General features: G+C 42.3%; 2 protein-coding genes and 1 long non-coding RNA gene across 6 annotated transcripts; 1 reads left to right on the forward strand and 2 right to left on the reverse strand.

Moving 5' to 3' along the window:
• Positions 1–33,156: 33,156 nt before the first annotated feature.
• On the reverse strand, positions 33,157–66,463 carry AUH (AU RNA binding methylglutaconyl-CoA hydratase). Of its 3 annotated transcripts, XM_028749066.2 has the most exons (10): positions 66,161–66,461; positions 62,439–62,506; positions 62,269–62,356; positions 59,305–59,391; positions 54,177–54,269; positions 51,620–51,676; positions 43,628–43,815; positions 40,452–40,502; positions 38,063–38,110; positions 33,157–36,600 (listed from the first exon to the last, which is right to left on the reverse strand). In XM_028749066.2, the coding sequence occupies exons 1-10, from the start codon at positions 66,435–66,437 to the stop codon at positions 36,523–36,525; spliced, it is 1,035 nt and encodes a 344-aa protein (XP_028604899.2). In that variant the 5' UTR covers positions 66,438–66,461; the 3' UTR covers positions 33,157–36,522. The 3 variants fall into 3 exon arrangements, 2 of the variants coding, with proteins under 2 accessions (XP_028604899.2, XP_028604900.2); XM_028749067.2 differs by lacking the exon at positions 59,305–59,391 and having other exon boundaries at positions 66,161–66,463; XR_003708921.2 differs by lacking the exons at positions 33,157–36,600; positions 38,063–38,110 and adding an exon at positions 43,077–43,227 and having other exon boundaries at positions 66,161–66,463.
• Positions 66,464–66,535: 72 nt separating this feature from the next.
• Positions 66,536–102,562, forward strand: LOC144329192 (uncharacterized). The gene is made up of 3 exons (XR_013394620.1): positions 66,536–66,669; positions 68,926–69,200; positions 99,229–102,562. It is a non-coding gene; the product is annotated as an uncharacterized LOC144329192 (long non-coding RNA).
• NFIL3 (nuclear factor, interleukin 3 regulated) lies at positions 89,435–111,168 on the reverse strand. 2 transcript variants are annotated; one of them, XM_028749064.2, is made up of 2 exons: positions 110,748–111,168; positions 89,435–91,325 (listed from the first exon to the last, which is right to left on the reverse strand). In XM_028749064.2, the coding sequence occupies exon 2, from the start codon at positions 91,124–91,126 to the stop codon at positions 89,738–89,740; it is 1,389 nt and encodes a 462-aa protein (XP_028604897.1). In that variant the 5' UTR covers positions 91,127–91,325; positions 110,748–111,168; the 3' UTR covers positions 89,435–89,737. The 2 variants fall into 2 exon arrangements, with proteins under 2 accessions (XP_028604897.1, XP_028604898.1); XM_028749065.2 differs by lacking the exon at positions 110,748–111,168 and adding an exon at positions 110,061–110,285.
• Between the last annotated feature and the right edge of the window lie 33,011 nt (positions 111,169–144,179).

The following is a 144,179-nucleotide window of genomic DNA, read 5'->3' on the forward strand; positions in this document are numbered from 1 at the left end:
CAAGATGGTCACGGACGGCTGGAAGGAGGCATGTTCTAATGGAAACAAATCACTTGTCAGAGAGCAGCCTTCAAACTTTGAACAAAAGCTCAAAGGGCTCAGGAAAAGAGACATGTTGGTTGGCTTCTAAGGCCCGGGTGCACGTTCACAGCCCCTCTTCCCCAAAAGCTCTGCGGTTATTTAATGCAAGGTTAATTTACGTCCACAATTTGGAAGAGGTGCTGCGACGTCAGCACTCCCTGTTAAAAGGAAATCCGTGGGATTTCCATCCTTCCAAGCTCAACTTGACTTTGCAAAACAAGATCGTGGCTCAACTGGAGTCTGTGCTTTCTAGGGAGTCTCTCAGAAATACATTTGAAACCTCCCCAAAATGAGTCCCTTCCTCTTGTTTCAAACATGCCAGCTGCTTTCCATTACAAAATCTTTCTTTCAGCTGTAGGGTCTTGTTTAGTATATACCGTAATTCTCTATGGTAGAACTGGGATGGGTTTCTCTTGTCAATAAGGTGATATCTCTAGTCAAAGTGGGACGCGGGTGGTGCCGTTGTCTAAACCACTGAGCCTCTTGGGCTTGCCGATCAGAAGGTCAGTGGTTCAAATCCCAGCGACGGGGTGAGCTCCTGTTGCTCTGTCCCAGCTCCTGCCAACCTAGCAGTTAAAAAGCACCAGAGCAAGTAGATAAATAGGTACCACTGCAGCGGGAAGGCAAATGGCGTTTCCATGCGCTCTGGCTTCCGTCACGGTGTCCCGTTGCACCAGAAGCGGTTTAGTCATGCTGGCCACATGACCCAGAAAGCTGTCTGTGGACAAATGCGATGTGTGTGGGGGCGCTGTGGTCTAAACCACTGAGCCTCTTGGGCTTGCTGATCAGAAGATCGGCGGTTCGAATCTCTGCGACGGAGTGATCTCCCATTGCTCTGTCTCAGCTCCTGCCAACCTAGCAGTTCAGAAGCACGCCAGTGGGTTTGAGCCCCACATTTGGCAAAAGATTCCTGCATTGTAAGGGGTTGGGCTAGATGACCCTCATGGTCCCTCCCAAACTCAATTCCCTGATTCTCTGATTCCATGAAACCAGTATCTCCCCTCCCAAGGGCTCCATCTATTTATGAATATCTACCTTTCACACATCACATTTGTGCACATGCAAACACCATTCTGCCTCAACCACATTTGAAACCCCCCATTTACTCACACAAACATATACCAGCCGACATCCAAAAACATGACATCCATTCACGTTCATGCCCTGGCTGCAATCCACAAAGATCCACTGGCTTCTGTTGACTGTCTTTCAAAGGTGAACTTCCATCAGCCGACATCCACAAACATCCGTCTGCTTTAGCCACTGGCTTCCATCCACCAACATCTGCCAGCTTCTCTTAGGTCCATCATCAGACATCCACCAGCTTCCAACCACAGCTACCAGCAGCCTTCAAGCAACCAAACTTGCCTTATTATCGCTCCCTAGCATCCCACTGCCAGAGGATTGCCTCCTTCTATTCACCACTTTGCCTCCTCCAAGTGGAAGAAACCTGGGCAGTGCTGAATGTCACATCCATTTCCAGCTGTGTCCTGTTGGAAACAGAAAAGGGCTTTCCCCCTGCCCTGCCTTTATATCCACTCAGTTGCCAAGTGCTTTTGTGACATCACAAGAAACCCACAGCCAATGGCAACAGCTGGGGAGGCATCATCTTCAATGCTTTGAGCCTCACAATGGTGAGTGGACCTATCAGTGATTGTGTGCTTGTTTATTCAGGAAGTGGGTGGCCCTGTGGTCTAAACCACTGAGACTTTTGGGCTTCCCAATAAGAAGACTGGTGGTTCAAATCCCCGTGACAGGATTAGCTCCCATTGATCTGTCCCAGCTCCTGCCAACCTTGCAGTTCAAAAGCACGCCAGTGCAAGTAGATTAATAGGTACCACTGTGGCAGGAAGGTAAACGGCATTTCCATGTGCTCTGGCTTCCATCACAGTGTCCCATTGTGCCAGAAGCAGTTTAGTCCTGCTGGCCACATGACCCGGAAAGCTGTCTGTGGACAAACAACAGCTCCCTCGGCTTGAAATCAAGATGAGCACCACAACCTCATAGTTGCCTTTGACTGGACTTAACTGTCCAGGGGTCCTTTATCTTACCTTTTACCTTCTACCAGCTTAGGTTGTTGGGACAGCTATGGCAGTTTGTGGTCACTGTAATCCATGCACTGATAATGGCCAGGTTGGATTACTGCAGTATACTCCTTGCAGAGCTGCCCTTGAGGTTGGCCCAAAAGCTGTAGCAAGTTCAAGATGGCAAGGTTTGACTGATCTCTAGGGAAGGATATTGCCACCATGTTATGTCACTGCTGGAGGAACTGAACTGGCTGACGGTTCAAGGTGCTGGGTTTGGTGTTTATTTTTGCATTTTCTATTTTACATAAACACACAAATTAAAGACATAGACATATAATCCCCCTTGACTTCCCTCCCGTGCCCATTGTGGATCTTAACTGAATGATTTCCCCCTCTACATCTCTTTCATATTCTTGTCAATCCTTTGTCAATCCATAGTTCAAATTTTTACTACAAGTTTTCGGTCAGTCCTACCAATGTATGTAATCGTTTACAATAGCTTTTCAAATAAATTATAACGTTTCCCCATTCTTTATTAAAGACCTCCTCTTCCTGGTTTCTAATTCTTCCTGCAAGTTTTGCCATCTCGGCATAGCTCATCAGTTTTGTCTGCCACTCTTCTTTGGTTGGAGTTAGCCATTTCAGGGCTAACAGAATCCGCACAGCCATGGACGCGTACATAAATTGTTTTGTCTAGTCCTTTGGGATCTCTGGTCCTATAATACCTTTAAAAAGGCTTCTGGTTTCTTAGGAAAAGTTATTTTCAGCATTTTTTATTCAATTCATTATATATCATTCCCCAGAAGTCTTTTATCATCTCACACGACCACCACATGTGATAAAAAGTACCCTCTTTTTCTTTGCATTTCCAACATGTTTTGCACTTTTATTTATACATCTTAGCTAATTTACTAGGAGATAAATACCAATGAAGGGACGTGGGTGGCGCTGTGGGTAAAAGCCTCAGCGCCTAGGGCTTGCCGATCGAAAGATCGGCGGTTTGAATCCCCACAGCGGGGAGCGCTCCCGTTGTTCGGTCCCAGCGCCTGCCAACCTAGCAGTTCGAAAGCACCCCTGGGTGCAAGTAGATAAATAGGGACCGCTTACTAGCAGGAAGGTAAACGGCGTTTCCGTGTGCTGCGCTGGCTCGCCAGATGCAGCTTGTCACACTGGCCACGTGACCCGGAAGTGTCTCCGGACAGCGCTGGCCCCCGGCCTCTTGAGTGAGATGGGCGCACAACCCTAGAGTGTGTCAAGACTGGCCCGTACGGGCAGGCGTACCTTTACCTTTAAATACCAATGACACATCATTTTCATATAATTCTCCTTCAAAATGTAACATGCTGTCAATTTTAATGTCTGTAGTCATGTCTATTGTCCATAGTCTTTCCCACGCTGCTAATTCAATGTTATAACCCAAATCCTTGGTTTTGGTGTTGAAGCCCTATACAGCATGGCAGGGGTGCCAAGTAAGCCCTGCCCCAAATAATTGTTCACATGACATGGCAGACACACACCATTTGAATGGCAATGTCCATCAACTTTTGGGGTCCCTGCCCCCTCAAATATTTTATAGGGGGCCAAAGATCCCAGTAGTCCATTCAGCACAATGTAGGAAGTGGGTGGGTCTTCTGTGTTGTGGCACCTACTTCTTGGGATTCCCTCATTGTTTTCTGGGTGCCTACTGAAGACCTTGGGGACGCGGGTGGCGCTGTGGGTTAAAGCCTCAACGCCTAGGACTTGCCGATCAAAAGGTCGGCGGTTCGAATCCCCGCGGCGGGGTGCGCTCCCGTCGTTCGGTCCCAGCGCCTGCCAACCTAGCAGTTCGAAAGCACCTTCGGGTGCAAGTAGATAAATAGGGACCACTTACCAGCAGGAAGGTAAACGGCGTTCCGTGTGCTGCGCTGGCTCACCAGATGCAGCTTGTCACGCTGGCCACGTGACCCGGAAGTGTCTGTGGACAGCGCTGGCTCCCGGCCTATAGAGTGAGATGAGCGCACAACCCTAGAGTCTGGCAAGACTGGCCCGTACGGGCAGGGGTACCTTTACCTTTACCTTTACTGAAGACCTTCTTCTTCCCACGAGACTGTTAAGTAGAGCTCTTTCCCAGTCTGCATCTGTACTGGAACTGTTTTTAGATGATTTAATGTGTTTTTGCTGCCCTTGGGCTCCTTTGGGATGAAGGGCGGGATATTAATTGAATGAATGAATGAATGAATGACTGGGTTTGGCAGGATCTCTAGACTTTCAAAGGAACCTTTCGATTCCTTCTTCCCTTCTTGGTTTTCCGGTCCTACTTGGAGTGCAATTGCAAATAATAATTTGCTATATGAAGCGTCAATTTGTGGGTTGCCTCAAATCAGGACAGGCAAAAATCACTGCTTAGCATTCATGTCTGAACCATCCCTGCAATCTTTAGCTCCAGTTCATGTTAAGTTATTTGAACAGTGCCCTTCCTGCTTTTATTGGCGTTTGAGATTGTCATTTACTCAAATGTATTTTTGCATAAGGTTCTCTGCCGGCTCCTACCCAAAGTTTGCCGTGCCCTTAGCTTTATCTGACTTTGCAGGATGTTGGAACTATACTATCAGAAAGCTTTCGGAATACTAAAACTTTTACATGCAGCAGGAAGTTTGAGTCTGGGAACGGTATCTCGAGTGATACCTTTTAATATTTTGTACATATTTTGGTCCGCTATTTATTGCTTTATTAAATTTATATACTGCGCTTTACAGTATAAATTTATCATCAATATATATATTTATCAGTACATATACAGTACAGTCATACCTCGGGTTACAGATGCTTCAGGTTGTGTTTCTTCGGGTTACAGACCCGCCAAAACCTGGAAATACTGGAACGGGTTACTTCCAGGTTTCGGTGGTCACGCATGTGCAGAAGCGTTAAATTGCGCTTTGCGCATGCGCAGGAATGCCGAATCGCAACCCACACGTGCACAGACGTGCCGCTGCAGGTTGTGAATGCTGCAGGCGAACGTGCATCCTGCGTGGATCATGTTTGCAACCCGAGTGTCCACTGTGTGTGTGTGTGTGTGTGTGTGTGTGTGTGTGTGTGTGTGTATAAACATCACTACTGATGGTCTTTATTTGATTTGGTTTAATTTTACACAATAACCTACCTGAACACCTGTTGACTATTTAGATATCTTTTAAATAGTATTTTATATCATAATGTGTGCCAAAAGGTGGTGGTAATAATAATAATAATAATAATAAGAATAAGAAGAAGAATAAGAAGAAGAAGAAGAAGAAGAAGAAGAAGAAGAAGAAGAAGAAGAAGAAGAAGAAGAAGAAGAAGAAGAAGTTTATTAATATATTTATACCCCGCCCATCCGACTCGATTTCCCCAGCCACTCAGGGTGCCTCCCAGCAGATTAAAAACAGAATAAAACATCATATGTTACCAGTCCAGTAAATGCAATTATTAATCATGGTGATAACAACAGGAGCAATTCAAGGTAGCCTGTGGCTGTTGGGTTAGAAATGATAGATCCTGAATCCCAGTCTTTAATATATTACAAACAGCCGAACACAATATAGAATGCAAATAATAAAATGCAAATCACAGGACTCTCCCACCCTCAGTGCATGCAATCACTCTGTACCATACATAAGCGAACAGTTGACAATTTTTGCTTGGCTTAGCCAAGGCTATTAGCTGTACAATTATACTGAACAAACACTTGGCTTCCAGTAAATGACCAATCAATAAATATAAAACCAGATCACATGAGACTCCCACTGTCTCCTTCTCTGCCTGCACTGCCTTTGTAGGATTAATTTGAATTAACAACAATGCAAACTCTTCATTATATGTCTCTTTCTCGAGAGGCGTTTGGCAACGTGAGCCTTCAACCACTTATGTTTGACTAACGTGTATCACATTTGCATAATATAAAGAGACAATTGAGCTCCATGATTGACTGCCTGGAGAAATGCCTTGTTAATTTCCACTAAAATTAGCACTGTTCCTTTAATTACCCTAGCTTAATTGCTACTACGTCTGGCTTTTGAAGAAAAATATTTCAAACATTTTATATGCGAGTGTTTTCTTGTTTGTGACATTCTCAAGAGGGCTTGAAATGGCTTTTCTTTTCGGTTCCCATGAACTAAAGCCATAAATGGAGAATGTTATGCAAATATGAGTATTGACTTTCTAACATGATCAAGAAGCCTAATAGCTTTCGGTATACTGTATAATCAGGTTGCTCCAGTATTAAATATAGTACGCATATTTATGGAGAGTCAAGATCCACTGTGTTACATGAGGCTCTGTCCAGTTAAATTTTGTGAAAGAAGAGCAGTCTAACTTTATATTTCTCAATTCAAAGTATCCCTATGTATGTAAGGAAGGCTATAGCATCCTTGTATTCTGACAGCTGTGTTGTCAGCGATAATATTCATTTCCACAGCCAGTTATTTATTTCATTATTCTTATTTATTAAATTTCTAGTAAGGCTGTATACACATTAACATTCATTCTAGAATCAATGCACACAAACTGCCTATTTTTTCTCCGTAGCTCACAAACGATCTAGATCTATTGCCTTTTTTTTTTTTTTTTTTTTTTTTTTTTTTTTGCCCCTGAAAAATGCTTATTGAGAAACTGGTTTCATTTCAAAAATTTAACTGATTGCAGACTGGTTCTGCAGCGGGTCTGTTCGAAGACAAGATGCAGGCCAGGCATAGGCAAACTCCGGCCCTCCAGAAGTTTGGGACAACAATTCCCATCATCCCTAGCTAACAGGACCAGTGGTCAGGGATGATGGGAGTTGTAGTCCCAAAACATCTGGAGGGCCGGAGTTTGCCTATGCCTGATGTAGGCAGTTCTGGCAATGGGGAGAGTTCGTGTTTGTGTTTCTACCTGAAGGAGCATCTCCACCCCCATCGTTCAGCCCAGACACTGTGGTCCAGCGCCAAGGGCCTTCTGGTGGTTCCCTCACTGTGAGAAGTGAGGTTACAGGGAACCAGGCAGAGGGCCTTCTCGGTAGTGGCGCCCGCCCTGTGGAATGCCCTCCCACCAGATGTCAAGGAAAGGGAAGCTTTTAATGTTTGATGTTTTAACATGTTTTTAATATTCTGTTGGGAGCTGCCCAGAGTGGCTGGGTGGGTAGGATATAAATCAACTATGATGATGCCAAGTGACATAGTGGGTAGGCATATACCAAGACTACAAACATCTCTTCCTTTTTCATTCATCTGAGGCATGAGGAAAAGGCATGGATAACACAATTGGGGGTGGGGTGCAAATGCATATCATGTAACCGCACCCAGCCCCACTCAGCAGGAGCTAGAAACAATCTGGATTGAAAGCGACATGTTGAAGACCAGCAGGCACAATTCTGGGTCAAGAAAAACGACACATTTGTGCCACAAATGTGTCATTCTGTATGCAGCCTAACTCTTTCTTGATAGTGTTTAAACACTGTAGCCATTGATTGCTATCCAGCTCTTGTCACACCCATTTATCTGTGATTGGCTGTCCCAGAATGGGCAGGATCTGCATCTGGATTGCATACAGTTTCCTGCTTCTGCGCCCAGATCTCCTTCCACTTCCGCTGCAGCATTTCTCCTTTCCTTCTTCCTCTCCAAACCCCGCCCCCCACCCTGATCCCCAGAATGTCAGGAGACCATCCTCTCAACACCATGGGTTGTTGTTGAAGATTTCAAGAGAAGGACGATTTGCCAAAAATTGGGTGGGACACCTTCATGATAACCTTTCCTGTTCAGCAGTGTTTCTTGGAGCAAGGAGGAATTCTTCCACTCATGTAACAATCCATTTAGCGCATGGGTAGGCAAACTAAGGCCCGGGGGCCGGATCTGGCCCAATCGCCTTCTCAATCCGGCCCGCGGATGGTCCAGGAATCAGCATGTGTTTACATGAGTAGAATGTGTACCTTTATTTAAAATGCACATCTGGGTTAGTTGTAGTGTTGCCTGGTGTTTTTACATGAGTAGAATATGTGCTTTTATGTACAATGCATCTCTGGGTTATTTGTGGGGCATAGGAATTAGTTCATCCCCCCCCCCCAAAAAATAGTCCGCCCCCCCCAAGGTCTGAGGGACGGTGGACCGGCCCCCTGCTGAACAAGTGTGCTGACCGCTGATAGCGTTATGTTGAATGCAACCCTTTATGTGGACGTTAAACTGGACCAAACAATATTCATTCATTCATTCATTCATTCATTCATTCATTCATTCATTCATATACCACCCTATACCCGGAGGTCTCAGGGCAGTTCACAGAACAAAATCAACATAAAAACCACAATATATATAATCAAAATAAAAACAACAACCTAATAACCCACCCACCCCGAAAAAGAGCTACATTTTAAATGGGCATAGAATGTCAATCACATCAACCAAAGTCCTGGTTAAAAAGGAACGTTTTTGCCTGGTGCCTAAAGGTGTATAATGAAGGCGCCGTTCTCGTGTTGCCACCCTCTGGACCTCTGAAGGAGGAGGCACACGAAGAAGGGTGTCAGAAGATGATCTCAGGGTCCAGGTAGGTTCATATGGAAAGAGGCGGTCCTTGAGATAAAGCGGTCCTGAGTCGTTTAAGGTTTTATAGGTCAAAACCAGCACTCTGAATTGGGCCCAGAAACTAACTGGTAGCCAGTGCAGTTGGACCAGGATCCGTGTAATATGCTCAAACTGTCTTGCTCTGGTGAGCAACCTGACTGCTGAATTCTGCACTAGCTGAAGTTTCTGAACTTCAAAGTCTCTCAAACTCTCTCAAACAGAGTCCTCCTTTAAGCACTGTACTCTGTAACACATGACCACCTTAGGTGTAAAGCAGTTTTGTGCAGTTATGGTGACAGTGCATGGCTCCCCAAATACATTGACTCATTGGTGTGCACCAACCCCATCTAACAGTTACATGTGGTTCATGACCCAATCATTTCTTGCATGTGAGCGGCTAAATCAGTTTACATTCAGGTTCAAGCGAGCTGGGAAGCCTGCGGGTAGCTCAAGACTGGTTCTGCCTATGTGCTTAGAAAAAGGTGTGGTTTTTCTGCACGGGTTCCATTGAGTAATACCTAACAAATGAAATGCAGACACCAACATTCCAGCTGTAGCTTATCTGCCGCCTTATCTGAGCTCTATTAAAACCTGGACCAAACTAGACAGGATTCCACGAAACGATGCAAACAGAGATGACCTCCTGTTCACCAAGTGTCGTCAAGAATGTCTTGATAAAAGTCTGTAATTTTATCAGGGCGAGTTGCCTGAAGCCCCAAGCAAAAAATGTCCCTGTCTCCTTGCCATACTCAAGGAGTATTTTGCGACATATTGACGGAGTCTGGGTCACTGCAAAGCAAGCTTAGTACTAGCCTGACCTGCTAGCATCTAAAAGGGAGATGGAGGAGTGAAAGTGGATATTTTGCCATTGATTGCAGGCATTAATAATTCTCTAATCCCAGATTTGTGTGGGCTGGTTGTGGTTCCTTCCAAAAGGCACTTGGATTCAAAGCTTGACTCAGCCACAGACTTAATGGGTGGCCTCTGGTTTGTGGGTGAGGTTTCTGGGTCTGTGAAGTAGATATAAAAGTGATTATCTCACAGATGGTATTTAACTCCAAATAGGCTTGCTAAGATTTACAAGACAGAATCAGATAAGTGCTGGAAGTGTAAAGAAGTGGAGGGAACGTTTTTTCATATCTGGTGGACTTGTAAAAGGGTAAAAGAGTATTGGGAAATGATTTATAACGAATTGAAAAAAATGTTTAAAATTACTTTCCCCCCAAAATCCGAGTATTTCCATTGGGGAAAATTCAGACTTAAATTCCCAGGTGTCAGAAAAGGTTATTTATGTATGCAACAACTGCGGCCTGTGTTTTGTTAGCCCAAAAATGGAAAATGAGCGAGGTCCCAACCAAAGAAGATTGGCAACTTAAGTTGACAGAATATGCACAACTTGCAGACTTAACATATAAAATAGGAGAACAAGAAGAACATATGTTTAAAGAAGATTGGAAAACGTTTATTGAATATATGTAAAATAATTGTGTACAGCTGAAAACGCTGGCAGCACTAAGATAAATTTAACAGAGTAAATAATTTTTGATGGCTGTAAAAGTAGAAAACTGATTTTGAATGGTTATAGTAAAATATGCAGGGATGTATGATATGTAAAATGAACCAAGGAAAGAGAAGAAGGGAAGTCATCAATAGCTTAAGCATGTAAAATGTTTATTTGAAATTGTAAAACAGAAAATCAATAAATCAATAAATCAATAAGTGATTATCTCGCATAGCTTCTAGTGAGGAGGAACATATTGCCACCATATGTTGCTAACCCTAGGCCTTCAGAACAGGATGGACTATAAATATACAGACATGGCGCCACTCAAGTCACAATAATCCAAATAACCACATTGCCACCTGGTACCCTCCAAATTTTTTGGACTACAGTTGCCCTCAATCTCATACGGCGTTGGTGTGCTAGTGGGGGTTGATAGAAGTTGTAGACCAAAGCAACTAGAAGGCACCAGGATGATGAACACTGCTGTGTGTTCCAGAATCTTCTTTTAGTATGCTTTCAGAAGAGTTCTTAATTCTAACATGGCCCATGTAGGTCCAATAGTGCCCTTGAGGACTTCTTTAAGTACCTGCAAACTCTCTGTCCCCACAATATTGATAGCTCCTTTCATCATGAGGTGGTTGTCAGTTTGCATTTCATAGTACAGAAAGTACGGATCTGATCTTTCCTATTCTAATAAATTCAAGAAGGTTCTGGAAGCTTCTCTGTGTGAAAGAAGCAAGCAGACGGTTCATGATGTTTGGGTTATACCTTCAGAGAAGCTGAGTACAGCTGGTTTAAACTGGTTCTCTTATCTCTTTCAGTCAAGGTCATGCTGACTATAATAATAAGGCCAGAAGGAGCCTGGGTTTCACTTTCTTCCTATCTGTCTTTCATTTTGGAGTGCTGTTCTGTACATAGTATGCTTAGTGTTAAGGTTTAGACTTCTTATAAGTTATTGTAAGTTTAAGTTAAGACTGCTGCAACTGGATTTCTTATGGACAGGGCCAATCCTGAATGTATTGGATTTGCAACCATTATGCTCATTTGCCTTCAGTAGCAGTAAAGCTCTGCTGGGTGAAATATAATTGCCTCTGGTCTATTTTTTGGGAATTCTGCAATGTGTTTAAGTTGGAATCTGTTCTGGATCCATACTGAGTAGAATTTCAATGACAACTTTCTCCCAGGGCCAGTCCAAGACATTTTGCTGCCTAAAGTAAAGGATAGGATGGTGCCCATCTCCCAAGGCACATCTAGAAGCCAACTGGATTAACAGTTGAATCTGACAGGTGAAAGGGCAGTATCATCTACTGTACTTGAGGGCCGCAGACTAGTGGTGAGGTTGGACAGAGTAGGGCTCAAGGCACTTCCCATCTCCAGCCACTGCTGCCTGAGGCAACTGACTCATTTTGCCTTATTGTAGGGCTGGCCCTGTCTCCCCAGCCCCCTTGAAAGTACATAGAGTTGGCAGAGGAAGTGGGAAGATCTTTCCTTTTTATACAGTCTCCAAGACTTAGATTGGAAGCTGAGCAGAAAGTGGCAGTGGCGTAGCGTGGGTTGTCAGCACCCGGGGCAAGGCAAGTAATTTGCACCCCCTAACCCGTGGATTTGCACCCCCTAACCCGTGGATTTGCGCCCCCTAACCCTAACCCCCAGATGTTGCACCCGGTGCGGCCAGCCCCCCCTGCACCCCCCACGCTACGCCACTGGAAAGTGGAACAACCTAGTAGGCTGAGAAACTGGGGAAAGAAAATCAGAGTGATCAGAGGGGTTGCAGAGAGCAGAAAGTGCTACACATACACATGCAGGCACACACACATGGAGAGCCAGTGTGGTGTAGTGGTTAAGAGCGATAGACCTGTAACCTGGGGAACTGGGTTCGCGTCTCCGCTCCTCCGCATGCAGCTGCTGGGTGACCTTGGGCCAGTCACATTTCTTTGAAGTCTCTCAGCCCCACTCACCTCACAGAGCGTTTGTTGTGGGGAGGAAGGGAAAGGAGAATGTTAGCCGCTTTGAGACTCCTTTGGGTAGTGATAAAGCGGGATATCAAATCCAAACTCTTCTTCTTCAGGCTGGATCCAGTAAAAGACATCCACTTGCAACTGCAAACCGAAAGCACGGATCACATCTATCTCCCTTGACTCAAGCACACAGTTCTGGTGCTCCCCGTGGTACCAAAGATGAATCCTTACGGACCTCCACAAAACCCTTATGGATTTCTGCGAAACCACCATCCAATCATATGCAACCATTAGCCTTTTTTAAAAACCTGAGGATTCATGCCTTGCATTGATGTGTCTGTGGCATTGCTAACAAGCATCAGATTTGGGGGGGGGGGCATTCAAATCAGAGGTAGACTTAGGGGAATGTGATTGATTCATCCGTATTGGGTGCTGAGCCAAGGGGGTGCTGCGAGAGATGCCACAACAATGACGGAGAATGGAAGGTGAGAGGTAGGGTGGGCGGGCCAAATTTGGGTGTCGCACAGGGCACCCCTGAAATTTGAAAGCCCCAAGTCTGCCACTATGTGCATTCAAATAAATGTGTTTCATTTTGTTGGATCTCACTTTTACCCAAATTCGTGGAAAAGTAAAGAACGTGTGTGTCACTTTGCCTGTCGGTCAGGGCAGCAGCGGAGGCATGGATGCAACCAGGGGTTGCCGCGGTGACCATGACACACTCTCAAAATCCCAAATGTGTTGACAGGCCCCAAATGGCTAGCAATTAGCACTGTAATGCCAGCAACTGCAAATGAAGAAACACAGAAGGAAAAGACCATTATTTCTGTGGGTACTTGTAGCTGCAATTGGTGCTGTATATGGCAAAAGTAGGGATATCTGCAACTCTTGGTTCTGCTGCTTAACTTTAACACTCCTAACAGCAAGAAATCTCTGAAACAACAAGCCAAAACGACTCAGCAAAATACAGCTCAGCTAAGAAAAAGACATAGAAATTCAAAACACATCTCTCGTGTTTGCTTATATGCAAAAGAAAGTATGCTTCTTATTATCATCTGTAAAAAGAAAAAAGAAAAAGAATCCCATCTGAAACATTAACTTTTTTCTTCTTTTCAATTGGAGAAGAGTTATGTAAGTGAAAGGATTAAAAAATGAGGTGGTAATAATGAGTCACTGCCCTTTTTCGCAAACCGTGTTGCATAACCCTCCCAGCAGTAAAGAAGCAAAAACACACACCACACAACAACCCTAAAGCAGCCAGACCTTTAAAGCGAGTTGAAAGTTCTCTGTTACGAAACCTAAAGCTGTTTAATAAAAGCAGAACTCTCGCGCTTCCTTGAAAATTCACCACACCTACGTCTGACGAAAGATTGGCCAACTGTCCAAAAATAGAAACTTGGAACACAATCAACATAGATATTGTGTCATCTGACAACTTCAAACAAAGCTCTAACACAACAAACGTGGAATTTGATTTTTATTTGATTATTTTTTTTTAAGGAGGTAGGGGAGAGGGGTAACTGTGCAAGGCCAGAGTTCATGCTTGCAAAGTGCTAAGAAAAAGTATCTGAATGGGAGCCAGTTTGAATCGGAGTCCTATTGAAGTCAAGAAGATTGGCTTGGCTCTGGCCCAGATATTCCTGTGCAAATGGCTTGCAGATCGGGATTTTACAGAGTGATAACATTTCTATTGTACAATAAAGACTTTGTCAGCTCTTGCTATTTTTGTGCTTGTGGCTGACCGTAATGAGAACAATTCTGAGCGTCGTTTCTATTCACCGTGTAAAACCCCATCTAAACCGAGCTATCAACAAGCTGATGTAACATAGTTTATATAATAAGGCTGAAGTGCTTTGCTGCCTGATTATTGTTACAATTAACCACATGCCTTTTACGTACATTATGAAAGCTCTCGCCTGTCCCAGTTAATGAAACAAAGTCTGGGAAACTTGCAGCAAGTTGCCTAAAGGGCTGAGAGACAACTAAGGTTATGATTGATGCCATTTTTGAAACGGCAGCAGCTATCAGCCTGCATGACCTAATTCACGGAGCAAACATTAACCTAATTCATGACAGATGAGAACCAAAGTTGTCTCTTCGTGTTTCAACACAGAGTACGAGAGGTGGCAAAGAGCCCCCCTCTTCTTATGGCCCAGATCTGCCTCACCTTACATCACTTAGCGGGTCTCTAAACCACGAGCCTCTTGGGCTTGCCAATCAGAAGGTCAGCAGTTCGAATCCGCGTGATGGGGAGAGCTCCCGTTGCTCTTTCCCAGCTTCTGCCAACCTAACAGTTTGAAAGCATGCCAGTGCAAGTAGATAAATAGGTACTGTTGTGGTGGGAAGGTAAACAGCGTTTCCGTGCACTCTGGTTTCCGTCATGATGTTCTGTTGCACCAGAAGTGGTTTAGTCCTGCTGGCCACATGAACTGGAAAGCTGTTTTTGTACAAACACTGTCTCCCTTAGTCTGAAAAGCGAGATGAGCACAGCAGCCCCACAGGCACCTTTGACTGGACTTAACCATCCAGGGGTCCTTTTTTACATCACTCAGACCATTGTTTTACTAGAAACAGGACTACAGAGGAGCACAACAGAGGAGCCCATACCCTCCAACACTTCTTCAATGAAAATAGGGATGTCCTATTCCATTGTAATAATAATTTTATTATTTATACCCTGCCCATCTGACTGGGTTCCCCCACCTACTCTGGGCAGCTTCCAACATATATATAAAAACACAATAGAACATTAAACATTTTAAAAAAAAACTTCCCTATACTGGGCTGCCTTCAGATGTCTTCTAAAGGTTGTAAAGTTACTTATCTACTTGGCTCTAGGGTCACATAACTCCAACATTTCTCCAATGAAAGTAGGGATGTCCTAAGAAAAAGCAGGACATTCCAGGATCAAATCAGAAACTGGGACAGCTTCTGTAAACCTGGGTCTGTCCCTGGAAAATAGGGACACTTGGAGGGTGTGGGAGCCCTGTTGGGAAAATCAAGACCCATCTAGTCAGTATTGTGTTCTCACAGTGGCCAACCAGACACTGGAGTTGCTGGGGGGGGGGGGGAGCGGAGAGAGAGAGAGAGAGAGAGAGAGAGAGAGAGAGAGAGAGAGAGAGAGAGAGAGACTGTAAACCTTCTTGGAATAGCTTTCTCAAAGACCCAGCACCTGATTTCAGGAGTGCCCGCCTTCTTGTTGTCCTCTTCACGTGCTCTTTATTCATTCCACCACTTTTGGCCACACGGAGTTCATGCAAAAATACTGTCCCTCCACTCTGACCCATTTCAACGTCCACATGTGGAAGTTACACACATATACTTCTGCATCTCCCAATGGGGCAAGTAAGAGGAGCTCATGAAGGAGATGGCTTGGGGAGAATCCAGAGGATTGGACAGAGCAGTCTGTCTAAGGTTGTCCCCCCCCCCCCCAGTGCTTGAAGGGACTGGTTTGGAAAACATGCACCATGTATACTGGTTTGCCCAGACCATATATTTTGGAATTATGCTTTTTACTCACAAGAAGGCTGCTTTCTTTCAAATGCTGAGATTCAGCATTTGAAAGAAAGCAGCCTTCTTCTGAGTAAAAAACATGGTTCAAAAATATATGGTCTCGGCAAACCAGCCTAGCATGAGAAGTTTTTAAAAGTTGGTTGGCCAGCATACATTAATTGGCCACTGACCGGCACTCCCTCTTCTCACACGTGTTTTATGTTCAAATGATACAAACATGTTGTCTGCATAAAATAATACCCCAATCAATTTAAATTGAGCTTACATGTATGTAGTTCCACTAAATGACCTTTTGGGTCTCTTCCAACTTAACGGTTCTGCAACTCAATGAGGTGCCAGTAGCCATCTTCAAATATCTGAAGAGCCGTCACATGGGAGATGGAGCACACTTGTTTATTCCTCCTCTGGGAACCAATGGATTCAAGTTACAAGAAAGGAAATTCCAAAGAAACTTCAGGAATAACTTTCTGACAGGAAAAGCTGTTTGACAATGGAACAGACTCCCTCAGGAGGTGGTGGATTCTCCTTCATTGGAGGTTTTGAAGCAAAGGTTGGATGGCCATCTGTCATGGATGCTTTAGCTGAGATTCCTGCATTACAGAGGGTTGGACTAGATGATCCTTGGGGTCCCTTCCAGCTCTATGATTCTATACCTTGATAAATGGGTGCCAGCACAAAACGGCTGCCATTGGCAGCAAAAACAACAACAGCAGGGTGCCCGGAGTGCCTACCAGTAAGTACTGTCACACAAAAATACATAAATAAAAACCTGCTCACGTGTAAGGGCAGTCAATACACTTGTGTACTGTACTCTGGACTCCTGTGTGCTTCTTGACTGAATGAAACATTGGAATATTCAGTAAGAGGATGCCAAAATGCATGCTGAAGTTTCTCTTCTCATAGGAGACAAATGAATTAGTTGCAGATATTCTAGATCACAGTCTGTGTGTTTTCAGTTGCAGAGGCTGTGCTCATGCAAAGGGCTGCTCTCTTATCAAGAGTATCTGAAGAAATGCAGAAAACAAATAAAGCACAAATACAATAAATTATCAGTTCCAGTTTCACAGACGTTTCTTTTTATCTCCGCATGCAATGTGTAAAGCTTGATCCCTTATTTTTGTTTTGGGGTTGTTGTTCTTACACCAGAATAACTCTTCAATAGACTTCTCCTGTAATTCAGAGGGTGTCTGTTTTGTCCTCTCTAATTCATAGATGTAAATCCTGATTCTGCGCCTTTTTGCCTGTTATTTATTCAACTGACAACCACACGGAAGACCACCGAGATTATATTTAGAATGAATAAAAGCCTAGACACCCAGGCCACAAGCCACAATCCATAAAACATGTTTTTAGCGAAGGAGTGTTCACTGCTTTGCGGTCAATCGCCATTTTTTAAATTGAAATAGAAATGTTGGTTTACAAGCCACAAGGTTAAAGTTATAGATTACAAGCCCAAAATCTGGCTCCCTGTCAACAGCACAAAAAGAATTAGATTAACCTTTCAAAGTGCTTGTTGTCAATCGAATATCAAATCTCTGCTTTTTGCCTAACCAGGAAGCTGTGCAGTTCGCTTAAGGCAGGGATGGGGGATCTCCCCCCGCCTCCTGCATGACAACTGCATTGCTTCTTGGGCAATCTTCTGTGTCAGGGGTGGGCAGGAAAAAGTGGATACACCCAAGGTTGTGAGATGCTTGCCTTTGTACAGTAGGCTACATTCTAGCCCTCACTCGCTGGATCATCACCTTGTCGTGGTGAGTGGGCTTGCACGTTCCTATGACCCTTGTGAGCGAAGCCATCGGGGGGTGAGAAATCTCCCTATTTTCATCTAAGGGATGTTGGAGGGCATGGATACCATCCCCTGTAATGTGCTTTTTGAGACTGAGTATAAACACAGTTTAACGCTGTGGGTTAAACCACAGAGCCTAGGACTTGCAAATCAGAAGGTCGGCGGTTCGAATCCCCGCGACGGGGTGAGCTCCCATTGCTCAGTCCCTGCTCCTGCCAACCTAGCAGTTCGAAAGCACGCCAGTGGAAGTAGATAAATAGGTACCGCTCCAGAGGGAAGGCAAGTGGCATTTCCGTGTGTGCTGCTTTGGTTTGCCAGAAGTGGCTTAGTCATGCTGGCCACATGACCCGGAAGTTGTACGCCGGCTCCCTCAGCCAATAAAGCGAGATGAGCACTGCAACCCCAGAGTTGGCCACAACTGGACCTAATGGTCAGGAGTCCCTTTACCTTTACCTCTTTATAAATACAGACTTCATGGCTTAACATGGTTGTGCTTTTCTTGCTTTTTGCTTCACCTCCTGCATTGTGTAATATCTTGCTTGCGGAAGAGTTCTTTTGTAACATTTTGGTTGGTCATAATAAAGGCAATACCCAGCTGTGGATTTTGGAGTTTGGTTTCTTTCTTTCTTTCTTTCTTTCTTTCTTTCTTTCTTTCTTTCTTTCTTTCTTTCTTTTCACAGGTAAGTACAGAACATAAGGAAGCTTCCCTCCCTCCCTCTCCATGGTCAATCTGGCAGGACACCTATGGGCGAAAACCATACTCCTTTGTCATAGCATCTGACATAAAATAAGACCATAAGGCGCAAAATGTGTCTATTGTGTGTTCATTTTTTCTTGCCCAAAGTTCACATCAACTTCTCCATTAGAGCCAAAGTTCAAGTTTTAAGCTCTCCAGTGCTTGGCAATGGTTAATTTAGCCACTGCAATAGGATGTACAATCAAATCTTTGAAAGGCAGTCGGAAACACAATAAAAAATAGAGAGGAGTGCAACGTTAGGATCAGGTGTGAGGTCATGTTTGGTTATGTGCGAAATTTCCTGGAAGAGAGCTGTTGTTTTTCTTATACCTATGCATGTATGCTTGGTGGCCTCTGAAGAGCTGCCTTTAGCATTGTGGCACCGTGAATAGTAGTGATGTATGGAAGTGAGAGCTAGACCATAAAGAAGGCTGATCGCCGAAGAATTCATGCTTTTGAATTATGGTGTTGTAGGAGACTCTTGAGAGTCCCATGGACTGAAGAACAAACCTATCCATTTGCAAGAAGATCAAACCTATCCATTCTGGAGGAAATCAGCCCTGAGTGCTCACTGGAAGGACAGATCCTGAAGCTGAGACTCCAATACTTTGGCCACCTCATGAGAAGAGAAGACTCCCTGGAAAAGACCCTGGTGTTGGGAAAGATGGAGGGCACAAGGAGAAGGGGACGACAGGGGACGAGATGGTTGGATAGTGTTCTCGAAGCTACCAGCATGAGTTTGACCAAACTGCAGGAGGCAGTGGAAGACAGGAGTGCCTGGCGTGCTCTGGTCCATGGGGTCACGAAGAGTCGGACACGACTAAACAACAACAACCGTGAATAGTCAGAAGCTGACTGAAATTTCTGCCAGATGAACTGGGAGGTTGAACTTTTCTCTTTTGCAGCTTAGTGATGGAGCATAATCTCTGCATGGAAAAGGTTCCAGATTCAGTCTTTGAACTTCTAGGTAAAGGAATGTGGCACCAAGACTAGGAAAGACCTCTGTATCTGCCAAGTGCCCTGGAAAAAAAGGAACATCCCATTTTTCAACACAAAGATCACAGCAGCCATTTTGGATGCTGTGCTCTCGCGCAGCACTTTCAACCTGAAAAAGGACGTTTTCGGGATGAGAGTGAGGCACAGGTTATGTGACTCACCTGGGAGTGCATCCCGGAAGACACATGTCCCAGTGTGGGGTCTAAAAAAAGTTGTACAATATGAACCTCTGTCCATAAGTCAGGTTGGCCATTACAAGTGAGTTTATAGCACTAGCCTAGATAGGGCAGTGAGCTCATCCTTTGTAAGCCGGCTCCTTGCACCATCAGTGGCAGGAATTTAACCATGAGCATTAAAAATAAAACACTTAAAAGATGGGCTGAGCTATTTAGGTTAAAGTAATCATCGAGTACTAAAACTGGCAACTAACTATAAATTTCTGTTAATCCCTTTAGGCTAAAAAGTGTCACACACTGAAACAAAGCCGAAACAGATTCAAGAGTAGTATCAATTTTCAGAAAGTTTGTGTGACTCCCCCCCCCCCCTGCAGTTCACTCTGGTCTAGAAAAGTTTTCATTTTCTTCTGAGGCATCGGGAATTGCTACAAGAAGGGTCATGCTGTTAACTTGAGAGAAAGGCCCAGTTTAATGTCTTTTGTTCAAATTTGCTAATGTGTTTTTCTTGTACTCCAGGTCTGTGGTACAGTGGTACCTCGGGTTAAGTACTTCATTCGTTCCAGAGGTCTGTTCTTCAACCTGAAACTGTACTTAACCTGAAGCACCACTTTAGCTAACGGGGCCTCCTGCTGCTGGCGCACCGCCGGAGCACGATTTCTGTTCTCATCCTGAAGCAAAGTTCTTAACCCGAGGTACTATTTCTGGGTTTGCGGAGTCTGTAACCTGAAGCATATGTAACCTGAAGCGTCTGTAACCCGAGGTACCACTGTACTTGGGGATCAGGGATATGTATATTTTCTTCTGGGGGCAGATTTATGGCATCCTGAGAAATCAGATACAGCACAGTATGGGAATCTCAAAATTAAGAGGGTATATTATTTATCACATCCTCTGTGATTATAGCCTAAATGGGTTGATGGTCCAAGTTGGTAGATGATATTTCACCTTTAAGAACCTGAACTAGCTGATAAGAAGCCGCTGGGAGAGATCATCAGGGGATTTGGGCTGGGTGTTAATCAGTATGCGGATGATACCCAGCTCTACCTCTCTTTTAAATCAGAACCAGTGAAGGCAGTGAAGATCCTGTGTGAGTGCCTGGAGGCGGTTGGAGGTTGGATGGCGGCTAACAGATTGAGGTTGAATCCTGACAAGACAGAAGTACTGTTTTTGGGGGACAGGACGCGGGCAGGTGTGGAGGATTCCCTGGTCCTGAATGGGGTAACTGTGCCCCTGAAGGACCAGGTGCGCAGCCTGGGAGTCATTCTGGACTCACAGCTGTCCATGGAGGCACAGGTCGAATCTGTGTCCAGGGCAGCTGTTTACCAGCTCCATCTGGTACGTAGGCTGAGACCCTATCTGCCTGCAGACTGTCTCACCAGAGTGGTACATGCTCTGGTTATCTCCCGCTTGGACTACTGCAATGCACTCTACGTGGGGCTACCTTTGAAGGTGACTCGGAAACTACAACTAATCCAGAATGCTGCAGCTAGACTGGTGACTGGGGGCGGCCGCCGAGACCATATAACACCGGTCTTGAAGGACCTACATTGGCTCCCAGTACGTTTCCGAGCACAATTCAAAGTGTTGGTGCTGACCTTTAAAGCCCTAAACGGCCTTGGTCCAGTATACCTGAAGGAGCGTCTCCACCCCCATCATTCTGCCTGGACGCTGAGGTCCAGCGCCGAGGGCCTTCTGGCGGTTCCCTCATTGCGAGAAGCAAAGCTACAGGGAACCAGGCAGAGGGCCTTCTCAGTAGTGGCGCCCGCCCTGTGGAACGCCCTTCCAGCAGATGTCAAAGCGATAAACAATTACCTGACATTCAGAAGACATCTTAAGGCAGCCCTGTTCAGGGAAGTTTTTAACGTGTGATATTTTACTGTATTTGTGGTTTTTATGGAAGCCGCCCAGAGTGGCTGGGGAGGCCCAGCCAGATGGGTGGGGTATAAATAATAAATTATTATTATTATTATTATTATTATTATTATTATTATTATTATTATTATACATATCTATGATACTAGTACATCATTCTGTAAGGTACAGAATGCTCCCCAATGAGAATGTTAGCTCCCCACCTATACTATGACATTCCATGGCAACTCATGTATCATTCAATTTGTCTCCCAAACCTCTGAGGGTCTTCTGGCAGTTCCCTCACTGTGAGAAGTGAAGTTACAGGGAAGCAGGCAGAGGGCCTTCTTGGCAGTGGCACCTTCCCTGTGGAACATCATTCCATCAGATGTCGAGATAAAGAACTACACAACTTTTAGAAGACATCTTGTATCGGGAATTTTTTAATGTTTGACACTTTATTATATTTTTATATGTGCTGGAAGCCGCCCAGAGTGGCTGGGGCAACCCAGTCAGATGGGAGGGGTATAAATAATAAAATTGTTGTTGTTCTTCCACAATATAGTTGATCATTAGCCCTGCTGCTTAGATGGAAGGAATCCACTCTATAAATAAATCTTTAGGTGGAAGATTTCGGAGGAACATAACCTGTTTTTCCTGACACAATCTGACATGCCGTACTGGTACTTTATGGTGTTCTTCATACAGAAACAAAGAGCACTTTCAGGGCAAGTGAGTTCTGCAACATCACTTTTCCTTATTATGAAATACTCGGCAAGGATTGCTTTTGCAAGACAACTGGGTTGTGCAATGCAATGTGCCTGGTGGTTCCCATAACACATAAGACGAGCCTAGCATCTTAGAATGGGTTATCAGGGAGTTGTCTGAGCATGCAAGAACACTCAAAGAAAAACACGGAAAATAATGCAGAGAAATATGTATGGTATAAGAAAAGAACATTATATCCCTCAAAGCAAAATGAGTGTGCATGGCTTCTATGCAGGAGAGGGCCTGGGGCAGATTGGAGGGAAAACTGCCCCCCTCTGATCAGCCCACTGGGCTGTGTAATATGAGCCCTGCCTCCAGAGCTTTATTTGTCTTTTTCGGGGGGGGGGGGTGTCATTTTTATTTGATTTTACAAAGACAATTTACAAAGTTCTACACACACACACACACACACACACACACACACACACACACACATATCCATAAAAAGAGATTCCTCCGAATCTGAGGACTTCCTCCCACCCCCTCCATGGAGTCCCATTTTAAGCATTTATTACTGCATATTCTTCCATACTCCGATTTTTACATCAAACCATATTGTCCATGGTAATTGTTACACTACAAACATGATCAAAATCCTGCTAATGTTTCCATCTGATACAGTGCTCTCCTAAATAATTTATACCCTCCCCCATTCTTCTATAAAGTTATTGTACTCTTGATTTCTGAGTTTTCCAGTTTTGCCATCTGGGCATAGACCATCAGCTCAGTTTGCCATTCCTCTCTGGGAGGGACTCTTTCTTAGCATCCGATTGGCTGTTGTCGCATACTGCTCCTTTGGAAAAAGTCTCTTCTGCTCCTTTGGAACCTATGATTCCTAATAGAAAAGCTTCTGGTTTTTTGTTTTGTTTTGTTTTTTGACAAAAGGTTATTTTAAGCATTTTTTTCCCATTTCATTACATATCTCCCAGAAAGCTTTTGTTACCTTACAAGTCCACCACGTATGATAAAAGGTACTTTCTTTTTCTTTACATTTCCAGCAAATATTTGTACTTGTCCTATTCATTTTTGCCAACTTAATAGGGGTCAAATACCACCGGTACATCATTTTCATAGTTCCCCCCCCCCCAATGCACAATATGCAGTAAATTTCAAATCTGTTTCCCATAGCCTTTCCCAATCTACCATCTGGATATTATGTCCCAAATCCTCTGCCCAGTGTATCATTACCGACTTGATCTGTTCATCTAGAGCAGCGGTTCTCAACCTGTGGGTCCTCAGATGTTGTTGGACTACAACTCCCATCATCCCTGAGCTCTGGCCTTGCTAGCTAGGGGTGATGGGAGTTGTAGTTCAACAACATCTGGGGACCCACAGGTTGAGAAAGGCTGATCTAGAGCTTTGTCTGTCAGTTTGGCTTCCCATTCAGGATCACATGGATAGTTCTGCCATTAAGATTTCCAGTAGACCAAGACTGGTTGCTGGGACCCAAAGGCAAAGGGCAGCACATATTGCATTGTCCACTATGTGCCTGTCTTTCTTCCATATTATTATATAACAGATGGGGCAGACAGAAAAATGCTTGGGTCCTTGTCTTTTTTGCTGTCAACTTTGGAAACTGTGTGCTTAAGAAAGATGCCATCATTCCCAACCAAATAATGTATACGGCTCAGTTCCCTTTCTCTGCTCCTCGCTACAGGCACAAGTAACGAGTGGAATAAATCTGCAAAACAGCAGGACTCTAGCACTGTGAAGTACTTTGTCATACTATTGTCCCCATAGTTATTAGGAGCAATGAAGTGCCATTACAAAGACAGCAGTTCTGCAATTCGTACATGACCTGTTTGGATTTCAGTAAGGCATCAGTATAAACAAGCCATAAGCCAGGCTGCCGACTGCAAAGGCCTTTAATTCTCCGAGAGATCTCGAATATCCCAATATTTATTTGCTGCTTTAGAAGGCAAGAATTCCGAACGGCGAGCAAGACTAGACACTTTGGGTTAAGGTCCAACTATAACACATCTGTGTTTTCATTATAAGCTGTGCACCAAATAAGGGCTCTTTTCTCTGACAGCGAAGGGGGAGCATGAGGGTACAACCTGCTCAGTGTGAAAGCCAAGATTGCTGGTTCCTGGGATTACAGCAAATCATTCTCTCTCTCTCTCTCTCTCTCTCTCTCTCTCTCTCTCTCTCTCTCTCTCTCCTGTGTTTGTGTGTGTCTTCTAGCATTTGAACTTGCAGTGATGAAAATTAACCTTTTTAATTTTCTGCATGATAAATTAGTGGCACATCAATTCCAGGCTAAGTACTGTGCAGATGCAATGGAAGAAATGCTCATTAAACAGATATTACTAATGACTGTAAGGCACCAGTGCAGATGCCCTAGGACATGAAGGGCAGACATTTAAAACACTTGATGTGCAATTTTCTTCACTAATCTCCCCTAACTACTGGCTGAATAGCTGTGGGAGGATGTTTAGAACCAGGGTAGGGGGGGGGGCTCACTGACTGCAGTAACGGATGATCCCCTATTTTGATGGGAGACTTTGAGGAGTTGGTACAATCAGACATGCAGTATAGAGCAGCATGCATTAAATCCACCCTCGTATTTCTATTGCAGCTCCTCTGCACCATTCCCAGCCTAGGTCTAGCTGGAATTTGCCACATCTTTGATCCATGTAACCCAATATTCTGTACACTGACTGGCAGCAGCTGTCCAGTTTTTCTGGCAGAAGTCTCTTCCATCTTTACCCAGAAATACCAAGAATTGAAGTTGGGACTTTCTGCATGTGAAGCAGATGCTCTGTCACTCAGCTACTGCTTCACCCAATGGCAGTTCAACTGTACAATAATGAAGTATTAAGTTGTGTTCTTATCTATACATGTAATAAAAACGTAAGAATGTCGTCACGCTGCAGTTAGTTTGACCATAGACAGGTGGCACTGTGAGCTACAGCATGATGATGTGGTGGAAGGATAGCCCAGGCTTTGTTGGTTCCTCCATTTGCCTGCCCCTGTGCCCGGGATCCAGATAATTAGGTCAGATGGAAATACTAGCCAACTTTCTTTGTCACCAGTTATGATGCAGCATTGACCTGGAAGTGTGAGCAGCACAGGAAGAAGTGATGGCCAACCAGCTGACCTGATAATCTGCCACCAGTACCACTTAAGAAGGCAAGTCAGCCCATATAAAATGGCAAAGGGGGCACATCCTTTAAGAGAGAGGTCGGCAACCTAAGGCCCATGGGCCAGAAGCGGCCCATGAGCTGCCCCCAAACTGAACCACACTGCACACTGTGCTAAACCGGTGCAGCGCAGAAACTCTCTTCCGCAGCTCCAGAAATCACTTCTGCACATGCCCAGATGCCAGAAATCGCATCTGCGCATGTCCGTGGCACCGAAAACTGCTTCTGTGCAGGCACGATTTTTGGTGTCTGGGCATGCGCAGATGCGATTTTCAGCGTCGTGCTGCGTCAGTCTGGCTCACGGAGGATCTCCACGGGAGTGAACCAGCCCATGCCCAGTAAGCCTTGCCGACCCCTGCCTTAATATAACACATCCATTTAGGTACCTAATAGATAATCCGCTGAATTTGTCATCAAACACTCTGAGAACTGTTCAGCACTTTTACCAAAACAGGGTGTAAAGGATTTTCAAAGGCCTACAATTTACTTTGCTTAGGCTTTCATAGCTGCATGCCTGAAAATCTGTTGCATCCATCTTCAAGATGTCGGTTTCAGGCCATTCAGACTTTGAAGTCTAATTCATGTCGCTGCTCCTCGACATTAACCAGAGTGCTGACCTCATCAAGATGACAGAGAGCCTTTACAAGACAGATGGCAATTTGTTGACGCTTAACGCTTAAAAATGGACTCCATTACAAAGGCACTTTATTTAAAGAAACTATCTAAAGAAAGAAAACACAAGTACTCATAGAAAACGTAAATTGCTGACAGATTTGTTTTCAACTCAAGAAAGAAATGTGCTGACAGTGGGGTTTTGCAGAGTACAGTAACTTCCAACTTTTTTTTTATTCTTTTAAATAATGAGACAAAAATAGTAACGAGGGGGTGTTTCGGGTTTTGTTTTCTAATTACCATCTGCTTCTACTCATAAAATCATGCTCAGAAGAATGGACTCCATACATTGAAGAGCAATAAAAGACTGAAAAGTATCTTTCCTCACCAGTAAGTCGCAACGTTGTCAACTTCTATAGGTCATCCGAAAATATCAACTGCAAGGTCATTAAGATCTGAAATCCTGTTGAGTTTTGGAGTAAAGACTGAGAGGACTGACGTTTAATGACAATGGGACTGCTGCCTACAAGGAGACGTCCTTAATATCATTAAGGTCTACCTTTTCCTCCATCTCTTATCGTTTGCATGCTTTAGAAGCCCTAAATGGTGTTGCTTCCTGACAGGTTAGGAACTTACTATCATTAAGGACTGAGTCTGCATCCACATACTAATTCTTAAACCCACATTTCTTCGGAAGTCCAAAAGGGAGCTCCTACTGTCGCAGCCATTAACACTGCCTTTACTACCGAAATTTACTAACGAAAGCGGCATACAGGCAAAAAAGCCTTTGGGTCAAATCTACTGGAAATGTTTCTTGTTTGATCGCTACGGAAATGGATGGGCGCTTACACACAAACTTGTAGAAGACAGCATCCACCAACTGTACCCATTTCACGGGATAACTGGAAAACTAAAACTTGGCTTTCTTTTGCTTTCTGATTTATGCTCTTTGTAAATGTTTCCAATCAACTGTCCACATAATTCAGATTTGCATTTGTGCTATACAGCAAACTCCAAAACATCTCAAAGCCCCTTTTGAGGAGGCAGCGATTGTGATGCTCGCTGCACAAACAAAAGTGGGGAGCCAGTGTGTTGCACTGGTTTAGTGTGCTGGGCAAGGAAGACCCAGGTTTGAATACCAACTCAACCATGAAGTTCTTGGCAGTGACCTTTTGTCAGTCACTGTCTCTCAGCCAAACCCACATCCCAGGGTTGTTTTCAGGGTAAAATGAGGAGGGGGCAGGGAACAGTGTTCACTGCCTTGAGCTCCTCAGATGAAAGGTGGGATGTAACTAAACCATCAGTAGTCCATTTATCTCTTGATGGCTCTCAACTGCAAGTGGAATAATCTCTGAAGAAACGCATTGCACTTGACTTGAGAGAATGAAATGGGAGAGCCTATAAACTGTGTGAAAGAACACTGGAAGGAACTTGGAGAACAGACATGACATGAAAGTTCCGAAAGCCTATGGAAAAATCTCAAATGCAAAATCCACTTCTTCTTTTTAACAATTATCATACAACAGGGGTGTTATTTCAATATGGATTCAATGGACAGAAAGAGAATTGTTGGATTATTGCAACAACACTGTGAACGTAAGAGACCTGCTGCATCGGGCTAAATATCCATTATATTAGAAGCACCCTCTTCTAATAACGGCCAGCCAGAAGCCCAGTAGTGATGTATGGAAGTGAGAGCTGGACCATCAAGAAGGCTGATCGCTGAAGAATTGATGCTTTTGAATTATGGTGCTGGAGGACTCTTAGAGTCCCATGGACTGCAAGATCAAACCTATCCATTCTTAAGGAAATCAGCCCTGAGTGCTCACTGGAAGGATACATCCTGAAGCTGAGACTCCAATACTTTGGCCACCTCATGAGAAGAGAAGACTCCCTGGAAAATACCCTGATGCTGGGAAAGATGGAGGGCACAAGGAGAAGGGGACGACAGAGGATGAGATGGTTGGATAGTGTTCTCGAAGCTACCAACATGAGTTTGACCAAACTGAGGGAGGCAGTGGAAGACAGAAGTGCCTGGCATGCTTTGGTCCATGGGGTCACGAAGAGTCGGACACGACTAAACGACTAAACAACAACAGAAGCCCATAAGCGGTACCTGAGTGCAACACCACTCTCTTTGCTTGTGATTCCCAACAGCCGGTAATTCAGTGTTGAGATTATGTAAAAGTTAAAAGTCTCCAGAGTCACATCCTGCGAGCCGACAACCGCAAAACCACAAAGGAATGAGCACACAAACTGCTCCTTCTCTCCTCTCCTTTTGTCCTGAAGACAAAATGTAATGAACCGGTTGCTAAAGAAACCTGATCAAATTGTGACACGCTGTTTTGAAACCCTGAGTGGAGTTCATCTGAAACCTCAACATAGCCAGTGGCCTCTTATCTGCATACTATTCCAGGAAGAAAGGCATGACATTTCGTCATCGCAGCTGAAAGCCTAGCTGGCTCCGCACGTAGATTCAAGGCAAATAAGGAGCACTGATACGATTGCGGTAACAGAATCTCCTTCCTTTCCACTCACTGCCGTTACTACACTGGAATGGAGGAAAAGACATTGCTCAAGTCCCCGAGAACACACTCCAAGTCAATGTTTAGCTTTTTATTTGCTTTTGGCTGAGCTTATCCTGTGGAATGGAACACATGAGGTAATATGGTAACATTCCTAAACCACCTCTCCCAGCAGAATATGGAGGTCAGATCCTGCAGCTCTTACTCAAGTCGTTTACCTTTTCACAAACGGCTGCACTAATTCCGATGGACAACCCACACGACTATGGATTACTCATTCTAGTGAGAGTTGCTGCAGCAGACCATTTTCCAGACCAGACACAGGGCTGGAGAGTGTATAGAATAAGCTCTTTTAGGTTAAAAGCAGTACTGTATTCTGAAGAGATGTAAAGGAAGGATGCCCACTGAATTGGGTGATCAGCAAAGAAGCATGCAGCTTCCTCCTCTGCTAATAGGTTGTGCTAACCAACACAATGTATATACAGTATTTTCCCAAGGTTCAAACACTGTTATCTTCTATTTCCACGTTGCTGTTATATGAAATTTGAAGCTACTTGCTCTGCAGTATAAATAAAAAACATTTTACATGAGACTTCAGTAGTGGTGCCAGCAGTATTTCTACTTCAGAGAATCAAAGAGTTGGAAGGGAAAGGCTCATTTAGTCCAACAGACTCTCAACACACGGTCCCCCATTCAAGTTGAAACCATACCAGAACCTGCTTAGCTTTGCAAATGCGCTGGCAATTTTATTGCTGCACCATTCAGGAATTGTACTCATATCAGAACCTGCTGATAGTACAGTGGTACCTCGGGTTACATACGCTTCAGGTTACATATGCTTCAGGTTACAGAACAGCTAACCCAGAAATAGTACCTCAGGTTAAGAACTTTGCTTCAGGATGAGAACAGAAATCGTGCTCCGGTGGCACGGCGGCAGAAGGAGGCCCCATTAGCTAAAGTGGTGCTTCAGGTTAAGAACAGTTTCAGATTAAGAATGGACCTCCGGAACGAATTAAGTACATAATTAGAGGTACCACTGTATAGAAACTTTTCTGACGATATAGAAACTTTTCCAAAATCTGATTTTACACTATGGCATGTAAAGGGGGGGGGGGGTTGTTCATTCCAACACAATACTTTAGCAAATGTCAGCTGGTTTCTGGCCAAAGTTCAGCAAACTTACCATTTCCAATCAGGATTTATTTATTTAATGAATTAATCTTGCTCAGCTTATGATTGAGAACAACCAAATTGCTCTTTTTAAAAATCAAGATACTTTTGAGCATGCAGGGTCTGTTCTTCAGTGTATTCAAACGTTTTTGCTTTTCTTTCACATTATCAAGAGCCAGATCTAGTAACAAACACACAGCCGTTGACCACTTTTGACCAATGCTTGTACGTACTTTCCCAATATAAAAAGTGATTATTGACACTGAATATATATGAGCCACTTTTACTTCTAAGTTTGGCAGTAGAACAATAAAAATCTGACTTGTTGGAGAAAATTGATAACATTTGCAGAACCAATGAAATGCTGTTTTCAACATTATTATTTTTTTAAAGCATGTGTGTCACTTTGACCCCTAAAAACAAATCACCTTTGCTCTTTCCTGAAATGGGTTACCCTATTTTCACCTCTAAAGCTGAAAACAGTTTTTAATCACGTACACTACCAAGTGAAAAGTGTTTGGCTATTCCTGAAACATGAGTCTGAAGTTGTCTGAGCCTTCCATATTTATGTGAGTTATGTCACAAAGTTAATCATTCCCAGGATACAAACATTCAAGCTAATGAAAAACTTCTTGTGCAAGCAGTTGTTAATCAGGAGCATAATATTGCATAATGCTTTCTAAAACGCGTTATGTGATCAGAGTACATGGCTGCATAATATATATAAAAAAGTCTGTTGACCTTTCCCAAGACAGAACTGGAAACATGTGATGCGCTGCTCTTGCCAACTGTTGCTTATTGACAGTAATTAAGCTTGATGATATGAAGGAGAAACTTGTCTTCTTTTCAAGTCTTACAAAGGAGCTTTGAAGTTCGTACTTTCTGCCATAGTAAACATAAAACCGTGGCCAATTTGGCTTGGCTGTATTACTGTTGTCCATTAGGAATGTCTCCCATTAAAGCTGGAATCAAATATGCAGTTCAAGTGGTTCCTGGCATTTGTGTGTGAGAAAACACATGCATTTTTACAAGAGCGCTCGATGAGCCAAACGAGTATAAAGGTCAGAGGAACAAATGCCGCCAAAGGAATGCATGGGACATCAAATCTCAGCACATAACAATGGCATCTGAAGGTCTTGAGCAATAACGTGAGCGAGAAGCTCTTACTTAATCTCCTACCAGTATTACTGAAAAGAACATTTGCGAAACCTTTCAGACAAGCATGCTATAATTATAAGAAATATAAAGGCTCCCCCCCCCCTTGCAGAAGACAATTCTGCACAAACACCTGAGGAGACATGGCCCAATTAGAAAGCAAAGAAAGCAATGTTTTTGTTTCCAAAACGTCAGTGAACAATCTCAAAACCAACACAGCAGTAGTTTGGCAGTTCTCAAACTCCCCCCTTCGCCGCCGCACCACAGACCACTTGAAAATTGCTAAGGGTCTTCGCAGACCACTTAATGATTTTTCTGCCTGTTTTAACAACTGGAATGCACTGTGCTAGATGTCGTAAGATTTTAATTGTATTTTAATTGGTTATTTTATGTCTTATACATTGTATCTGATTGTGTCATAGTTTGAATTCCATAGAATTCGAGTTGTAATACAACAAGACACAAAAGAACAAAAGGAATAAAAAATGCAATTTTAAATCAATGTGAATACTCTTTAACTACAAATTCACAGACATGCCGTGGAATACCTGCACAAAGCTAAGAAATATGCAGAAATCTGAATCATTGATTGACATACTTTTACGGCCTGTGACTATTGCCACAAGACTGTACCAGTTTGTTTTTATGAACAGTTGAAATCAGGGGCACAGTTACCTAAACCCGTCCCACTGGAATGACACTTATGATTAGATTGCAAACTGTATACACCAAGTTTTCACACACATATATCAGAATGCTAAGGCAGACTCAGCACAATGAGCCTCCAAGCCAATATTGGTAAGTTAAAGTGTTTGGTCACAGAAAAGAGCACAGATATACTGGGCGTAATGGAAACTTGGTGGAATGGAGACAACCAGTGGGTCATTGTTCTCTCTGGACACAAACTCTAAAGGGGGGAACAGGGACAGGCATATTAAGAGGTGGTGTTACTCTGCACATCAAAGAGAACATATAACTGAGGTGGTGATACTGGGCATGAGTAATGTAGTACGGAGGAACTACTGTGGTCTCCCTGACCAAAAGGCTCAAGGTGATCTTGGAATGAGGAATCAATTAAATTGCAGCATCTCACAGCGATTCTGCAAAATATATACCAGGTACCGTATTGGCCCGAATATAAGGCACACCCACAAATTAGCTGCACCTTCGAAAGTCAAGGGGGGAACAGAAAAAAGGACAATACCTGAATATAAGCCACTCCCTTAAAATTGGGTTACAGGTTGCAGTTGGTAGAACTGTAACTCCAAGCCAATTTAAGCCTTTGATCTTGCAAGCCCACAAAAGTTACTGTGCAATCGCTAAAATTGCAAATCGCTATTTAATTGCTACAATTCCGCAGGCACTCACACCCATAAATGGCAAATGAACAGTCTCGCACTCGCAAATCAGCAAGAAAACATTTTTGTTTCATTTACCATATGCCTGTTTCAGCAGGGATATCGTAAAAGCCACTTTTTGTAAGGTCACGAATTTAAGCCACACTTTAACTTTTCACGGTCGGAATTTGGAAAAAAAGTGCCCCCCCCATCTTTCTGTCCTGTCTGTTGTGTTTGTGTGTCTGTTATCAAGTTTGAGTTTGTGATGTGCTGGGGTGAAGTATTATATACAGTCAAACCTCGGTTGTCGAACGTAATCCGTTCCGGAAGACTGTTTGGCTTCCGAAACGTTTGACAACCAAGGCGCAGCTTCTGATTGGTTGCAAGAGCTTCTTGCACTCAAGCAGAAGCCGTGTTGGACGTTCGGGTTCCAAAAAGATATTAGAAAACCGAAGCATTTACTTCTGGGTTTTCGGCGTTTGGGAGCAGAAACATACGATAACGGAAGTGTTCGGGACCCAAAGTTTGACTGTAACGATCTGAGAACATGTGAATATGTGCATTAAGGGGAATGGTTACAGGACTGTGACTTCATGTTGTAACTTGAAGAAACTTATAAACAGAAAAAAAGAAGAGTTAGTGCTTAACAACCCATGTGCAGATTCTACTTGAGACTATTTATTTCAATGGGGGATTTTAGAATGCACTATGAAATTATGTATTATGGGAATATTCACCTTAAGGTAGTGGTGTCCAAACGTTTTTCAAAGAGGGCCAGATTTGATGAAGTGAAGGGCCGTGAGGGCCGACCAAGGGGCCAACCAAAATTGTTGACCTTTTTAGGATTGAAATTGTTCAGCTTTTTTGAGGACTGATGTTATGAAGGTTTTTTTAGGATTTTACCCCACAAAATAAACTGCCACGAGGGCCGGATTAAACCGACCAGCGGGCCAGATTAGGCTTCCAAACTAGACTTTGGACATGCCTGCTTTAAGGAAATAGCTTCAACTCAAAGATTCAGCTATAGGAGCACAAGTAACTTCTGTTTCTGCAAAGGAATTGCCACTCTACCCCATCCCATTTAACCTCCACCTCTGAAATTGTCTCAAGATCAGTGTCTGCAAATGTGCGAGAAGAGACTCAGTACCAAGTACCATTTTAAAACATGATTTTCATGCCAATGGGCTAATCACACCTATTATTCACGGTGAATGAGATACCAAAATAAAGGGAGATATACACAAGTTACTACTGTCTGATGTGCACAGGCAAAAGATGAGAAGACAGAAATAAAATTTAATAAATACAATGACCTGGAAACACTGAAATCCAGTAGCTGAATAAGAAAGCAGGCAACGTGTTCTTATGACGAAAAACACCTCCTCCAATTTTAGAGTTTTATAAAAAAGGTTGCTAGCAATGCTACGAATAAAACCATATGAATGTGATTTGATAGAATTTCATCCCCTTTAATATAATAAGAATTTTCTGTGTGGTTTTTCCTCTGAAATTAGTTTCAGTAAGTACTACAATCTTTTTATACTCAGCAACAATCAGAATTAACAAAGGCAACAAGCAAATACAAAGAAATGGACAGGAGGTAGTTAAATACCGGAAAAAGGTAATTTCCCCTGAGAAAAATAAATGTAACAGACAAATAATTTCCTTATATTAAAATCAATAATAATTAAAAACACAAGTGTTCTGACAATGCCCAAAAGTTTCACTTTATCTAGTCAATATTTTGACATCCTACCAGTAATCTTGATGAAATAAGCAGAGACATTCCACACAGAATTTATATTATTTCTGCATCAATTAGACAGGCTCAGTCCCACTTAAGTGAATGGACTTAAGTGTGCATAACTGAGTGCAGGATCGTATTAAATTACAACTTGCACATTAAGAATAGCATTTCAAAATTTTTAGAGACAAAACAAAAGATGGAGCTTTGTTTAACTGTCAGGAACTGCTCCAGTTTTTACTTTAAAAACTATAGCGCATGAAATGATCTTCCTAGCAGATTTATCAGCCAGCAAAATGATAAACCCACTGTACCATATATAATCAATGTTCATATAGCTATATAGTTGAAGGTTAATTTTAATGAGCTCTTGCATTTCATATTGATCAGCTTTTACCACCATACAGCTAAAATGTAACCACATGCATGTCATGTTACTTTAACAGCAGACAATGCCACATGATAAGTTTCTTTGAAATACTTGAAATAAGTCATATTAATAAATTAAATTTTATTCTAGAATGTAAGAATTACACATCGGGGGCAGTAGTAGTCTCATTCCAAAGGCTTAGCATTCAGCTTTGGGTATTGGCCAAACAGTTTTAAACCAATACTCGGAGGCAGTGGTTTAACTGATCTGGTTAAAAAGGATAAAACTGAATCCAGAGCAAGTTCTCTTAACTAGTGTTCTGAATAAGATTAGCAGCATAAAGTGCCCATGGGTTGTATTTCCCTCCTTGGGAAGAAGGTGTTACTCAGGAGCAGCTTTTATCGCCATTATCTGTCTACGAAGGCTACACCCCTTCCTGTAGAGAGGGATTTTGATGCACCAATCTGGGCTTTCATAACCTTTAGAGCAGTCTACTGTAATGCACTTTATGCGTGGTTGGATTGTCTTGTATGATCATCTAGCACAAAACGCCACTAACAGCTCCTGTTGGATACAGGGCGGCAGGAACACAATTCATCCTATTCTACAGCAATTGTACTGGCTGTTAGCTTCCTGGCTCAATTCAAGCAGCGAGTTATTCCCCTTGAAATCTTCAATGCCCTGGGATGCATATTCTTTGAATACAAATTCTCCCCATGTTAACCCAGTTCCTATATACGGTCTCCAAGTCAGACCCTGCTCTAAATACGCACCCCCCCCCCCAATGCTCCCAAGATTAGGGAACAACTCATCTGAAGTGATATAGTTCTTACAGCTTTTCAGAGAGGACACAAAATTGACCTGTTCCAAAGAGATGTTGAGCAGGCATTTCTAGTTCTGTGCCTGCTGCTATTGAGTAACTTTTAAAAAGGATGTCATTAGCTGAGCCTTTTTATTAGCAGCAGCAGCAGAAGCATTGTTTACGAAGAGATACAAACAGTCCACGCTGAACCTGAAGTTCTAAATATATTTGAACTTAGGCATCTTCCTATTTAGGGTGCTAGGTGTTACATTATTATAGGACGGTCTTTAGCAGGTTTCTAATATATATTTGTAGATAAATGTTTCACCACCAGTTACTTTCAGATGCGGAGCCACTTTGGAAATAGCAGAGATCAAATATGGCAGCCTTTTCGTATTTGGACTTTTCCGTGTCATATGTGAGAATGCACACAGCAATGTTTCTGTGGGTTTTGATGACAAGGAATACATTTGTAAACATTAAATAGGGTTTAATGAGATACATTTTTAAAGGAAGCGTTTCGAATGAATATGCCATTCCTGTCCAATTCTCATATTTACCAAATAGTGTGGGTCCTGAATATCTTAGGAAATGGGCCAACCTTCCCACCAGCTAATGGACATGAATAAGTTTAAAGATTAATGATTTCCAATGAGTCTATTCTGAGTAGGACTTAGTTGAACGGAACCCCAAATGTAGAAATGATTTCTACAATGCTGCAAAAGAACTATTTTTCACAATTTTCATTTTCCCCTTAGCTTATTTCATGTAGAACATCAACTGAAATGTGCTTCCACATGACACTTAGCTATAGCCCTATGCAAACCTTCTGGTGACAACTTTAGAGTAGACATGTTTACTATCAAGCTATAATGGTGGTTATGATTTTTGTGTTTGTATAAGACAGTCCTTACATATATTTTAACATTATTCTATGAGGCTCTTTATTCTACATTGACAATATTCATGCATGCACACTACTAGCCAAAAAGTAGCTCCAAGGTCCATTTGGCATCAGGTGTGAAAATACCACAATTCATGACCTATGCCGTGTTGCACTCAAATAGCTCTGAGAGGAAATCTAAGTTCAGTCTATTTTATTATTAAAATTGGATTAAAGCTGAACTTTAGCACAATGGTATTAACATAGCAAATCACCCTTTTACAACTGTGCAACACCACAATAAAGATTCCAAATGGATTTCATATACCAACAGACTATATGAACAGCTGATCACCCAGTTGCTTTGCCTCATCAATTCAGCTAACTCTAATTTATACATTCAAGTAGAGAACAAGCATGGTATTTTTAGTCTAAAGAAAGTTTCATTTAGAAACTTTATGCAGTCCATTTCACATATTTGGGTGTGCAAAATTTTATTTTTTTGTTTCAACAGCAGAAGACTTGTACATCTGATGTTCTCTTCAGCTTTGTCTGCATTAGGCATTCAATATATTTATCTGATAAGGAATGCAATTCAAATATATGGAATAAAGTGCTGTATAACTCAATGACCTTGAAAATACACACATAAATTTTGAGAAATTGTTAAGGGTAAATATGCATCTGAATACATTATAGATCAAAGTATGGGTGGTTAACATTTACTTTCCTGGTTGCGATATTCCAGGTTCTGAGGCAAAAAAAAAAACACAGCTGAAAAGTCTTTCCTGTAGTATGTATATTTCATTTGTTTTTCTAAAGGCGTATGTGTTGTTGTTTTTTCTATTCTCCCTTGTAGCGAGGGGGTCTTTTTTCTTTAAAAGCAAGAAGACCTTCAATTCTGTCTTTTGTTGGAATAGTCTAGAATGAAGAAAAATCATTCTCAGTGCCCACATTTAAAGTTAAGTCTCATTTTCACGCACCTTCACCCTCTAGAGCTGTCAAGTTCAATTCATAATATGCATTCAGAAAGCTAAGAAAACCTGCAGCTGTTATAAATCAATCAAAATTCTCTGCAGTCACTCTTTTGCTGATTTAAACCAGTGGAAGGGCTAACACATTGAGAGCAGTTTCCAATATGCTCTTTCTACACTATGATTATCCTGATGAAGGGACATGCAAACACTTATTTTGCCATAAGCATGAAGGCTGAGAAATGGCTTCCTAAATCTGGTACCTGCTGCAAAGTTAAGAACTTTCATGCCACACCTGACTGTGAAATTTCCCAGGCTTGACACAGAATGAGTTTACCTAAAAGAAGCTGATTTTGGCTCAACCCAGTACAAGCAAAAGTTAGCCTCATTACTGAGCTCAATTTGGGGGTAAATCTGCATGCATGGTGAAGGTGACGATCCCAGACTGCTATGGAATGGAAGAACTCTGGCCAAGAAGCTCCAGCTCATGGATGAGTAAGCCTGAATGTATATTCTAGGGGTGCGCTCTGGCCAAAAAATTCAGATCTGTACCTGTCACTTTAGAATGCAGCCTAAGTCACTCTGTGCTCAGTCTATATTCCTAGTCGCTCTGTGCTCTGTCTGATTGAAGTCATATTTTACATATGAAGCACCTTCTTCATTGAGATAAAAGTTCTGTTTCCCACCATGGAGAGCAAAAAACAACTATGACATTTCCCCCTTCTGACAGATGTGGGTGGAATCTGAAGGCACTCCAGAATAGATTAAACCTGCCAAATGCATCAAATTTCATGGTGCAAGAGTAGGGCTCTTGTGCCTTTGACCAGAAAGAAATTTAGCTATTTTAAGTTTATTCTAGTACAGAATACACTCTGTACATACAACTCTGTCAGACAGCTTGCTACTTGTGTGTGACTCTTATTTTTGGCCTCCACCCCACCTGCAAGACAGAATAAAAGCTGCCCATGAAAATTTGGTGGATGCAGCAGAGGTCCAATCTAATTTCTAGGCCCAGAAAATCCTGGTGACCATGCTAGCTGGGGTAATGGAAGTAGGGTGTCCAGCAACATTTGAGGTGCACCATGTTGCCCAACCCAGCTTTAGTAACTTATGGGAATATTTACCATTCGTTTTAACAGGGAGATACTAAGTGTGTGATGTATCCATTCAGCATAATGCATAAACAATGTATCTATTATTCTCACAAAAATATTGAATGCTTGACAGCTATTTCCAGATCTGAATTAACAAACATTAGCACTATCAATGGTAAAAGTAAGCTTTATATTAGGCCTATGATAATGCAAGTCACTGACTACTTACATTTAGAAATGGAGTAATACTTACAATCTTTGACACAGGTGGTTTTTTTTTGTTTTGGGTTTTTGGCTTAAATTTGAGGTACATACCTGAGCATAACAAGCTTCCTCAATTGCTAAGCCGGTTAGCAGGTCCACCTATGAAACCGATACATGAAATGTAGTAAAAAGATATTTACACCATAATCACTGCTGGAGACATTTAAAAAATGAATTCTCAGAAAAAAGTAACAAAAGTAACTCTCTTGAGAAACATTTCTACAGTATCTTAGGCCCAAATTTCATGTTTACATACAACGAGTTTGCACATAGCAGGCTTTGGCATATTTGATCATCATTGCAGGGTGAAATTTTTCTTCAGCATTTTACTATGTTGAAATTGCACAAGTGGATATGGAAAATTGGCTAATTTTAGTGGAAGGTAAACATTTAATCCTGTGTTCTGGTTATTTTTATGATCCTACATTATGTCTACTACATCCAATTTGGAGGTAAAATTGGTAAATTCAGTATTATTTTACAAAAACAGAAATCGTATTAGAAAAGCCCAGTGCCTGTCCAAGTCGTGGCAAGAGCGCATGGAATCTCAGGCACCCACACAGGGTCTGTGTCCCTTTGGAGGCTGGAAGACACGACAGAGACGGTCGCGCTTTATGAAATACGGTTTTATCCACATATTTACACCTTCAGTCTGCATGGAAGGGGTCCAGATCTTGCATGGCCCCAAACATTGCAAGCAGTCCTTCCTTCTCCCTCCCTCCCCCTTCTTCCCTTCTTCTTCCCAATAGCCCCTTGCCCTCTACCCTGGCAAGCAGCTACCCTGGCAACCTTTCAAATCTCCAGTCTCTGGTCACACCTTGTCTTGTAAATGACTCACAATGGTTCTCTTAACAGCCCTAGTTTAGGCTACCCAGGAATTCCTTTGCAGCTTATATTCTCTCTTCATATTGCAAATAGCCCCAAATCCTAGCATTTATTAATTTTAGAGTTTAGGGGGACCCCCCCCCCCCAGTTCTATAAATAAGGTTACCAGACGTCCCCGTTTCCCAGGGACAGTCCCCAGATTTACAGCTTGCTCAGCATTCACATGTACGTAGCGAACAATTAGTGTCTCTGGATTCATTGAAAGAAATTTGGTAACCTTACTATAACAATATAATGAAAACCTGAGCCCAGCAGTCCAGTGTTTATGAACAGGTACCGCACAAAGGTAAGTGAAAGTCAGTGAAATGTAATGGAACAATAAGCATTCTCCATTTAGACCCAGGGGTATTTAAAAAGCAGTTTAGAAAATCAATTTGAGGGTTTTGGTTTCAAGAAAATCTTACAAATAACTGTGCTGAGCACATAAAAGTGTGTTTATGCACAGCAACATGATATCCCAAAAGACTTTGGAATAGAGTTCTTTTCATAGGTACCTTTATTTTAGATTTATTAAAAACTACTTTCTGTGAAAGCTAAGATAATGCTGCTACTTGGTGTTAATTCTTTACAATAGTTTTTATTAAATTGTCAATTTTACATTTCCAAATAAACATTTTACAAACTTGAAAAAATCCAATGACTTTCCTTCTTCTCTTTCCTTGGTTTGTTTTACATATCATACATCCCTGCATATTTTACTATAACCATTCAAAATCAGTTTTCCACTTTTACAGCCATCAAAAATTATTTACTCTGTTGAATTTATCTTAGTGCTGCCAGCGTTTTCAGCTGTACAGTTATTTTCCATATATTCAATAAACGTTTCCCAGTCTTCTTTAAACGTATGTTCTTCTTGCTCTCTTATTCTATATGTTAAGTCTGCAAGTTGTGCATATTCTGTCAACTTAAGTTGCCAATCCTCTTTGGTTGGGACCTCGCTCACTTTCCATTTGGGGGCTAACAAAACATGAGCCACAGTTGTTGCATACATAAATAACCTTTTCTGACACCCAGGAACTTCAGTCTTGGTTATCTCCAACAAAAAGGACTCTGGTTAAAACTGAAGACTGAAGATAGCTGCATGTCAAAATTTGCAGCCAAACCCCAGGGTATGTGTGTGCAGGTCAGAATTAAAGTTGCTGCGAAGGTGGGCAGCGAGGAAGTGCCAAAACCTTCCATTCCAATGGACGTCAGAGACAATAAGCAACGCCCGTCGAAGAAAAATGAAGGGAGAAGCAGTTTCAAAGGAAATGTTTGGCATACTTCCCTACCACTAATGCACTTGAAACAATTTCCCCACATCTGCTTTAACCAACATCAGATTGGGCTTCTGTCACATCTACTTTACCCCGTAATATAACTATAAGATTCCAGAATTTGCTTTCCCCCCCTTTCATTCTGTGTCATGTCTATATTGCAAGCATGAGATCAGAGATCATTTTGCTTTTTATTTATCTGGAAGCTGTTCTGGAAGCCTTTTTTTGCTGAAGAGCTGGGTAACATAAATGTTTTAAATAACTAAACTGAGATAGCAGGCACGAACATGTTCTCTTACCTCCATTCCTTGATTGATGGCCAGTTTTGCAACTCTCATTGCTACTGGTCCCTAAAATTAAAAATATATTCAATTTAAGTTTTCCACATACAAAGGAGGATTTGTAATAAAAGAAAAATAGCTTAATGGCTCACTTTACCATTCTCAGAACCTGATAGTAGTATTGATTACTGTGAGAAGAGCCAGATTTTCACTACTCTGCTAGACGTTTGGGAAAACACCACAGAACACAAGAACATTTTGGGGTAAATGTTTGGGACCTCATAATTTTGGCATCCTGAGCTCAACAGTTCTGTACTGGTTGTGTCTGCCGTTCAATGAAGTGCTTTTTTATATCTCATGCTAGAGCACTGCATGAGGAAAATGAAACTAAATCCAAATATGATTTTCTGCCTGAAGGATAGTTTACACAAGCTCTTGAAAACATAAGAGCTGTAAGAACTGCTATCAAACATAGCAATTTAACATTGCACAAACTCTTCCATTAGTGTTTCCACAACCATTATAATATATATAGCTTAACACTCCTTCAGTAGTATTTGAAAACTGCCCTAGAGGTTGGCAATTGGATGGGACTGCACTCTCTTTGAAAAATCAAGTTCAGTGGTACTTTGGTTCTCGAATTTAATCCGTTCCGGGAGTCCATTCGACTCCCTAAAAGGTTCGAAAACCAAGACATGGCTTCTGATTGGCTGCAGGAGCTTCCTGCACTCAATTGGAAGCTTCAGAAGATCGGATGTTCAGCTTCTGAAAAACGTTCGCAAACCAGAACACTCACTTCTGGATTTGTGGTGTTCAGGAGCCAATTTGTTCAGGAGCCAAGCCGTTCGACTAGCAAGGTACCACTGTACTCAGCTTTAGAGTTCTTCTGGACTCAGCACCATTGGTGGATGCTGGTGACTGCATATGCCTTTTACTAGCTTGGGATATGACTAACTAGAAAAGGGGGAGGACTTTGCCTCAAATACTCATGCCCAGCTTACCTCCAAACATGACCACTGTACTGTGCTTTATGTGGGGCTACCTTTAAATACACTTCCTTTGGTACAGAACGCAGCCAGCTGAAGGCTTTGCAAGGCAAAGTGTTTGGTTCATTGGTTACCTGTTCACTTTGGAGCCCAATTTCATGTATTGGCATTGTTGGTCAAATACCTGATTGGCACCTGATAACCTACCTGTCACCATTGCAAATTAGATCAGCAGGCACAAGAGGCAGGACCTTTTGCATGGTGGCCCAGTATCTGTGGAATTCCTCCCCGAAGCTTTATGTTTGGCTCCTTCCCTATTTAAATGGACTCCAAAGGCTTTTCAATTTTGACATGTGTTTAGATAGGGCAGGAAAGTAAGAAAGTAAGTTGCTGCTGTTAAAGTGTTTAATTGGTTTAATCTGGATTGTTAAACTGGACTAGTATGTATTTTATGCTGCTAGTTAAGCTCAAACACATACTGTTTTGTATTTGAATTACTTTTATCATACAGCTTGTGAGTTGTGAGACTATTTACTCTGAAAAGTGGCATAAATATCCTGAAATTAAAAAAAAGGAAGTGAAAGTTTATTTAGTTTTAAAACTACAAGTTTTAAAATTACAAGTGTATTAATCATTTCTATTATCTTGTAACTATCTTTCTTATTCTGGTTACATTTAGTGCATAACATTCTATGAATCTCAGACGTAATTCTCACATAATTTCCCCCAATGTGTTCTTTCCATACATGATCTGAACTATTCTTTGCTCAAGTGGACATGTTCCATGCCGTAACCTCCTATTTTCAGTTACTTTCAGCATTCATAATACCTTAGCATGGTGCACTGCATGCCTTTTTAGATTGCACAACTTTGCCGCGATAGCAAAGTTTCATTAAACACTATCAGACAGGAAGGGACATAAAAGCCAGCCACAGATTTGGAAATTACTTCCTGCAACTAGCATTAGCTGGACTCAAGTGTAACTGCTTGTCTCAGTGGGACAAAAGCTGTTAGATGTACTCATTACAGATCCAGGTTATTCTACAAATGCTTTTGAGTACACTGGTTGATTGATACAGTTGGACCAAAACAGCAAACAATGGCTTGGTTTGCACATCATGGTAAGCCAAACTATGGTCTATCGCAACACACAAACTTACAGGCTCCCAGGGAGAAGCTTGCAGCCACTTTGCTCGTCCAATTTTTACTTCCATGACATGCTGAGTGGTTTGGTTTAGCATGCTGTTTTTAACCTCGGCTTGTGGTTAAGCTCTCTCCTCGCTAACCACAAGCTATAGATCAAAACAGGTTACGACCGAATTGGACAAACAGAAGAAACTGGGAAATGTCGGTATACTATCAAATGAAGCCTTTACTTGCTTTCAGCATTGGCAAAGCATTACTAAGGTGATGTAAAGAGCAACTACCATTATTTGAATTGTGAATGGGCTGTATCTGGTGGAAAACAACTGGTAGATATAGCAAAATTGATAATCCAGAGGAATCTTTAAATGTGCTCTCTCGAGTCATGTGAATTATAGAAGAATTTTCAACCACAATGCCATTCTGTACAGCAAGACCAGAAAGTAACGAAATAGACAATTCATTATAAATATGTATAAAATACATTTTTTAAAGAATATGTAAAGCTACATACCTAAACACATTTACATGCATGCAAATCCCATCAGTTAATGGAATTTGCTTGTGTTTAGAATTTGAGCCTCCAATTACAAAGTGCCTGTTCAATACTTTTTGTTCATGCAGAGAATCTGTAGATTTTAGTTTGGAAAACTGAATAGGAAATTCTAGAGACAAAGAAATAACAAAAAATTGCCATAGTGAGAATTCTACTGACAGCCTCATAGAAACAAACACGGCTAGGCATGGATAGCATGCATGGAAGGTTTAAACATAACAGCAATCTTTAAAATTTAGCCTTAAACTTTGTAAAAGTTACAACAAACAAAAATACACATGGATTTAAAACACAGGTATAATAATGGCAGACGGAGGAAATGCTTAAGAAAGTTCTCAAGTAGTACCATGAGGAACTGATAAATCTGGGCTTCTGTTTGTTTAATAATTATGGTATTTAATTATAGTTTGTAGCAATCGCATTTTTAGCTTTCCCCCAGTTCTTTTCTCCACTCCACTTCAATGAAAAGTAATTGCTCATTTAAACAACTCTCTCAATTTGGATTGTACCTGAGGTAAAAATTCTTTTGCCAGAGCCAACGCCTTTCTATAAGCAGCATCTCCTGCATCATTCTGTTCCACGGCGTGACCAACCAATCCTATTGATTTTGCTTCTTCACCATCAACTACACGTGCAGAAAAGATAAGTTCTTTTGCCAAAGATACTCCAATTGTGCGTGGTAGCCTTTGCGTCCCTCCTGTGGTTTAGGAAAAACAAGAGAGGAAGTGCAAACGTTGATTCTGCAGTAATTTAGCTTAACCAAGTATTGCCACTAACAAACATTTATACCCCACATTGTCCACTATAAGGGTTATCAGAATGGCGTACAATAATTAAAAGGAACCCAGCTACACATTACACTCAACTGGCCAAACGTCATCTGTCCACTTTCACCAGCCAACAGGTACCTGCTCTCAGATTTCCAAAAATACACAAAAATCTGTGAAACAGGCGCAGCTTGCAGTCCAGACTATTGTTACCTATACAGGAACAAGAAGTTGAAAATCATGTTGTTCTGTCAAAATGGTAAATGAGCCTTTATATTACTGGAAACAAAATAAATTTGCAATGGAAGGAGGCTTCCCTAGAACGGTATGCATAATAATTCTTGAAATTTCCAAGGGGAGGAATTTTAAGTACAGAAATCATTGGTGATGTTGCAGGTCATTTGAACCTGGTTCAAAGCAAACTTCACAGGTTCAGAAGACCTGCCTCATGCTTGTGTACACACAGGATATGCTTGATCTCTTCAAGGATTCTGTCTATGCTCTCAGTCTGAACAAACGAAGAAGCATCCAACAAAATGGGCAAGATGCCCCTGTGAACCAGAAGCAAATCAGCATTCAAAGAGAGGCTCAAGCCAATGGAATCTTTAGCCACAATATCTCCTAGCCTCATTCTTGAATCTCCCTATATGTGTGGAATGGCAATGACCAGCGCTTCTATCAGGTCACAACTACCCAGCAACCAACATCCTAGCACAGATTTTTTTTAAAAACAAAAACAAACGAAATACAAAGACACTGATGTGGTATCAGAATAAATCTCTATGGATTAATTCACCTATTCACTTTTAATACAATAAGCAGCTCTCTCATCAATAATTAAGAGAAACACAGAAGCTGGTATTTGGCCTAACAGATACAGGTGCAAATTCTAGTTATTATTAAGCAACAGGCCAGTAAGCCTTCTAAAGAGTCATATCAGCTTCAATCAAGCACAATCTGATAGTGTATCTGCTGCATGATCTGCAATGATAATGTACAAAAAGTGTGTACTTCCTGCCAACCGCAATCAGAAAAAGGAAGTTACACCCAGTATATAATTAACTACTTAGAATAGACAATCCATCAAGATATTGCAGATGAGTACTGTTAATTTTTTTATAGTGTGACATTATTGAATGGAATAGGAAGGCTATATTTCTTTAAAACAAAGCTACTTTATTTTTAAACCTAAAAGTGCAAGTTTCCAATTGTGGCAAACATTTGTATTGCCTCAGCATGACAATTAGGTTTCCACTAATTCGTAATCCACTAAATAGTCAATTAGGATAAGTCAGTACGGAAATAAAAGAAGCAGTGGACATCCAAATCCTCTGCACCATTGCCATTTAGAGGTTGGGGGAATATTACTGTTTAGTTCCATCTCAAGAAACAATGGAGGTAGAGAATAATCTTTTAACTGTAACTGACTCAGCAATTAGTCAAATATTTACCCCAACATCCCTCAACATTCTCACCATTTTAAACTTCTTTCCTTCCTCACCTTCCTCTCAGAACAGCGCAGGTTGGGGAAACAGGACCAAAAAACCCCATAATATTCACTTGTGGCTTGGAAACTGGTACCAAGCACGCTGCAAACTCCTCTCTCCTTTACATTCCTTTTTTTCTACAGGGCAGAAAGCACTTTTGCAAACTAGGACAGTCCCACATTCTTCCAGCTCCTGTAGCACCTCCATGGCAGTTCTCAGGTGGAAGTTCTGATGGACGGACTCCCAGCCCAGATTGTGGCAAATCCTTTAGTAAGGTTTGCAATCTTGCAGTCACTGCAGAGTTCGTACTGACACTGGAAAGTCCTAGAGTATCAGTAATGAATGTTGGAAATGTAAAGAAAAAGAGGGAACATTTTATCACATGTGGTGGGAATGTAAAAAGGTGAAATGCTTCTGGGAGATGATATATAATGAGATGAAAAAAATGTTGAAATATACATTCATAAAGAAACCAGAAGCATTTTTACTGGGCATTGTGGGGAGTGATATAAATAGAAAGGAATGCAAGCTCTTTTTATATGCAATTACAGCAGCAAGAATATTACTGGCCCAAAAATGGAAGCAAGAAGAATTACCGATGATTGAAGAATGGAGGATGAAGTTAATGGACTATGCAGAATTAGATAAACTAACAGGAAGGATTCGAAACCGGTGGGACCAGAAATTCACGGAAGACTGGAGTAAATTTACGGACTATTTGAAAAGTATTTATGAAGATCAGACGGCGTTTGTAGGTTTGCAAGAAGTTTTGTAAGGTGTATTATTGGAAGTATTGCAAAAATGGATAAGGGGAAGGATGATTTGTTAAGAGATGTAAAGGCAAATAAAGTTAAGAAATGCATAAGAAGTGGTTAAAACGGTGGATCATCAGAGGTGCTGATGGAAGTCTAAAAAGATTGTATAAGTCATAAGTTTTGTGGTACATTTTATAATTTATATGTTAAAATCAATAAAAAAAATTTAAAAAGGAAAGTCCTAGAGTAGGCAGATTACAGATTTTTAGGACAGGGTGGCTAACCTGTTTCCCTCCAGCTGTTGCTGAACCACAATCCTATCACTCCTGAGTATTGGCCATGCTGGCTGGGGCGGTAAGTGTTGTAATTCAGCAACAAATGGAAAGCCACTGGTTAACCACTCCCCAGCCACCCTGGTCTAAGGGAAGCCTTACGCTTTTATGTATGTAGGAAGATACAGGCATCTGGGCACTCAGTCTTTCACAAGTCTGGGCTCCACCATGCTAATTTTGCCAATATGCTGATGACACTCAGCTCTATCTGCTGATGGATGGCCACACCGACTCGGCCCCGAACACACTGACCAGATGCTTGGAAGCTGTGGCTGGATGGTTTCGTGGGAGCCGATTGAAACTAAATCCTTCGAAGACACGAGGTCCTATGGCTAGGTCGGGATGGCATGGGGATGAGGGACCAACTCCCTTCTCTTGTGGGGGCCCAATTAGTGCCATTGCCTTCCGTTAAGAGTTTGGGTGTAATCCTTGACGCCTCCCTTTCCATGGAGGCGCAAGTTACAGCAACAGCCAAGGCAACATTTTTCCACCTTCGCTGCATCAAGCAGTTGGTCCCTTACCTTTCCCGCCCCGACCTGGCCACAGTGATCCATGCGACGGTCATCTCCAGGCTTGACTACTGTAATTCGCTCTACGCGGGGCTGCCCTTGAAGCTGTCCCAGAAACTCCAGCGGGTACAGAATGCTGCAGCGAGGCTCCTCACGGGGTCTTTGCCATGGGAGCATATTCACCCAGTGCTTTTCAAGCTGCACTGGCTCCCGGTGGAGTACAGGGTCAGATTTAAGGTGCTGCTTTTGACCTTTAAAGCCCTTCACGGCCTAGGACCCTCGTACCTACGGGACCGCCTCTCCTGGTATGCCCCACGGAGAGCCTCAAGGTCCATAAATAACAACACCCTAGTGGTCCCAGGCCCTAAGGAAGTTAGATTGGCTTCAACCAGAGCCAGGGCCTTTTCAACTCTGGCTCCGGCCTGGTGGAACGCTCTGCCTCATGAGACCAGGGCCCTGCAGGATCTGATTTCTTTCCGCAGGGTCTGTAAGACAGAGTTGTTCCGCCTGGCCTTTGGCTTGGAGCCAATTTGATTCTCTCTCTCCCTCTCTTTCTTTTTTCTTTTCCTTCTCCTCCTGCAATGAGGCTACATTTTAATATTTTAATGTTCCATTATTTTAATGTTGTATTTTATTTTTGTTTTTAAGTTGTAATCATTCTTCTTGTTTTTATTATTGCTTGTAAGCCGCTCTGAGCCCGGCCTTGGCTGGGGAGGGCGGGGTATAAATAAAAAATTATTATTATTATTATTATTATTATTATTATTATTATTATTTTCACCAAATACATATATGAACAGTTTTTAAGCACCTCAAATTATTCTCCATGAAAGTAAACCTAAATCTAATCCTGGCCAGAAGTTAAGGCACATTAAGGAGAAAAGCACAGTAGGGCATACAACTAAAAACAGCTATTCAAAAATAAACCAAAAGTTAAAGCAGTACAAGTTATAATTCAAGTAAAGAGTACAACTAAGAAATTCGTAGCTATGGAATAAACAACATATTGTATTTCTTCTACTCATAGTACCACTATGTCATAGTTGCGATCCACCTCTGAAATGTACCATGCTAATTAATACAATGAGTGGTGAGGAACTCAAGGCAATTCCACAAAGTAGGTTATATTTTGTTCAATACAGTATTGTGTAATTTATGGCTTTCCAACCACTCTTAATACTGCATCTATACGTTTAAAAAAAGCATCAAGAACACTTTCCCAAGATAAATATAGTGAGTGGATACATATTATGCATCACTAACAATAATTTTGCTCTAATCTTGCAGCTAGCTGCTTTTTATAAGCTGCCATAAGAATGATTCTTTCATAAGACTCAAATACCCTATGTAGAGTATACAAGGATGGAATATAATCAGCTAACAAGATGACTATTTCCAGAGACGTAGCAATGATGGACTGCAATTAGTAACAGGCCAATGGTTAAATTATTTCTAGGGCACTTGGTGTTATGTTCATGAAATAAGAAGTGGCCTTGCTGCCAGTGCATCATTATTTCTATGACTGTGTGTTTTGACCACCAAATAAATCTCATAGCTTGGACCAGCGCCCCAAACCAGTGACCTACTTTCAATGGGGTGGGAAAAGAACGGAAAATCGTCCTATGAGAGTAGATTAGCTGAAAGTCTTCATGTAGCAGAATACTAGCATCCTGTAAGCAGCTGTTGAACCACACACACACACAAAAGCTTTCTATTCTAATTGATCACTTAGAAAAAGCTATTTCATACTATTTTCACATTCCAATACACAGCCTCAAAAATCAATGATTCAAATTTTTACTTTTAGGGACAATAACTTCTTTAAAATATTTTTCTATAATCCAATTTTGGAGTCAAACTAAACCCATTTTTTTTTTAAAAAAAGCACAAAAATTTCTTTACTTTATTAAACTGAGAAAAAGTTTTAGGAAAAACTAACTAAGTCCACTGTTCTCAAGACATCTGTGGGAGTAGCATAGTGAATAATATGAACACAGGCATCTGTCCATAATGACAGATCTGCGAACATTAAGGAATAACATATCATTTAAGAGATGCTGCTGATATAATTCAACCAGAAACAAGTCCTACTAGCTGGTCTTACTTTACTCAAGAAGTTGACACTTACTAGTATACAGATAAGCACACAGCAGTTTGAAAAATGTTGCACTTTACTTTTTACATGATCAAATGTGTACAAATAAACCCTTCTTCAGAGGTAAGGGTTAATCTAACAAAAGCATCATAATCAGGATGTCACAAATATTATCTTGGCTTGCTAGCAAGCCTCCAAATGTGGTTTCCACCAATTGCTTCCCATCACCCCCACCCCCGCCATCATCTGCCATGTACATAGGCTTGGGGGTGGAGTTGGGGCTTGCTTTCATTTGGGAGGTAGAAAAGACTATAAATAGGAACAAATCATTATGTTTCTTACTCCCCCCCCCCCAAAAAAAAAATTCACATTAAGAGCCTGCCTTTCTCCCAAATCCTCCAGCATGCACAGAGGCTAAATTCTTTCACATTGGTTTAAGAGTAGTACATGACGACTTCTGCTGTATCTTACCTACTTTAACCACAATGCAAGCAAAAGTTTGGAAAAGGAAATATATACTGCCAGATGTCCCTCTTGCCAGAGGCATTCACAGATTAACAGTCTCTCACTTACAAAGTACAACTCGTATCGAACAGCTTTTCTAGATAATGTATTTAAAATATTTATATACCACTTTTCTATAAATATATATATACAAAGTGGTTTACAACTTCAGCATATATTGACCCTAGTTCACACATACCAAGTGACAGATCAAAATACTATGCATTAGATTAGGCTTTGGAAACCAGGATTTTAATATTGTTCTCCAATATTCATATTGTGTCTCTGATGCATCATCTCTAGAAATATGTATCAAGCGAATTACAAAGAGATTCATTTGAATTAAGTCTTATTTTAAGTACTTCTTTAAAAAAAGGATGTACAAACCACAGTTCTCTGTAATTTACAGAAGCAGAACTAATCCACCTGTTTCTATTAACAATGTGCATACTTAGTTTAATTACTTGGAAACCAGGGTGGCTGTTCAAACATCTGCTTTCTACACTATTAACAATTTCCCTGGAGGCTATTTATTTAAAAAGAAACATAAAATAATTATTACCTAATATTTTAAATTCAAACAAAACCAAATATTCAGCAGACTGGCAAAGCTGAGAAACAACGTTTTATTGCAAAAATAAGCACTTATATAAATCTCAGATTCTGATGCCAGAATCTACAGTTAGTTGGATCTTGCATAGAAATATGCAAACTTCAATTTGATAATACAGATTTTTGTTATAATCTGAAAATAAAAAATTAAGATCTCAAACTCTTCATTGGTCAGGTTGATAAATGTAAAAATGCCACACACTTCAGTTGTAGTAGGGAGAAGAGAAATGTTTCCAAATTTTTCTACTGTGTGTGTGTGTGTGTGTATAAACAACAGAAGTGCACGCGCACATTCTCTCTCTCTCTCTCTTTTACATTTAGCCAATAAAACTAAACAGGATTATAACTGACTTAATGCTTCTTCAAACTATAGTAAGATGACAATAGTCTGTGATTCTATAAAGCAGCTGGCACCACACCTTTAATATTGACAACTATTAGCCACCAGTAATGGACATCAATGCAGCCAAAGGGAATAATAATCAGAAAAACACAGAACCCTGATAAGTGCTTACATGCCCTGGATTCCACTGATCATCTCTCTCTAGTGAATTTCCATTCTTAACTTCAAAAACTAGTTTCCCTTCCCCCTAAAACTGATTTCAATATAAAGAATTTTCATCTACAACATCTTATGGGAGCAGATGGCTCTGTGATCTAAACCACTGAGCCTCTGGGGCTTGCCAATCAGAAGGTTGGTGGTTCGAATCCAAGCAACGGGGATGTTAAAAAAATGTGTGATAAAAACTTAACTTATCCTAGGGCCGAACAGCACTTCCTAAAGCATCACCCTCTGGAAATGACCATCTAAGTAGGACTGGAACCACCACAAAGCAGTGCCACTCAGCCCTAACTCAGCCAACTGCTCCAGAAAGATACCCTGGTTTTATCAAAAGCTGCTGAGAGGCAGAGGAAAATTAACAGGGACACATATTCCCTGTCTTTCTCCCAACATAGGTCATCCTACGAGGTGACCAGTTTCTGTGTAAAACGTAAGCTGATTTCTAAAACCTTGCTTAAACACCCCAGAGATAGTTACAGATAGGTAGCCGTGTTGGTCTGCCATAGTCAAAACAAAAAAAATTCCTTCCAGTAGCACCTTAAAGACCAACTAAGTTAGTTCTTGGTATGAGCTTTCGTGTGCATGCACACTTCTTCAGATACACAGATACACTTCTTCAGATGCACACTTCTTCAGATACACAGTATCTGAAGAAGTGTGCATGCACACGAAAGCTCATACCAAGAACTAACTTAGTTGGTCTTTAAGGTGCTACTGGAAGGAATTTTTTTTGTTTTGACCCCAGAGATAGTTTTGATGTATTTCAAAGGATATTAAAAGAAATACATTTTAATTTTTAAAAGGTTTAATTTACCAACAAAACCAAAGACACATGTAACAACTGAAGCTTATTATATTACTATGAGAAGATTCCATACCTGCACCAGGAATGATAGCTAACTTCGTTTCAACGAGACCCATTTTTGCAGAAGTAGCTTAAAACAAACAAACAAATAAACAGACCAAGGTTAGTTCTTATAAAATTTGCATGTGGCTTTAGAATAAAGAAGCCTATACGAAATGAGCCGTTGATGCACTGAATCTTCTTTTTTTAAAAAAAAGTATTTAAAGAGGCATTTATATATTTTTATGTATAAAAAATTACAGCAAAGGCACCTGCCTGATATCAATAGGCAGGAACTTCCTAATATGCATACCGTATTTTTCGCCCTATAGGACGCACTTTTTCCCCTACAAAAATGAAGGGGAAATCTGGGTGCGTCCTATGGGGCGAATGCAGGCTTTCGCTGAAGCTTGGAGAGCGAGAGGGGTTGGTGCGCACCGACCCCTCTTGCTCTCCAGGCTTCAGGAAGACATCCGCAGCGTGGGGAGCCCTGCAGGAGTTCCCGCAGGGCTCCCTACGCTGCGGATAGCAGCCTGCCGCCCGGCGCGAGGAGCGCCCTGAAGCAGAGCACCCCTCGCGCCGGGCAGACATCCGCAGTGTGTTGGAGCCCTGCGGGAGTTCCCACAAGCTCGGCCAGCCCCACAAGCTCGGGGGACAGCGGGGAGGCGCAGCGCCGCCATCCCACTGTTCCTCGACCTGGTTTGGTTTCCCCGACCTGGTTTTGGGGGGGGGGAAATAAAGGGAAATTTTTTTTCCTTTATTTCCCCCCCCAAAAAAACCTAGGTGCGTCCTATGGGACGGAGCGTCCTATGGGACGAAAAATACAGTACATTACACCACGCTGAATAAATATGCTTGTAAGTTGGAACCGTCTTGTGAAATACACTTTTTCTTTTCATTTTAAACATCAGTAATGTTTCTGTGTGAAAGATGGAGGGCTGAAGAACCAACAGACAGGATGTATTTTGTTCATTAGTCCAGGCTTCTTCAATACAATAACACAGAAAGAGTGCAATCCCATATATACGTACAACTACTCAGGATTGTTTGGACAATATGTATAGCAAGCTAGAAGGCAGATCTGCTTGGCAAGTGAACCACATATAACATGGGCAGGATGCAGAAGACTAGCTAACAGGACAGTAATAATCTCCATCATAAGAGAGAAGCATGGTTATGTATTTTGTATCCTATTCAGGATCTGTTAAGAGAAGAATGTTTGCCATAATCTTTTGGTAGCCAGTGTGACATGTTAAAAGTGTATCTGAAGAAGTGTGCATGCACACGAAAGCTCATACCAAGAACTAACTTAGTTGGTCTTTAAGGTGCTACTGGAAGGAATTTTTTTTGTTTTGACTATGGCAGACCAACACGGCTACCTATCTGTAAATGTTAAAAGTAGGTTAACTTTAAATCCCCACCCAGCTGTAATGATGACTAGGTAGCTTTGAGCAACACATTGCTTCTCAACCTAATCTACTTTCACATTATAGTTGTGAGAAGCGGAGGGGAAGAAATCTCTTTAATAAATAAAAGTGTGTGTGAATAAAATGGGACAATCCCACTTATTCTGTGCTCCTTGAGAGGAAGAGTGGGATCCAGATGTGATTCTGGTAATTCTATTATTCTTGAATAGTATAAAGGGGCAGGATCAGTGATTATATTTTAAAAAGTCAAGGGATACGCCTTAATGATTATATTTGTAGTCTTCCCTAATCTGCAAGTTTAGAGCAGTTTATAGAACTGTCTAAGAACCAAGTATCTCTAATTGTTATTAAAGGACTTACAATCAGCTAATTGTAAAAGGAAACAAAAGAAGGCAAAACAATGAAAGGAGTACAGGTAACTCACAACTTACACTTATTTAACATATGCACTTGCAGTTTTATGTGCGTTGCCAAAAAAGTATATATATTTTAATGATGCAAAAATGGTATGCTAGGGGGATGGAGAAAGGGACCATTTTTAGCTGGTGAAGCAGGAACAGCTGGCAATGTTGGTGCTGTTTTCATTGTTCTTTCTCCTCTCAAGAATTACAGGGAAACACTAAGAGCACTTTCAGCTTAATCTTGTGCATGCCTACTCAGAAACAAGCCCCAGGTAGTTCAATGGAACTTATTCCATGTACAGGACTGCAGTCTCATTGGGTTTCCCCCCACAACTAAGTAATATGTGGCAATTCAGGTAGACAACTGCCTGGGAAAGGCTTTCCAGCCAGCATCTTACACTGAAATGCTATAACCTCTTATATGGGAATTAGTCCAATTGAATTCAGTGGGACTTATTCCCATATAGACATATACAGGATTGCACCATTAAGCCTGCTCCCTTATCCTCTAACTAGCTTGTTACCTACAGTGCCAAAAGTTACCAACCACAGTGAGCTTATCTACTCCAAAGAGTAAGAACCTAATGAAAGGGCAACCTTTACAAAAGCGAGAGAAAAACGCTAAGCTTAAGAACTGTGTCATCTTAATGTTCAAAATTACGTAAAATTAATTCAGTATTGAAAAAATAAGCTCTCCTTGGTAACAATTAAACAAACCTCCTACAATATTGAGTGTTAACTGTAAAAAAAGAGAAAGCCTTACCTGCCACTCTTATGTCACAGGCTAAAGCTAATTCTAGGCCGCCACCTAATGCAATGCCATCTATTGCAGCAATAGTTGGTACTGGAAGGTTAGCTGAAAGGTAAAACAACAATTAACAAAACAAAGATATGGAATTATTTGCATAATGCACTTCATTCATCCCCCAAGGCAATTTTTTCGTAACACAAAGTTGATTCAGTGAAAAAATGTTTCTGTAGGCAAATTATGCAGCCTGTTTTTTCTATACAGTATCTCAATTGTAATCTAAACTCTGACCACAAAGACATTCAGAATGCTAACAGCAACGCAACACTGAATGGTAGGATGATTTCAAACTTCAAGGTAAGTGAACATGCAATATTCAGTTGACTCTGCTTTTCACCATAATAAGCAACAGCTGCAACTACAGAAGGATGATCAGTTTGTTTCCAGTCTGTGTCAGTTTCGCACATGTTCATTCATAAGTTCATCGCATCCCATTTCAGCATCAAACTGCTTTTGTTTAAAAACTGCACAAAATTTGCATTATTTCATGATACACATCTTGGTACTTTTTAAAGAAAAGAACTGTATCATAAAGTTCGAAGATATGTAAAAACCAAAGGGGAAAAAATGTTTCAATCTGCCATATATCCAGGAAGAGTAAATCATGTCAGCTCACTTCAAAATCCAGAACAAACAGAATCCTTGCGCATTCCTATGAAACAGTTGCTGGATCTGTTAATACACTGGTGAGGATGTAACTGAGAAGTTGCCTACTTGTAACGTAGGAGAGGCTACATAGCCAAATCCCAAGGTTTGCAAAAAATAGTTTGTTAATAGTGGTCTCTTAAAAATCGAAGTTGGTAAAGCCAGCTACTATTGATTTTATATTGTTACTGGAAAAACCATGACTTTGAGCTGAAAAGAATAACTTCCTTTGCGATTTAATTTCACAAAAACTTGGCTTTGCTCCTTTAGGTGGGGAAGATGACAAAACGTAGCTTGTTCAGTAAACTTACAATACATAATAATTTATTTAAAAAAGATAAATGCAATTATATTTTAAATTAGAAGCAGCAGTAAATCAAAGTCGTGCCTGGAAAACTGCCCAATGTTCCATAACAGATTTCAATCTGTTAAGTATTTTACAGTGTTACTCCTCATTGATAGAAATATTTCACAAAAAGTAGTATATTCGCAATCCAATACTACTAACCTTATTTTTTAAGTTAGACACACACACACACACACACACACACACACACACACACACAGACTATTAACAAAGGAATGTTTCTACAGTCACAGCTAGCTGCCTTTACACCTTCAACCACATCCTGTGCATCAGCAGGAGAGGTTAAAACTGAGCCAAATAATCAGGAAATTGAAATCTCAAACTGACACTATAGCAAATTTTGCCCTCTGGTTGGACACAATCATTTAGAGCAGTGATGGCCAAACTTGGCCCTCCAGCTGTTTTGGGACTACAACTCCCATCATCCCTTCATGTGAGCAGCAGAGGTGGTGGCGGAGGGACCAGCGGCCCAAAAGGAGCCCTTTCGGGCTGCTCCTTCCTCCTCCACCTTTGCTGCTGTCAGCGGCAGTGGAACAAGCAGCCCAAAAGCAGCCCTTTTGGGCTGCTTGTTCTTCCTCCGCTGCTGCTGCTGCTGCCACCACCAGGTTTGTGGTGTGGTGAACTGGCTTATACTCGAGTCAATAGCTTTTTCCAGTTTTTTGTGCTAAAATTAGGTGCCTCGGTTTATATTCGGGTTAGCTTACACTCGTGTATATACGGTAATCTCCAGTATGTCCTTCTGTGTCCTTCCTATAGAGTTTATATCAAGAGATAAGTGTGTCCCACAGGTTTTCTCTATTTCACCAGTTTTCCATTAAACCCACTACATTAATGCCATTCTCTAAGACCAAGCATTTGCCTTGGCAGCTTCTAGCATTTTGATCTGTGCCGCTTTGGCACGCTTGAATTGCTGTCCTGTGTCCCTGCACTTACAATGCCTAGTTCTCCACCATCCCCATTTATTTTTCATCATTTTTAACATCCCTAATATTTTAAGGTGTCAATAATTTTCCTTTAAAACCCACATCAAAGTTGATCATGGGTGCTGTTTTGACTTATTTATACTAACTGCGGGGCTGATCTGAAGAATTATTTTTCCAGAGGTTCAAATAAGCAATATTTCCTCACTGTATTTTGTAAACAGAATGATCTATTAATGTTCCGTTTTACCAAGTACTTTTAACATTAAGTGCAGACCTGCATCAGTAATGGAAATCTCAATGCAGAAAATGAAAGTGGACAATTAGTCTTGGTGTTCCTGTGCGGCAAAGAACGCATCTCTAATTTTAGAGTAAAAAGCAATACCAAAAATAGCAGGCTTTGATGTTTTCCCCCAGTCTCAGTGTCCAGGACCTATAGTTTCCAGCTCAGTACAAAATGCTTATTTTTATAGCAAAGTGATGTTTAGCAAAACACCAGTACTTTAACAAGAAATAAAATCAAGTAGCAATGCAGGGAAAACACAACACAGCAAACAATTGTAAGATATTGATTGTTGGAAAATGCTTGGATCTTATGTATTCAAAGGCTGCATTCTGACAATCATATATTGACTTAACAAGCCTAGGTATGAATTAGCCTTCTTGCTATGCACACAGCCCATTCTCCTTTCATACAAGTGAGTAGAACAAGCCAAGATGTTTTCTGGAGTTTTCCATTTTGTCTGAATTAGAAAACAATGTTAACAGCTTCAGATCAAGAATAGTAAATGATAGTTTGAAGTTGGCTTAATATTCTGGTTTGTTCCAAAACAAGAAACTATAGTTTATTGCTTGCTTGCTCCTCTATCAAGCAAAGGAGTTTACAGCCAAAAGCCTCACTCCTATCTCCAGTTATTAAGCAGACACGGTCATCCAAACTCACTCAGTAATTTCCATCATTTATGAACAGTAGAATAGTGGATGCAGACTCAATTTTTTTAAAAAGACATACAAAATCTAACAGCTTACTTTTAATAGCAATTAAACAACAAATACACAATCTAGAGAAGTGATGCATGGACAAGAACCAACTCTGTTGACGTAAAAAGTCAACATCTTACTGCAACATTTGAAATATTTTTCCAACAGGAGTGCTATAATTTAGAGTACTAGTGACTAACAATCCTTCATAAAAACCCAGGCTATTTGGTATACTTTTTAGTACAGTTTAAGACATAAAGTATTATTATTATTATTATTATTATTATTATTATTATTATTATTAAAATTTATATACCACCCTATAGCTGCAGTTCTCAGGGATGTTCACAAGATAAAATTACAATATAAAAAGACAAAATACATAATCAAAAATAAACAGAAACTGCCAAAGAACCCCCCCCCAAAATACATAAAAACTATTTTTAAAATAATAATAATTTAAAAACACAATTAAAAAGCAGTTTAAAAGAATGTATACTGTTACCAGGGTTTTCTGGTTTGCTGTCATTTTAAATACACTCCTTAACACCTCATCTTTTAAGCCTTGCTTTGTAAGCAACTGCAAAGCAAGTACTTATCCAGCAGAACAGAGGAAGTGAACAGTGAACTAGCTATCAAACAGGAGGTGAATTTACCTTTGTTCCCTACGGGGCTGTAAGAACTCCAGAAATATGCTAATATATCTACACACAGTCACCATAAGTATACGCTTTTATATGGTCACAGAATAGACCTGGTGAGAATACTGACAAGAAAGTATTGTCTCTTCAAGTAAGATAATTGCCAGTCAGTAGAATTAGTAAAGCTTTGTGACTACATCCAGAGTTTGCACACGAAACCCTGAAAGAAAGCCTAGGATGCCGTCCCAGGATCTCTCTTCAATTTTAATAATGGAACCTGCCTATATTTTTCTACTATGACCTAATTATCTTTTGGTGGGAAACTCAAGAGTATTGAAGATTATATTCTATTCCTTTGTCTCAGTCAGCCTTCCTTTTCTACCTACTCTATTTCATTCCCTTGTTTGTCCTCTGTATCTGTTATTTTCTCTGGTTTAGTTAGAAACCTAAAGGCAAGACATGGCCTTGTGTTTCCCTTTCAAGCCACATCTCCTTTTCAGCATTTAGAAATTAAACTGTAGTTTTGCAGGACACAACTTGCCTGTATAGCTCTCATCTGAATGTCTACTGACTTTGCATATGTGCCTCCTAATTCTCAATTGCTGTTACTTCAGGTGAAGTACCAAATTACATTATAAACTGGATCCTTTGTTTATTCTCTTAACCTTCTGTCCTACACCTCCCTGTGGCCCAAACCCAGAATCATTTACATTTTGAATTTGCCCCTTAGCATCTAGATCTCCCTCATCTCCTGCCAGATTCTTAGCACTTTCCTTTCTCCTTATATGACAACAGTAGTTTTTCCTCTGTATTTATATGCCTTCATTCTTTTCTGCCTAACTAATCTTTTAAGCTGTTCTATAAGCTGTACTCACTTTGAATGTACTCACTGCATATAGAGGAACCTCCCTATTACACACTGTAACTCTGGGTGCAAGATCTGAGGAAAAACACTTCTAGAGGTGACATATGCATACGTACATGCAAGTGTGTGCGTGTGATTGGGCACATGTTAACAACACAACCTGTGAATGTGGGCATTCTATTTAGCATCTTACCCCAAAGAGCTAGAAGTCTTATTTCAGAAAAATACCTTATTACAGAAGTGCAAGAGATTCTGGAGCAATGGTTTCCCCAATACTGGACAATATTAGAACATATCCAGATAGTGATGCATTCTCAATTGCTATTATTTCAAGAAAGTGAAATATTGAATTAGTTTTATACATTTCTTAATGTTTTAGAACTGTACACTCATAAAATAGGATTTAAAAGAAAAAAAGCTAGCATTTAATAATACATTAGTGGTGGTTTTATTAAGGTATACATTTTGAAGGAGTTTTGGGAGTCTGGGTTATTCCTAAAAGGAAAGACATCAAAGCTTTATGCATAAACCATTAACTCTCATATTATGATTTCATAATATCTGGACAGAGCATTTCATATAGCATAAAACCTTCAAACCCTGAGACTCGAAACAAACTATTAATAATATACTGTTGTCTATGATCAATGAGATTTTCACTTACCCATTTCATTAATAGTTGCCCTTGCTTTTGAGACAAAAGAGCTTACTTCACTAGAGTGCATTTTGGCTCTTTCTTTAAGGTCAGCACCTGCAAAGGACATTGTCTGGTTACAGGCATATTCAGGTTTTATAGCAGCTCAAAGAAACCATAAATGGCATCATTTATACTTTCAGGAAAAGCAACTTGAGCATTTGCAGGAAAACCTACGTGTATGATTAGCTCCTGGCAAGATCAGGGGCTCCTGACTCAGCTCTCTTTATCAAACAGTGCATATTATGCATGAAAATATTTATATAAATAATTTACTGAGAACTTAACATACTTTAGGCACAGAGAGATAAAAGAAAGGAACTGATCTGACACACAAAGGCCTGGTACAGGCATAATAACCCCAATCCCCAAAACATGGCTAGGATATTGAAAACACCTTGAGGTCTCCTTCTGCCAATCACACAACTCTCACAAGTCAAGTCACTCCTTCCTACGCTTTTGGGAGGTGATCATAATGTAGTGTTGCACCTGAACTAACGCTAACCCTGATTAGCATCAAACCAATGAAGTTGGCAACCAAGGAGATTGGGAAAGCTGTCAATGCTGGATCAAGAAAAAGAGATGCACTCTTGATCATTTAGAGAAGGCCTAAACAAAACTATCTACATGTAACACAATGACAAGGGATGTAAAACAATACCACACTGGCACTCAGCAAGTACAACAATTAGAAGGTAATGCCACACACCCCTTATTGCAATTGCCATAACTCTTTTGTGAAGGCAGTTGTCAGGAGGAAGTATGATGAGCTAAAACAGAGAGGGGTAATCTTGGCCCTGCAGTGGCTATCAAACTCCCAACTCTCTACAGCCAAAATGTTAAATCTCAGGATGGCCGGAGTCATAGTCTAACATCAGGAAAACCATAAAATCTCAACCCTGGACTAAAAGATTCCTTTTGGTTTCTATAAGGGTGAGTCATGGGCTGCCGCAGGGTGTCATGGAGAGAAGAATGAGTCACCAAAAAATAAACCAAGATTAGTACCAGGTGGATGAAACTCTTCATGTAGATACCACATAACCCTGAAAAACAACCTCTGACCACAGGGTTCCAAGCATTATGATATTGAGAGGGGTACATTTGTGGGCAACATATTTTTTAAATCTAAAATATAAATGGTAAAGAATAAGACCATCCTAAAGTATAAATGAGATATGTGTCAAAGTTACAGAATTTATCCAAGCAACAAAACAGACTTTGTTTCAAATTTCATTTTTAAAAGTTTTCCCTCAGGAAGAGCACTCCCTAACAGCTGTTACAAGCTTCTGTACTTACAATTAGAAAAGGCTTACTGAAATGAACACCAGCTACTGAAGTATTTTTACCTAGTCTAAAAACAAACCACTTGTCCGCATAATGGGAAAAAACATTATGCTTTGTAGACCAAATGCACGTGTACGCATAATTAAGTGTGACTCAAATGTTTCATATAATCATCCCACTCACAGTACTGAAATAGCTAATACATATATTAAAAACCAAAGATGGCAAAAAATCTAATGATGCTTTTCTTCTGCCAAGAGAACATAAAAAGCATGTTTAACAAGTGAAAAATAAAAATAAAATGAAAGGCATGTGTCAGAACTTGAAGAAAAAGTGGCTTTTATCATTTTTCAATAATACATCATATCTACATCAGGAACTTGCAGCAGGCAACATTTTTTAAAACAAATTTTAAAATTAAAATAAGCTAGCTATTTGTACCATAGCAAACCCACTCCATATGCCCCTTTCACCAAAGCAACAAAACTCAATCCATTTCTTATCTTCCCAATCATCATTACTTCAGTGCTGGCTAATTAGCCTTCAACTAATTAGCTCAAATTAGCCCCCCTCCTATGACCTAAAACTGAGTATACAATGTAATGAAAGGATTTTAATCAGATGAAAATGAAATTAAATAGAGTCTTAATACCTGATATTCACTTATCTCCTCCCCACCTCAGTGCTACATGATTTTGTCCAATAGCCCTACAGCTATTAAATGTTCTGGTGAGGTGTTGACTTTCTGTCCATTTTCAAACTTATTCAGCAACACCACAGCAAACAGATGTCCTTCACCTCCAGTAGATAACAAATGTCCCCAGATGAGCACCTGCACAAACTGCACCCGTCTGACACAAAGTGCACTCTGCAAAATGAACCAACAACACAGCCACCATAGCACTGCCATTTATCAACGACCCATTTGGACACATGGCTTTATCCAAGCCTTCCAGCTTCAAAGAGCTACTAGTATACAATGTCATAGCAGCAACACAGAATACATATCTGAACACAGACTCTCAGCACACTATCATAATGGCACAATGATCATGGTATTTATAAAGTAATAAAAGTATGCAATCATGTGTTCAGTTCACAATACTTTTCATATGAAAAGTGCAACAGATTTATCAGTATAAACAACTATGAAAATTCTCTCCTATAACTGGCTAAACTGAAAATAGCACGGGATAGTGTTCAAGAGCATGCATGCATTCTGGTTTTGAATGCTTGATGTCAGGTATTTATCAGTGCTATTGATCTTTAATAACTGTAAATTTTGACCATAAGTAATACTCAATGGGAGCAAACTTGAAAATGTAGTTTATTTAGTATTAATCAATAGAGAAACTGATTAACTTAGCTTAGAATCATTGCAGACCAAATAATATGTGCTCTCAACACCTGCCAAACATACTCGACTATACAACAAACATATAGAAACATCCCCATCAAAAAAAATTCTAAGACCTTCTGTGTCACTGAAAATTATAGCACTTTATTTCTCTAAGGAGTACAGCAGATGTCATATAACTAAATAAAAATCCAAAAAGGCTGAATCTGCTAAAATAAATTTTGAAGTCTCAGTCATTTCTACTGATTTTGATTATGTATTTCCAAATGGATAATAAAATTAAATTTGCATACCAGCACAAAACACCCCAGGAACTTCACTTCGGAATATAACCGTCCGTACTTTTTTGTCACTTTTCAAAGCTTCCATAACTTTTGACATCTATAGAGAAAAGGTGTGCAAATTATCAACACTTATTTTCAACACTTCAAGTTCATAGAAGACTAAATATTCATCCACTTACCATTTTTACAAGGTTTTTATTAAGTGCATTTTTTGCATGTGCTCTGTTTAGTCCAAGTACTACAATTCCTATATGCAGGAAGAAAAAAATAACTGAAATCAGTAGTGTGCATAAGGTTTATCACACATTTTTAAAAGTGTACCTATGTTATCTACTGACAAAAAGCCAGCCTACTTAGTGTGAATAACTGTTATTTAGCATGAAACATGATTATCTCTCTAGTTGCTCTATATTACTAATTGCTTGAATTAAATCAGATCCACTAAAACCCATTGATTTTATAGAGTCTACTATGAGTATGATTTTGGAAATTAGTGCACTAAAATATTTGAAAACACTCTTTTTAAGCACCAACAACAGTTTATGTTTGGAAAATTAGTTAACTACTAATTCTTTATCACTACAACAAAGCTACTGTGTACACTAACAACAGAGTTGATAATGTTAAGTCAACAGAAAGCAACAGGCACTGACCATATGCAATACATTTGTCCATGTTATTTTTAAATGCAGAAACATTTCAAATAACCTGCCTAACCAAAAAGAATTACTGTTTTTAAGACACAGTAACATCCGGCAAATTTAAGGGTCAGCTTAAGGAGAGATTATAAATTTGGGCAGTAACAGAAAGAGCTCTTGGGTAGGAGTGGTTGGGTGATTACAGTGAGACTGCAAGCTGAAGTACGCTTACTAGAGAGTAAGTCTCATTTAACTCAGTGAACTTCTAATTAAACATGTTTAGGATCACACTGTTAACAGATAAGATTCTAAGAGTTTTCCTTTTCCTCCCCTCCTCTCATGCATTTCTTTGGGCTTTCTAGATAAAAAAACTATGGTTATATTAAACACATATAAACATATAACTATGGTTATATTAAACACATATTAGCCAAGCTACTGGGCTATGAATCTAAAAATGCATAAAAAACTATTCATCCATATAAAATTTCAGTATGTGAAGTTTTAGTTACAGAAGAATGTAATAAGCACTATTTCACTAACCCTAGGGGTTTTCCTAGGGACAAAGTCTACAAACTCCATCACTGCATTTTATGTGGTGGGTTTGATGGGGTCACATAGATTTACTCCTATATATGCATTTACTCCTATATATGTACTTGAGTCCTTTTATTCCATATGAATACAGAAGAACGCTGTCCCACACAACAGAATCAAAACTCCCCCACATTTCACTATTCAACCAATACTGTGCCTACAATGTATGTTTTCCTCTCAGTAGCTAATACCGCTGGACACAACTTGCATTCGAATTTAAACTTTCTTCTACATTATGTACTATGGTTCCAATCCTCCCACCTACTTTTAGCAGAAGAAAAATGCATCAGGAATGGTCAAGCCTCTAAGAAAGTCAAAAGGTATAGGAATGTTTAATCATGCCTTGAGTTCAGAATCCTCAACTGCCTCAGTAACTGCAGCAATAAAAGTACTGAAGTGGCAGAAGACAGTACAATCAGGCTGTGGCATGTTCAAAGAACATCATTAGGAAATTGTGATTCTCACTAACTTTCCTTCCAGTCGTCCAAGGTGCTCAAGCCAGCACACATAATTGTGCATCCTCTTGGCAACCCTGCGAGGTAGATTAGGCTGGGAGATACTGATTGGCTCAAAGTGAACTTCAAGTGCAGTTAGGGAGGGAGCTGACTCCAATCTTCCAAATCCTCATTCAACAATCCATCCCACATTAGCTTGGAGAAGTGATGGCAGTTCCTCACCCTTTATTACGAGTTGTCCCACAAGTGGCCAGATTACGCTTTCAGATTTTAATACAGTATTGAATTGAAAATTTGAATCACAAGCCTACTGATATTTACTCAGAATTAAATCCCATTGAGTTCAAGCTGCTTACTCCCAAGGTGTGCGCCATATTACAGCTTTCATGTGCAAAATACAGAACTACTGTATTCTATAGGTAAAGGTACCCCTGCCCGTACGGGCCAGTCGTGTCCGACTCTAGGGTTGTGCGCCCATCTCACTTAAGAGGCCAGGGGCCAGCGCTGTCCGGAGACACTTCTGGGTCACGTGGCCAGCGTGACGAAGCTGCTCTGGCGAGCCAGCACCAGCGTAGCACACGGAAACGCCGTTTACCTTCCCGCTATAAAGCGGTACCTATTTATCTACTTGCACTTAGGGGTGCTTTCGAACTGCTAGGTGGGCAGGAGCTGGGACCGAAAGACGGGAGCTCACCCCACCGCGGGGATTCGAACCGCCGACCATGCGATGGGCAAGTCCTAGGCACTGTGGTTTTACCCACAGCGCCACCCGCGTCTCACTGTATTCTATAGAATTAGGTAAAAGGTAAAGGTAAAGGACACCTGGATGATTTAGCCCAGTCAAAGGCAACTATGGGGTTGCGGCACTCATCTCGCTTTCAGGCTGAGGGAACTGACGTTTGTCCACAGCTTTCCGGGCCATGTGGCCAGCATGACAAAACTGCTTCTGGCGCAATGGGACACCGTGAAGCAAACCCGAGCGCACGGAAACGCCATTTACCTTCCCACTGCAGTAGTACCTATTAATCTACTTGCACTCGTGTGCTTTCGAACTGCTAGGTTGACAGGACTCCCTAAAACAGTGTTTCCCAAACCTGGGTCTCCAGCTGTTTTTTTTTTTTTTTGGACTACAATTCCCATCATCCCTGATCCTGATAATTAGGGATAGTTATATTCCAAAACAGCTGGAGACCCAGGTTTGGGAAACAGTGGTCTAGATCAGGCTTCCTCAACCTCGGCCCTCCAGATGTTTTTTTAGCATACAACTCCCATGATCCCTAGCTAGCAGGACCAGTGTTCAGGGATGATGGGAACTGTAGTCTCAAAACATCTGGAGGGCTGAGGTTGAGGAAGCCTGGTCTAGATCTAGCAGCAGTGCAAATGAGAATCTAATGCTATCGCTGTGGGTTAGACCACAGAGCCTAGGACTTGCCGATCAGAAGGTTGGCGGTTCGAATCCCCGTGGCAGGGTGAGCTCCCGTTGCTCGGTCCCTGCTCCTGCCAACCTAGCAGTTTGAAAGCACATCTAAGTGCAAGTAGATAAATAGGTACCTCTGGGGCGGGAAGGTAAACGGTGTTTCCGCGTGCTGCTCTGGTTCTCCAGAAGCGGCTTAGTCATGCTGGCCACATGACCCGGAAGCTGTACGCCGGCTCCCTCGGCCAATAAAGCGAGATGAGCGCCGCAACCCCGGAGTCGTCCGCGACTGGACCTAAGTCAGGGGTCCCTTCACCTTTACCTAATAGTGACTCCAAATAAGGTGCAACTAGCATCCTGAACTTCTATCCTGCCCTGGGCTCGTGTCTATGTATGCGTGGGAACTAGATAACCAAGAAGTGAAAATAAAATGAAATGAAACAAGCCCCTTCGAACACAACGACAGAACTCAGCATCCGCTGGAACTCATTTGGGGGAATTGAGCTGCGCATGAGCAGTGGAGATGAACCGGCACGCACGTCGCTGCCCCCGTCTCTCCCCCCCCCCCCATTTAAAGGGCCAGCCGCCCCACGTCATCATCTCTAATTTGACAAACCGGTTGGCGCGTCAGGAGGAATTTCCGCAGCGGGCGAACGGGCAGAGCTCAACGGAGCCCGAGGGAAAGAGAAGCGCCTTTCCGTTACACGCTTCCTTCCTTCCCGGGGCGTCAGGATTCCTTGACACGTGCCGACGAGGATCCAGCCCCTCACCCCCCCCCCCACCCCCGGTATAGTCACCTTTGTGCTCGTCGTCCAAGTAGCGCACCCGCAGCTCCTCCTCGCCGCCCGCTTTCGCCTCAGAACTGTAGCCTCTCGAGGGCGGCAAGGCCGCGAATCCCCTCAGAGGCCGCGAGGGAGAGCAAGAAGACGACGACGAGGAGGAGGAGGAGGAAGCGGACGGCGAGGAGGAGAAGGAAGACGAAGCGGCGGTCGCCACCGCGGCCAGACCCGCTCGGCGACGCTGCAGGAGGCTGAGCGTCGCCGCCGCCGCCGCCGCCGCCACAGTCGCCGCCATGTTGCCTTGTTTACAAGCGCGCGCCGGGCGGCGGCCTCTCCGGCCTTCCCATTGGTAGCGCGCTCGCCACGTGGCCTCCTCGCGGCGGCACGTGATTCCTCCCCCCCACCCACCCGAGCGCGCGAAGTCGGAACGTTCAGTCGCCGGTGCTCCGTTAACCGTCGTCTCCTCAGCGCTTCCCGCCAAGAAACGGCGAGCTTAAGTTAGCCAGGGCTTAGGGGGCCTTCCTCAGGTAGCTTAATCGGTCGCGGTGTTGTTTGTTCGTTTTTATCCACCTCAGCCGACGCGGTGCGGTTTTGGTTTGTTGTTTAGTCGTGTCCGACTCTTCGTGACCCCCTGGACCAGAGCACGCCAGGCACTCCTGTCTTCCACTACCTCCCGCAGTTTGGTCAGACTCATGTTTGTAGCTTCGAGAACACTGTCCAACCATCTTGTCCTCTGTCGCCCCCTTCTCCTTGTGCCCTCCATCTTTCCCAGCATCAGGGTCTTTTCCAGGGAGTCTTCTCTTCTCATGAGGTGGCCAAAGTACTGGAGCCTCAGCTTCACGATCTGTCCTTCCAGTGAGCACTCAGGGCTGATTTCTTTCAGAATGGATAGGTTTGATCTTCTTGCAGTCCATGGGACTCTCAAGAGTCTCCACCAGCACCATAATTCAAAAGCATCAATTCTTCGGCGATCAGCCATCTTTATGGTCCAGCTCTCACTTCCATACATCACTACTGGGAAAACCATAGCTTTAACTATACACACCTTTGTTGGCAAGGTGATGTCTCTGCTTTTTAAGATGCTATCTAGGTTTGTCATTGCTTTTCTCTCAAGAAGCAGGCGTCTTTTAATTTCGTGGCTGCTGTCACCATCTGCAGTGATCATGGAGCCCAAGAAAGTAAAATCTCTCACTGCCTCCATTTCTTCCCCTTCTATTTGCCAGGAGGTGATGGGACCAGTGGCCATGATCTTCGTTTTTTTGATGTTGAGCTTCAGACCATATTTTGCGCTCTCCTCTTTCACCCTCATTAAAAGCGGTTTTGGTAGGGCTCGCCTAAACTCCCCTTCCCCCCCCCCAAAAAAAGCCCCTTCCATGGTCAGTTAAAGGGGGGTGGGGCGGGAATGGGGCTGCGGAAGGTGAGCCTCTGGTCCTGTCAGGATAGCTGCTGACTCCACATCTTTTCCCCAAACTAGAAGCGTAGGAACCAAGGTCCCATCGGCTCCAGAAACAACAACAATAATAACACCACCAATTATTATTATTTTATTATTTGTATGCTGCCCATCTGACTGGGTTGCTCCAGCAATAGTAATAATAGGAGCCAAGGTCCCATCGGCTCTAACAACAACAATTTTATTGCAGTGGTACCTCGGGTTATATACGCTTCAGGTTACAGACTCTGCTAACCCAGAAATAGTACTTCGGGTTAAGAACTTTGCTTCAGGATGAGAACAGAAATTTGTTTCCTGCTTGGCAGGGGGTTGGACTCAATGGCCCTTGTGGTCTATTCCAACTCTATGATTCTATGAAATTGTGCTCCGGCTGCGCAGCGGCAGCAGGAGGCCCCATTAGCTAAAGGTGTGCTTGTGGTTAAGAACAGTTTCAGGTTAAGAACGGACCTCCGGAACAAATTAAGTACCGTATTTTTCACCCTATATGCTGTATATACTTGTATGCTGCCCATCTGACTGGGTTGCCCCAGCCATCATCATAGCAACAACAATAACAATTTTACTACTTGTATGCTGACTCCACATCCTTCCTCAAATTGGAAGTGTAGGAGCCAAGGTCCCATCAACTATAATAATAATAATAATAATAATAATAATAATAATAATAATAATTGCTTGTATGCTGCCCATATGACTGGGTTGCTCCAGCCACTCTGGTGTGGCTCCCAACAGAATATTAAAAAAAAATAGGTCAGGGGGCCAGTCCCCCCAAAGTTGATGGGCATTGCCATTCAAACGGTGTGTGCACACTGCATCATGGGGTTGATTGTGTGGGGCTGGGCTTACTTGCCCCCCCCCCATATTTTATTCAAGTTGACACCCCAACTGGAAGATATTCTTCCTAATCTCAGGCATAAAGAAGGAGGGCTTTGGGCATTCCTCAGGTAGCTTAATCAGTCGTGGTTTTGTTTGTTTTTTCCACATCAACTGATGCAATACAGTTTTTGTATGACTCGCCCAAACTCCCCTTTTCCAGAAAAAAAGCCCCTTCCATGGTTAGTTAAGAAAAAATAAATAAAATGGGGGTGTGGGAGGTGAGACTCTCTTCCTGTTGGGATAGCTGCTGACTCCACATCCAAGCACTTCTTAAAAACCTCTAAGGAAGGAGAGTCACTGCTTCAGGCCCTCTGGAGCTGGAGAAAACAAGCTTGCTCCATGTGACAACCCTTAGGCGTTAGTTATTGAAAGAGCTGCATGGTGTGGATCTCATATCAGTGTTACGTGAGTGTAAGCAACACATTTCTCTCTCCCCTTTCTCCACACTATGCAGAATTGCAATGGTAACCAGAAGGCTGGAGTTTGGAGCTCAACCAGGGCTGACTGTGGGCAGGATCCTTGCTTAGCCAGGGCTTTGACTAGATGACCCTTGGGATCCCTTCCAACTCTGCCATGCTATGATATCAAGCAGCTAAAGGAACAAAAAGATGATTCTGAAACATTTGGAAATCATAGGAACACTCTCCTCACCAGTGGCTTCTAGCCAGAGCTTGCATCTTCCTTAGGAGAGAGGCAGTCCAGAACAAGGGGGAAAGGCTCAGAGTTCAGGTAGGTGGAAATGCCAATTGAGTGCCCTATACTATAGGAATGCTTCCTTCCTGTGTCCCCCACCCTCATGCGCCAGACTGGTGCTAGCATGGCTGGCCAGGCGCCTGCTGGTTCCTCTATTTTCTTTGCAGGGAGGGAGCCTTTCCCCAACATATACTTTGTTCTGGCAAATCCCTGGAAAGACGTGATAACCCTCAGGTACTAGGGCAGAGGGAAGGAAAGGGTCCTTGTGAAACACATTTGGGAAGTGTGTGGTTTCCAGCAAGTGCTTTTCAGAAGCATTGTTCTCTCCAACAGGGAAGGCTGAGCATAGCCATCGCGGCTAGTTAGCCATCCCATCCAAGATGCTCTTGTGGTGCATCTGATTCTCCTATGCTTCCTTGCTCCTGCAAAGAGATGACTGTTGTGAGGTCCTTTGGTTCACATCTATCTGGGCTGGAAAATATTAAAGAATCAGAGGACTAGTGAGCTTCCCTTGAAGCACAACTGATCAAAGGCAGACAGATCTATTAGCATCTTGATAAAGATGCTCAAATGTCTAAGGATGCTATCATACCCCGCAAGCGTCTCAGAAAAGCTCCCAAGCTGATGGAGAGGAGAGCAGTTAAGTGGTCAGTGGGGCTCCAGGTTGCTCTTTCTGGATCCCACCACAGCCCTTCCAAGTTGCCAAAGAAATCAATGTCACAACAGTTTTTTCCTCGCACCTCCTCCCCATGATCCCTTCTCAGACATGCTGTGCCTGAACCAGCAGATCCCACCAAACCAAGTAATCGAGGACCCAGTCAGAAAAGGAGTGTGCACAGTCATACCAGAAATAAGCAAAATAACTAAACAGGTATGAGAAGTCACCCCAGAACTGGCCCTACTGAACACGTTCCAAGATAACAATGCCAATTCACACTAGAAAGAGCTCATAACCCACCGACAGCATACGATTGAATATTCCTAACTTAACCCGACAACCCCCCTCAAACAAATACCACTGCAGCCATCCAGAGATGATCAACCACACCCTAGGGCACCCCAACCTCTCTCCCCACCAAGGAAACATAACAAGCGAATACTGTAGAAAGAGAACTTCCCCAAGTGATGCTGACAGAAAAACCCCAAGCATACACTAAATAAAAGAAATTGAGCTTTGCCACCCCAGTCCCTCTCTCCTGTCCCGTCCCCCCCCCCCCCCGGCCGCCCCCTGAGCAGAGATTATTGCTTTTCAGGACTGAGCCATGCATTGCAAAAATGTTCTTCTGTGTTTTGCTGTGTTGTGGCTCCAGTGAAACAATCGTTTCTTTTCTGTTGGTTGGACTGCTTTGTTCCTTGACAGAAAAAAGGTGGTTGGGATAAAAATAGTTTTTTGTTGTTGTTTTTTGAAGGGAGAAAAACTGCATGAAACTAGATGCAAATGCTCCTCACATTTTAAAATTTTTGGGTGTTGGTTTAGCTCTTTTGGCAATGTATGTGTAGGTGTAAACAATGTATGAATTCAAAAAGTTATATCATGTATGAAGTCAGTCTTGTCTGGAAATCATACATGGGTCCTCTTGCATAGAAACACTTTCCCTGACCATAGATGTGCAGAGGATAATTGATGTTTTTAGTAAGGCAACAATGACACTGTGCACATGTGTAATGGCACCCTTTCCTATGTAAGAAACAAAGTTGTGAATTTCCATGGGGCTGCCTACTACTTCAGCTTTATTTGCACTTTTCTTTGGTGTTGGAAAATGTTTAATTGCAGCTAAGCATGTGCAGTTTAAAATATTCATTGCTCATAATGTTACAGTATGACAGTATGCAAGTAAATTAATGCATAATGTATATAATTTACAGCACAATCCTATACACATCTTCTCAGAAGTAAGTCCTATTGGGCTCAATGCAGTTTACTCCCGAGTAAGTGGGATTACAGCTGTAACTTATAAAGTATTCATACAACCAATTAATAAAACATATTTTTGTGTATACTGAATATTCTTGGTAATACTGTACACACTGTGAATAATACATTTCTTTGTCAGAGAATAATCCCCTAGAAAAGCCTGCTGTATGTTGCTGTTTTTAGTGTCACATTGCAGTTTTCAAAATGCCCAGCAACTCCTCCTGTTGCATGGCATTTCAAGTATGAGTCAGAAGATTTGGATGAAAGCAGAGTTTTCCATATACAGAACTCCTTCATTGTTCACTGTGGTTTATTTCATCCCACTCATTTAAAAGCCAGTAAGGGGGAGGGGTCATTTTGTTGTAAATATTTTCTGAAGTCATAGAAATTAATTTTAAAACATTATTGAAACTGCCTGTATCTGATGAAAGAGGGTATTTATTACCCGGCAAGGAGACATTGAGTAGCTGTTAAGTCACAGGGCTACAGTCACAGGGAATGTTTTGCTGGTGAATTATATAGCTGTCATGCATCTACCAAAGGAAAGAGCCTGGTTTGTTGGCATCCATCTGTCTTGGGACACTCATATTCCAACTTCCGTTTACCTTTTTTTACCACTCACTCTCTGTGTTAAGTTGAGATAGGAATTTATAAATATATTGGGTACTGAGCATTTGAATTCCTGCACAGCTGAGTGTCCTCAATTTGTGGATTATGTGGTTATTGGAAGAGGAGGAATTTGGATTTGTTAGGCCCTTGGAATGTTTGGGGGCAAGCCAGACCTATACAAGAGGGCCAGGGTCTACCTGAACTTAGAATAAAAAAGGTGGCAGGAACACCTTATAACATGATTACAAAGGGAACATTGACAAGAGCTGAGGAATGTCTGGTTTGGAACATAACTTCCACAGAAGAGGGTGGAAAAGTTTTATGTTCATTCGGTTGGGAGACGGGTGAAATTAGGTATTGAGAATGCTGGGGCATGTGATAGCAATTGACAGTTAAAACACATGTGCCAAAGATATTTGGCGAGAGACACCATGTATAAGGTGTTTGTTCTTGCTACAAACCTCTGTGCCAAGATGAGCAAGGTTTCTACAGCCCTGCATTATCCAGGGGGTTAACCATGTTAGTCTGTTGCAACCAAAATTACAAAGCTTGGTTTTGAGGTGCTCTAAAAACGTAACAAATTATTACAGCATAAACCTTTGTGAATTTCAGTCCACTAATCAAATGCAAATGATAAAGTGGGCTGTAGTCCATAGAAGTTTGGGGGCTTTCTGTGTGCTACCTCTTGTAGAGATCCCAACAGTGGGATTTTTGCTCACTCACACATTCAGTGGACAGAATAGGGAGTCCCATACTGGCAGAGCAACAAGGGCACTGGGAGCCAATGGAGGTCCAGCACTACTGAGTGTTGGGACGCTTCCAGCCAATCCCAAAAAAACCCCTCAGCCCAGTGCAAAGGAGGTTTGGACCGCAGCCTAAAGAATGAAGTCATATCAAATAAACACAACAAACATAATCAGCTACATAATAATGACCCGCAGACTCAAGAATCTGTCATATATTAGATCTGTTTTCCCTACAGCAAAAGGTTGTGATGCACAGGCTGTGGGGTTTTTTTTATGTATCCCAGTGAAACATGCTACTAAGAGAGACATTTTGATGTGTTGAGTGAGGCATAGAATGAGGCACTAGTGCAGGTGGTACTAGTGATGATAAACAGTTGCACCAGAATCAAGAAAGACCAGGAGATTCCTATGAGAGGGGGACCTCCCTTGTAATGGACTTTGGGAACAACAGAAGATGAGGAAGATGAGTGAGTGTGACCTGTTTTTCATAAGTGCAGCCCCTTCTTATTCCACCCACTGGTGCTTGGGGCCAGAGGCGCTGTAATTCTGCCTTTCAATAACACATGTTATGTTAATAGACATTGAAGAGTGAAAATGTGTAATAGCTAGAAATGCTTACCCTCTGAGTCATTGTGGTAGCTATTCAGATGAAGCCACTCATGCATATCTCACAATGTGTAAATTTGGTGCCTTTGTGAAACTGGTTTCTGGGTTCTTTTTTTCTTATTATCAGTGGACTCCAGGAGCTGTCTCTTGACTAGCAATGCTTATTAAAGTTCTCAGTATCATACCACCTACCTGGAGCTTTTATGTATTTGAATGTATTCATTTTTGTTTGCCAAGAAAGTATGAAATAACGCTGCAGTTTGCTTCTTTGTTGTGTTCAGTTACATTTTGTTACCCTGGGACTGACTTTCCCAATCCTGTTTTCAAGCTTTTTCAATGTCTTCTCCGGTTTTCTTTGTTTAAACAAGCCTATGACAGAAACATATTCCCTAATTGTTATCAATCATTCATAAACAAGCAGCACACATGGTATTCCCCCTTTGGCACTCTGCCTCTTTAGTGTATTTCAAAGGCATCTGTTTCCTCAAATTGTCTATTCCCTTTGTTTAGTGCAGCACTGAGTTTCTAAGACGAAATAACCCCATATGTTGATTGGAACATTTTCTTTTTCCTTTAAAGGTTTCTGCCTTTTAAAACTCTTCATCCCAAAAGCACAATTTTGGTAATAATTTTCTAGCACTTTTATTCCCAGCTTACGGGTAAATGAAATGGATTTAAGTGTGTTAGTATCTTGGACCCAAGCACTTCTTAGAAGCAAATTGCTTTGATTTAAATAGGATTGAAGTGTACACTGAGGACCAGTCCTAGTATTAGGCAAAGTGAGGCAGTCCCCTTAGGTGGCACATGCTGTGGGGTAGCATTCTCCTTTATTGGAGGACAAACTGTCCTGCATCCCCTAAACTTACTGTACCTGCTGCCCTCATGTTGTGAAGGATACCATTTATGTTGTGAAGGATACTATTCTATTTCTGGTGTTGAAGTAAAAATCAGTTGCCAGCCTACTTGGCTTCTGTATGTGGAATTGTAGTATCTTTGGTTGTGTTGAATGCTGTAATTCCAGTTGCATAACAGAGATCCGCTTATGCAATAGAACTCCACCCTTCTATTCTCTGCCCTACATCTTCCTGAACACCCTCATAATCGACTCCAGAGGATTGATTGGAGGACCTTCTAAAGCAGGTTTTGGGGCATGAGTGGAACTCTGTGTATGCTGCTTGGATACAACACATAGTCTGTTGCCTCAGGTAGTAAAACATTGGCCAGGTCCTGTGTACCCTATATTGTGTTCGAGAATTCTTCTAAGAAAGATGATTCCATCAGTATGGATAATGGGTAGCAATGGGACTTGAGGCTGAAGGGCAGGTAATAAATAGCAACGACAATGAGAGCCAGAGGATGGGTAAGTGGGAAGATAGGAAGGAGCTGTTTTCATCAAATTGATATAACAATTCCCTTTTGACTAATACGAGCACAAGCAACACGTCTTGCCACATAGGTTCTTTCAGAGTGTTAGCTCCTTGTGGAGGAAGAAAGAACCTCAGACAACACAGAAGACATGACTGCCCTGGTAGCTGAATTGAGAGAGGAGAAATCTGTCCTTTTATATCTCAGTCTTATAATAATATTATGAGATAATCAATTACAATTTATAAATATTGTTTGTTGGAAATAACTTTTTATAGGAATCAAATCAACCAAGGATTTTTCTGGCGTGTTAAACTGCAGCATGGCATAATTACATTTCTATTCTCCTGCTTTCTTTACATTGATTCAACAAGAGTAGGCAATTACTGAGTTCACAGTGAGTGAATGGATTCTACTAGATGCCATGAACTTTAAGATAATATTTACCAAATTGTTAAAGGGTTACTTTTTTCAACTGAAAACCAATTTTGGAGCTATTATTTGAGAACATACTATATTTTGCAGAAATGATTCTTAAGTGCAATGTAGTGGTATAATAATGGAAATGTATTTGCATTTTTATCATGTCATATAATGTTTGTATTTCCAAAGCTATAATAAGTATTAAGGGACATGCCACATTAGGGGTTATTTTGTCACTGTGCATGAAAAACATTGGTAGACTTACAAAACCTTGCAGAAAATTGGGCAAGGCACCCATTTCAGAATCACTCAAACAAAGATTTATAATTTGGCATAATATTTGAACTTTGATTATTTTATAATTTGGAATGTTTTTAATGTGGCTTTTATTGGATTGTTAAATTGGAAAACTTTATAAATATTATTTTTTAAAAAAAGAGACCCACAATTTCAATATACACGTGAGAGAGACAGCATATGCCTGTTCTATCCCCTATACATCTGGAGTAAGTCTTAGCTTGGCTACTATTTTCCCTCCTTGAAAAGTGTATCGAGCCAAAGGAGGAAGTTGTATGCGGAACACTTCCCACTTCCTGTTTCAGTTTTTTATACTCTTCAGCTTTATTTACTCTTCAAAGCTCAGATCAGCACCTGAGCTGCCAATCCTTTTCTCACTTCCCCTTTCAGCTCTATGTGCTATTCAAGGCTCAGATTGGCACTTCAGTAGCTGAAGAGAAAGAACAGCTAGTGAGTGGTAGTGGATCTGGGAAACCAGGGGATAGGGGAAGGAAGACAGTGACTGGGTGAGGCAAAGAGGGGGTTAGGAGGGAGGGGGTGTTAGTAAGAGAAGGCACACACATACACACAGATCAAATCCAATGAAATTGCATATTTGTATGGGTTCCCTCCTCCAAACCACCATCAAATCACTAGTCACATCTGTTTCTATTCCCTGAACCTTTAATCGCCAGTGCTTTGTGTTATCAGGTGCCATGCAAATGTCATAAATAAATCATTGAAATCTAAAGCTGTAATGAGAGATGCGGGAGGTAAGATTGAGGGATTACAGTGGCCCAAATTAATTTATTCCCCCCCTAATTTATTCATTTATAAGGTGCACTTTTTAAAAATAATAATAATAGTAAAGTGGTATATAACATATCAGAATAAAATCAGCAAATCAATTTCCCCAAACTCATCATTTAAAACATTAATACAGTGGTACCTTGGGTTAAGAACTTAACTCGTTCTGGAGGTCCGTTCTTAACCTGAGGTACCACTTTAGCTAATGGGGCCTGCCACTGCGCCACTGTCGCACGATTTCTGTTCTCATCCTGAAGCAAAGTTCTTAACCCGAGGTACTATTTCTGGGTTAGCGGAGTCTGTAACCTGAAGCATCTGTAACCCAAGATACCACTGTACTATTTGTATGATTACTTGAGGACACAGTAGAGGCATTTGAAGTAAGACCTTTTTGCTACCCTTATTGCCATATTGTAGGTGGGATTATGTGCTCTAACCAGGGCTCGGTTGGCCTCAGATCAAGGTTTATGCCACTGGTGCGCTCTCTCTCTCTCTCTCTCTCTCTCTCTGTTAATCCATCAATCAATTTATATACCACCCTATACCCAGAGGTCTCAGGGCAGTTCACAGAACAAAATCAGAATATAAAACCACAAAATATATAATCAAATTAAAAACAACAATCCAATAAAGCCCCCCAAAAAAACAACAACCCACATTTGAAAAGGGCATAGGCTCTAGCCGTCAAACATCCTGTTTTGTTACATGCAACTTCCTAGAATACCAGTATGCACTGCAGATTCCACAACACCAGAGAGGGTGCTCAGAAGCGATCATGCCACATCTCCCCATTCTACAGCAGGACGAGAAACTTGACAGGATCACCTGTTCTATCCACTGGAAAATCTCTTAAGAGCATTCAGGAATCCATCAGGATCTGTAAGTCTCCAACAGCAAATAATCTTAATAAACTCCACCCTTACAGAGGAGGATAGCTGTTGTGAGCTGAAACTTCACTGGGAAATTTACCTCTACCCTGCTTTTAAAAAGGGATATACCATTGTCCCACACATTCTTGCAATTGCGCCCATGGATTTAATACTCTGGGGCTGAAATTGCTGGTTTAGTGTACGTTCAAGAAAAGATTGTGGGGTATACCCATTTAAACTCTGGTGCTTATGGGAAGTCTAGTGGCAGTATCCTATTTTCCCCCTGCAGCTGATATTCATATTGCCTCTGATGCTGGGGAATATACAGGCAGTATCACTAGCAGCCATTGTCCTCCATGAATTGGTCTTTGTAAGAGCCTTTTTAAAACATTGATTCTTAGTGTTAGCATCATAGACAACTTGGAAGTAAATATTTACTTTTCACATAGCATCTGTTCCTGTGTCCCTATATACAGCTTGGATCCGTAGTCCTTTGTCTGGAAGGTACAACTGGCAAGTTTGCAGCTAGCTGGGAGAAGGAAATTGTATCTGCTTTGGAAGAAATTAGATCCCGTGTTTTGTTGGTTCTGGCAGCAGTTGGCAAGTTAGATTTACACCACCAAACACCTTATTAAAGTTAATGAAGACTGAGCAATAAGAGTAGATTAATTGGTTTTCATATGAATTTTGTTGTAAACTTTCAGTGTGGCATATTATGCACCATTTTTGAGCAATTTCACTGTAATTTCCCCTTAAATGAAATCTGCAGAAGTGGTTAGACTCTGTACAATATGAACTACCCAACAATAGATAGTACGGGTAATGCATAAAAAAACATCCTGTGTATTTTTCTGGTCTAGAGAAAATGAGTCATAGGCATAATTGGTTGAGCAGGTCAGTATCAGCTACTGAACTGAACATTTTAAATGTGGCTTTAGAGTTATTTGCTCAGAGGATATTTTGGTAAATCCTGCTGTTCCTATGAATTAGCTTATTTATTCAGAAGAATTGAGTGTACCATACCCTGCTTTGCATATATTTCATTTAGGAATAGGGCCATTGCTGTTCAATATCCTATTTGATTCTGTTCCACTTTTCAGCCAGGAAACCTGCTTAGAAATAAAAATTGTCCCAATATGTGGAGTTGTCTGTGGCAGTCCTTTCTGATCTTTGACTGTTGATGTCAAACATTTCCAGGCTCTTATCTCCACTGGCAGGGGGAAGAGGGAGCTGCAGGTGTTATTCAGGGGCCAAGACCCTTGTATGAACAATTACTGGGTATGAATTACAGCTCCTAATGTTTCAGTTGTAGGCACTTTTTCATTATTAACCTTTCTGTTTTGCCCGATGGAGAGTTCTGTCTCGAAAGCTTGCATAACCCTACACAAGACGAAAGATACCTGAATTATTTTGTGTCTATGATACTTTGTAGATAATAATTTGCAATGCACGACAGAGGGAGGATGTGCTTCATCTGCTGAAGCAACTGTGTTGGGCTAAAGACAATGCTGGACCTGAAGTTGAGCAAACCTGAGTGCATCCAAATGTGCATACTTCGAGTGGTGAAGCCCCTGTGCGAATGCACTCAAAAAGTGCAATTTTCTCTCCAGGATCAAGAAGAACAGTTCTGTGTGATTAGGGCAGAAACCAGCTGTGTACTGTGTACTGTGCTAGGACAGGGTGAAGAGCCTTTTTCAGTCCGAAGACTGAATTCCCTTCTGGGGGGTCACATGCCAGTGGTGGGTGTGGCCAGAAGCAAAATTGGGTGGAGCAATGGATGTAAATTTTAGCTTTATGTAGTAGGCTGCTTTCTACATGCATTCACACAACCCCTTCTCTGTCTTCCCACCAGGCAAGTGAGAGGCATTATCAGAGTTCACAGTCACATTTTAACCAGGCGAAGCATGGCCAATAGGGGTTTGGTCTAGGCAGTATCCTGAGGGCCTGGCAGAGAGGTTTGGAGGACCAGATTCTCCTCTCCAGAGTCCTTGTGATGTACTGTACTGTACTGCATTGTTGTTGTTACTTCACTCTTCTGCCAAACATCTTGGGATAGCACATGAGAAAAGGCCAGTGTCAAAATATAAGACTATGATACAATATGCAGTTGAAAGCGTTGACATTAGGACCCATAGAGGGGATGGGGGGAAGTCTCGAGATTCAGAGAAATCTCTCCATATGGATATGTATTTGGTTTTGTTATAAATTTATATTTGTAAAATCAAATAAAAATGATAAAAGGCCAGCATCCGATGTTGGCACCATCAGGCAACTGCCAAGGTCGCATGCAGAAACAGAGGAGCCGTTGCAAACCCAGAAGACTCTTGGTCATAATTTCTTCTCCTCCCTGCTCTCTCTGTTCACCTTCCCTTTGGAAGCACTGACAAGAATAAGTAGTAATAGTAAATAATAATAATAATAATAATAATAATAATAATAATAATAATTATTATTATTATTATCTCCTTCCCCTCTGTCCCCAAAACAAGTTGATACAATGTGCCCTAAGGCCACCTTTGTGACCAAATCTTTATATTCCAGACTGGTCTCCACACATCTGGGTGTGTTTTTAAATAGAATTTATTTTGGAAAAATAAATAGAATTTATTTAAAAACCCAAAATGAATTAGGAACCAGAAAAACATCACTTTCAATAAACTTGTAAGCAGCATTTCAATAAATAAAAGGCAGAGCATCTGCCTCTAGCACTTAGGGAGGGGAGGTCAAGCCCGGTGACTTTAAAGCATTAGAGTCACTATCTAGCAAAAGCATTGAGAAGACAGAGTAACTCTGTTTATTCCACATCCGTTTTAAAAATATGGCAAGCCCACTTCTTTTTTTTCCTTTTTTTTTAAGGATAGCTATATGCACTCTTGGGTTCAAACCCCTGCTCAGCCATGAAGCTTACTGGGCATCTTAGTGTTTTTTTATCTAACCTGCCTCACAGGGTTGCTGTGAAACTAATATGGTATGATTCCCCATATGCTGACTAGAATACCTTGGTATAATTGTGGTGCTTACTACTGTTGGCACTCCAATAGGCTTTGAACATGGAAAGGCTCCATCCAAGTTAACAGTCATGTTAGCTTCCATAAGAACAGGATGAAACATGATAAGATGACTTTATATTTAAATCTAAGCCTGAAATCCTGAAACCATTTGCTCAAAGAAATGCCACTGAGATAATTTAATTGTGTATTTGTCTCAGTGCAACTGCTGGTGACTTAAGTCTTGTGGGCTTGTGGTTAGGTTAGCTAAATACTGGAGAAAATGTGTGTCTGCCCTCTTCCCCTAAACATTCCAACACTGTTAAAGAAGATGAGACTTAATTAGTTTTGTCCTCAAATTTCTATGATTCATACTGTGGAATTTCAACTATTTGTCTGAGACAGAATTCTTTTGAAAATAATGAGCTCAGAAAATTGCAAATGGTTTTTAGAAACAAGCATCTCAGTTTGCAGCTTGAGATATTCACACATTATTAAGAAGCTGACTTAGTCTTAGTTGATCTTTTGGGGGGAAAACTTTTGTGATGCAGTTTGGCTTTCCACATCATAAATCACCTTTAAAGTGCATTTATAAGCTCAGTTCTGTTTTATCTTCACATTTGAAAGACATCAAGAACCAAATCTCTCCTAAAGTTATCTGCATAGCATATCCAGAGAAGCTAAGAAGAGCATTGAATGTTTTCTAATGTGCAATGCAATAGAAATATTACCATACTTTTCCATGTATAAGACATGGGTTTTTTTACTCTAAAATTATGTTCAAAAACTTGCCTCGTCTTATACAATGATAGTCAATGGGGTGGCCGGGTGATTGGCTGTAGCTGCAAGCAGGAGCTTGTCAGTGACGATTGGTGACTGCTAGAAGGGCTGCTCTGGATTGGCTGCTGCTTCTCTAATTGGGTTGGTGATTGGCTTCTGCAACAAACACTGCTGTTGATTGGCTGTCGCTGCCACAATTGGTGGCTGCTGTTTTGGGAACGTGTGCAATTGCCAGTGGACAGCTTTTCTCAGTTGGGTAAGAATTTTTTTGCTGAGGAAGGGTCTGTATGCGATTGGCTGTCGCTGTGGCAAGTGGGCAATTGTCTGCTGCCAGCGACTGTCAGCGTCTATGCTGCATGTGAGCGATTTTTGGCAATCCCCCCCCCCAAGCTGTAAAACTCTGGGCAGTCCTCTCAAAAAAGCTCAACAACTCTGAGCCATCTCCCCACCACCACCACCGCCATTTTCTTAAATTTGAGTCCCCCAAAACAGGGGGCATCTTATAGTTGGGGGAGTCTTATAGACGGAAAAGTATAGTAATTGATCCCAGAAAATGCGTTATCAAAGACAGAGGCTGGGAGTATGAACAACCATAGCATGGGTACAGATTTTGCTTGTAGCACCAAAGCTGTGGGGTGAGTGGGTATTCTGTTGCTTGAAATGAGTCCTAGTTCTTTGGAAATAGCAAAGGACCTCAAGCAAAAACACTGGCAAGCATTTAAAGGCTCAAGCCAAAAGTTTCCAGGTACCAGCTCAATGCGTTTGGATGCATTTCCTGTCTCACGCTGCAGAATGGTACAGACATCATATATGCTCTGAAACCTTTCCTAGTTGATTTTCACATACCAGAAGACCCGTCTAAAGTTCATTGCTAAACATTTCTTGCACAGGAAGGTTCCTGGCTCTCTGAAGGAAGCAGTGGTTTGCCTTTGATTAAAGAAACCATTATTTGATCCAGATGATTAAAACTGAGGTTTGAAGTCATCTAGTTTCTCAAGTTGATCATTCTTTGGCAAAGTGGTCTTCCACCATGGCTCACCGCAATAATAGCATTCCTACTTAATAGTGCTGATACAATTGGAATTCAACACATTCTTGCTGTTTCTTCAATTGTGTCAATGCTCTGTCTAAAAAGACAAGCTGGTTGATTCATGTTTAACTAAGGCTGAGGTTTCTCTCTCAGCCTAACCTACCTTTCACAGGGTTGTTGGGAGGATCAACTCAGTAGTATCACCAGAAAAAATATTAGGCTAAACAAAGGGAAGCAAGCAAGCTTTGTTTCACATGTTTCGTTTGTAAAAGAGAAAAGCATCCAAATGGTCTATTCTCTACTGCCAATTTTCTCTTAAGTAAATCCTATTGATGGTGATAGAATTACCGTATTTTTTGCTCTATAAGACTTCACGTTTTCCCTCCTAAAAAGTAAGGGGAAATGTGTGTGCGTCTTATGGAGCGAATGCAGGCTGCGCGGCTATCGCAAAAGCCAAAACAGCAAGAGGGATTGCTGCTTTCACTGCGCAGCGATCCCTCTTGCTCTTCTGGCTTCTGAGACTCAGAATATTTTTTTCTTGTTTTCCGCCTCCCAAAACTAGGTGCGTCTTGTGGTCTGGTGCGTCTTATAGAGCAAAAAATACGGTAACTTTCAAGTAAGCATGCTAAGGATTGCATCTTTATTTTAATTTCTAGTTTTTCTGCTTCTTCTTTGGCAATCACTTGCAGCTGAGTAAGATTATCTTCTATAAACATGGTTTTAACAACGAGTCTGTAAGTGACTGTGGAGCCCAATTCTGGATCCACATGTTCTTCCACAGTGAGGACATTGGTTTATGGGCAGGAGTTGATCATGGTGTTTCTCCCTTGTGTCCTGAGTTCGAACTTCTTCAAAGTCCATGACACCTTTGTTCTGCAACTGGAGTGCTTGCAGGCCAGTGCTTCCCAGTTGTCAGTGTTTATACTGCCTTTTTAAAAAAATGCCTTGAGGCAGTCTTTAAACCTCTTTTGTTGACCACCAGCATTACGCTTTCCATTTTAAAGTTGGGAATGGAAGTAGTTGCTTTGGAAGATGATAATCAGACATCCGCACAACATGACAAGTCCAATAAAGTTGATGTTGAAGAATCATTGCTTCAATACTGGTGATCTTTGCTTTTTCCAGTACACTGATATTAGTGTGCCTGTCTTCCCAAGTGATGTGTAAATTTTTTTAGAGACATCACTGATGGAATCTTTTGAGGAGTTGGAGATGGTGTTTATAAATGGTCCATGTTTCATAAGCATACAGTAAGGTTGGTAATACAACAGCTTTCTAAACAAGCATTTTGGTTTCCCTGCAAATGTTCCGATCCTCAAACACTCTGCATAATGTCTGTGTGAAACTTTTTTTTTTCCTTTTAGAAAACATAGGGCTCTGTGCAGTGGGGGTTGGGCTACTTTTTAGGGGGCTATTGGGTCCCCCTTAGTGCCACCTATAAAAATAAAAATGGGAGTTGTCATGTACAGTCCCCTGAATTTGAAAGCAAGATAAGAATGATGTAAATAAATAAAAATGTAAACTTTCTTAGTTATCATCTTGTTCTGGAATTGACCTCATCCTCATCTTGTTGCTGCAAATCCAGATTGTCCTCATCTTGTTGCTGCAAATCCCCCTTTAGTACTTCTAACAGGTCTTCGAAAAATGTTGCCGTTTGAAGATACGGAATATAGTAGTAAAGTGCAATATGTTTTGCCATTTAATAAGGAATAGAAACATATTTTGATTGCCCCTCAATATAGAATTAATAAAATAAAGGAAGATACAATTTATTTTGAATAATACTACAATCCCATCTGCAAGCCTCCGCTTCTGGTGAATAATGATATTATTAAAAAGAAAAGCTGAAACAAAATTAAACTTTTCAAAAGTCTAGGGTTTGTTTATGTCAAATGAGTATTTGTTAAGGGACCTGATTTTATTCACTAGAAGGGAAATTGCCACACATGAGATTTATTTGTCTCGAATCTAGCTTTTCAGTCTCTTAAGGGGAACATCTGTGAAACATACGGGATAAGACTTGCTAAAAGATTGTGGGAACATGGACGTATGCTTCCTGTTGCAGAAAATTATTTATTGATTTAAATGCTTGTGCAACAGTTGGCAGGTGATCAAAAAATGTTACAACCTGATGTGTTGACAGCATCAGAAACGCAAAGTCCATCTTCCACTGACATCTGCCATACAGACCAAAGGCTCCCCACTCCCCCCAGGGCCTCCTCCTCCTCCTCCTACCTTGCGGTGTTGCATGTGTTTGTGGTTTCAGTTTGACAGGATCTATTCCAAATACTGCACAGAATTCAACAGTTTGCAATGGAAGCGTTTTTTGGGGATAAAAATAGCCATCTCTGGCCACTTTCCCTTATGTAGTTTTTTCCCATGCCTTTCTGTTTACTTAACTTTCAACCCAATGTTGCAGTTAATCAGCTATGCTGAGAGAAATCCTTCTGATTTCATTACATTTTTGTTGCCATTTACCCCCCCCCCCAGCTTAATGTTAGTTCCCATAACCTTTAAGTGCCAGAATTAGTCAAACATCAGAACAGAAGAATTCCCAGTGCACTAGTGGAAGTTAGGGAAATGTGCTCAGCTAAGGCTTAAAACAAACAACAGGATGATTTCAACAGCCAGTGTAATTTTTTTTTTTTTCTGGGACAGGGTGGGTGCTGGTAGAAATGACAGCTGGTGGACTTACACTTTAAGATTTATATACTAGCTCAAACCACTATAAAACATACTGGGTCAAATTCTTAAAACTACATATAGACCGACACTGTGTATGTGTTCTTGTGCGAGATTTATATATAAATATATTTCCCCATAGAGCAGCTCATCAGTTCTCAGGGGAACTGCATTTTCATTTGCATTCCCAGCATTCTCAACGGTCTTGCTACATCTGCATTTGTCATTTTGCACGTTGAGCAAGAAGAAAATGGCTTGGATCACTTTTCATGATATAAATAAACCGGCAGCCGAGTAGACCATAACATATCCAAGAAAAACATTTCCTCTTCCAACCTGTCCTCTTCCTTGCGTGCCATGTGCTATTCTTCCCTTCCCCACCGCAAGTCATTGCCTGCCCACTCCTTAGTCACAATCATTTAACAACAGGTCCCACTTTGTCTTCTTCCCCCCCCCCTCCACCTTTTCTCTGTTAGTTAATTGTCAGCTCATGCTTCAAGATTAAACTTCCTGCTAAGATGCATCCATTCTTCAAACCCAGCCTTTCCCAGCTAAGTGCTCTAAAGATGTTTGTGGATTACTACCACCATTCCTGAGCACTGGACATGCTGGCTGAGGCTAGTGGGAATTGTAGTACAAAACATCAGAAAGATAGTAGATTGGGGGAGGTTGCTTAAATCCATTACTTGGGTGTGTTTCAATTAAGGTATTTAATTAAGTTGAATTTAATTAAGTTTTATTGATAAGGTATGACAAGACTCCCTGTGCTTTCTTTTGAAGAACAGATTCTTTAACAGCCCAGTTTTTCCAGTTGCAGGTCCAAAATGCAGAAATATTTCTAAAAATCATCAGTGTTCAATGCAGGAGGTTTATATATTTGTATACTTTGTGGAGAGCAAAACATTTAAAGTGATAAAGAATAGCAGTGTGCAATATACATGGCACTAAATATGAATAAATCAAAGTCAGAAAGCATATGATGGGGAAAGTTATAACAGACCCTCCAACTGTCCCTATTTTCCAGGGTATGTTATAACTATAATCTAGCTTAGTAGCTAGAACACTGCATCAAGTGTGATTAGCTTGATGCCTGTTCCCTCTTTCAAGCTGCGGAGAAATTATCTGAGGGCCAAGTAAGACCAACCATTGGTCCATCTATCTCAGACCCATCAACACTGATTGATACCATTTTTCCAGGGTTCCATTTTCAGGTCAGGTTCTTTCCCAGCCCAACTTGGAAATATACCAGAAATTGAATCTGAAACCTTCTGCGTGCAGCTTGTGCTCTACGGCTGAGCTATGGTTCGTCCCATAAATACCACTGGAAATTCAATTATTTTATCTGCATGTCGTTAAGTTTATACCGTCACAAGGCAGATTAAGTACACCATATAATAAAACTAGTGTTGAACATTTTGACACAAAGCTTCTGAGAATCCGTGGGTGGTTTGCCAGAAGATATGAGTAATGTATTTTGTAAAAGTTATAAGCTTAATGCCCTTTCATCATGTAATTCCTAGTGAGCTAATTTGCAACCAGGTGTAGCCTGCTTCTGGCATTGCTTCCACAGTACTTGGTTAGATTTTTGCAGTCTTTTCCAGGTGCCTTATCATCCATAATAGATTTGTTCTTCTGCAATGAGAGGAGGATGTGCAGTACAATCCTCTGTATGTTTGCTCAGAAGTAAATTCCACTGTTTTCAGGGGGGCTTCCTTCCCACTAAATGTGTCCAGGATTGAAGCCTTAATGTGCTAGTAGCTTTTTGCCTCTAAGGATTCTAGAATGATATTCTAAATTCAATTCTTTACTGTATCTTCTTGTGACACACACAGCTTGTAAGAGAGATCCTCATGGTCATTAAGTCCAAACCTTCACACACAACTCCTTCCCAATCTATGGTAATTCCTTTATTTTTTATGTTATTCCTGTGCTGGAAAAGAGTTGAGTTCCCCTGTTCTCTTGCAATCATAGAGCCATTGATTTCAGAATTCTACACTGAATAAGGATTTCAGCACTTGGCCATGTATCAGTTCACCCTTGGACATGATGTTCTGTACCAGAACTTTCATGCTAGTTCACTTTTGCAATGAAAATTGTTTTCTCGTAATCATGTGGTTACCCGGCTCGTGTTGTGCAATGAGCTGTAAGAAGTATTTTTAAGACAGTATGGTGGTAATAAAAGCCATATTTTAAACTTAGGGCTCCACTAAATTTACTGGCATTCATCTGGTAGTACTTCTTTTCTTTTTCTTTTTTCCCCCATTTCCAAATGCATTTTCATACATTACTATGAATAAGCTAAAGGAAACTCTGAAATTTTGAAACCATTTCAGCGAAGAAAACATGGCTTACCTCAAAGTGTAAGTGATACACAAGTACCTAATCAAAATGTGGCTTTTGTCAATTCAGATACACAGGAACCTCCCCCCCCCCATACTTTCCAATATAACCCCTGTGTTAAGTGGGGGGACAGTGTTATAGGCACCAGGATTTTTAAGAATCCAGGTATCCTGAGAATCTCATAATGCTCTGCAATCCTGACGGCCACCATTGTTGCTGCAGAAACTAATGAAGGCCAGAGCAGCAGTCTTTTCCACCAGAAATGCACCTAGTATGTTAAAGGGCAAGGTATCCAAACTAACTGAACTGAAACTGAAATTTAGAAAGGTTTGGGTTTGCCTTGTGATTAACCTAGAAATTCCAAACTAAAACTCTGTAAACTCACTTCTAGACTCTGGGTTCATCACTTACTGTTTTCTATTATGTTTTCAAGTTGGGCTTGTGGTCTTTTGAATCATCGTACCATATTTACATATACGTAGATGCGTGCTTCTCTGTTCCGCCGAATTTCCTGTTTGACTATTGTACCTTTGAGGACTGGGGGGTGAGTGCATGAACTGACTCCACTGAAATGCATTGCATATGAAGTGATATGTGGAGATATCAAAAGTTCTGTACGTGGCAGTACAATGTGAAATAGCCCTTGGTGCTAACTTTGTTGGGATATTAACAAATAAAAATGGGAGGGTCCATTCACGTGTGGTTTTCAAAAGGTAATGATAAGAGAGACAGAATGGTATTAATAGATTTTTTAAAGGGATGCCAGCATCCTCAGGAAAACCATAGCTTCCCCACCCCTAAGATAAAAGGAGATCCAAAACTTTCAGCAACCACTACTAACACATTCAGGACTCAGTTTATGAAACACTGGAACTTATAAACCCTAGAAAGTGCAGTTCAAGGGATATCCGATGCAGAGGTTATTAGTAGGGATTTATCGTATAAGTCACTATGTGGATATTAACCTGATCACATGGAAAAGCTATAGTCAGTCACCACAGATCGTGCCTATTTTTACATAACAAATGAAACCAAGGGGAAAGATGGCAGGTTTCTTATAGATTTGTTTTCCATTATCATCATGTCAGATGAATTCGAAAATTCTTTTTGTTACAATAGGACATGTCAACGTTCTCTTAAGATGAAAGTGTGCTTGAGGACCAGGGGAGAATCTACGGTATATTATTTAAGAAACAGAAAATCATCTAGGGAAAGGAAAAGATGGGTTCGGAAGACTGCAGTGGCTCTTAAAAGCCAGACTGTCCCTGACTATTAAACAAAGCAACTAGAACATGAATTCTAATAAGCTCTGAAGAATGTGGCCCACGATACTGCAATTCATTTTGATGTCAAGTTCCTGTTGAAACAGGTTTGCAACAGACTGAATGACAAAGACCACAAGTCGTTTTTGAGTGAATTAAATCCTTTGGTTGTAGAAAACAAACCTTTCTTACAACAAAATGGATTACTAGTGTCTATATTTGGTAAGTGAAACAAAAATATTAACTGAGTTTTATTGGAGGCAGGAATAGATGTCTAAATGCAAAAGTGGGGTTAAAATACATACAAAGAGCAACATCATACTATATAGATAAGATGTCTTCTATAATCAAAGTGTTTTAATAAGCCACTAACAGCTACTGGAGACTGCAAAAAAAATGTTCTTTGCAAATATATATATATATCTAATACAAGAAATACCCAACTGATAACTGTGCTTGGCAGGTGAGGGCCTCCTACAGATAATATCTTACCAGGAGATCTTTTCCACGCAGTGAAGGAATTGGGTCTTTAGTTTTGTGATACCCACCCTTTGAAATTCCCTGCCATCTCTGTTGTTGTTTTGGTGCCTACTCAAGACCTACCTCTTTCAACAAGCCTTTTAAGTTGAGATTTTTCCAAGTCCTCATCTGTATTGCAATTGTTTCTAAGATGTTTTCACTGTTTGCTGTTTGCTATGCCAGGCTTCTTTGGAATGGTGGGATACAAATTTAATAAATCATAAATAAAAATAAAACAAGTAAACCTATGAGGACTAAGATATTTGCCTGCTAAAGGCTTCAGGTTTCAGCTTCTCATTTTCCTGGACTACAAGAGCATCTCTAAACCTCTTAGGTTGGAGAACATAGTTTGTTTCTTGTCGCACCCATTCTGTCAGACAGTTTTAGCACAATTCAAAGTGTTGGTGCTGACCGAGGTATATTGGCCTCGGCCCAGTATACCTGAAGGAGCGTCTCCACCCCCATCGTTCAGCCCAGACACTGAGGTCCAGCTCAGAGGACCTTCTGGCAGTTCCTTCACTGCGAGAAGTGAAGTTACAGGGATCCAGGCAGAGGGCCTTCTTCGTGGTTGCGCCACCCTGTGGAACACCTTCCCATCAGATGTCAAGGAAATAAACAACTATCTGACTCTTAGAAGAGATCTGAAGGCAGCCCTGTTTAGGGAAGTTTTTGATGTTTGAGATTTTATCGTGTTGTTAATATTCTGTTGGAAGCCACCCAGAGTGGCTGGGAAAACCCAGCCAGATGGGTGGAATATAAATAATACTTTTTTGTTGTTGCTGTTATCCAGTCCCTGTAGGAAAACGAGTATTATTCCACCGTCTCCCCATTTCTGTGTGTCAGAAATGGCATCTAATTTTCAAAGACTTTAAAAAGCAGCTTCCCAAGCAGCATAGGGGAGGATAGGCTTTGCCACGGGCAGGGTGGGAGGGAAACACTCATCTCTTATAACTAATACATACATCAAGACACCTATAACTAAGATAATGGAGATGGTTCTCAGGACTGTGGTGGGTATTTACATGTTAATGGAAATGGACCGACAACATACCAGTTCTGTGCTTGTCACCAATTGTTTATTGGAACTGGCAACTTTCACACTTTATAGTAACAGAACGACAGAAAAATAATGTTCACTATATACAGCCTTTGCACAGGCTACTTAACTATACACAAGGCATAGTGATCATGACAATCTAGTCTTTATAGTCATCTGTGCACGAAAAGACACCATCAGACATCATGTGAACATTACAGTGAAATGACATCACAAGTCCAGTGAAAATTCAGCATAATACAAAACATATCTACTGCAAATGACATCCTTTAAAACAATAAGCATTTATTCAGTAGTCATTTAGCCAGAGTCTGAAGCAGAGATGTGTTGTGTAGTTATAAGTCTTTTAAGTGAAGCAACCTCTGCGGACAGATTTGCTATGCCCTGCTTCAAATACAAGTTCTCTGTCTCAGACACTTTGTAGGAATTGTCTTTAATGTCAGCTGCTCCCGTTTTGCAGCCACTCTGATTTTTTTCAGTTAATTCCTTTTGATGGTGCCAGTGCTCTGGTTTCAGAGACCAGTCTTGAATATTAGTCACTTGGACAGAGAAAGGAGTGTGAGAAGTATGTACCAAATTTTGCACATTGTGCTTTTCGAGTTCAAAATGCCTTTTAGATGACATATCAATTGGTGACGTTAGTTTCTGGGTAGCATCATAGTCATTATCCAATGATTCCACTTTGATCTGCATGGCCTTAGCCTTAATTCTAAGCTTATGAGGCAGTGCAGAAGAGCTCACCTCTGGGACTTTAACTGTGGCATGATTGCTTTTAAGTTCAACAGGAGAGTGGATTGGGCCTTTAGGTACCTGCTGCTCATCTTCTCCATCTGATGACTTTCCAACAACACCGTCATCAGCCTCTGAAGTTCTTGGAGAATTACTAGAGGATCTGTTAACTTGCAACAGTGGAGGGGAATGTGAGTAGCCACTAAAGTTGCTCCCCATGAAATTTGGGTACATGGATGTTGTATAGGAGCCTCTTTCATCTCGCGAATCCCTTGCATAGTTTTCCAGTTCCATTGGCTCCTGCTTTATGAGCTGGAACTTATTTTCAGGATTTTTGCAATTATTTTGTATGGGGCTCACTTGAGCATGATCTACTGATGACACTTCAGACACATCGGATAAAGAGCTTTGTGGCGAGTGCTTAATGACAGATATACAACTGCTGCCCACCATTGGTGGTTCATGCTCATCAATGAAAGAGTTAATACTTGATTTGGCATTCTGATACTCCTGAAAATAAACAGCTGTTGAATTGCTGAGCTTCTGAACCTCTTGGGCATATGCTGAAGAGCTAATTAAACCAAACTTTAGCTTCAGTGAAAGTAACTCAGCTTTTAAAGTGGCATTTTCTTCTCCCAGTGCAATTAGTTTGTTCTCCAATACAAGGTCGTTTAGCCGCCGCTTTTCACGAGACCTTTTGGCAGCTTCATTATTTTTCCGCCGTTTTTCCCAATACATGGCATCTTTCTTTTCATCAGGAATGAATTCCCGCTTTCTCCGGCATGCTGAAGACTTGTTTTTTGCAATGCCTCCTTCACTGAGTAGCATTTCATCGCCAGTAGCTAGGTCATCAGATACATCTCCTAATGTAGAACTAAGTGCCATAATTTTGTCCACATTGCTACTTGTATCAGCAGGTGCCTGTTCTGTTTTAATGGACTGCATTTTTCTCAGCTGCATCAGAAGCAATTTTTAGTAGGTGTGCAAATAGTAACAGGATAAATTAATCTTCTAGGACTTCTTGAACCGTAACAACTGGATAAATACAGTAATTTTAAATCCATAAGCATTCTCCCATTTGTTCCATCATCTCAAGCATCATGTCGTCTTGGTAAAAATTGCTTCTGGGTAGGTTCAGCCTACAATCTTCGGAAAACACCTGTGGCACACAAAAGAATAATAATAATGATTAGTTTCTTGATTTTACAGTCTTTAAAATGTATGTGTGAATATTATTCAGAGTATCTTTTAGTTATTCATTCAGGAAAGAAAGCTCAAGTCATAAATCACTGAATGGCTTTACCATATTGGGCATATCTTAATAAACAGATAAACAGGTATATAGTACTTGCATACCTTAAAAGAATTAAGATAATGTTAATGGGAAATTATATAAGCTCTAACCACATTCACTTGTAGTGACTTATTATTATTAATTAATTATACATTTAATATCTTGCCTTTCTTCCTCTCCTTCCTTGGAGGTTTTTAAGCAGAGGTTGGATGGCCATCTGTCATGGATGCTTTAGCTGGGATTTCTGCATTTCAGGGGGTTGGACTAGATGACTCTTGGGTCCTTTCCAACTCTAAGATTCTATGATTCCACCTTGGTATACTTTCCCAGGCTATCTCCCAGGCATTGATCAGACCTAGACCAACTTAGCTTCAGCAAGTAGATTTTTTACTGCTGTGGAAAACACCTCATGCCATACCACAAACTGGAATGTGTAACTATGTCTCACTTGAATTTAATCTGTATTGTTTACTCTTTCCCATTTTCCATCCAAAAGAATAGCTACATACGGATAACTGATATATAGGTCAGTATAGCCTAACTATATTTTCCTTGCTTGCCTTTCATATCACCTTTGGGCCAGGGGAGTGGTGGGATGGGACAGATTTTCACTCAGAAGCAGCTATAATTAACTCATAGAAGCCAGCTCTTTGTGCAATCTATGGGCCTAACAACATGTAACATCAATGACATGGTTAGCTATCATATTGTGGGTTGCTTAAAAATTAAAAACTCACAAGGTGTGGAGCAGCAATTTTTATCTGCCGCACCACAGTGCACGGGAAGACGAGGGGAGGAAGGAATAGCTAAGACCACAGTAGCACCTCCAACCATTGAGCATATAATTAATAGGCGAGACGTAAGGAAGACAAGGGACGCAGGTGGCACTGTGGGTTAAACCACAGAGCCTAGGACTTGCCGATCAGAAGGTCGGCGGTTCGAATCCCCGCAACGGGGTGAGCTCCTGTTGCCCGGTCCCTGCTCCTGCCAACCTAGCAGTTCGAAAGCACATCAAAGTGCAAGTAGATAAATAGGTACCGCTCCGACAGGAAGGTAAACGGCATTTCCGTGCACTGCTCTGGTTCGCCAGAAGCGGCTTAGTCATGCTGGCCACATGACCTGGAAGCTGTACGCCGGCTCCCTTGGCCAATAAAGCGAGATGAGCGCCGCAACCCCAGAGTCAGTCACAACTGGACCTAATGGTCAGGGGTCCCTTTACCTTTACGGAAGACAGCATACTAATAATCACTATGAATTCCAGAAAATCCTTTCTGTTTTGCAGATTTTAGTTAGTCACTTTCCCTACTATGCTCCCCTACTGTAATTCATATGATTCTGAAATTACTTCACTTTTCACTCGAAAACTTTAAATGGATTGCTGGTGACTGATTCTGCCCCGTATGGGTCTGTAACATCAATACACATCAAAGTTCCTAACAAGTGAGCAAGTGTGCATAGCTGGGCGAGCAGGAGTCAGTTTGCTTGTCATCATTTCCATGAATACAGTCATCGTGGTCCCCTGCCAAGAGTCAGAAAGAAGGCTTTGCTTTTTATAAGTTTCAGCTGTTAATTCTGCAGTCTGCATAACAAAGGGTATGATCTTCTCCTGTGCGGGTGTTGTACCTGAGTGTGGAAGGCATGGGCATAGCCAAGGGGGGCTGGGGGGCAGCTGCCCCCCCCAATAACCAATCAAAATAAATGCAAATCTGAGGTTCTGCCCTCCCTAACAAAAGCCTGCCCCCCAACAAAATTTGTGGCTATGTCCCATGGTGGAAGGTACAACAGAGTTCAGATTTCTCCACCTTCACCATAAGCATACACAGCCATTTGCTGTGTGGTAAGAGCTGTGGGCATATGTTTTGCAGATTCATTCTCTGGTGGGGCTGGAGAAAACTCCTGTCTAATCTCTGGAGAGGCACTGCCAGTCAGAGTAGAGTCTACTCAGCTATATGCATTAATGCTCTGACTTGGTATAAAAGCAGTTTCCAGTGTTTCTAGAAAATATCCCTGTTGAGCCAGTTTCCTTCATTCAGTCAACTCCACATTACTTGGCAAAGTCCTTTTAATATGTAATGCTATCCCATTTCTGTATGGAATTGCATTCTACTCTGATGTTTTCCAGTGAACAATGAACTAATATTGGGTTTGATCCCACAGTCTCTCTCCTAGAGTGGAAGATGAGCTCTTTTCATTTGTAGAGGGAATCAAAATCTAGCAGAGGCTCTCTGCTGGAAGAAGGAGAGAGAGTTGATTCCCTCCCTGGGACCCAAGGAAAAGCTCCCAGGGTGATCTAGAGAATCCCACAATCCTCCAGGGCAGTTTTACAGGGGTCTGCATTGGGATGGATCAACAGAAATACCTCCCTGCTCCCTTTCTCCAGCATGAGTGGAACTCCAGTGATCACACTCGTTACAAAGGTATTAAATACAAAGGATGGAGGTAGAGAAGGAAAAAGGCTAAAAACTGCACAAGTAAGACTTCTGTCCTAGGTATTTTACACAAGTTCAGGGAATCTAAAATATTAAATAAGTCAGTATGCTAGATGGAGTACTATTTTCTGTTCCTTTTTATTTGTCCAAATTTATGTTCCGCTCTCCTAAATAAATGCTATTTTTGTTAGTTCTTTCTTTTGTGGTCAGTGTACAAGAGCTGCTTTGAAACTTTGGTTGCTTTGAAAGATTGTACTGGTGACAGAGGAAAGTTAAATATCAGTTTGGAAAGCCGTGTACATTTTCTAAAAGTATGCAGAGAACTATATCAAGTTTGATGCCTGCATGAAACCTAATTTACCAGGTCTCATTCACAAGCTAAAAGTATGCTTCATATTAATTTATCAAATTAATTCATATCAGAATGGGTGGTGTCAGTTATGCAGAGCAGGCTCTAGTGCACCTTTTTTACCAGATGGTGGTGGTGGTGACAAACCATTTATTTTATTTTATTTTTAAGCCTGCTTCCTTGATCTGAAAACACTGCTGTAGCAATTTACAGCTACAGTAACTTAAGAGATCTTTCTAAAGATAGACATTATAAATTATTTACATAGTACTTTTATAGCTAAGACATGCAACATCAGCAAAAAAATTCCTAGGAAGACATCTCCCAATTTGTGCACCAACATCATTTTAAAAAGGAAAAACATTAAATCTTGTTGGTATTGCAAGGATGTTATAATGGCAGTGCAACTGCTAAGTCAGAGCAAATGTTTCAAAATGAATTGTCAAAGTCTGAAGTGGCTTGAAGTCCTTTTTTAATGCATCCCTATATAAACTATGTAATAATTATTCTCATTTTCAAATTAAATTCTGAGGTAGGTTCTGCAATATATCAAAGACCACTCATGAGTTTGTGGTCAACCTTAGATTTGAAGCCTAGGTTCTCAAATCCACATCCAAAACACTATTAAAGGGGACCAGCCTTTTCTGGTATTGTAACCACATAATACTTCTATATTTGGTAACTTTAAAAGCTCCTATTTCAATGTTTCTATTCTCAGTTTCACCAGATGGAGCAACATTCGAGGCATAAATAATCTCATCTGCAATTCATACCAAAGGGAAATGAATGCAATGTATTAACTCAGGTTGGCTCACTCAATAAATGACAAGACTGTTAAGTAATTAGTGAAATAATATTCGTCTAACAACAACTTCTGACACTGTATCCAAATAGTCTAAGGATGCAACAGAATGTGAAGCAGGCCAAAGTAGTCTCCCCTCTGCCCGCAGGGTGCTTTTGCCATTGGTGCACTACAGCTCTGCACTAAACTACTGGGTCTCTTAGGCTTGCTGATCAGAAGGTCACCGGTTTGAATCCCTGTGACGGAGTAACCTCCTGTTGCTCTGTCCCAACTCCTGCCAACCTAGCAGTTCAAAAGCACACCAGTGCAAGTAGATAAATAGGTACCACTGTGGCGGAAGGTAAACAGCATTTCTATATGCTCTGGCTTATGTCACAGTGTCCCATTGTGCCAGAAGTGGTTTACGTCATGCTGGCCACATGACCCGGAAAGCTGCCTGTGGACAAATGCCAGCTACCTCGGCCTGAAAGCGAGATGAGCGCCACAACCCCATAGTCACCTTTGACTGGACTTGACTGTCCAGGGGTCCTTTACCTTTATAGCTGTACCAAATGCATTGACATGCCAATCCCTCTAATTGAAGGACCTTCCATAGTACATATTACAGGATCCAACAGCTTGGCACTACCTTAGGACTCTGGCATGCAACTGTTTGCAAGAAACAGGAGCAACTCTGCTCAGAGGTATGGGAATGGCAGACTCTTGGGTTACTTAAAGTGAAATGTTACTTAAAGTGAAATTCTCCCCAGCGCCAGCCTCCAAACCAGGTCGAGGAACAGCGGGATGGCGACGCTGCGCCTCCCCGCTGTCCCCCGAGCTTGTGGGGCTGGCCGATGTCTGCCCAGCGCGAGGGGCGCTCTGCTTCAGGGCGCCCCGCACGCTGGGCGGCAGGCTGCTATCCGCAGCCTAGGGAGCCCTGCGGGAACTCCCGTGGGCTCCCTAGGCTTGCTGATAGCTTCCTGAAGCCTGGAGAGCGAGAGGGATCGGTGCGCACCAACCCCTCTCACTCTCCAAGCTTCAGCGAAAGCCTGTATTCGCCCCATAGGACGCACACAGATTTCCCCTTCATTTTTGGAGGGGAAAAAGTGCATCCTATAGGGCAAAAAATACGGTACTCTAACTGCCATGGCATCCAGCATAATGTCCCCTTGAAGCCCCAAGGATGTGGGGGTCCAGCTAGCATGTCCGTTGAGGTTATTAGACTGAAGCAATGTGTGGAATATCTAGTAATTATAAGGGGAACTCAAGCATTATCATTATGGTGATACAGAAACCAATGGTCCACGCTGTTTTGTAGATTTAGGCTGTACACTGCATTCTTTATTTCAAAGAGAGGGGTTTTCATTTGTTCCCCTGGACCTTCATCCAAAAATAATTGAAAGAAAGGTGAGGTGCGATTTCCTTCCTCAATGAGAAAAGTATTCTTGAGGCTAACACGGTTTAAATTTCTGATAACAAAACTAATATTTACACTAGCCACAGAGCTTAAGTGGTTTTGTTTCTCACACAATGCCTTTTAAAAGGGTCCCTATTCTATATGACATGCTAATGGTAAATCCACCAAACACAGGCAAAGCTACAATAGCCTTATCAATAGATCCCTTGAACAGTTTGTTAACCAGCATTTATCCAAATGGAAAAGACAAAGCCTTATTTGTTAGTCACTCTATGTGTGTGAGTCAGAATTTCATCTGACAATAGGATCAAAATGCATTTAATAAAAACAAGCTAATTTTACTTTGGCTATTTCTTATAATTTCTCTGGAAAGTATTAGTATGTACGGTCATGACTCCTACTGTATTTCAAATTCAGCCCTTTCCCCCTATGATTAATCTTGCAACTATTTTATCACTCCCTCCCTCAAAAAAAAGGGGGGAGGGAGTCTAAAACCAACTTTGAATGCTGCCTTACATTAGTCACTCTTGAAATTTCAGGTGCTTTTATAAACACTTTGAAAGTTGTTTGTAGCATGTTGTGTGCCAATGAAACAATCAATACACAGCACTGTCTGCTTCATTATACAATTGTAACCACAGATTTATACTACTAATGCCTATTTTTTTATATATATATGGCAATGGCCTGATTGTGACTGGATAAGTATTTGAGTAGGGACCTGGTTCGATCTCAGGAGGGAGATGCCAAAGAGCTGTAAAAGGATTGGCCTTTGGGAACCAACTATGCTCTCTTTTGCAACAATATAGTTGCAGCTTATCAACATCCCAGCTTTGAATATGTCGAAACCTCTCTTGTCCTCCCTGCTTCCACCACAAGCACAATTAGACTGTAATCCTATACTCACGTATCTTAAAATAAGCCTCATTGAACCCAGTGGGGCTTACCTCTGAGTATAGGATTGCTATTATGTATTATTTTCACTTGAATCGGTTGTGGGAAGGATCAGATTGTTATTATTATATAACACTTGGAGTAAAAGAAAATAGAAGTGACTTCCCAAGACCAACGCTGATAAATACCCAAGCAGTAAGAAAGTTTCTAATGGATTCTATTGACGGAGCTGACCTTGCAGTCTTTACTAATTCCTGCACAACACACAAAATTTTCACTTCTAAGGGGCAAAACACAGAGATCTGGTTCTAAGCATGTGAACAGTTTCAATTAACATCAAAGGAGCTAACAAAGTTGTTTTAGTTGGCTATTCTTCAGTTCCAAGCTCCACACTTTATAGGACAGAAGTCACACCATTTTAGAGACTCTTTATATTACAGTTAGGGACGCAGGTGGCGCTGTGGGTAAAAGCCTCAGCGCCTAGGGCTTCCCGATCGAAAGGTAGGCGGTTCGAATCCCTGCAGCGGGGTGCGCTCCCGTCGTTCGGTCCCAGCGCCTGCCAACCTAGCAGCTCGAAAGCACCCCCGGGTGCAAGTAGATAAATAGGGACCGCTTACAAGCGGGAAGGTAAACGGCGTTTCCGTGTGCGGCTCTGGCTCGCCAGATGCAGCTTTGTCACGCTGGCCACGTGACCCGGAAGTGTCTCCGGACAGCGCTGGCCCCTGGCCTCTTGAGTGAGATGGGCGCACAACCCTAGAGTCTGGCAAGACTGGCCCTTACGGGCAGGGGTACCTTTACCTTTTATATTACAGTTGGTAGAGCATGGAGACTCTTAATCTGAGGGCTGTAGGTTTGAGCGCCACACTGGGCAAAAAGATTCCTGTATGGCAGGAGGTTGGATTTTGTGAACCTCGTGGTCCCTTCCAACTCTTCGATTCTATTCTATCCCTTTAAACTGAGCTGACGACTTAGCTGCACTACTATTGGGAAACATTTTTTATTGCTCTTCAGCCTTCTAACATCAGGTGTTAACATTTTCTCAAGAATAAGTGCCTTGTGAAGTGCTGTTTATATTTCAAGTCAGAGTTACAACCATTATCATGACAGTACCTCAGGACCCATTTTGAATCAACAAAATTAAATTTCCATTGTTCCTGTGTTCAAGACAATTACAGTCGTCCCTTGGAAGTCAAACAGCTTAGCTCCCGAACGTTTTGGCTCCCAAACATTGCAAACCCGGAAGCCACTGTTCCGGTTTGCAAACTATAATTGGAAACTGAATGTCCGATGGGGCTGCCGCGGCTTCCAATTGGCTGCAGGAGCTTCCTGCAGCCAATCGGAAGCCGCGCCTTGGTTTTCGAAAGTTTTGAAGTCAAAAGGATTCCATTCGGCTTCCAAGGTACGACTGTATTATCTCAGCTGGCTGAACTGAGAGTGTTATCACCTATTTTGACTATTCACACTGAACAGAAATTCAGGTTTGCAGAACATCTCAGCCTCAGTTGCCCATCTGTTAAATAGAACTAAAGTTGCCATTACAGGGCTATTAGGATGATGGACTCAATAAGACAGCTTAATAAGTAGACTTAAAAGCTTTTTCATTCTTACAGAGTCCATCATTCTAATAACCCTGTGATGAGCTATTCTTAAAACAAAAAAAGGCTATTAAGGCAGCCCTGTTCAGGGAAGTTTTTAATGTGTGACGTTTTAGTGTATTTTTGGTCTCTGTGGAAGCCGCCCAGAGTGGCTGGGGAAACCCAGCCAGATGAGCGGGGTACAAATAATAAATTATATTATTATTATTATTATTATTATTATTATTATTATTATTATTACTATTACTACTACTACTATGCAAGTGATAACATTATCATTAATATGATTTCTACACTTTTCAGAAAAAGGAGAAACACCGCCATTCCTATTTTTCAGATAAACTGGGAGAAAAAGCATGAGTACACTGCTTTAGAAGTGAGATCACAAGCCCAGCAAAGAAATGTGGATAAGAGAATTATCATGCCTAATATGGAGGTGGGGACAAAAGCTGGAGGAGAGACACAACCAAGCTATTAACAAGATAAACTCTATGTAACCAAAAGACTACTTGCTAGGGAAGCCTGGTGCAACAGGTCTGTAACTTTAAGTTAAATTCTACAGAATTTAGACTTTGAAGTGGCCACATTGGAAAAGCAATGTTTTATGTTACAACGCAGAGTTTCATTTTGTTATTGGAAGGCACACAAATGCAGCCATCATTTTATGATTGAGGGCTAAGCCACATTTCCATTTGCCCGTGCTTTCTAGGCAGATTGATGTTTGTATAAATTCAGCAGTAAACAGCGGGTTTTCCCAGAGAAAGAGGCAGGAGAAAATAAAAACCACTTGGAGCCATCCCTAGTAAGCATGGGACAAATGGAAGTTTGGATGAGCCCGAGTCCCTGATTTTATAAGGTCCTTCGCTGCTGAGGTTACACCACTCACACGTCAAAAGGTGTCAGAAGTGTTCAGAGGTTATAGGGTCAGCATATAATTAAATTGTAGGTCAGTAACACACATATGCAAGAGTTTACTTCTCCATACAAGCTATGAAAATAAAATAAAGAGGAAAACCTTAGAAGAAAATGTCATCTACTTAATATGTGTTAGAAAATCACATTTACAAAGGAATTCTTAAGCATATGAGCTACATGCAGTGCTGCAATATTTCTGTTTCTCCCAGAGGAAAAACTGGAAAGTGATGTAATTGTCACCATGAATGAGTAGTACAGTTATTGTTTGTTCTGATAATTACAAATTAATTAATAACAAATATACTTTCCAAAGATAAATCACACAAATTATCACCATTTTCAGATCAGGATTGTCTTAAAAGGCAGTTTTCACATCACTTACATTATATTGTTTCAAAGAATGCAATGGAACAACTGTTGTGTAATTTTCTCTCTCCCCCCCCCCCTCTCTCTCTCACACACACACACACACAGAGAGAGAGAATTGAATTTTTCTCATTTTATTTCCCTATGGTTATTTGGCATTTTTTTCACTCATAAAATAGTTGGGCTCTTTCTAATGAAAGTTCCTCTTTGTTGTTTTTTCTCCTTGAGAGCAGGTGAAAGGATAATGGAATTTTAGAGCTGATCCTCAAATAAAGTTTCTATTCTATTTAAAACAAATGGCTCACTTCTGGCTTAGCTCTGTATATTTCCATCTGCTCAAAAGGCTATCCTTAGCCCAATGCCTCAGCTACTGATCTCATAGTTCCAGTTGATTTCTATGGTGTTTGTGTGGAAGCAGCACCTGGTGGATTAATTAGTGTACTCTCAAATGACCACATTGAGGTCACCGATGCCACTGATTTAATACAAATTTAATAAATAATAAAAGAACGGTAATACTTGCAAATCTAAGGACCTGTCTTTTTGCTTTAACACATTTACATCCCTTCTAAATAGCACTACTGTGTACCATATGTTTAATTTAAGTAGGCCAAGAAACTCTATTGACTTCAACAAGTCATACAAAGCTACATCAAGAATTGCAGCTCCCAGAATTTCATTTGGGTAACTTAAAATGCAAATATATGCTGGGCAATTCCACAGCTTTCCGGTTAATCCATTGGGCTAATCCATAGAAAGTTAAAATGGTGGTTCAGATTGATTCATTGTTGACTGCAGGTGAAATCTACCTGATAAGGAGTTAAGACAGCAGCAATCAGACTTACTGATCACAAATTCTACTGTCCAAAGGCCAACTCTATAGCTTGTTGTGAGATGGGACCACTTGATTGTCATGTAACTAAAAATCTCACATAACACCGCTCTTTACAAATTCACAGACTTATTTTGTGCTAATAGTCACTCATTTCCATCAATGGATATAACTGGCGCTGTACAGTGGTACCTCGGGTTACATACACTTCAGGTTACATACACTTCAGGTTACAGACTCCGCTAACCAAGAAATATTACTTCGGGTTAAGAACTTTGCTTCAGGATGAGAACAGAAATTGTGCTCTGGCAGCACGGCGGCAGCAGGAGGCCCCATTAGCTAAAGTGGTGCTTCAGGTTAAGAACAGTTTCAGGTTAAGAACAGACCTCCAGAACGAATTAAGTTCTTAACCCGAGGTACCACTGTATGAGTATCAAACCTGCAACCTTGGTGTTATCCACACCATAGCTTTCGGCTACCAGTGTTGATTAAAGTAGCAAGTTTTTCGCTTGATAAATTTGTGACGTTCAGACTAAAAGTATTAATGGTTTAAAATCATTTGAAGCTTCACCTGAAGACCCAAAGGGTTTCTCTCACACAAAAGGCTGTGCACCTGATAGCAAGGTCATCAAGAAGAATCTGTAAGCTGATGAGTCAGATCTGTTGCTTAATGTTTTTTTATGCAACAGCCCTCAACAAAACATTTCATTGTTCAGGTTATTGCATCACTGTGATGTTATAATAACCGTAGATTAGGAAAAAAATAATTGCAACAAGGCAGCCATCTGGGGAAAAAGAACGTCATTACATAAATGAAGTTTGCACAACCTTTAGCAAAGGGAGCCCAGTTTAAAATAAGTGAAAGATAAAAGTGCAGCAGTGATTGATTTCCTGCAGACATTACGCATGCATAGCTAGCACTGTTTTCCTTCACAGGGGAAGATAAACTGCAAGAATCCTGAGTAAGCTCACATTGTTTATGGGAGGCTGTGAGATTTTTAACAGCTCTCCAACCGTTGCCTTAAAACACACACACACATAACCAAGATCTTAAAACATACTAATTCTAGAAAACTGGACAGTATGAAGACTAGTTAGCAATCCCTGAAATAATAGATGGAAATTAAAAATAGAAAGAAACCTGCTAATACATTGGTGTAATACATGCTGGCACGCTGTGGATATTAATATATCATTAATCTAGACCCTCTTTTCCTTCACTTTCCCTGACATTCCATGTATTTTGGAGTTGGGGGCCTACAAGAATGCATAAAATTGCACATGGTGGGGAAGTAACACCAGTCTCAAGCTCCAGGGTGGTTCTGAAGCCAAAGAACCTGCCCATGTCACCTTGGGCAACTTTGGACCCAAGTTACTTTGAATTTAGAGGCAAGCTGAATGTCTCTGAAGCTTAGCCTTGTGCTTGGTCCAAAGCAAATGCAGAGCCTTAGTAACTGGTAGCATAAAGGATCAGTATCATTCCTGAGAGCCAGCATAGGCCAATTGATTTCAGGCCCATATTTCCCCCCCATCTGAATCATGCTCCGAGGGTTGCCTTGGGCAAATCATTATTTCTCAGCCTCAGTTTCAGACACGATCAAAATTTGATGTTTGTGGCAATAAAATGAGGTGAAACCTTACATAACGAGAACTCTGCATGATTTGAATAAATTTCCTCGCAATACTATTTAAATCTTGGAGCCAAAGTCTATAAACCCTATTCAGGATTACATACACACAGGCAAAGTGCCGGCCAGTTGTTGTTTTAGTACATACGGAAAGGGCACCAATTAAAGTTCTGGATAATATTGATCAATAAACCTGTGTGTGCTGCTGGGCTCAGAATAAAGATTTCCAGGGATGCCTAGAGCATCTCATATGCCTGAAGAAAGTTCCTTAGTTAATCTGTAGCTAATCTCTGAGGCTTCTGTATAAAAAGTCAAGGGTGTATTTAACAAACAATCCTGAAGCTTGTTTGTGATCCATTTTGTCCTGAATAAATAATTACAGGAGGAAAATTAAAGTTAAAATGTGACTGAAATTGTTTCAATAACATTGACACAATTACAGCTACAGTGAATGAGAATACTCAGCAAATCCTCAAAACGTATGTGGTGCACACCACATATTATTAAATCAAGGACATAAATTATGACATGGCTTGAGGAAAATTCAATAGTCAAGTAAATCAGTAGTTATCAGAATATATAGCATCGGAGCTAGTATTAAGCAAATTTCATCTGCTTTAAGACTTTATCTGCCATTTCCTTGAATTGTTTTCTTATTTGCTGTTTACCAGCCTGATACAGTATAAGGAAGTGTGGTATACAAGTGTGTCAAATAAATAGATTAGCAAGGGCACAAGTTGTTTTAATTCATTTAATTTGTTTTTTGTAAGTCACTTGGGAGTTTCATTTGGGGGTAGGGAGGGACTAACAAATATAACAAACAAATAAATCCACTGAGTATTTGAATGTTCTCAGCATATGTATCACTCAAAAAAATAATAATTAAAAATCAGTCTACTCTGATTTCATAACAGTCATACCTCGCGTTGCATTCCGCTCTTGTTACGGACTTTCAGCTTACGAACGCGGCAAACCCGGAAGTCTTTACTTCCGGGTTCGCCGCATGCGCAAAAGCGATCTCTGCGCACACGCAGAAGCGATCTCCATGCTTCGTGCAGAAGCACTCAATCACGCTGCGCACATGCACAGAAGAGGCGCTCTAGTTGCGGACTTTTTGGGGTGCAAATGGCACCCCAGAACGGATTAAGTCCACAACTAGAGGTACCACTGTATTTCCAGCAACTGATGGAAACAATTAAAACCTGCAACTTGAAAACAATTGAAATCTAAGAATTTTTGACCTAAGTAAATTTTGATTTGTCCTTCTGCTGCATTCATACACTATGGCATGCTGGCAAATTTTAGGGTGTATGAACAATACAATTCATGTTTACTCAGAAATAAATGCTATTGAGTTCAATGGGGTTTACCGCCTTGCAGGACATCTTCGGGAGAAGAAAAGGCTAAGGAGTAAAAACCCAAACAAATCTGGAGTGGAGTTCCTAAGACAGTTGGAGAATGTCTTGTACGCCTCCTTCCAGCAACTCCTGCAGCCAAGCTGATGCCAAATATATTGCTCTGCTTTCCTTTGGACCACAACGGCGAGGCCAAGAAGGTCTTCTCATCCGGGCAGCCCAGGATCTCTATACACACTGCCCAGACTTGCATGGGAGGCAGTAGTTACAAGTTATCAGTCTCTGCAGCCACAGCATGCACTGTGATTCTCCATAGGTCTGACCTCACCTTCTGCCCTGGAGGCACATTCCATTGTTTCTCAAGACAGATGTATGCCAACAACAACAGCTAGGTAAAATGACTACAGGATTGCAGCTTGCTTATTCCACTGACCTAGCACTCTGGAGCCATTTAATCAATTATATGATGCACTAAGTATTGTGTTATTTAATCTTACCACAACACTGCATGCGTAAATGTAAATATGTTGGGTGAGGACGTTTTAGAAGCCTATTGCCCATCATGGTTCTTTGCCTACACATGTATTATCTTTCAAGAGATGGACATGAGGCAACCCACATTTTTTCTTTAAAAAAATGCTTTGTCTACTAAGGAAGTTTGGTAATAAGGAAACACAGTTATATGGCTCTGCGTTTATGTTCATTGCGTGCTCCGAACTCACCTGCGTACACGTTTATGAATGTCTGGTCAAAGGGAATCTAGCCAGGCCTACAGTGAATTTGCCATTGGGTTATTTTGCTACCTTGTGATGAATTTCCAAGGGGAAAATCTATCAATCTTTTGTTTTAATCTATGGTTCCAATATCTATAAACTAACTGAATTTTTAAAAATATATATTCTCAAAAGTTACCCTTAGCCAGCTGGGTTGTGACCATTAGGAAAAGATATGAAATCATAGCAATGTAAGGGACTAAAATTTAAGGCCCCTGAAGAGTAGGTAATTCTGGGTGGTGAGGTGCAGCATCTTCCTCTAAGCATGCAAATAGCTTTAGAGTACAGTGGTACCTCGGGTTATATACACTTCAGGTTACATACGCTTCAGGTTACACACTCCGCTAACCCAGAAATAGTGCTTCAGGTTAAGAACTTTGCTTCAGGATAAGAACAGAAATTGGGCTCCTGCGGCGCGGTGGCAGCGGGAGGCCCCATTAGCTAAAGTGGTGCTTCAGGTTAAGAACAGTTTCAGGTTAAGAACGGACCTCCAGAACGAATTAAGTACTTAACCCAAGTTACCACTGTACATCTATACTATGAGTAATCCTTGCTACAATGGGTACAAAAGCTGAGTGTCGGGGGGGGGGGGATGTTGAGGCAGGAATGAGCAATGAACAAAAGCGTTAACAGTGGCAAGGCAGGAAGTGAGTGGCATCACCAAGATCCTCCGTTATCTCACGGACCATTGTGGAAGCTTCTGTAGGGATGAGATGGTTGTGTGTATCTATTCCATGGCAATGAAGAGCTGGGAGAAAAGTCGTGATGCACCTTCTCCAGACTAATGGTGACTCCAGCCAAATTGATCGTGGTACACAGAATTATTATCCTTGGCCTTGAGACCACCGTCCAAGCATGCTGTTGCTTCAATCCTTAGGTTTTCCAACTCTTTGATTAGTATGCCTGTATGTTACACGTGTTTCTCAACTACTGAAATGTCCCACTGACAGATTACATCAAGCTCTCTATGTGCAGAAATACGGGTACCCATTTTAAAAATAACATGAAAATGTGGCCATAGTCATGCAACATAGTCATCTTTTCTCTCTCGTCGCTCTAAAAGGTTGGAAAAATTAGCCCTAAAGGTTTAGCCAAAAATACATGCTTTTAAATAGCAACACATTAACATTTGTTTCAATGTCATTATTTGGGTGCCTGACTCAGAACTACAGCCTTCAGATTGGCACCAATACAATGAAGTCAGCACTGAAGCTGCCTACTCAGTTTCAGCAAGCTTTGGATCAGCCCAGAGACATAATGGCAAAGCATTTGAAGTCAAGACTTCCTAAACTTCTTTGCAAGGTTGTCAGCACTGCCAGATTTCTGTGCAATGAGGGGGGTGGGTGTTAAACTGCCAGGAATTCTTACAACAAAAACAGGGCGCATCGGACGATAGAAGGGGGAAATAACCCAAACATTTCTAATCCTTATAATGGGTGAAAATACAGACTTGAAATGATAGGTAAAGTAAATATATATATAAGTGCAATGCTGCTGGAGTTTTTCTTAACTATATACACTTGTGTGGTAATAGCTACAAAGGTTAATAACACCTGTGACACAACACCTGAGGTCACCTGTCACGACTTGGCTGTGTAACATTTACCACTGGAATTATTCTCTGATCATAAGATGCTCCTCATACTAAGTTAAACCATCTATACTGGCTGGAAACGTCTCTCCAGATTATCAGACAAGCGGCTCTCCACAGATGCCCTGCCACTGTATTACAGCCCTTCCTTCCACCAGTAGAATACAGTTGTTTTAAAATCATGGAAATGCTTTGACTTGGGCAACATAGATAACTAGACTAACTGCTGCCATACTTAGTCCCCAGTTCTTTAGGACCTAACCCCCAGGATTTGCCTGGTCCTCGGCACACCAAGGCTGTGTATACGCTAAACATTAAAGTTGAAGCACATTGCTTCTCTCAAAGGATTCTGGGCACTGTAGTTCACCCCTTACCAGGTTACAATTTCTGGCAACTCTTAACAAACTACAGTGTAGGGCTGGGCAATGTATCAATGCATCGTCCAAAATCTGTTTGGAGTCCACATTGTGGTAACAGCTTCATAATATTTGGCATGGTGATATCTTCTGAATAGCAGTGTGTGTGTGTGTGTGTGTGTTATGTAAAAAATTGCAATGTGAGAAAAAGCATGAAGCCAGTCATTGCTTCTCTCATTTCTGCCACCCCTGTTGCTTTGTGCTACAAAATAACAGTTGCAACACAATGTTAAAGGTAAGTAGCAGTTGTCCAGACATTACCCCATTCACCACTACATGGTTCCATCCTTTTTTGAGACATCATGATATATCACTACATCCAATAAACAGCTGGTGATAAATCACGATGTTGAAAACTGGACATTGCTCAGCCATACTACAGTGTCCAACATGCTTTGAGAGAAAGAGTGTGTTTTAAAGGTGAAGTATGCAGACAACCTTCATGACCTGGGAGTAAGCTCTACGCAACTCAAGTACGCATGCATAGGGCAGGAATTACCTCTGAGTAAAAATGCACTAAAGTGTGCCGGCAAAGCTTGTTTTCCTGGTAGCAGTTAGCAATAATTACTTTATAGCTACTGTAAAAAAACAAAACCCAGCAGCACTCTTGAATATGCAGGGAAATTACCAAACTAATAACACCATTGGCAACAGTAGTTAAATCCTATTCTTTCTGGAAATGCCACCTGCAGTATCCCCTCCTCACTTTTTTTGGGGGGGGGGGTAAGATAATTGGGGGGGGGGTAAGAATCTGCCAATGGATATGAGCCTCATCACACATCCCTATTGTTTTAACAAGTAATTATTCCACCTCCAGTAAGCACCCCTTACAGGAATTAATGCTGCCCCCATAACAATGACCTGGATAAGAAGTCTGAATTGTGGAAAATCTCCGAGGAAAGGCTTGGGCCAAGGAAAGGGGAAGGGGGGCTGGGTTTTTTGTGTGTTTTTACTTAGAAGCCTCTGTGCTATAGGGGAGCTAAACAGGCATCCTTTATACACACAATGGGGTGTTTGGGACTTTTCCACAGAGTTTACATGAAAGGTAATGAGCGCGCGCGCAAACGCCCATACGCTTTTGCGCAAGAGCAAAAAATTCTGGAGAGAAAACTCCTCGCCAGCCAATTGCGCCCAAGGAGGGGCGGCATTCCGGGCTGCCCAAGGAGGCGCAAAAGCGGACGGGGTCGCCGTCAAACACGCGCGCGCCCAACCTTCGCTCTGTTTCGGGAGGAAACGTGAGAGCTGCCAGCTCCGTTGCCAAGTCTGGAGGGGCGGAGAGAAAGCGGGGCCCGGGAGGGTGGAGAAGCCAGAGCGAGGAGCTCTTGGGCCCGCCCCCCGTCGTTGCAACAGCGAGTACACACACTACGTGACTGGAGCCGCATCCCTCCCCGGGGCCAGCTTGTTCTGCTCGCGCTCCCTGTCCGTGCAAAACGACCGCTCTCCTGCCTTATTTACTCCTCTCGCCGACTCCGCTCCAGCCCGCCTGTCTCCTCCTCTTGTGTGCCCTCTCTCCCCGCAGCTCTGCCTCGCCTTCTCTCCACCCCCACCCCCCCTTCGCAGAACAAAGGAATGCAAAGCGCGGCGGCAGCGCCATCCAGGCCCCTTCCAACGACGCGCTCCGGCCCCAGTCATAACAACCAACGCCTAAGGCGGCTCGGGCGGCAGGCAGCACAAGCTCCCTCCTTGCCCGACGCCCCCGGCCTCGGAGAAGCGCCGGGCTCTCCCGAGTCCAGAAGTAGTTCTTCCCCTCCCGGCTCTGCACCTCATAGCTGTCCTCTGAACGCAACAAACGCACCCGAATTACGCGCCGGTTACTTCTAAGGGGTCGCAGTGGGACCCTTGTTAATCTGGGCAAGAGCTCTGACTCGAATGCAGAAAGACCTCAGTCTCTCTCATTAAAAGAGCCACTAGCAGAAAATCAACAATTGTCGAACCCGATTTTGCGCTCCTCGCCACCCCCGCGCAAACCTTGGATTTCTGAACCTCCTTATATTTTTAGAGTGATTCAGCATCAGGATTTCTCTCCCCCTCCCCCCTTTTTTTGAAAAAAAATCAAGACCCCACCCCCACCCCGGCGCCGACGGGTTTAATAGTTGCAGAAGGACACGATTGCGAGAGTGGCATAGATTTCGATCGCACGCTGGGATTCTGGCCATCTGAAATGTGCTACTGACCTAAATCGGGCTGGGCATTGTTGTTGGGTGTGTGTTTTGCAACGTTCCGCCGACCGTCACATATGTTGAAATAAAGACTCCGCACCCCGCGCGCACCCTCCCCCCCTCCGCCTTTCGCCCCCCGCGCCAGCCCGACTTTGTCGTTCTTGGTTGCAAATTGCAGGGGCTACGACGAGATCAGAGGCACCTCTCACTTTTCCCCGAAATGCGTAACAAGCTTGTGTATATATAAGCTTATGTATGTATGTATGTATGTATATATCTCTATGGAGGAGGGTGAATCATGCACGAAAGCCAACACCTACCAAGCCACTTGATGTGTGAGCGAAACGCCTTCCTAAAAATACCAGCCTTATCAAAACGTCTCCCAAGGCGTGGAGTTGAAAACGCCAGCAAATGTCCTTGAACGTCTATTTGCACAGCTCTGGAGAGAAGACCAGAAATAGCCCACGGAGCCACAATTGCTCAAATGTGATAGGGCTAAATATAGACGTGCACAATTTTCGTTTTAAGGGACGTGGCACACATTCAACAAGCCGAGCTGCCTTTCTCCAACTTACGCAGCAGCGATCTACTTTCCGACAGGGGAGGGAGATGCAAGAGGGATGACTTTGGAAATCGTGGTTTTATTTTAAGGCCGAGATTGCTCTAGTTTCTTTGTGGCGAGGTTTATCAAATCGCGTAATTAGCTGCCTAACCTGGCCGCCAGCGAACGCCGTGGTTGCATAATGCAACATTTCCAGGAACGATCAGGAAACGCAGTGCCTGAAAACCAGCTGCCAAGAGGGAGCAAAAGGCACGGGCCAATATAAACCGAATTCTCTCCCCCCCCCCCCCTTCACATACACATAACATACATCTGAACAGCCCCGAATGAGGCGATTGTTACGTGTCTTCCTTTCTCTAGCAGCTTAAAAGAACGAATAAACAAGGAATATCACGCGCAGCACCAGTTCATCATAGGGCTTTTTTTTTATTCTAAAAAAGCAGACCTTCCCTAAGATATCCAGAAATAGATGAGATGTGTAAATGGGGACCGTATTCCCTAACGCTGCACCAAAATTACCAAAGCATTGCACGCTCACCTCCTCTCTGAAGCGCTCGCCAATAACTCGCCGCGGACCGATTATGCAATGCGCGAGAGATGAAATAACAAGCCCCGCCAGCCCCTCGGGCGCTTCAGATGCTCCCCAGGGGGAAACGGGCGCGTTTCAAAGAACTCTTCTTCCAAGGCGCATGCCACTATGATCAAGGCATTTTCCTAATCCTTTGCTGCCCGTCAACGATTCCTTCAGCCAACCCTCCCATCCATGCCCTCGCTTACCATCCATCTCCCCACCCCACCCCCACCAATCCCTGCTCACACAAGAAGGAATGGTGGCAAGATCTCTGAGCTTCAAGATCTCTGAGCTTTCCTCCAGCTCCCCAATCCCGATTTCCCTCCACCCCGGAGGAGGCATCTTATTATGTAAGAGCAGCGCCGAGCTCTGAGCCAGCCGAGCCGGGGAAGCTGCTCCGAGGGGGGCTGCAATCAAAGCGGCCGCCTTCAGGCGGCGAGTCCCGGCGCTTGACGTGCCAGAGGGCGAGAAAAGTTACTGGGCGCATGGAGAGGGTCGAATTTCTCCGACGAACCCGTGTCTAGAGAAGGGTAAACGCACACCAGGACAGAGTGAGTCTCGTCGGGAAAGGACCGAGGGAAGGTGGGCGGGGTAGGGGGGGGGGAGAAGGATCCCCTTCAGACGAGCAATTTCCCCGACGGAAGCTTCCTGTACCTGGGCAAGCTGCTCGGGCCGAGAGGGGCCGAGCGCGCGCCTCGCTCGCCGGAGATCCCGTCGGCATCTGCTTCCCGTCGGAGCCGGTCGCTTTGGAGAGGGGCCGAGAGGCGAGCAGGTCCTCGACTACAACCAGGCAGCGAGAGCAGGGGCCAGGCAGGCAGGCAGGCACAGAGAGAGAGAGAGACCCTCGCAGCAGCAGCAGGAGCAGGAGCAGCCCGAAGAGGTCCTTCCCGTCGCGCGCCAGAAGGAGAATGTGCGCTCGGGAGAGAGTGGAGAAGCCGGGCGCAGCCGAGGAACGCGCCTTCTGCCGACGACGCAGCCGACGCCGCTGGAGAGAGATCTGTGTTAGTAGGTCAATACTGTACGCTCCTCACAACGCACACTCCTCATGCCAGCTTGGGCGGTGAGTGGCGGCTGCCGGGCCCCAATCGGAGCTCTCCGCTTTCCCGGGAACGGCCAATGGATGCGCCCGGAGTGGGGGGGGGGGGAAGGGACAAGGGCAGGGCCAGACTCGAAGTGAACCCCCTTCCCTGCTCCGCCCTTTCTTCCTCTCGCGCTCTCCTCGGACGCTTCCCCTCCCTCGATGTGTTTGTGTGTGCGTTACAGTGGATGTGCGCGCTGCTGGGTATTGCATAACTAGGCGAAACTGGGGGTGGGGGTGGGGAGGGGTGAGAGAGAGGAGGAGGAGGAGGGAGAAAGGAGGAAAGCTGCTGGCATTTACGTAATGGCCCAATGGAGAGCCGGAGAGAAGGTGGAGACACGGCCTCCTGCTTGTCGCTGGGCTCCCAGGCTGGCGCTGCAACGCGCTGGGCAGGGTTGTGGGTCGCATTGCAGGACGCCGGTGGGTCGGAGCCACCCACCCCGATTGCAACATAAAAGGAAAGCCCCGGCAGCTGCTGCGCTCCTTGAACGTCCGCGCGAGGGAGTCGCTGAACTCGCTGCCAACGCGCGCGCGTAGAAATATGTGATCGCCAAGTATTTCCGTCTATTTCAGAAAATCGCCAAGTGTTTCAGCCGCGAGGTGTTGGGAACGGAATTGCGAAAAGCTGCGGCGGAGGGAGGGGAAAGAGATGCCCATCTGTGTGTATGGGGGGGGGGGGAGAATTATGCTTTGCGTTTTCAGAGGTCAAGGAGGAAATAGTAAATAGGCAGGAATAGATGTTGGCTTGCAAAACAAGGCAGCTCTCAGGGCTGGTAATACACACAGTTGCCATCTAAAGGGGCATTTTCTGTAGAACTGTTCAGTCCAGAGTCTAAAATTCCACCATCGTGTAAAATGGGTGGGTGTTGGATAGGGGCATGTAACAAGGTATATCTCTTTGATACTGGTTCTGCTTCCCATCGTGTGAAAGAAAAATGTTGGCTCCAGAAGCAATCGACCAAAACGAGAGCAAATGGAGCTTTTGTTTTATATTCTGATCCTTCTGTTTAACATCTAAACTAAGTTTAAAAAGGAACCCAAATGTCACTACCTAGAATATTGGAGCATGTGTCTGTAAACACAAGAGAGAAATTATATTGCAAGTGAGAAATTGTATTGCGCAAGATGCTGCAATGCATGGTTTATCATTATCAATGCGTATTTGCCACCAAGGCAGGGCAGATGGGTAATCTGCCAGTGAATTAGGTTTACCTTTGGTTACCAAAGAAGCCTACTGAAGATAGACTGCTTGGTGTGTTTCCTGCTGTTATGTCAGCTGGCACTTTATGCTACAGGCGAAAAAGCCTATAATGTATGCATGAGAGTAGACCTAGTGTCTTTACTCAGTGAACTACAAGGATGAAGGATTCTGCTAATTTAAGTTCCACTGACCTAATTTCTCGCAACACAGCCATTACATTTGCAGAATGAAAACATCATCACATCACTGAGCTAGGAAATCAATGCATAGTGTTAATTTTGTGATAGGATCCTTTTTTTTTCTCCCTTAAAAAAAAGGGGGGGCAGATGAAACCCCAATCTTCTATGGTTCTACAGTGAATCATTCACTAAAGTGCAAAAAGATAGTCTACAAAATAAGATGGTGTCATCTGGGCCAGCATTTCTGTTAACTTTCCATTTTGAAAAATGTCATAAAGCAAAAAAACACCCCATACTTGGAGCCTTGCTTGCATGAGCAATGCAAGACTCCTCCGCCCAGTCTTGGGGCTTCCCCACTCCCACTGGGGCACGGCTTGCAGAAGTTCAATACAACCCCAGAACATTAAGGAAAGCATGGCAGTCGGAGTTGAAGGGTTGCTTGTGGCAACCTGAAAGGGACTAATAATAATAATAATAATAATAATAATAATAATAATAATAATTTATTATTTGTACCCCGCCCATCTGGCTGGGTTTCCCCAGCCACTCTGGGTGGCTTCCAACAAAGATGAAAGATACACTAAAATGTCACATATTAAAAACTTCCCTTCAGATGTCTTCTGAATGTCAGGTAGATGTTTATCGCTTTGACATCTGATGGGAGGGCGTTCCACAGGGCGGGCGCCACTACCGAGAAGGCCCTCTGCCTGGTTCCCTGTAACTTGGCCTCTCGCAGTGAGGGAACCGCCAGAAGGCCCTCGGAGCTGGACCTCAGTGTCTGGGCAGAACGATGGGGGAGGAGACACTCCTTCAGATATACTGGACCAAGGCCGTTTAGGGCTTTAAAGGTCAGCACCAACACTTTGAATTGTGCTCGGAAACGTACTGGGAGCCAATGTAGGTCTTTCAAGACTGGTGTTATATGGTCTCGGGGGCCGCTCCCAGTCACCAGTCTAGCTGCCGCATTCTGGATTAGTTGTAGTTTCCGGGTCACCTTCAAAGGTAGCCCCACGTAGAGCGCATTGCAGTAGTCCAAGCGGGAGATAACCAGAGCATGTACCACTCTGGCGAGACAGTCTGCAGGCAGATAGGGTCTCAGCCTACGTACCAGATGGAGCTGGTAAACAGACTACATATTGAATGAGCAGGAACAGACAGCCCCTTTTGGACCCACAAATATTGTGCATTAAGTTAACTGCAAATCTATTTTGAGTGATGCTTTTGTACATCTTTGTGTTTAGAGAATGACTCATGAAGGCACTAACTTCCATCATGGGATCTGGCATGCGAATCACTCCCATGAATTACTAAGAATTGTGTAGACGAGGGATTGGAACCGGTATGTGAAGCTTCAGCATTCTCAGTTACTAGTGCAAATCAATCCCAAATGATGTTTAGTATTTAATTACCGTATTTTGGACACATAGGTTTAGCTGACACCAGTCAGGCCATTCAACCTCTTAAACAGCATTGCACTGGGGGAAAGTCATTATTTTAAGCAAGGGGTTTCGTTTCTTTTCTGTAGTTTAGCATAAAGCAGCCTTGCCACTAATGCCTTATAAAAAAGCATGGTTAGACCAGCTCATTAGGACTAACTGATGGTGACTCTGCATGGCAGGGGAAGCATGCCATCTTCTTCCTCTCTCCCAGCCTAATGTTCCTCCCACCAGCTGCTATGACACGGGTGGCACTGTGGTCTAAACCACTGAGCCTCTTGGGCTTGCTGCTCAGAAGGTCAGCGGTTCAAATCCCCACGACGGAGTGAGTTCCTGTTGCTCTGTCCCAGCTCCTGCCAACCTAGCAGTTCAAAAGCATGCCAGTGCAAGTAGATAAAGAGGTACCACCGTGGCAGGAAGGTAAATGGCATTTCCGTGTGCTCAGGCTTCCATCACAGTGTTCTGTTGTGCCAGAAGTGGTTTAGTCATGCCGGACACATGACCCAGAAAGCTGTCTGTGCACAAACGCCGGCTCCCTTGGCCTGAAAGTGAGATGAATGCCATAACCCCATCATCACCTTTGACTGGACTTAACCATCCGGGGTCCTTTAACTTTAGCTATGAAAATGGTGGCTGCAGATCTACAATTCCTTTTGCTGCAGCCAACATTTGCCCCTAGAACCATCACCTCCAGGACTAGTCAGAAGGCTGCAAAAGCATCCCTTGACTGACTTTCAACAGGAGCATGTTATTTGGCAGTAAAATAAATAAATAATCTGATGTCCCTGTGGTGCCTGCCGGATCTTAAATTTAGTTCTGCTAAAGAAGGATAGAAAAGATGCAGCCTAACAGAAGCCAGCAAAACTGCGCGAAAGGATGTTGTAATCAAACTAATGGAAATCATACTGAAGCTTCATACAAATGTAGCATTGTATATACCACGTAGCATTTACATCATGGATTTATGTCACATGTATTGTGTCTCAAATATTTAATGTATTAGTAGGACGCGGCTGGCGCTGTGGGTAAAACCTCAGCGCCTAGGACTTGCCGATCGCCAGGTCGGCGGTTCGAATCCCCGCGGCGGAGTGCGCTCCCGTTGCTCGGTCCCAGCGCCTGCCAACCTAGCAGTTCAAAAGCACCCCCGGGTGCAAGTAGATAAATAGGGACCGCTTACTAGCGGGAAGGTAAACGGTGTTTCCGTGTGCTGCGCTGGCTCGCCAGATGCAGCTTGTCACACTGGCCACGTGACCCGGAAGTGTCTCCGGACAGCGCTGGCCCCTGGCCTCTTAAGTGAGATGGGCGCACAACCCTAGAGTCTGTCAAGACTGGCCTGTACGGGCAGGGGTACCTTTACCTTTACCTTTACCTTTAGTAGTAGTAGTATTTATTGAATTCATATACTGCCCTATACCTTGGGGTCTCAGGACTGTTCACAAAAGAGTAAACCACAAAACACATAATAAAAATAAAACAACGACCCAATAGCCCCCCCCCCGAAACACATTTTAAAAGGGCATAGGATGTCAATCAGATCAACCAACGGCCTGGTTAAAAAGGAACATTTTTGCCTGGTGCCTAAAGGTGTATCATGAAGGCACCAGGTGAACGTCCCTGGGGAGAGCACCCCACAGATGGGGAGCCACTGCAGAGAAGGCCCCATTCTCGTGTTGCCACCCTGTGGACCTCTTGAGGAGGAGGCACATGAAAGAGGGCCCCAAGCTACAAACCTGCTCCTTCAGAGGAAGTGTAACCCCATCAAGAGCAGGCGACCTCCCAGCCATCTGGTCTAGGGAACCACCCACCAACAGTGTCTCTGTCTTAACTGGATTGAGCTTCAGTTTGGTGGCTCTCATCCAGTCCATTACCGTAGGCAAGACACTGGTATTAAAATGACTGAAGGTAACCAACTTTCTCAGCCAATCCCCTAATGAAAACGATTCCTAGCATTACGGAATAAGAAGACGTACGGCTCAAAATAGCATTCATTGCATACAGCCAACTGCAAATTGACCTAGTCTAACAGTTGTTAATAGGATTACACAGAGCATCAGTCCACATCTGGGACACTGCTAAAGCCAAATGGGTACTGTTTGTACTCTTAATGTATATTTACTAGTAGCAAGCCGAAATAAATTGATGGTTACATTGTAACTGAACCCAGTGTACATGAGGAAATACTTGTTTACTGGAGCTGCTGAGTGTGAAGAAACATCAAACATTGCACAATAACTGCACAGAATGAAAAAGGAAAGCCTGTACAGTGGTGCCTCGCAAGACGAAATTAATTCGTTCCGCAAGTTTTTTCTTCTTGCGAGTTTTTTGTCTTGCGAAGCACGGTTTCCCATAGGAATGCATTGAAAATCAATCAATGTGTTCCTATGGAAACCGCCTTCAGACCAGGTCCAGGGACAGTCTGTCCCCCGACCTCTTCTGAAGGCTGGGGCTGTTCTGAAGGCTGGCGGTGGGAAGAAAAGCCCTTCTCCCCACCTCCCGCCCCACAAGCTCTGGGGACAGGAGGGCTTTGCTGCCGCCCGCCAGCATTTTAAGATCGCCCCGGGACGGCAGGCGGGGGGGAGCAAAGACTTTTGCCCCCCGCCGGCCTTCAGAAGAGGTCCTGGACCTCTTCTGAAGGCCGGCGGTGGGCGAAAGTCTTTGCTCCCGACCACCAGCATTTTAAAAGAGGTCCCCGGAGATTTCCCTATGGGCTTTCTTCTTGCGAAGCAAGCCCATAGGGAAATTCGTCTGGCGAAGCACCTCGAAAAACGGAAAACTCTTTCTTCTTGCGAGTTTTCCGTCTTGCAAGGCATTCGTCTTGCGAGGTACCACTGTATCTATTGATATGCGCTCTCCACTTCCCCAAGCGTGAGAAATTTCCTTTTGGATAAGAAAGCACAAGGGACATATGGTGGATTTGTGATACCTGCAAAATATACATATAAGAGAGCATCCAGACTGACGACACTAAGTTGCAAAGTAGCAACAACACCCCAACACACAGAGTGCTGGTTAATATTGGCCATCACCAATTTAAACAGTTCAACTTTAGTTGATGAATCTGCTGATTCAAGTTTGCAGTTTAGTTTTTTCTCTGGCAGAGGCAGAAACTAAAAAGAGTAAAATAAGGCATTGTTCATTGAGGAGAAATTTGGTGTTCAACTCTCCTTTAACCAAACTCCTATTTTACCTCAGCATATGGCTACCTGCTGAATTCACGTGTGCTGAATTTTTCAACTCTCAAATTCCAAAAATGATGGGTGCTAAAAAGTTGTATCATGGCTTGGGAATTCAAAATGTATTTTAGTTAAATTGATATAAATCGATATAATTTAGTGTTGCTTGGTAAGTAAAATGTGCATAGATCATTAAAAATGATTGCAAAGTACTTGCACTTATATATTAATATATTTATTTATTATTATTATAATTATTTAGCATTACCTGACATTTTCAGAAGGTAAAGTTAAAATTCTTTGGTTTTCCGAAAGCAGTTTATGTGCTTCTTCCCCAAGCATTGACTTACCAAGCTAAATACTGTCCAGTCACAAATATAATAGCAGATTTGAATTCCTCACACCCAGAAACATATTTTTTAAGACCCCTTATGGGAGTGGGCAATGCTGATATTGAGTCACCAGAGGGTCAGTAGTTTTTAACATTTAATGTGGCAATGGCAAATTGTGTCTGGTTATTAAAGTTGTATGTTTGCTTTTCATTGGTCCACCCTGAATTTACAAACCTTTAAACCTCACAAATCATTTAGCCATGTAATTCTCTGGGAATTACAAACTCAAGACGAACAAAGGTTTGGAGCGCTGAACTGCAGTAATTAAGTGCTTTTGAATTTGCACCTAAATGTTTGGCTTTCTTTCACCCTTGACCACCAGAGTAAGGAAAGCAATTTGTCTAATGACGCTAGATGTGTGGAATTAATTTTTAAAGAGCAAACTCATTTAATAACATTTGTTTATAAGCCAGCTATGGTGGGGAACGGGTGGCGCTGTGGGTAAAAGCCTCAGCGCCTAGGGCTTGCCGATCGAAAGGTCGGCGGTTCGAATCCCCGCGGCGGGGTGCGCTCCCGTTGCTCGGTCCCAGCGCCTGCCAACCTAGCAGTTCGAAAGCACCCCCGGGTGCAAGTAGATAAATAGGGACCGCTTTCTAGCGGGAAGGTAAACGGCGTTTCCGTGTGCGGCTCTGGCTCGCCAGAGCAGCGATGTCACGCTGGCCACGTGACCCGGAAGTGTCTTCGGACAGCGCTGGCCCCCGGCCTCTAGAGTGAGATGGGCGCACAACCCTAGAGTCTGGCAAGACTGGCCCGTACGGGCAGGGGTACCTTTACCTTTACCTTATGGTGGGGAAAGCAAAGAGATTGGCTTTTAAACTGCAATAGTGGTCAGATAATCATTTGCTGGAAGCAGAGGCAGTTTTAGAGTAGCATGACTGGTTCAGCCGGACTTGGCTGTGGTGCCACAGGGGGCGACACAAGCACAATGTCAAATTTTAGCATCACACAGAACACAGCTGAAATTTGAGAGCCCAAAGCCCACCACTGCTGAAAGCTATGGGTGCCATTCAGCAGGAAGTCCCCCTGGAATAACACTCAGGAAATCATCCCAGGATATTCTAAGGTTACCAGATGTCCCCGTTTCCCAGGGACAGTCCCCAGATTTACAAATCAGTCCCCTGACAAAATCCTAGCATTCCTACTGAAGTTGAAAAGTGTCCCCGGATTCATGGGAAAAAAATCTGGTAACCTTATTCTAAATTATATACCCTCTTGAATTATATACCCAGCACATGGAACATTACAAAAGGACAATAAGAATGGACTCTCTGTGCCCTTACCACAGCAAAAAGACTTGATACTGATGAACTGGGAAAATAAAAATGCGGCTCCCTTCTACGATTGGATTGAAGACTTCTACAAACTCTCAACATAGGAACAACTTGCATATAAACACAGACTTGCCATGGACAAATTCAATGACATTTGGAATCCATTCTTACAAACACTGTAATAGATTAAGATCTGATGAAGTACAATAACAACTTTGTAAAGTATACAGTTTTGGGTTTCTCCCTCCTTTATTTTCCCTTCTACACGTGTGCTGTGTCTTCTCTCTCTCTCTCTCTCTCTCTCTCTCTCTCTCCCTCTCTTATTTACGTCTCACCATGTTGTTTAGTGCACATATAATTATGTAGTTTGTTTGTTTGATTATTTGTTTTTTGCTCAACACACAACAAAAAAGGACAAAATAAACCATAGAGAAAGTACCACCAGTCACGCCATACATAAAGAATTAATAAAAACTTCATAATTCTTAAACTGTAATGGTCTCTTTTTTAAAAACCCGACTTCCCATCTACTCCATAATTCAAATTACCATTCTTTACTGCCAATACATGTTGTTACTGTTATTTCAAATCACATCAAAATATGTTAAATCGCATAACTGATGAACAATATTGCTGGAATTATTCAAAGGCTGCTACGGATTTTAAGTCAGTATTATTAATTTTCAAATATATTTTAAATACTTCCCATTTTGAAATGAATTCTTTCCTTGGTTATGCTGTCTAATTCAGCATAATCAATCATTTTTTGGACCCACTTAATTATGTACTTTTTGAACTTTCAATAAAGATGTCTGGTTTTGTTTTTGTTTTTTAAAAAAGAGAAATCATCCTTGGACACTTCCAAGCACTAGTGATTGAGGACAACGCCCCAGATTCCCCAGATTTGACTTTCACAGCATTACCCATGATTATTAACAAGCCAGATTGACTTTGTACTCCTGGAGCTTGGATGTTAATGAGTAGCTTACCCCAACCCTATTTACATGTTCATTTGAATGTGCCTACAGGAGGCTGGCAGCATTGCATCCACTTGTGTCTGTTGCTGCTTTGTGCGCACTTTTGGCCAAAGTTGGGAAAGGGTCTCCGTATGTTCAAATTGTGCCTGCACAGACTGCAATCGTGTCATCAGGAACCCTGCAAAGATTCCCCGATGGACATATGTACGGTTTGGGCATATGAAATCTCTTTCGCACTTCCCACTAAATGTGCACCTGGGCTAGGGCCAGCAAAAGCAATCTGACCCCCAGACTTAAATTCAGATGAATGTGTCAAGAGTAATCTGGAACTCGTAACAAATGTGATAGGATTGTCAAGCTGGCTAAGAAGCTCTGGTGCCAAACCAAACTGATTTCCACAGGGATGAAACCAGGGTGTTTCTGTGCCTTGGTCTTGCATTGTATGTTCCTAAGAATTTTTGGCATGGAAATCTTACATTGGCATTGATAAATTAACTATATGGCATGTCCAACAGGTATATCGTGATCTACCGATAAATCACTAGACGTCTGTGGCAGATCACTGGTAGATCACTGGCTCCTCCCAAAAAAGCTAAACTGTGCTGGTCCCGGGGGAAAGGTTACTGTTACCGTAGTCAAAGTTCAGTCCTGAGTCACTAGCCTGGAGATAGTCCACAAAGTGCGAGGTGAGGTCCGAAACAGGGAGCCAGGCAGGGACAGGAACACTCGAAGATCAGAAGCAGGAAGCCGGGCGGGGAACAGGAACACTGGAGGAACAGGACTGGATGCTGGCCGAAACAGCTCTTCAATGATGACGTTGCTCCCGCAACCTGGGACCGGGCTGACTGGCCTTTATCTTCTCTAAGGCCAGGGGCGGTCCCAGCCCCCAGGAGCCCCGCCTCTCCTGGCCTTAAGGCGAGCACTCCTCCTGGGAGAAACCAGTTCCCTTCGCCTCTCTGCCCTAAGCCTCTGCAGTTCAGGAGAGGCTGAAGGGTTACTGGGCCCCGGGGGAGACTCACCTGTAGACACTGAGTCCTCAACCACCTCTGGGGCCAGAATGGATTCACCTGGTGCCTGCTCCTGAGGATCTGGCACAGGTGCAGGCTCCTCAGAATCCAGGCCTTGCCCCAGTTCAGCCGGCCCTGGAGGCGGGGACTCCTGTGCCGGCTGGGATTCCTCCTGTTCACTCTCAGAATCGGAATCCCAGGCCATCATATAAACAACCTTGACCTGAACCCCTAAAAACAGGGCTTTCATTCCTAAAAAAACAACTCAACAATTTTCACCAGAAACCCCCCCCCCCCCCAATGGGGTAGATCACTGCTAGCTTGTAAATATGTGAGTAGATCGTAGTCTCTTGGGAGATGGCAACCTAATGCAAGCTTTGCATTGTCTCCAATTTATCTTGAAACATTTCTCTCTTTCTTTAGCAAGAGAGTAGCCTTAGGTTGCATGAACACCATACCTTTAAAGTACGGTACGTGGCTTTCTCCAAAGAATCACGAGAACTGTTGTTTACTCCTCACAAGGCTATAATTCCTAGTACCCTTAACCAGTGGCATAGCGTGGGGTTCACAGGGGCAGTTCCCTGGGTGCAAAATTGTTAGGGGTGCAAAAATTAGACACCCGGTGCCGCCTCTGTGCGCTTCCATCACTGGGCTCCGTTAAAAACGGCTTCTCCATGCAAACCAGGAAGTAACCTCTCCAGACAACAGAATGACTCTTCTTTTCTTATCTTTGCAGCTGCAATCTCCTGGGTGACCCAGATGCCATTTGGCAGTTGAATGTGCATGAATACTCTGTCCATTTCTCCCCCTTCCCCCCACGTCTGCACGGTCCCGGACACTGGCAACCCATGCTATGCCACTATCTATAGTTCCCTGGATTCTTAGGGGGATGTCATGTGTTTTGAATGTATGGTGTTTCCACAGCCTTATTCAGACAACATATCCATGATTATGGATTGTGGAAGAGCAGGTTCATGCATGTGCTGACACACACACAAACAAGCACACTGATATTTATACATCCATTAGAAACTGTATGCTGTATGTTATATCGATGGTACCTAACACCGAGTAAATTGGCAAAAATGTACAAATCAGAATCAAATAAGTGTTGGAGATGTAAAGAGAAAGAAGGTTCTTTTTATCATATGTGGTGGTCTTGTTAAAGCTTACTGGGAAATGATATATGATGAATTGAAAAAGATGTTTAAAATAATGTTTGAAAATAAAACCCAGAAGCCTTCGTTTTGGGAATTATAGGGACAGAACTATGCTAACTGCATAGAAATTTATTCATGTATGCGACTACAGCAACAAGAATGTTACTTGCCCAAAAATGGAAAGAAGAAGTCCCAGGAAAAGAAGAATGGATACAAAAACTTATGGAATATGCAGAAATGGCAAAACTTACCGGAAAAATAAGAAATCAAGGTAACAAACTTTTTAAAAAGGAATAGAAATGGTTTATTGATATTTACAAATATACTGTAAACAGATAAGAACATTGGCAGGGTTATTGTAATAACCTGTAGTTTTATAAGAGTATATATTTAAAGTAGATGAATAAATGAGCAAAATTAAGTTAATTTGGAATATGCAGAAAATATAAGAAATGAATTTAAGGAACCACAGAAAGAGGGGGAAGAAAGTCGAGTTTTGATATGTCATAATGATTGTAAAATTATTGAAATGTATAAAACTGAAAATTATAAAGGAAGGGAAAGAAAGAAAGAAAGAAAGAAAGAAAGAAAGAAAGAAAGAAAGAAAGAAAGAGAAGGAAGGAAGGAAGGAAGGAAGGAAGGAAGGAAGGAAGGAAGGAAGGAAGGAAGGAAAAGAAAGAAAGAAAGAAAGAAAGAAAGAAAGAAAGAAAGAAAGAAAGAAAGAAAGAAAGAAAGAAACTATGCTATGCTATGCTCACAGCTTTGGACAAACCTGCCATCACTCTTCTTATCCCTGCACCCCATCCCTGCATTCATTTCCACAGAAACATTATTTGTATTGGGGTAGCATAAAAGAGTCATCCTGATTCACTTTGAAGTAACACTATGTATATGACATACTTTCATAGGACTTCATGCTTGATGTACCTAAGATGTAGAGCTCAGTTTGAGTCAGAGCTCTCTATTACTTATAAACATAGAATTGTAGACATGGAAGCGACCACAAGGGTCATTGAGTTGAACCTCCTGCAATGCAGGAACCATTTGCCCAATGTGGGGTTCGAACCCATAACCCTGAGATTAATAATCTCCTACTCTACCAACTGAGCTATCTCAGTAGTTTGCTTTCAGGTGTCACTGTTTCGGAAGTCAGACTGAAAAATGAACATGAGATTGAATTGGAGCTTGTTCATTGAATACCCACCGTCACCTATCTAATCAGGGATGAAAGATTGGGGAGAAATTATGCTGGATCAGGGCATAACTTCACAGCAGGTTTGATACCCCAGTTGTTTGGGAAATGAAGCACCACACTACTGCTTCCACTGCTCTTTTTATGTAATGCCAGTGGTGTGCTTTGAACAGTGGAATGGCACAATCCTTGCCCAATGAGCAATATAAGACAGGGATGCAGGTGATGCTATGATCTAAACCCCTGAGCTGCTTGGGCTTGCCGATCGGAAGGTTGGAGGTTCGAATCCATGCAATGGGGTGAGCTCCCATGGCTCTGTCCCAGCTCCTGCCAACCTAGCAGTTTGAAAGCACAGCAGCGTGAGTAGATAAATAGGTACCTCTGCAGCAGGAAGGGAAAACTGTGTTTCTGTGAGCTCTGGTTTCCATCACGGTGTCCCGTTGCGTCAGAAGCTACTGTTAGGTCCATCATGAGATGTCCACCAGCTTCCAACCACAGATACCAGCAGTCTTCAAGCAAGCAAACTTGCCTTATTATCGCTCCCTAGCATCCCACTGCCAGAGGATTGCCTCCTTCCATTCACCAGTTTGCCTCCTCCAAGTGGAAGAAACCTGGGCAGTGCTGAATGTCACATCCATTGCCAGGTGTGTCCTGCTGGAAATAGAAAAGGGCTTTCCCCTTGGCCTGCCTTTATATCCACTCAGTTGCCAAGTGCTTTTGTGACATCACAAGAAACCCACAGCCAATGGCAACAGCTGGGGAGGCATCATCTTCATTGCTTTGAGCCTCACAATGGTGGGTGCACTTATCAGTGATTGGGTGCTTGTTTATTTGGGAAGGAGGTGGCTCTGTGGTCTAAACCACTGAGCCTCTTGGGCTTGCCAATCAGAAGGTCGACAGTTCAAAACCGGGGTGAGCTCCCATTGCTCTGTCCCAGCTCCTGCCAACCTAACAGACTGCAAGCATGCCAGTGCAAGTACATACATAGGTACCATGGCAGCAGGAAGGTAAATGGCATTTTCATATGCTCTGGTTTCCGTCATGGTGTCCCGTTGTGCCAGAAGTGGTTTAGTCATGCTGGCCACATGACCCGGAAAGCTGTCTGTGGACAAATGCCAGCTCCCTTGGCCTGAAAGCAAGATGAGAGCAACAATCCCATAGTTGCCTTTGACTGGACTTACCTGTCCAGGGGTCCTTTACCTTTACCTATAAGACAGGGATGGAGGAGGGCCCTGAAACACACTCAATTAGTGGAATAGAAGCAGGTTGGGCAGGGTTAATGTGGTCCTCGAAAGACTTTCCTAAAGGAATCCATCTGGATGGAAAGGGATTTGAGATTGCCTAGCAAAAACAAATGGGAAGGCTAATTCCAACTAAAAGTGGAAGTGAGGCTGCCATATATCCAGAAGAGATCTGACAGACTTGTTTACTTTCTTTTTTTCCTTTTGGTTTAACTGATTCATTTAATTTTGTTCAATATTTTGCTGGCAGTGTAGTGGCACTGTTCCATTTTCTTCAATCTGTGACTCAGAGGAAGTGCTGGGAATAGAGATGGAAAGAAACCAAAAAGCTATACGGTAGATAGTATTGGTAGGCGTGTGTTTGTTTCTCTTCATCCCCACCATTGGATTAGAGGGAGAGGTCCCTTGTTCCCTTAGCAAGGAGCTGTATTGGTGCCCCCCAACGGAAAAAATTCCTTTACCGCAAGAGCCACAGTAGAAATTACTGGTGGAAATGTAAGGTAGTAAAAGAATTTTGGGAAATTATATATAATGAGTTGAAAAAAATGTTTAAAATAACTTTTTCTTTAAAAAACCTCCAAAGTCTTCCTTTTGGGAATTCTAGGTGCCGAAATCCCAAGGGAGCAGAAAAGACTATTTATGTATGTGACCACGGCTGTGTGGATGTTATTGGCCCACAGATGGAAAGAAGATCAAGTCCCTACCAGAGAAGAATGACAGATAAAGTTGATGGATTATGCCGAAATGGCAAAAATGACCCTAAGAATCAGAAATCAGGAAGACCAAAATTTTAATAAGGAATGGGGGGGGGGAATTATAATTTATCTTAAAAACCATTGTAAACAGTTACAATCGCTAGTAGGATTGGAACAACGCTTGTAGTTTAATGGTGAATTTTGGGACACAATGCAGAGGTAAAAGATCTGGATTATCATAAAAGATGCAAGAGGAAATGATTCACAATAGGACCCACAAAGGGGAGGATGGAAGTCCAGGGTGAGCAATTTTCGTCAATTCCCCCTTAAAAAAAAGCTCAGCAACTCTGGGCAATCTCCCCCCATTTTCTTAATTTGGAGTCCCCAAATTATACATGGGGTCGTGTTATACATGGAAAAATATGGTATTTTTAAAAAGGTTCCTGAAATAATTTTTTAAGTGTCAAATTTAGAACAGGGTTCATTTTTGCACACACTGCAGTAACTGTAATGTAATGAGATTTTTGCTGTTATAAAGCCACTGGAAAAATAAACACCCTCTCAAATAGCCTTCACCAGTCTAAGGTAAAGGTAAAGGGACCCATGACCATTAGGTCCAGTCGTGAGCGACTCTGGGGTTGCGGCGCTCATCTCGCTTTATTGGCCGAGGGAGCCGGCGTTCAGCTTCCGGGTCATGTGGCCAGCATGACTAAGCCGCTTCTGGCAAACCAGAGCAGCACACGGAAATGCCGTTTACCTTACCTATTTATCTACTTGCACGTTGACGTGCTTTCAAACTGCTAGGTTGGCAGGAGTAGGGACCGAGCAACGGGAGCTCACCCCGTCGCGGGGATTCGAACCGCTGACCTTCTGATCGGCAAGTCCTAGGCTCTGTGGTTTAACCCACAGCACCACCCGTGCCCTCCAAATGTTTTGGACTACAATTCCCATCAGTCCCAGTCAGCATGCAGTCCATTTCCAAACCTATGGGAATCTACCCCTTCTTAGATATATGTGACCACTATTTGTCCAAGAATGACTCTATTCTGCTGATCAGCAAACCAGTAGATTGCTAACATCCCCACTATTTTTCCTTTGGCACCAGACACTTCAGATCACTCTGCATGGCATTGTAGTTTCTGGTATTTGCATATAATCACCTATACATGTTGCGTTCCATTAAATGCTCCCTTGGTGTGTAATTTTCCCTCTGACACTTTCGCTCCCCTTAATTTCCATGCGCTCGTTGCCAGAGGACACAACGTGTTGAAGAACATCATCTCTAATGAATGAGTCATTTGGAACCAGATGTTCCTCAGCACCTATCAGGTTTCCTCCAGAGATCCACAAAATTGGGAGCATCGTTTAAATCGCCATATGCTGCCATTATCAATAGGCTTCTGTCAGGTTCAACCTGTCTCAAGTTGGCTAACAAAATATATCTGTGAATTCCTGAAATAGGGCCTTGGATGTTAAGCAGACTAGGTGCAGAAAGCTGGTTTCAAACACTCCCTGTACCAGTGTGGAATCAGAGTGTTTTAAAGGTGCTTACAGATAATCATTTAATATGTTAATATGAATGGATGTCATTAATATTGCAGTTGTTGTATAAGGGATTGCTATTTTGACTGGAGGGTAATTGAGATGAATAAGATTTTGGGATGCAGAAATAAAGTAAATCATCAAACCATCAATTCTAGCACGTGGGAGGCCACCTAAATTAAATTCTATAATTTGGCATTTGAATGATTGGGATTAGTAATTGTATTATAATCTGGCATTGCTAAAATGAGACTATCATTGGATTGCTGTAATTGAAAACTAATAAAAATTATTGTTAAAAAAATATGGTGCTTACAGACGAGGGCTTAATATTGTAAATGAGTTGCTCGGGTATTGCAAACAGTTAATTTGCAATGGGTTATCCATCATATATTCCCTGGAAAGGTAAAATCCAGATTTTAATTTTGTTGTTGTTGGGAGACACTGGCATTGTGTGGACACTGCAAAAAAACTTGTCTGTATGAAAAGCCCACAATAAACAGCCATCTGGAAGCACCTAAACTCATAAGCCTGAGCCTTTTCATGTCCTCATCAACCTCCAAAACAAATGCAGCAATGGAAGAAAGAAATCAAGTCGGTCCTTTTCCCCCTGAGAACATCTATGACACTGGCACAGTAAGACCAGACAATGGTTTTTATATGTTGCGCATGCAGAAATTTTATTATTTATTAATTTATATTCCACTTAATACCAAATTAAGCTTCCAAGCTAATTGCACAAACATTAAAATATAACCGTCCATAATTAAAATACTCAATAAAGCAGTAAATACACAATACAAGGATTAGGGCAATTAGCGCCACAGCTCCATTCTCGGGTGCTGGGACCAGGCCAGTTTGGGTTTTTTGGGTTTTTTTTAGAAATTTTTTTATTAGGTTTTACACAAATATTTCCAAATAAACAACTTCCCAAATAACATATTTTCATCTTTTGGACTTCCCTCAGCTTCTCTGACAATCATCCGTGTTTAAATTTTATCTACGCATTCCCCAAATTTAGTATCGCCTTTTAAGATACCTTTACAAACATATTTGCATTCTTGCAATATTCCTTATTTTTTCCACAAAGCTTCTTTAAAACCCACTAGCGTTGTTTGCTCATCACATACACTCTTCAAATAAGGGGACGAGGCCAGTTTTGGGGGGTTGTGGAGAAGACATTTAAAAAAATGATAATGACTAGAAATGTGATTATTTAATCTGTGTGAACTGGCAGATGTGCTTGCTGGTGAACAGATGCTGTCTGCTGCTGATAATAATCTTTTGCCTCAGAAAAAAATAATACAGCACCCTGCTTTTCTTCCTTGAGTGCATGTGTCCGGGTTGGCCTGTTCCTTAGTAAAAAAAATAGTGAATGACATATGCGTTTTTGAACATGCACAATGTGGAACAGTGTGACATCATAATGCAGATAACAGAAATATGAAAACAACAATAATGACGCCATAAATGGGCTCTAGGGTTTTTCAAAATTAAATTGACATTGTAACTTAAAGACCATTGTAAACAGGTAAAATTACTAGTAGGATTGGAAGATCACTTGTAGTTTAATGGTGAATTTTGGACACAATGGAGGTAAAAGATTTGGATTATGGATTACAGTGGTACCTCAGGTTAAGTACTTAATTTGTTCCAGAGGTCCATTCTTAACCTGAAACTGTTCTTAACCTGAAGCACCACTTTAGCTAATGGGGCCTCCTGCTGCTGCTGCGCCGCTGGAGCACGATTTCTGTTCTCATCCTGAAGCAAAGTTCTTAACCTGAAGCACTATTTCTGGGTTAGCGGAGTCTGTAACCTGAAGCGTATGTAACCTGAAGCGTATGTAACCCGAGGTACCACTGTATTATAAATAACAATAGGACCCACAAAGGGGAGGAGGGAAGTCTAAGCGATTCCTTGGAATCTTGTTTTTATGTTGTATGTTGGACATGTGACTGTAACATTTTAATCTGAAAAACCAAATAAATAAATTTAATAAAGAAAATTAAATTGACGATTGTTCCATGTCCTATTGATGCATTCCTTCTGGGGAAGAATACTAGTGTGAGTGACCTGTGAACCACTTCTGCTCTATTTGAACATAGACATTATTTATATGAGTTTAACTAAATTTGGCTACATGGGAAGATCTGGCTTTAGTTACACTGCAGTCCAGTCCACAAACCACCTAAATGTGTGTTGAACAGTAGCGCGCGCACACACGCACACACACACACACACACACACACAGTTTCTGCCAAACAAATCAGATGAACCATTGGACCGGAGGTTGGGCTGAGTTGTGAGGCAAAGGAAATGGTTACCGCAAACATAAGCAATTATGTGCATTTGGTCAAAGGTATTTTGGTCCATATATCAGAGACAGGGACTATACTGAGTCAGACCGATGGTCCATTTAATCCAGAACTTTCAAACAAATCTGCACATGATGGTCCAAGTATGAATCTGTGGCCTGACAATGTTGTTATTCTCTGACAGAGAGATACTGGGCTCTTTGTCGATATTGCTGGTCTCTAGAAGTACGGGCAGATTTCCTCCAACTTTTTCACCTTAGCAGTATGGATGGAAATGTCCTCTTTACAGACAGAGAATGACATGGTTTGGTGTTATGATGTGGAATTAGTCCTATGCCATGCTGCACCTTGCGACTGATCTAAGCATGGAGGGGACAAGGTAGAACCCAAACATTGTTTGCAAACATGACACTAGATTTTCTAACAGCTCCCCTGCCGGGATGGACCAGTCAATGGTGCTCTGTTTCCCACACCGAGCCAAGGTTCATGACATCTGAGGCCAATCCAATTATTTTGGCACTTGAAGTAGAAAATTGCACAAGCTCCTCTCCTCCTCCCTGGCAGTAAGAATATAACAGTAATTCAATAACAAACATTTTGCTGGCCTTTTCATGTCACCTAAAACTTGCCATCTGAGGAGGCTATCTCACTCTGCTTAATAGTAGGGCCGGCCCCGCTCACCTAGAAAGCATAGGTCAGGCACAGGCAAACTCGGCCTGCCAGATGTTTTGGGACTACAACTCCCATGATCCCTAGCTAACCGGACCAGTGGTCAGGGATGATGGGAACTGTAGTCCATAGGCGCCGACTCCATGGGGCTTGAGGGGGCCCGAGCCCCCTCAAAAATTCGTTTGGGGGGGCTCCGCCCCCCCAATAATCTCCGGCGCCCCTCCAGCAGAGCGCCATCGCCGCCCCTCCCCCAGCCCAAAATGCACAGGGAGGGGCGGGCTGCATGCCTCCTGCCCTCCCTCCCGAGCAAAAGCTCCACCCAATTTCCTTTGGAGCTGATTAATAGGCGCAGCACGCTCTCCCCTATTCGCTCACGAGGAGGCGGTGCCACTTTATTTGCATATTCATGAGCTTATTTATTATTCATGAGCTTTCCCGGGCCCCCCCAATATTTTTTATAAGTCCGCGTCCCTGCTGTAGTCCCAGAAACATATGGAGGGCCAAGTTTGCCTATGCCTGGCATAGGTGACCTGGAGTTCCATCCAGGTAAGTTTAGCAAGTTGGTAAAGGAGGGATGAATTGTTCCACCCTTTCTCTGCCAGCCCACTTGATTTCCATGGTAGCTGCAGAGGAAATCTAATAGTTGGGAGGAGGGAATGAATCACTCCTCCATTAGTTGACTTGGTAGAAGGCAATTCTTGTAAAAGGTGCTAGCCTCTGTTTACACCCTGGAAATGAAGCTACTGGGAGTTTAGCAGGCTGGCAATTAAAAAAAAATTTTTTTTTTGAGTAGGCTAACAACTTTGTGGGCTTATGTACCAGGCTGCCCTAAAATAATGCAGCTCCACCCACTCCTAGGCATTTTTCAGGATCACTGCCATGCCGCTCATATCGTGTTTGATTTGGGCTTCAGATTTTAAGATACAAAACACATCGCAGCACCGAGCTACAGCTCTTCCCCAGTTGGGATACATTTTAAAAATAGAATCATAGAACTACAAGATAGCAGAGAGTCATCACCAACTGCCTGCTAGAAAGCGGCACATCTCGCCCATCAATCCAGCCTGATTAAACCACTTGACCCAGATCACCGTGCACCAGAATCAGGAAGCAGAAGCAAACAACAGACACCATCTCACACCAACTGTGAACAGTGATTAGTTTGTATGTGCCATGCTGGCTGTAGCTCCACAGCTGAGTTAAACAGTTTGTACTGTCTCATTTCGACTGACGAAAGGATATAAATTGGCTTCTGACTCCTGTTGTTTTGCTTTGCTTTCCCTGCATGCAGACTCTGTGCTTCCAACCACAAGTTATCAAAAAACAAATGGAATGCTCCTCTCTCTTTTTTGAGAGAGTTTATGTAATATTGGTTTTCTAAGGCTTTGCTTGAACGATGCTGACTAGTTTTAATATGTAGTGCTCCTTGACAGTAGTCAATGTTCCTGTTCCACTAACACAAGAGACTTCCGCTTGTGGAGTGAAGCAGATTTCGGGGAGGGTGTGGAGATTAGCAGCCAAATCTAAGGAATGCATATTCTTGCTAGTTAACATGAGAAGGGGCTCAGTCCACAGATCTGTATTGTTGACAGGCAAAAACTCAGACCATAGAAACACAATTGGTAGAGAGGGCTCTGTGTGATGTCATTTCGCCTGGAGAGGAAGGAGCATATAGTACTTCCTGTTCTTTTCTCTTTTCTTTCGAGCAGCCGTGAGTGTTCTGTGCTGGCCCCAGCTTCAGGCACAAGCTGGTTATACTGTAAATATAATGTTACGGCTCGGTCAGATGCAGCTCAGCATTCAAGACGCAGAGACAAGCTGAAAAGCTATCTCTTTATTCAAGAAAACAGCATACAAGGCAGCAATCCCTACAAACAGGACTGGCCCCTATAAAACAGTTGCTAAGACTGAAGGTCTTTGCATTCTACTTCCCTCTAAGTCTCCTCCCCAGCCGGATGTTTTCCAAGCAGCCTCAAACTACACCAGGGGGTGGGATCTGTGCCCATTGTTCTGCTACCATGGGTAGGTAAACTAAGGCCCAAGGGCCAGATCTGGCCCAATGGCCTTCTAAATCTGTTCCGCGGATGGTCCGGGAATCAGCTGTTTTTACATGAGTAGAATGTGTGCTTTTATTTAAAATGCATCTCTGGGTTATTTGTGGGGCATAGGAATTCCTTCATATTTTTTTTTCAAAATATAATCCGGCCCCCCACAAGGTCTGAGGGGCAGTGGACCAGCCCCCTGCTGAAAAAGTTTGCTGATCCATGTACTACACACATAGTCCTCTGTGTCCTTGGAGACAAAGGCATGGGGAGCTTAGTACAGTAGGAGTAGCAAGCACCTGGGATGCTTCTGCAGCAGCTGTCCACCCTTCTCGTCTGCTTCATCAGCTGACTCTGAACTGCTTTTTGCATCCAGCTCCTCTTGCTCACTAAAGCCTGTTGCCTCTTCAGCATTCAACCATTCCTTTCTTCCTTCTCATGCTGACCTGTGCTCAGTGTCCCACCACCACTCCCTGGGCTCTAAGCCTTCCTCCTCAGAGGCTCCCTTTGAGGGTTCCCCGGCTGGTGCCTCCCAGCACTCCTCTTCATCCAGCCAGTCCTTGACATATAAGTATTTTGCCTTCATAGTTTTTACTGCTGCCACTGCGACGCACCAGTTCATGATTATAAAGTAGGTAAATCTTATTTTTAAGCTTACTTTGCAAGTTGTTGCCTTATTATTTGTTAAGCAGGGGAAGAAGGGGGACGCCAGAATCCTTTGTTAGCTGGACTTGCTCGATACAATGTTTTTTAGCCTTATTCCTGTGCTTTCAATTTTGCTGCCTAGGATGGGATTTCGAAACTCTGTTCAACCCATACACATGGATGCCTGGAGGGATAAATTGCAATCAATATATTCTCCCCTACCTTTTAAAACCCATCCCACAGAGGGGAGGAGGGTACCCCTGCCTGTACGGGCCAGTCGTGTCCGACTCTAGGGTTGTGCGCCCATCTCACTTAAGAGGCCGAGGGCCAGCGCTGTCCGGAGACACTTCTGGGTCACGTGGCCAGCGTGACAAAGCTGCTCTGGCGAGCCAGCACCAGCGCAGCACACAGAAATGCCGTTTACCTTCCCGCTGTAAAGCGGTACCTATTTATCTACTTGCACTTAGGGGTGCTTTCGAACTGCTAGGTGGGCAGGAGCTTGGACCGAAAGATGGGAGCTCACCCCGCCCCGGGGATTCGAACCGCTGACCATACGATCGGCAAGTCCTAGGTGCTGAGGTTTTACCTACAGCGCCACCCGCGTCCCACAGAGGGGAGGAAAGTGAAGTTTAATTGCATAAGCAGAGTTCTGCTTGTGGAGAACTCAATCCACTGCCACCAGAGTTAGTAAAAATAATTCCTATTGTTTTGTTTAGTCCAGGGGTTGTTAACCACCAGCCCAAGCTGCCCTCCACTAAGCAAATTACTCCCCCCCCCCAAAAAAAAGGCCTCACCCATTCTGGCAGTGACAAGGAGAAAAAGCAAGAGTCAACATGGGACTGGGATGGGTGGAGAGATTTATTGCCCCCACTCTTGGGTCGTCAGACTGGTTATTTGATGAGCAAGGAGGAGGTGACAACCTCCATATTGCGCTGATCTGCACAAATCAGCTAAGGAGCGAGCCCCAGGTCCGGCATTTGCATATATGTGTCCTACTGATTGGTTCAAAATTGGGAAAGGAGTATGACAAGGCTGTATATTGTCTCCCTGCTTATTTAACTTATATGCAGAATTCATCATGCGAAAGGCTGAACTGGATGAATCCCTAGCCAGAATTAAGATCGCCGGAAGAAATATCAACAACCTCATATATGCAGATGACACAACATTGATGGCAGAAAGTGAGGAGGAATTAAAGAACCTTTTATTGAGGGTGAAAGAGGAGAGCACAAAATATGGTCTGAAGCTCAACATCAAAAAAACGAAGATCATGGCCACTGGTCCCATCACCTCCTGGCAAATAGAAGGGGAAGAAATGGAGGCAGTGAGATTTTACTTTCTTGGGCTCCATAATCACTGCAGATGGTGAGAGCAGCCACGGAATTAAAAGATGCCTGCTTCTTGGGAGAAAAGTGATGAGAAACCTAGACAGCATCTTAAAAAGCAGAGACATCATCTTGCCAGCAAAGGTCCGTATAGTTAAAGCCATGGTTTTCCCAGTAGTGATGTATGGAAGTGAGAGCTGGACCATAAAGAAGGCTGATCACCAAAGAATTGATGCTTTTGAATTATGGTGTTGGAGGAGACTCTTGAGAGTCCCATGGACTGCAAGAAGATCAAACCTATGTTGAATGGTTTCTTTAAATGTAAAGGTTCATCATTGTTCCACTCGATGTGTATATCTTAAAGGGGCCAGAGCAAGGGCCAGAGCAAGATAACGAGACCCAACTTTAAAGCTGTGAAACATAGCAGGTGCTGCTGAGTTGTATTTGATTAAGGTGTGTCAGCATTTGGGTTTAGTATATAAGGAGCAGCACCTAGCTCTCCCATTACCCTGGGGGTTGGGTTGGTGGTTGGGTCTGGTTTGGTTGTTAATGTATTTAGTGTAAATGGAGTTTTTGTTTTTCTTATTAAAACCTTGTTTAAGTTATTTTTGAGTCCTTTTCATTTTTAATGCATGATCTCCCCAGCAAGCTATCTGCAGCGCTACCATACTGCAAATAGCCAACATCTTTGGTTATGGGCCCAGCTGCTGAGTGGATGACTGAATATTTTTGGACTCTGAGAAAGGTTTGAAAACTCCTTCTCCTGTTAGTGTAATTTTTTTGTGGGTCTGGAAGAGTTCCAGAATGGTTGACCGGGTTCCTGAAGCTGAGAAGGCTCTGGTCTTCCCACAGCTAACAGATGAGAACTATAGTTTATGGTCTTTTCGGGTGGAGGCGCTTTTGACCTCTAGAGAAGTATGGACCTATGTAACTGATGACCCTCCTGACCCTGTAACTAATGCTTGGTCGAAAGGAGATGCAAAAGCCAGGGCGATAATTAATTTGGCAGTCAGCGACCAGCAAGTAGTCTATATAAGAAATAAGAAAACTGCCAAAGAAATGTGGGACAGTCTTGCAGCAGTGCATGTTAGAAAAGAGTCAGCATCTGCATTGTCGTTTTTCAAGCAGTTGTACCAGACGAAGTTGCAGCCTGGTGGTGATTTGGCAGCACACTTGAGACGTCTGGAGGCAATACGCGGCGAATTAATTCGAAGGGACATGGTGATACCTGATATTCAGTATGTTTTTATCATCCTTTGTTCCCTTAATGAGGACTTTGATGGTATAGCTAGCCAGATATCTGCTGTTCCACCAGCACAATTAACTGTGAAAGGGGTAACGGCAAGATTAATGGGCGAGTTGGATAGAAGGGAGGCTTGTGCCATAAGCACTCCTATTTCCAGAAAGAATGAGGAACGCCATATGCAAACCTGTGGTGATACAACTGCATTTAAAGCTGCAAAGCGTTGTTGGTTCTGCAATAAGCAAGGACATTTTGCAAAGGACTGCAGAGCCAAAAGAAAGCAAAGTACTCCCAAGTCTGTTTCTGTTCGTCAGTCACGGTTGTCAGCCCAACAGCAGACATCGTATAGTAAAGACAGAAACGAGCCGCGAGCTTTTCATGCTTGGACTACAAATCGTAAAAGAATTAAAGATGCCAAGTGGAAGTCTTTTATTATAGACTCTGGAGCATCTCAGCACATCTGCAATGATCGAAGCTTGTTTATTTCTTTCGAAGAGGAAATTGGTAATGTACATTTAGCCAATTCACAAGTCTTGCAGTCGCTTGGCAGAGGTACTGTTAAACTTGACTCTTTAAACATTACAATAGCAAACTGCATTTACTGCCCGTCAGTGGACAATTTATTGTCAGTAAGGTGCTTTGCTCGTCAAGGCATAACTGTGCGTTTCTTAAAATCAATGTGTGAGTTTTTTGATGGGAACAAACGTTTATTGTATGCCCGGGACTCTGATGGTTTATATAGACTGTATTTTCGCACCTACTCCCAATCGCCTATAAATTGCAGAGCAGCACAGTCAAGCCAGGGGTTGAGGAATGTAAGGCCTCATTCCGGGTGTGTCCATGAGGCGCACAGAATTCTGGGACACCTGAATTTTGCTGATGTAATTAAGACAAAGAATATCGTTAATGGCCTCAACTTAAAACCATGTAAATTCTTTATGCAATGTCTATCCTGTTGCAAGAATAAGATTAAGGTTGCACGCAAGGGTAGGTGCTCAGATAGGAAAGTAACTGAACCATTTGAGCGTGTACATTGTGATTTAGTTGGGCCACTCCCACCATCATTAGGAGGTTCTAAGTACTGGCTTACTCTGATAGACCAGTATAGTAGATACTGTTGGACTTATGCAATAGCTGAGAAGTCCCAAGCATTTGAGAAGTACAAAGTTTTTTGCAACTGGGTAAAAACGCACTTTAACAAACCAATTAAGAACCTATTTTCTGACCGGGGCGGGGAATTTGTTTCTGAGGATTTTGAGAAATTCCTGGAAGCGCAGGGGACTACTCATGAGTTATCTTGCCCCCGAAGTCCCTGGCAAAATGGGCTTGTTGAAGTTGTGCAGCGTGACCTACAGGCAGGGGTTAAAACGTATCTGCATGATGCTAATCTGCCCAAAGACTTTTGGGCTGAAGCACTTAATGCATTTTGTTACGTTAGAAATCGCAGTTATCATACTGGTTTAGATGTCACCCCCTATGAGAAACTGTTTAAAAAACGCCCTAATCTGAAATACCTCCGCATTTGGGGTTCAGATGTAATTATGCATTATCCTGCTAAGCAAAAATTGGGTGAACGTAGTGTCCAGGGAAAATTAATGGGCTACCAGCAGGGGGCGTACAGAATTTACATACCAGCAACTGGCAAATTTCATATTACCAGAAGCATGATACAAACTGTAAATTGGAATGGAGTTGCTGTCTTCCAAGATACTGATGGTATAGATAATACTGAGGAAGAAGAGGAAGAAACAGCAGAAGAAGCAGCAGGAAATAGTGCTTCTGAATTAATGGGAAAAGACAAAAAGCCTGTTGAGTCTGATAAATTGTTTGATGATTTAAAGTCACAGGCACCCGAGGGGAGGTCAGATTCTCTTGAGTTTTCTGACCGTGAGCTTAGCCTACAGGCACCTCTTCAATCTGACAATGATTTACAACCTGAAACTAGTGGTTTACTTAGTCCCATTAAGTCTGAGAAGTCTGACTCTCCTTCTGGACTGAGACGTTCAGATAGAAAGAGACAGAAGCCACAACGATTTGCAGATGAACATTTTAATACTGTGTATGCCAATAAGGTAGTTTTTGAGCCAAAAAGCTACAGTGATGTTCAGAAATTACCTAAGCAACAAGCTGCAAATTGGTATAAAGCTATGAACTCCGAGATAGCTTCTTTAAAAGAGCATAACACCTGGTCTCTTGTACCACAAACCCCAGATATGAGACTTATTGATTCGAAATGGGTTTATAGAGTTAAAACGAATGACAAAAATGAAGTTGTAAGGTACAAAGCAAGATTAGTTGCTAGGGGTTTTCAACAAATTCCAGGCGAAGATTATGATTTGTGTTATTCACCAAGCGTAAAATATGAAACCGTTAAGCTTTTGTTAAAAGATGCATCACAGCGTGGACATTCCGTTTATCATCTAGATATAAAAACTGCATATTTGTTTGCAGATTTAAAAGAACAAATTTTTATGCGTGTTCCTGAAGGCATAGACGCCGCTGAAGGTTTGGTATGCAAATTAAACAAATCCCTTTATGGTCTGCACCAAAGTGGAAGGAATTGGCACCAAACTTTAGCAAAAGAATTGCTGGATATTGGTTTTTCACAAGGAAAGGCAGACAATTGTGTGTTCATAAAGGAAAGGGCAAACTCTGTAACAAAAATATGTGTGTATGTAGATGACGTATTAATTTCTACAAAAACTAAACAGGAATATGAACAGGTGGTATCACAGTTACAGAAGAAATTTGATGTAGTGGAATTAGGCATAGCTAAAAATTACTTATCCATGCAAATTGAGAAAGGCAAAAATGGATCTTTTCTGGTTCATCAAACTGCAAAAATTGATGATCTTGTTGAAATGCTATGTTTAGAAAATGCAAATGGGAAGGAAACACCTATGGTGTGTGGTTTCACCTTTACAGGTGAAGACAAGCCATTTCCTAACAAAACTTTGTATCGTTCTGCTATAGGCAAGCTAAATTTCATTCAAAGAATCTCAAGACCAGATATAACTTATGCTTTTCACTTTCTGGCAAAATTTGTGGAAAAGCCTACTACACAATGTTTCTCTGCTCTTAAGAGAGTGGTAATGTACCTTAAACATACCAAACATTATAGGTTGCAGTTTACAACATGTATTGACAAAGGTTTTGAAATTTTCTGCGATGCATCTCATGCAATGGAACAAAATAATTGCAGGGGTGTGTCTGGTATGGTGTTTTGTTATAACGGTTGTCCATTTGAATGGAAGTCCCAAACACAAACCATTATTTGTCTCTCCACAACAGAAAGTGAATTGTGTGCATGCGTTCAGGCCACTCGTGATGTAGAATGGTATCTGCAAGTGTTTGCAGACCTACAGATGCAAGTAACACTACCAGTAAAAGTTTACCTTGATTCCCAGAGTGGACTTGCTATCCTGTGCTCAGAGACCAATACGCAGCGCACTAGAGTCTTAAGGTTACGTTTAGAATTTGTAAAGCAACTAATTGCTGATGAAATGGTTGTATTTGAATATGTTCCTGGTGACAGTCAAATTGCGGACATTTTTACAAAAGCACTTCCAAAGGTTACACATGAAAAACATGTACAAAGTATGCTTTCTGTTTTTGTTCCACAATGATGAACCGCAGGGGAAATGTTGAATGGTTTCTTTAAATGTAAAGGTTCATCATTGTTCCACTCGATGTGTATATCTTAAAGGGGCCAGAGCAAGGGCCAGAGCAAGATAACGAGACCCAACTTTAAAGCTGTGAAACATAGCAGGTGCTGCTGAGTTGTATTTGATTAAGGTGTGTCAGCATTTGGGTTTAGTATATAAGGAGCAGCACCTAGCTCTCCCATTACCCTGGGGGTTGGGTTGGTGGTTGGGTCTGGTTTGGTTGTTAATGTATTTAGTGTAAATGGAGTTTTTGTTTTTCTTATTAAAACCTTGTTTAAGTTATTTTTGAGTCCTTTTCATTTTTAATGCATGATCTCCCCAGCAAGCTATCTGCAGCGCTACCATACTGCAAATAGCCAACAACCTATCCATTCTTAAGGAAATCAGCCCTGAGTGCTCACTGGAAGGACAGATCCTGAAGCTGAGACTCCAATACTTTGGCCACCTCATGAGAAGAGAAGACTCCCTGGAAAAGACCGTGATGTTGGGAAAGATGGAGGGCACAAGGAGAAGGGGACGACAGAGGACGAGATGGTTGGATAGTGTTCTCGAAGCTACAAACATGAGCCTGACCAAACTGCGGGTAGCAGTGGAAGACAGGAGTGCCTGGCATGCTCTGGTCCATGGGGTCATGAAGAGTCGGACATGACTAAACAACTAAACAACAACAACAACACATTTGTGCGTGATGTGCAAGAGGCCACACTCACTTTGGGGCACACCCACGACTGGCCTGCCACCAAGTGGAAAAGAAACACTTCCCCAAAACAGAGTTAGATAAAGCAAGAAAGCGAAGAGACACGTTCCTTCCTTCCTTCCTGTTTATTTATTTTGAAAATTGTTTACTGCCTTCATAATTTTTGGATTTATACGTAGGCAGCTGGGAAGGAACGAATGCCTTTAAGGAAAGCAATTATTCAAGCACGAATCCCAAAAGGTGGCAAATGCCTTTTGATGACGGCAGTACAAGTTACAGAAATAATCCCAGGTTTTTTATTTTTTTAAAAAAAGCACAAGAGGTTTAGCTTGGAACTGAAACAGAGGGAGGGGGAATCGTTTTGGTGAATGACAGAAAAGGTCACCGTGACTGTAGCTGTAGAGTTCTAGTTTGCCGTTGAAAGCATCCACTTGAGGAGTGATGACTCAGTGCTGGCTGGCGGGGGGGGGGGGGCGATGCAGCCTGTGTGATTGGCGATGAGTAAACTCACCTCATCTATGAAATCATCCATGCTGCGTGGCTGGAAGAGCATCTGCTGCATAAAACCCAGGGCTTGTTCCAATATGCCACAAAACACTTTCTCTTTCCTTTTATTCCCCCACCCCCCCAACCAAGTGTTGGCAGGGGAAGAATGAGAGCTCGGCACATGTCTCTAATATTGTAGCGTTTAATAATAAGCCTTGTGGGCAAGCAGCACTGCTAATATCGTCTTGGTGGGATCTTCGTCTCAGACGTGCTGTCAACTCATCCCGTGTGATTCATACAAAGATGATGAGGCAAGGGATGAGGAAGGAGGGAGGGGAGGCAATCAAAGCCTCTTATTTATGATATTTCCACCCTTATCAAGAAAGCCGCATGCTGGCACACAGTCAGCTCTGAATCGCACAGTAGTAAAGTCTGCTCTAAAGGGCTGCCTGAAATAACAGCAAGATCAGTGTGTGTGTGTGTGTGTGTGTGTGTGTGCGCGCGCGCGCGCGCGTGTGTGTGTGTATACACCATACATGTCATATCAGTATATTTAGGATGCTTCTCTGCCTGTTATATGGGAGCAATTGAATGAACAAAAATACAGCTACAGCTATACAGTGGTACGCTTCAGGTTACAGACTCGGAAGTAGTACCTTGGGTTAAGAATTTTGCTTCAGGATGAGAACAGAAATCGTGCTCCGGCGGCGCAGCGGCAGCGGGAGGCCCCATTAGTTAAAGTGGTGCTTCAGGTTAAGAACAGTTTCAGGTTAAGTACGGACCTCTGGAACGAATTAAGTACTTAACCCGGGGTACCGCTGTATATACTTTATCTTAAGAAACAAAATTAAACCTTCTGCCAATATATTATTATTATTTACTAAATATATTAGTCACTTTATCTTGCCCAGGGCGACCCAAAACTACTTACAGTGGTACCTTGGGTTACATACGCTTCAAGTTACATACGCTTCAGGTTACAGACTCTGCTAACCCAGAAATAGTACCTCGGGTTAAGAACTTTGCTTCAGAATGGGAACAGAAATCATGCTCCGGCGGCAGCAGGAGGCCCCATTAGCTAAAGTGGTGCTTCAGGTTAAGAACAGTCTCAGGTTAAGAACAGACCTCCGGAACGAATTAAGTGCTTAACCCGAGGTACCACTGTACAAGCATTACCCAAAGATTACCCCAATTCTAGAGCAAAGGTAAAAGCTGAATTGCAGAAACTGTATGCGTCATGCAAATCAGCATCTATGACCTTGTTTTGCTGAATTCTGCTAGTCGTAAGGGGATGAACAAAGTGTTACAACACACTAGAATTCCTGTTTGGCTCTTCAGCTTGCTCAAGCTTCAGCTATTTACCAGGCATTGCTACTTTTGGACTACAGCGGTACCTCGGGTTAAGAACTTAATTCGTTCTGGAGGTCCGTTCTGAACCTGAAACTTAACCTGAGGTACCACTTTAGCTAATGGGGCCTCCCACTGCCGCCGCGGCACCGCCCTACCACCCCGGCGCAATTTCTGTTCTCATCCTGAAGCAAAGTTCTTAACCCGAGGTACTATTTCTGGGTTGGCGGAGTCTGTAACCTGAAGCGTCTGTAACCTGAGGTACCACTGTATTGTTGTATGCTTAAGGACTAGGAACTTGATTTTTAGAAATCTAGAAAAAGAGGTGCCAGAACTCACCATGAACTCACCCTCATTCTCTTAGAATGGCAATCTTCTTCTCTGGTGATCACTCGTAGCCAGGTAAGATTGTCTTCCATGAACATGGTCTTAACAGTGAGTCTGTAAGTGACTGTGGAGGCCAATTCTGGATCCACACATCCTTCCACAGTGGGGACATAGGTTTCTGAGCAGGAGTTAATCATGGTGAGTGTTTGCCAAATGTGCCTTCCTCTTAGCACATTTTTTCCCTTTCGTCCTGAGTTTGAGCGTCTTCAAAGCCTATGACACCTTTGGTAAAGGCTGTTCTCCAATTGGAGCGCTCGCAGGCCAGTGTTTCCCAATTGTTGTTGTTTATACTACATTTTTTTAAAAAAAATTGTCTTGAGAGATTCTTTAAACCTTTTTTGTTGACCACCAGCATTATGCTTTCCATTTTTTAGTTTGGATAGAGTAGTTGCTTTGAAAGACAATAATCAGGCATCCAAACAACCTGACCAGTCCAACGAAGCTGATATTGAAGAATCTTTGCTTGGACACTGGTGATCTCTGCTTCTTCCAAGTACAGTGGTACCTGGAGGTCCGTTCTTAACCTGAAACTGTTCTTAACTAGAGGTGTGCTTTCACTAATGGGGCCTCTTGCTGCCGCTGCACCGCTGGCACACGGTTTCCGTTCTTATCCTGGGGCAAAGTTCTCAACTCGAGGTAACTCTTCCAGGTTAGCGGAGTTTGTAACCTGAAGCGTTTGTAACCTGAGGCGTTTGCAACTCGAGGTACCACAGTACACTGGTGTTAGTTTGCCTGTCTTCCCAAGTGATGTGTAAATTTTTTGGGAGACACCGTTGATGAAATCTTTCGAGGAGCTGGAGATGGCATTTATAAGTGGTCCATGTTCCACAAGCATACTTCAAGGGGGCAATGGCTCCCCCTTGAAGTACATGCGAGGGGACTTTCCTGCATCAGATCCAAGGACTGACCTAAAGATGTGCCATTGACTGGGACCCAGCCATGATCTGGAGGAGGAGCATGGGATGTGGTGTAAGTCTGCTCCTCTCCTGTACCCACCCATGTCTCTCTCCTGTTTGGGCTGCCCTCCCCCTAGTGTATCTTGGCTGGTTCTGCCATTGGAATGTTCCACTGCCATATCGGGGGAGTTCCATCGGCATAGCATTGTGGCATTGTGCTGTCACAGTGGAGCTTCTGCAATATCCAAGGGTCCCTCAGCTGGCATAACTGCACTGCGGGATTTCACCCTTAATATCTGATATACTGCTCTTTTCCCCCAGTTTAAGCAGCTGTCTCGTTCTCCTTTGCCACTCTCTTATTTTTCAAGCTTTTAATTGTGCTCTAGGTCTCAGAATCATTAAGTTAGCTAACCAACTGCGACAGACCCAGGCTTAATTCACACTTGTCAGACAGATGGTCCTGCAAGCTTCGCTTTAATGGGGAGGAAAGTGAGATACTGAACGGAGTTGTAACTCGGCAAACCTATCAAGTTCCCTTTTTATCTCTCATTTCCTTGTGTGCGCTCCCTGCACACACAAAGTACCTTGCCAGGGATGAACATGGGTGTCCACAGGGAGCAGGGCAATTGTCCCCCTGGATCAACCATAATCCTCAGATTCCCAGCATTTTTTTATTTACCGTATTAGCTTGAATATAAGCCTCACTTTTTGCCCCAAATTCTGACTGTGAAAAATTAAAGTGTGGCTTATATTCGCAACCTTATGGTATGCAGGCAGGAGCATGGGGCAAACATCAGGAAGAACGGACAAAATTTAACGATTATTTAGCTAAATTTGTTAAGTTAAACTAATTGGAAATAGCTTGCAGGCAACAGATTGGCTTAGGAATTTATATAAGTGATGTTTAAGATGTACAATTTTGAATTGAAAAGAAGAAGAAGAAGAAGAAGAAGAAGAAGAAGAAGAAGAAGAAGAAGAAGAAGAAGAGTTTGGATTTGATATCCCGCTTTATCACTACCCGAAGGAGTCTCAAAGCAGCTAACATCCTCCTTTCCCTTCCTCCCCCACAACAAACACTCTGGGAGGTGAGTGGGGCTGAGAGACTTCAGAGAAGTGTGACTAGCCCAAGGTCACCCAGCAGCTGCATGTGGAGGAGCGGGGAAGCGAACCCAGTTCACCAGATTACGAGACTACCACTCTTAACCACTACACCACACTGGCTCTCTATAAGATATAAGGATGTTAATGGACTAAATTAAGTTTATAAGAATTAGGATTTGGAAAGCCGTTATAAGGATATGCATGGAAATTCAACCAAGGGAAAGTGAGGAAGTCACTTAACAATGTTAATAAGTGTAATTTTAATAAGGTTATGATTTATGTTTATTTGTTTGTGTGTTTTGTTAATTTATAATTTTGTGAAAATTAAAAAAAAATGGGGGGGAGGAGCATGGGGCAAACAGCACCAGGAATATGGCAAAGTGGCTCCCGCCCCACATGTAGTCCCCCATCCTCTCCCCCAAGGCTTGGAAGGGAGGGAGCGGGGAAGGGGAAAGGCCCCCGGCAACGCAGTGCGACTCTCCCCCCCCCCCCCTGTATGCAGCCAGGAGCAGCGAGGAATGGAGCAACTTATATTCGGGTATTTCTTTTCTTTTTTTTCTTCCCACCCCCTCCAATTTTAAACGTGTGGCTTATATTTGGGTGCAGCTTATACATGAGCCAATACGGTATTTCTTAAGGAGAGTGAGTGTCCAGCATTTGTAGAACCTGCGGTAAAGTACTATTCTCATTGCTTGTGAGAAAGTAGCCCGCTCCCCATTTTCTG

This window comes from Podarcis muralis, chromosome 11 (genome assembly GCF_964188315.1).
Source record: "Podarcis muralis chromosome 11, rPodMur119.hap1.1, whole genome shotgun sequence".
NCBI classification, from domain to species: Eukaryota; Metazoa; Chordata; class Lepidosauria; order Squamata; family Lacertidae; genus Podarcis; species Podarcis muralis.

Coding starts and splice junctions, on each gene's coding strand:
- NFIL3 (XM_028749064.2), bottom strand. CDS start 91,126: ATGCAGCTGAGAAAAATGCAGTCCATTAAAACAGAACAGGCACCTGCT.
- AUH (XM_028749066.2), bottom strand. CDS start 66,437: ATGGCGGCGACTGTGGCGGCGGCGGCGGCGGCGGCGACGCTCAGCCTC. Junction 62,357..62,438: donor ATAAAAACCTTGTAAAAATG/GTAAGTGGATGA, acceptor TTTTCTCTATAG/ATGTCAAAAGTTATGGAAGC. Junction 43,816..51,619: donor AGCTATCATTCCTGGTGCAG/GTATGGAATCTT, acceptor CCTAAACCACAG/GAGGGACGCAAAGGCTACCA.